Below are 111080 nucleotides of genomic sequence, written 5' to 3' on the forward strand. Positions count from 1 at the left end.
AGGCTACAGATACACATATGACAGAATTTATAATCTAGTCAATAACCTAGTCCTAGGGGATGGACTCCAAAAGGTGTATAAAATCCAAAGATACTCAAGTTTTTACAATATATTTCCTTAGGTACCTAAAGGTACATGTTCTGACTCAGTGGAATCCAGCCTGAGTAGTTCAGTTGCCTGCCTCATATCTAAACTTGACCTGATCCTGAAAATGAGCAGTCCCTTTGCTATATGCTCTCATAGACCTGACCTTTAACATGTGCTCAGGTGAAGGGTAACACCAGCAGGATCAAGTGGCATGCAGTCCAAAGATTTAAGACTCCTTCATTCAAAAAGCTTGGCCAAGAAATGTGGTAATGTTTTTCTAATATAATGGCTCAATGGCTAGAGCATGTACCAGTGTGAGACTGGATCCTCTCTGTGTGGAAAATAGGGGAGTGGGCTTGAGGCCACATCTCTACTTTTCCAGAAACCACCAAGTGAAGTGCAATCTAAATGCTAAAGGTGGGTGGAGGGGGCACTCTTCACCTCCACTGTACAAGCTCTTCCATTTATGCAAGGGAGAAATAATGATTTATGAAGGACCTGGGGGATGAGGGGATGGGGAGGGAAGAAAAGAAAGAGCAAGTGAGTGCATGATTGCGTAATCTCCTGGCTGGCACTCTGATGTTGGAGATGAGAGAAGCTATCAAGGAACCCTGGACATGAAAGAAGTTTTGTATCTATCTAGGGAGTGTTTAATGCCAGACTAATCTGTCACCAGATTTAGCTGATCATTCACTAAAGGCAGCTGTGTTTGTGTAATCAGTTTGTGACACTGACATCTGACACAGATTCAACAACAACCATTGTCTGTCAAGCCTTTCTTTAACTTTTGACACAGCACAACCAGGAGGCAACCCCACATGTAACGGAGAAATCTGAGCTACTCGGCAACAGTCCCAGGCTGAGGCAAAAATGTGCCCAGAAGACTTGTCCGCAGAACAGTTGGATCAGCTTTTGAATCCATGCTTTGTATTTTACAGTGCTGAGAGGGAGGAAGGAGGCTCAGCTGAAGAGATTACACAAGGACATGTGGGACTGGGCATGCGTGGTTCCTCTGGAAAAAGCTCCAACAGTTGCATAAAGCAAGCCATATACCAGTTTTGGACAAGGCAGCTGAGTGTCTGAGCTCCACGTGTGCTCGGAGCCAACCGTAAGTTAACTGCACAGAGCCAACGTTATGAGTTATTACGAGCAATGTTTTCTGCCTGGCATGTCCCTACTTATGCCCCTTCCTCACCACCTCTCTGGCTCACCAGAACTTCGACTTTGCCATTTGGTCTGACAGTTTGCCCAAACAGCTTATATTAATCTAATACAGTATTTTTGTTAGTGACAACCAGCACCCTAAACTGCAATTATGGGTAAAATTTGTCCCAAAAGGCAGTGAGTTTCTGGTCAGGGTCAACATGCCTGTTTGTATAGGGCCCAGAAATCTGGATATTAATTTCAGCTGGACTTGTGGACAATATTGCAATATAAATAAATCCCAAAAGCCACGCAGAATTTAAACTATGTTTAAAAGTCAGAGGAAGGCCACCCTGAAAATTCTGATGAGAATGTCCTTTCAAACCCTATTCTTTCAGTTCCGGCACGACGATGTTTTGCTTTCCAGTATATGACCTTCCTCTAATTAGATTATTTAAGTCTCTTAGTATACACAGAAATTATTCACACTTCCTCCCAGGCATGTTTACATTTGATGGTCTTATCAATTGTTTAGTAAATACCTCTTTTTTTTTTCTTGGCTTTAATATCTTCTCTTACATTTTAAGGGTATTTTTTGCACCAGAAGAAATTAATAATCTTCAAGAATTTTAGAACAGGTATAAGTCTGAAAACTACACAGTCACAGAAATTATTCCTCTGTTTCATCATTCATAGCTTGCAGGATGAAATAACCTCTTTTTTTGTTTGTTTGTTTTTTGGTTGGTTGGTTGGTTTTAGTTCCCCCCACCCCCTTCTGATGTTCTTTCTGAAACCACAGACATTACAGCAGACACTGAAGCGGTTCCTTCAGAAACAGTGCTGTGGGCAGCAGCATTGCTTTTCTGAACACGGAGCATACTACAGCTCCCAACAGAAGAGCTATTTCAGGCATAACAACCATTTCAATAAAACAATAAGGAAGCCTTAAATGCTAAAACTAATGCATTAGTAAGTAAGAACAGCCACATCAGGGACTGCTTTTCATCACAGCCCCATTGGTGAGAAATTCTCTTGTAGCATGACTTCTTTGAAGGGTTTTACTCAACTAAGTTGTCCCATTGCCTGAAGTTGTTCACGTAAAATAAAGTGAAGATTTGATCCACTGTTACAGTATAGCTAGAAGCAAATTTGGCTTAATCTCTTCTTACATACTGAAGCCCAACAGAAGCATACAGCCAGAGGGAGTGTCAGAGACAAGATGCGCTTGTAATTCAAATTGCAAACTAATATTTGATTAAGTGGGAAAATGATTATTTGGATTTTCTGTTTCATCTATATGGAACCGAGAATGGAAAATAAGGCTGCATGAAATCACTAGGAGAGCTGAAGAAACCAGATTTTTACTCATCACTACCACAACAAAAAAGATTTTGATGTGTTACACGCAGTGCTTGCTGTAGTGTCCAGTCCTGTGGGAGCTTTTGTGGATCATTTTCTTGCTAATCATACTCAGTTTATCCTTTATGATTTCAGCCACAAGTTCTGCTCTAGACTGAGCTCCTACACCATAAGACTTACTTTTTATATCAAAGCTATGGCTGTGACCTTCAGAATGTTGCACAATGATGGGGATTTTTTTGTTGGTCTGCTTAGGAAATATATTTTCTTGGCTTTAATATCTTCTCTTACATTTTAAGGGTATTTTTTGCACCAGAAGAAATTAATAATCTTCAAGAATTTTAGAACAGGTATAAGTCTGAAAACTACATAGTCACAGAAATTATTCCTGTTTCATCATTTATAGCTTGCAGGATGAAATAACAAAACCCATAAACGCAAAAGACTTTTTTTGAAAAGCTTGCTACTTGTGATCTTTGATTAGAAATTACTGCTGTATTTTCAGTTAACATTGTATAAAATATTTTATAATATCACTTTCCATATAAGCAAGAAGAGTGAAACCTTTAAAAAGCTGAATATAGATGGTGAATTAATATTTATTGTCACATATTGAAATACATTTGTTTCAGACACCCTCTTTGACCAACCCTTATCTGGGGATGTTAAAAATGTAATACGGCGGCCAGGTTCTTCTAGTTACTATGTTTCACTACAAGATGCCTGCTACTGGAGTTGGCAATAATTTTGATACAAGAGCAAGTTAACATTGCTTCAGTTACTCTTCTTCTATGAAAAGAGACAAATCTTCAGCTGACTTTGATGAGTGTAACTCCCTGGAAGCCAAAAAGAGTTGTGCTGTTTTACAAGTGAGGATGTAGTTCACTGTGGGATGGACCTCCTTTTTCCCCACCAAAGGTCTGTGTCTCTGCAGTGAATTGCACCGTAGGCTGCTGCTGGTACTGAACAAGTAAGGACGGAAGGGGAAAAGAATGCAAATTGTCCATTTTTGCAAGGAACCCGCTTAACGTTCATGAAATATTTTGTGGCAATGATTTGATGTATTTCTCACAAAAATCCTAAATAAGATACAGTTTTTTTCAGGCTTTTGGGCAGAGTAATCTTCTCCACTTACCTGGTAGTCTTGAACAGCTAGACCTCATGCAGATCCATTGAACACAGTTAGTTTAAATTTGTGGTAATTTCCTTTCTGCATCGCTTCCCATAATAGGTATGTGCATCCTCGGCAAACATTTTCATAAGCGCACTTGTAAGTCAAGTTAGTTTTAGGAGTTATTTATAGCTTCATGTTCAAGTAAAGGGCTAAATCTTGATGAGCAGACACTAATGATCTCTCAGACTAAGATCAGACAATTTCTAAATAGACTCAAATGCCTAAAGCATTTATTACTAAATTATTTGTCATTAAATTATTATTACTAAAAATAAATTCAGATTTTGTTTCTGATTCTCTGGCATTGATTTCTGGATAGCTGTGTATTATTTTAAACCCTAATGCTTTCCTGTCATTTTCCTTTTTTCTCTTGGATTAACGCAGGAATCCTTAACATGGGATCTGAGCTGCTGCTGACCCACTGCTCAGCATTTCATGCTCTGCTGCCAGAGGGAGAAGAGTGCTACACTCCATGGGAACAGTGAGGAAGCAACAGGTCTCTACTACTTCTACATGCTGCCTTGGATCTACTGGAGCATCTTCCTTCCTCAGAGCAGCTCTGGGTCCAACAGTGCCAAGATCTAGGACTAGAAAATAGACTGCAAATCCCAAAGTAGTAGGATGTGATCTAAAATGAAGTGTCATAATTGGCATATTTGGCCTCTGTCATTACTTTTCTTTCTGTATTATTTCTAACTTCCTAGGTTACGTGGCTACTTTGAAGAGCAAAAGGCAGAGACGTCCATGTCAAAGTATCTTAAACCTTGGAAACCGCTTATAATTTGTTCTGACTTGCCTGAGACACAAACAGAAGACAAGTGTCCATTAGAAAAGTTAGAATTTACATTTTAAAATTTGCACAGAAAACACTATTTTTACCAATGCTTATTTTTAAATTATTTCAAACTACCTTAGGAATTTATAGGTTGGTGCAGTATCTTATACAAAGACTAAGAGGCGAAGACAAAAAGTTACTAACGATTGCTATTTATTGTGTTAAGTCAATAAAAAGTGCATAGTACAAGCCCTTTATCCCAATCCAAGTACTCAGTAAAAGATCACTAGGAAACCGCAAATGGCACAGATGATTTTTTGTTTGGCATAATTCAGACATTTTAAACCACCGATTTACATTAGGTACATCACATCATCACTCTTCCTTTTTCAATCATGAATGTTACAAGGCTAAGTGATCGGCAGACAATACATGAATACATATGATTTCTCATTTCAGAATATAACAATTGTGTTAAGCAGACTCTAAAAATACTATTGTTTTAACAAAGATCTAAGCTAAGGTATAATTGTAAAATTCCCTCCATATTTCCCAAGTTGTTACAACTTGCATCTCTTACTAACCAAGCTTAAAACCCTCATGACAGAATTAATCATATCCTGAAGCTTCACATGCCACTAATCTCTTCCACACTTCTCAAAATTTACCATAAACATCTGTAACCATGATACAATTATTTCATCACAAACTACATCACTAAAGGCCAGATTTCTGCCACCCTTACTAAAGCTGCTACTAGTACATTATCTCAGAGTAGTCCCACAAACTTCAGTGCAACTACTTGATGAGTAAGGCACTATTTAACATAAATAAGAGTGGCAAAATACAGTCCTACAATTAGTTACTTTTTTTTAAATTAAGAGTGGTGATCTGAAGGGTGTATCTTGGAGAGAGTATCTGAATTTAAAAGGCATACATTTTGACGTGGGATAGTGGCCTGGCTCTTTAGTACATTTTACAATAAAATATTTCCAATGTTTTTTCTTTTACATAGAAAATTTAAAATAGCAATTTACATGAGGAAAGCATACATGTATAAAATCACTGGGACAATTACTTAGAGGAATTTCAAGCAAAGACACTTCATTTAAATGTAAAACACATTACTCTCAAAGAAAAGTTCATCTGCCAAGACTGTTAGAGCTGGGTGCACATGGTGAGTTTTATAAATACATACACAGACATTTAAGTAAAGCAAGATGGATCCTCGGAAGTGAGGAGCATCTGCTGTAAATCTCACCAATTTCCAATAGGATGAGGAGTGGCACTCTGTCTGAAATGAAGCCTGTTTCAGCTGGCTTTTTGATCAATCGGAAGCCTGTTTTATGCATCTGATAGTGAAGAATTCTGGCCAAAAATCCTTGGAGAAAAGGTCAGTGTAGGAGATACATATATATTTCCTTGTTGGTTCAACAAAATGATGCTGTATTACTTGTTCAAAACAGTATCCGAAACATAAACGTACATGGAAGGCAAAAAGCAAGCACAGTCAGACTGCTCGTCCCAGTGACATCTTTACACAGTGTTTGTGGCCTGTACACCATTAGACATAACAGGACAAATTCTCTCAGCTTCCCTGCTGCAGCACCATCACTTTACATGGCACTGCGCCGATGTCACTGAGAGCACCTGGCCCAATCTTCTTCATTTTTAATGGTTTTTTTTTTCATTTTTCACATGTGCTGCTATGCTTGGAAGCACGCTATTCCACAAAAATTCAAAGGGCGATTACATCAAATTACAGAAGCCTTTCTTCAGGTCTGCACTGTACCTTTGCAAGGAGGCTTAGCTGGCCCACCATTTACCCTGAGGAGGAAAACCCTGCGTCTGTCATCCATGGGATCTGATGTGAGATTTTTGTTAGAGCCTGTTAATACAAACCTTTACGCATCTCAACAGTCCCTTCAGCTCCGTAACTAAAGTCCCCATGAAATAAAGGTTTGTAGAGTAAGGCTTTGAATTCCCATATGTCTGTTCTACTGACCTTTACGGAAAGAAGCTTCATGTTGGTAACATAAAAATGTTCTTTACATTATTCTCATCAATTTTTCAAATTGATCAAGAAAAATATACAGTGTTGCTTTTCTGTACATCTTTAAAATGTTCTTAAATTAATGTACATTAAAAAAGTTGTTCCCATTTTCTACAATGGGAGATGTGCACAGGTACGTGCACAGCCACACATACGCACACATAAACACACCACACATACACACAAATATTAGAGGGAAAATACATGCCATATGTAGTCACCTGCAAGTCTGTTATTCTACAATTACAACCAGTAGACAAGAATGAAATGTTAAGAATTGCTGATAACATACAGGTGAAAAAACCTGAATATCCAGTATATGTTTTGGTAGACCAAAAGTTGATAACCTTGGTAACCTCTTGGTATGATTTCATCTTGTCCAATATACATTAATTACATCATGGCTAAGAACTTGTTAAGATACTGAGTATTAAAAGACTATATCAAGACAGAAAATTCTACCAAGTTCTTTCCACTAAATGTCTCTTTTCATGAAGTCTATAAGTAAACAAATCTGGTTTTGGAATATATTTTTTGACAATATATTGAACAAGATATATCATTTATTAATGAACAAGATTAAATTATTTTTTGGTGGTATATTCTTTTGTGTAAAGTTCCCAATATATATGTCAAAGCTTTGACAGTGACAATTATCACATTCGCTTATGTGTGCACGCACGCACACAGAGTATAATTCTACTGGACAAGCCGTGCTTTTGCCAACAACACTGAAAACTAAGTTAGGGGTCCAAAGGCCAGACTAAAAGCTGCTCTGAACCAGGGCAAGTATGAAATAATTTCAATTTCTCACCATAACTAAGCTAATAGTTGCAACCGTAATATAACTCTGAGAAGTATAGTGGAGAAAAAAATACGGATTAATCTGAAGAAAGGTCAGTAACCTTCATTATTATAGATGTACAGGGATTTTCTGTTTCTTTCAATGCACATCAGAAATCACTGCAAAGAAATTAAGATCACTGTAACAGAAAGAGACTGAGTGGAATGTCCACAGTAACAACCAAAAAACCCCTGCAATGCCTTATCATTATTCAAATTACAATCTACTAGGATTTGTAATAACACACAAAGCAAAAATTAACTTAAAATTGTAGTTGCTAAAAGCAGTTAATGAAGATAACTGCTGAATAATAATTCTTCTCTATATAAATGAGAAAAGAAAACAGTATTGAGCGGGGTTTAGGAGTAATCTGGTCACTTCGTTCATTTGGTCGTGCAAGGTTTTAGCTGCTGAAATTTTCCAATAGTGAACGCTCTAGTCCACCGGTGGGGCTGGTGGTTCTTGCCCCTAGAGGGAAGGAAGGAAGCAGGAAAAGAAAGAAAAAAGCCACATTCAGGATTAGAAACAGTGCTTCATGGAAGAGGATTTAGCAATAAAAGAACTCAGAAGAGTTACATTGTGCTTTCTTTTAAGATCTTTCAGCATCTCTTTCAATACTCAAGAGTAAATGAGCATCAGAGAACAACACTGTTTTCTGCAACAGGGATTTTTCTATGATCCCACATCTTGGGCAAAGATCACTTTCCTAGTTTCATGATGTAATTTTGTTTACCGACTTCTCTTAAACCTGTGATTTAAAGCTTGTACATAAGAAGGCAGGAGGCAGTTTTAACCAGGGACAGCCAGTGTCCAGAGGACATTAGGACCCACACTTAGTCACTCATACCTACTCCATCCCACGGCAGGCCTCACAATTGGCCTTTGTGATTCTGCTTTCCCTTTGGTTTTACTGATTTTCATCGTTAATGGGGTTCCAAGAAAATAAAGGGGAAAAATGACTGTAAGATAGTCTGTATTAAAACAAAACACATCTAAGCTCTTGTAAAGTCTCTCTACAGGGTACTTGAAGATGCACTTACATTATGTGGGCTGGTTGGCTTTCCGGCTGTGTTGGATCCTCTCAGATTACTAGGTCTCAGTAAGAACAAGACAAGTGCAATCACCACCCAGGCCATCATTATCATGGCAAAGCTGATGCCATTGTCACTGGAAGAATTTGGTCCTGGCACTACAGACAAGGAAAACTCAAGTTATAGCACAGAGTGACAGCAGAGTTCTTTCCCCAAGGTGAAAACACAAATGCAACGTAACTCTCACAAAAAAAACCTGAAATGAGAATCTGTTTCATAAGATTTCGCTGGAATTCTCAGAATTATCATGAATATTTCTTAGTTCACATTAACTTCTAATGGACTGGAGATGAGAAACACACCCTTTGTGTTTAAGAAATCAAACTTGATGAAAAATATATTTATGTGGGCAAAAAACCCATCTGTTTTTGCCTCTAACAAATAAAAGACTAAAAAGATGAAAGCTTGGACTCTATTGTTAGACCCCCAGAAAGAAAACATGCTAAGTCTAGCAAGAAGGGAGCAAACTAATGGTTATGATTTTGTTTGCTACTCTTAAGTTATTTTATTGAGAGTTTGTTCAAACAAGTGTATCAACAAGCTAGATGTCTGTGACTGATCATCCAGGTCACATGGTATTTCTGATAGCATCAAGGAAAACGTATCCGTCAGAAGGGGAAAAAATGCTGAGGAGATACATGAAAAAGTGAAGCCCAGGAATACAATATAAAAATTTTACATCTAATTTTCATACATTCCTAGTTCCCAATGGCTGAGACATCAAAGTATGGAAATAAAACTGAGAAGATTCCCTCAGACTGGAGATGGCTGGTTAAGTCTTTTTGGATCAAGAAACTCTTGCAAATATCTGCACATTTGAAAACAACTTTTCTCCTCTGAAACATAATTTCAAATAATCAAACTGTAACTAATGTTGTCAGCTGAAGTATTAATCAATGTATAGTTTATTACCAATGGTACTTAAATGGCTCCATTTACAATAGTATCTAAAGACCTAATATCTTTGTTAATAATCTAGATGATCAATTAATGCAGAACAATTAATACAAAGCTATAATGAATAACCTTCAGAAAGAGAAGAGCTGTTCTATTTTATTCATCAGGTTGAAAACTTTAACATCCAGGGGCATTCCACAGACACACTTGTATCTGTCAGATTTTTCAGTTGCCTCAGCTCATTTGGATCCTCATATGGAGTCAAGTCTGGATTCAGTATTGGTTGGAAGCTGTTCTTATTTAACATTTGCAAGCTAATTTACACCCAGTGAGCTGCTGGAGTATTTTTCTTGAAGGTTAATGCCGATATCAAAAACCCACCCTCATCACTGTCATAATGAGTAGCATTTTTAACAGAGGCTCTTCTGTGAAAATGGTTTGTTCGTAACACAGCAAAGGGGCACTGTGGGGAAGCTTACAGCTATGCCATTCACAACTTTGCTGTTCTGTGAATTAAGACTGTATGAGTTGGGGCTGTTGGACTGATGTTCTTTACCAACATCACATGTACTCAAAAAAAGAAGAAAAAAACCTGTATTATAGAAGTTCATGCTTCTCACAGCACAAATACCACTCTTAATATGTATAAGCAACAGAAACTGTCATACAGCTCTTACCTTTTAAATGTCCCAAATACAGACATTTCAAAACTTGGGATGTGGCTAATGTAGAAGAATTTTACGATTGTAAGTATATACAATTACAGGTGCCAATTCTTTCGCAGATCTGAGTGAACAAATGGTGCTGTACACGAGGAGAAGTTACAGTGCAAAGAAAATAAATGAGAATGCTACAGCCTTTCATTAATTCATTAAACTGTCATATAATTGGTTCAGAAAGCATATGAAATTGTGCAGGTAAGAGTTCAGATCTGCAATTACGCTGAAGGAAAATACTATTGTTTATCAACATCATATATCAATATTTTAAATCTTGGATGAGCTTTATATATGCAGTCCAGTAAACTAACATATAATTCCGCATGAAAAGGACAACTGCTTTATTTTGGGGCTTCCAGGCAACGTTAATAGCTACCCTAAGATTACCTTCATCAGCACGTAAGACAGCCTTAGGTACCTGCTTTGGCACATGTGTACAGTAGAACACTGAAAACTGAGATCACCTGTTACACTGGATTCCCCATACAATGCAGAGAAACAGAGAACAGTCAGACTGCCTTTGGGAATTTTTGCTGAACCATAATGCACTTAAGGTCAGTGGTTAAACAATAGTTAGGGTAAGTAAACGCTGCTAGGTCAGCTCATGCTACAGATCAAGGAAGGGAGCAGAAGGAACCATAGAGGGAAACCATAAACATTCATGCAAAAGACAATTTCTTTCAGCCTGTGTTGTAATACAGTTTAGATGGAACCAAATGTGCTGAAACGTTCTAAACTAAGTTAAGCAAGACAGCAGCTGATTCAACATAGCTTGGCCCTGTACTACCTACTCAAAGCATGCCAGATATCAAAACAGCCACAACACTGTTTACACTATTCAAGAACTGTTAAACCCACACCTCTCACAAATGACCATGTGTTTTACTAAGGATGCGAGATATTTCAGAATCTGTTACTTTAACATCTTAACAGAAGGAGATGAGGATAAGTAAAATCTCACATAGCTGAGGTGAATCACACTTTTCAAAGCTTTGCATCACAAATCAAGAGAACAGACAAGAAGCTACTGGGAGCAATAATACATGGAAGGCAACAATCTTTTGCTACAAAGACCTCCATCATCAAGATCACAAAATAATCAGGTAAGACCAGCTTATGGATAAAGAACAGTTGAGTGAAGATCAACTGCTGATGGGCAGAAGAAAAAAAATATCTTATTTTTAAGAGTTCACAGCCACAGTGCTTTTACCTATAATTGATATTTTTGCAGCTAATCTAGACGTGGGTTTTTGATTCCTTGAAGAACAAAGGCTATCCTGTAAGAGCACCTGTGGGTGATATTTTCCAGTATTTCCAGATAGATACAAGATTGCCCTGTTCTGACCTCACAGATGAATATGCCACCACCCATTCTGATGGATGGATCTGTTTATTAGTCTCCAGTGCTGGGAGGTACAGAATGTAGCAGTACATATTCCTGTATCACTGAGTGACACGAAGCTTACAGCCTCTAACCTGCCTTTCCACACAACACCAAATCCAGCTCAAGATCTTTATTTTCAGAGTATCTGGTCCCCTCAGCTCAGCATACCTATACATCCATGCACTTCTGAATGAAGCCTGTGAGCAGTTCTGTCCCTGTGGTTACCTGGAATTTGTTTATACCATGGCTGAATTAGCTCTGTGCAGGGGAAAGCTTTCTGAGGAGCTGGTCTGATAATTTGGGATGAACGTCCATGGGAGCTAATGATTATGGTGAATCCTATCTGTTGCTCCATGTACGAGATACAGTTCTTTGACTTGCTTTTTCCTATAGAAATAGAGACAAGGTCACATAAACTAGTCTCCTCTTGAAGAGAAATGGGAAGGGAAAAAAAAGTCTTCTGTGACAGATGTTTGCCACCTCATTTAATGTTCTACTAGAAGGCAGATGAAGCTACTAAAATTATGAGTTTGGTAAAAATAATTTCTAAAGATGAAAGGTCAACCACCTCCCGACCGTGCAACTAAAATCTCAAGAATACAATATTAAAATTAATAAATGTCTTTGTGAAATACTCCTTACAGGAACTTAGTTCTCCTCTTGAAGTGGTATTTTTCATTCAGAGCGAGATTGTACCCTAAAGAGGAAAGATTGCATTTCTTTTACTGTAAAAGTATATTCCATGTGGTGCTTTTTGTATGCCCTGTCATGATAGAAATACCTCCTTTTGGATCTTCAGCTTTTTACTGTATAACATCTGCATATGGAAAGGCAACAACATGCTCTCTGATTTGTACCTTCTTTTCATGGTGTTTTTATTCTTGCCTGTCCTGTGAAAGAGAGGCAGGAAACTGTATGAAGAGAAGTTATCTTTCAGATGAATCGTGAGGAAAGGCAAGAACCTGTAGGACCTTCAGCAGATAATCCCTGCCAGCTGACACTTTCAAAGGCAGGGATAAGGAAACTGAAGAAAGCCAAAGACGACTTGAGTGGAGGAAGGGAGAAGGGAATTACCAGAAAAGGGAGGGAAGCGTTGGCAGACATTTCATGCTGTTAGGTTACACTGCTGTGACTGCCCTCCATGAGTACAACTCAAGATGAATCACAGATATGCATTCATTTTAAAATACATAAAAATCTGGGAGTAGATGACATTTGAGACAGTCATCTCTGACTATATTACAAGCTAGCAGAGTACTGAGAATAGTGTTGAAAATATGAATGTGGTAAATCCAGGTCACAACATCTGGGAATTGCTAGAACAGAGAAAAAAACTCAGGCAGTAGCTCCTCATTTCCTTTGACATGGAAGGCTGACTGTGAAGGGCCACCAGCCAACAGAGCAGCTCAGTACCAGCTGGGATCCTCCTCGGTCTGGATGAACCACTGATGTTGCAATTGCCACACACTTCAGAGAAATCTTCCCTGCTGCACTCGCATTAGACAAAATTCAGAGAAGAATTACTGCTCTTATTCCTCATTTCAACAGGAACTGTAAGATCTTTTGATTTGCTGAGCATAAACAATCCCAACAGAATATTAAATGTGTTGCATATTCAAAACTTGCAGCCCTTTTTCTCCAAGTCACCCACTAAAATGGAGGGAACAGTTATCAGACTCTGATACATGCTTTACTGTCATAGCAGATATTCTGACAGAATCAGCAGAAGAGCCATCACGCAGAGTGCCCAAATGCTCTCTGAAGTGGTGCTCATATCCTCTTGTATGTAGGAGTACAAATCCAAAAGCACTGGTCCTGACCCTAGCAGGAAACTCTCTGCAGGGTAGTCACTACAATATAATGGGGCCAACAACCATAAATAAGAATTTAGAGCTAATAACACAAAAATGCAAATGACGGAGCCTTGGTGCTACTGCTTTGATCTGGCTCCAAAAATTAAAAAAAAGATCCGAAACCAGGGGTTGAAAAAACAAAGTGTGCTCAGGAAGAACCAACACAGGGTGTTTCTGAGAACTTCCAGCTGGTAGCAACGGCACAGCACATGACGCTGCTGTGACACTGGCTGAACCACAGCCCTGACATCTTCCAAAACAAAACCACATACATCTCATCAGTTATTCCACAACCTTGCAACTTAAGAATCTGTGTATGACAATATTCCCAGCTGTGCTTTCAGAAGGAAGACCAAATCCTGGGAATGAGCAAATGGGTGGGAGTGAAACAAGCTTCTTCATAGTGAGGTCTCGAAATGAGGAATCAAAGTCAGCAAGTAACAGGAAGTGGAGCTGTGGGACCTAGGGAAAAGGAGACCCACCTCAAACATAAGCTCATCGTGGTATACCTCATCAGAACAGGATGAAGCAATAGAGAGAAGACTGGCCCAGAATTGTTTTAATATGTCTCTGAAAACATCTCTAGAAGCTTCTCCAGACTCAATCTGTTTATTTTTGCCTTTGACTCCTGGGAGTCTTACAGAGCTCATATTGGCCCAAGCACAGAATCACAGAAGCATCACAAAATAATTTGACCAACAGCCAGTCATTGCTGTCATTGCATCAGCAGAAAAATACCTTTGTGGGAACTAAATTTAAGGCAATATAACAATGCAGGAGAGGATTTAGTCTATAATTTTTGCTTCGGTTTTTGAAACAAACCACTGGTTTGGAACAATTGCTGCCAAATTGCTTGCATCTGCACAGTCACTGCAATGATCTCTTTCAGGATGGAAAACTATTTGCCCCAAACCATTCACATCCCCACTCTACTGTAGCTTGGTATCGTGAAAGCTATCCTACAAGCTTTGTGCCCACACATGACAGAACTTACCCATTTATACAGTCTCTAGCCTAAGACCTTCATAAATATTGATGAACCAAGTCTCCCAAGGCTTGAGTGAGAATGACCTACCATCACTTGGTTCTGTCTGCAGACTAAAACTCAGAAAGCTGCACAGCCCGTCTGTACCTACTTATAATACAGAAAATATTCTGTCTCCTGTCACCTCCCTCTTTCTGTCTTCTGCATTGACTGTATTAAATAATAATAATAAAAAAACAACCAGACACAGAAGCCTAAGGTGTGGAAGACTAAAAAGTCTGCCCTAGGACAGATGCATTTGGGACAAGAGAGGTGCTGGAAGTCACAGACACACGGCATAACTTGGAAAGACCATAAAGAAAGAGTAAAGCCAGCAGCACTGTTATGGCAGATGTACTCTTGTTTCAGGGGTTATCTGGGAAAGCTCATAGCTCTGAATGAATCGGGAAGGCACAGTGCAAGTCCAAGCTAGATGGCCATCTCTAAACACGTTTTACTGGGGAGTGAAGAGATAAGAACAGGAGACTGAACAAAGGCGTACTCTCTCCCCAAGATCCTGGAGATCTTGGCTCGCTGCTCCTAGACCTGTAGAAGACACAGGCAGCAGCAGCTCTCGCTTCCAGGAACACTGCTCAGGTGTTCCTGGCTCCATCCAAGCATTACAGTAGTCCTGATGCAGGCTAATTGAGTGAGTTCATATGCTCAGTTGGTAAAGCAATATAGGAAAACCAGATCCATTTCATTTTTATTTATAAACATTTGGCAATGCTCCCTCTAGACCATGGAAAATGTAAACAGAGCACCTCAGGACAAGCTTACGTGACTGCATAACCTCTGCACAGCTATGCTTCTCTGTAGATGCTGGCAACGTTTGACTGTCATAGTAATGCTCACTGTTTGGGAGAGGTTTTTTTGATGTATTTCACAGCAAATTTCAAGGAAGTGTACACAGCAGTCCCCTGCTTCATTAACTACACAGTCGCTAAGTCAACAGAAATGCAGTCACAGTGTATGTCAACTTATCAGTCAGAGCTGGTGGGGAATCTCCTCTCCCTCACAGCAGAGTAGAGGGTTCACAGTACCGACAGTTGAAGTCACTCAGCCCTATCCACTCTTCACTGGTTTAGGCCGCTATAACTGTAAGGAGAACAAATAAAGCCCCCTCCAAATTTTCTCCTTAGGGAAAAATTGAAATCATCCTATTTGGAGGCTAATGGTAAGATTCAGTAATGCTTGGGGCCTGATCAGTGGTCACACTGGCATACTGATACCTACAGCCCTCTGACCATTGCTGCTTCCATACAATGCTTCCAATTTATAAATGTTCATCAGCACTACAGATTCTCAGAAATTACCTCCCCCACATAACACTTTTAGTACTGTAGTATTTGATTTAATGTAGGGTGTCCCTATAACATTAAATCAACTGCTGCGTTTTAAAGACCGGTCAGACTATATTTTAATTACTACTGTTTGTTTTACTTCCATGCACCTGATCTTAGTAGTTACTCACATTCCTGAAGGCATTCTGTGTCTGTGCAGTATGACTGGGATTGTCTCAGCTGAAACAAAAAAAGAAAGGCATGATACTTAGCAATAAGGCTCAGTCAGCTTTTACGGAAATCATGATTTAGTATAATGTCAGAGCACAAGTTCAAGATAAGGAAGGTTATAACTGATCCTTTACTGCATTGCATTTATTTGGCTTATGGTGTGTGAATCCCAGGTACAGAGGTAGTTTCTGAACACTATTTACATTAACACCTTTAAATCACCTGACTATAGTATTATTGCTTCCACAGAGGTCACAGTCACTGAATGCCTTTTAAAATTCAAGTTAAAAATCTGCAGCGATATAGACATTGTCATATACAGATATACTCTCTACACACATTTTGGGATTTATAATGTATAGGTGTTCCTACTGTTGTCTAGATCAAATACTATTAAAATACTCTGTGATTACATAACAATAAATGAGCAGACTGTGATAATGGTTACACACAGAAAAGCCAGATTAAATTTCAATATTTAAATTTAGCACTTACTATTTCTTCCACCTAAGATCTTTTTTTAAAAGCAGATTTTAAGATGTATTTTACTGTATTTTCTCTTTACTGATGGGTAAAATTTAAAATGCTTTTAGCAACTGTAATGACTATTTGCATTTACAGACTAGGTAAGCTTGCTAACTGCAAGAAGAGTCAACACTGGCTAACCTGCAAATCAGTATAACTATTTTACAGATGAGAGACTCAAAAAAGAAATACAAATATCACATTCTTTCTCAGGCACAGAGAGGTTAAATGGATGGGATTTAATCTGCTGTACTATGAAATAGGTTCTATCCTCTGCTTAGGTAAACAACGCAGATTAATTACAAAGGTTTTGAAAAGTACAGACTTGTTATAATGCCTTGGTTAGAACTGACATTTGTTTTTTGACAGGTTTTATGTCACAGTGGTGTCACAAATCCCAACACTTCTAATCTGTTTATTATCAGTGTAAATATACAAATGTAAAAGAGAAGAAAAGATGATGTTTCTTATGAAAGAAATACATGAGTAATTTCTACAAACCTAATTTCCCCTTGTATTGTCATAACTGATTTGCTGTGTGTAGTCATAATATTATGCAAAGCACATCAAGGAAACAGATAAGCAATCAAAGGAGGAAGACATCTGGAAAAGTCTAAGCTTCTTCCTTTATCATAGTGATTTTCAATGACTGACGCACTCAAGAAAGAAAAAAATATAATTGGAGATTGATCACATTCATTCTTCCATTGATATATAAAGATCTCCTAGCAAATTTACTGAGACTAGAAAGAATTTCCTTAGGAAGAACTGGAAAGGCTGTGTTTAACCTTTCAGCTATTTCTATAGTTAAAAACAACAGCAGAGGAAATTCAAACAAAATACTTCTACTTACCTTACTAAAAAAAAAAGTATCTCAAACTATGCATATTTCCTGCCCTTCTCATACAGAAGTAAAAGCTCACTTTATTTTCAAACTTCGGAAGTCATTCTCAAAGGGGAGGTTTTACGTTAGCCAGAGTATCAATTTGGAATATCTGACACAGAGATTCATGAACTGGGAAAACTGGATATTGCTATACCCACATTTTAAAGAGATTGGCAACATAATTATCTTCTGTTTGCATATGGGTTAATTCTGGAGGGGCCTTAATTTATAATCCCTACTCTGTAAAACACAGTTTACAGCTATTCTTCAACACGGAATGATGCCTAGAATTAAAATGAGTATATGATCAAAAACATCATACAAGCATATAGCATCTAGTTATCCCACTGTCCCCAGGATGGCTAGTACTCATACAGCTTACCTAGCTTGTTCAGATAGGCAACACTGCCTTGGGGCGTTCTAGCCACAGTATTAGTTATCCTTTAAGTGTTACACTATCCAAATACAACTTTTTTAAACCATGCAATTCACATTTCCATAAAACCCATCTCAATAAATGGCACATGTACTTTTTGTTGCTGTTAACATCCTGTTCCTTCACCTGCCTACAGACGGACTTCAACTCCTACCACACAAAAAAAATTTATGGAGCTCCAGCTTTGACTGACAGGAATACGTTAACCACCAGAGAAGCTTGTTTAACAGCAGAAAGATGTTCTGGCTACAGCTATGCCTTTCTTGAAAGGTGGTCCCAGCAGTGATCATGATCACACCATGTTTTGTCATTCACTATCACCTTGACCATTTTTTTCATGAAAAGTCTACACACTGTCTGGTAATGCTGCTGATGTAGGAAGGCCACCTAGTTAACACACAGTATGTATTAAATCCCCGAGTGCCCAGAGGGTGCACTCAGATACTGAGTTTTATCCTGCGGGCATCCCTGGTGACTTCTCAAAAGAAGGACAGGCTCCAAGACCTTAGAATTAAAAGTACTACTGGAAACAGCAATGGTGGAAATATTCATCAAAGTAAGCAAGCAGTCTTAAGAAAAATACCATTAGGAGTTGCTCTACAGACCTCTGCTGAAAAAGTGCTCTTAGATTACAACCTGCCAAGATGGAGAAAAGTCTGCATATGTATGGAGGAACAACGTACAGAGGAACCTTTACAAAGTAGAGAGCCAACTGTACTTTGTCTGATAATGGGTCTGTGCTTTCCAGAGGGCTTGAACAACAAATACTCCATTTTTTTCATGGGGATTTAGAAACTAGATGTACAAAGCAGGTTTAGAAACCTCAAATTATGTTGTGGAACAGTTCGAAAAGTATGAAAGAAATACATTCTTTCAATATCTCAATGAAATTCCTCTAAACTGAAAACAATACATAATCATTTAATCATGCAGATTTAAAGATCCCATCTAAAAAATATTACACTTCATAGTCTCTGCTACATTCATATCCAGCATTACAAATATTTCTTAACTATTCCAGGTAATATAAAAATTCCTTACAAAAAATACTTGTTCTGGAGAAGACTGTCAGAACCGGACCACCCATAGACTCAAACAGGGTTTAAGAAGACATAGATCACATGACAAAAAACACACTCAAATATCTTCCCATGCTCACTTCCCTCCTGACCACAAGCCCATGCAAAACCTCAGTAATCCATGAGCAGAAGCTCTAGGATGGCTCTGTAGGAGCCAGGTAACAAATCTGTTTATAACAGCTCAGTGACAGGCTGCATACTGTTCTCCTGGGATGAAACATGGCAGATGACTGAAAATGAGCAGAAGTAAAAAGAGTTTTTTCTCAATTCACTTGGGTGAACTAGTTCCTCAGTCTGTAACCCAATACAAATCTGATCCCTTGAGGTCACTCAATTAGTCAAAAGATGAGAAACGATTCTGGTACATGTATGAAATGCTTACATAAGCCGAATGGCTGGGAAAGGTAATGGCTTTTGCTGAAACAAGAATGCTCCTTCTACCAATTAGCTCTCTCTTGATAACGACACCCTTAAGGAACATAGCAACTGGTGGAAAAAAATTGAATGTGAGACACTTAATCGTCAGGTAATTGAAAAAAGAGCAATTATCAGGGACTAGAAATAAATAGTCCTTTGTATTCAGATTTTCTATTCTGATGTGGAGGGGGAGTTCAGATGAAAGTTTGTAGAATAATAGTAAAAAGTTGAATCAGACCTTCCCTCTTTTCAACAAAACCCTTAGAAAGGCTTTTCTAATACACCCAGTGTTTTCCAGACGAGGAACACTACAGAGCTGATGAGAAAATCTGAACAGAGAAGCAATTCTTTGAATACGTTAACTCTTACATACTTAAAAGCAATTGTTATTAATGGTGGTTTTGGTTTTATTCATATTTCAGAGATCCTTGTGCTGTCAAAAATGTGAAGTTAGTGGGAGATTAATAGTTGACTGCCTGATTGGGCACCTGCTCAAGTCAGCAACAGCCTTTTCATGTTTTTCAGTATATTCTGCAACAGACCCTTAAAAAACACAGAAATTAGATGTGTGAAACATCAGGACTTAATTCAAAAGAAGGAGAGTGAAAAATGTTGCAAAACTGAATATTTACAGTAATTTTTTTTTAACATTTAAATTAAGAGGATTATATCTTCTTTAGTTTGTCATCCAAATACAATAAATGACTTAGTGCATGTGAGCCAAAATATGAACTAATTTATCTTTTATTGTCCAAAAGGAAGTAAACACAAATTGTAAACAGTATAAAAGCTAAAAGGGAGCTAAAAAGGCTTCAAAATTTTCAGTTTTAATGCACTGCAAACTTGCAGGCAATACAAGTAAAAATACTAATTATAAACGTGCACTATTTAAAATACAACTGTGAACTTTAGTTCCCTCCAAGTACACTTAAAATCTTGATTAGCTTTACTTAAAACAATTTAAATTAATAATCCCCAAACCACAAGAATTCTTGGCCAATACAAGTATTTGGTTTCTATGAAGCCCCTAATAATTTCTTGGAACTGGGAGGCACCAGTGGCTGAATTACACCAAATCAGTATCCACTTACTGATGTATTTTGAAAGTAAACCCAACACAATGCTAAGAAAAAAAGAAACTGAGTTACTTCTAGTGGTAAGGCAGAAAAGGGCTTTTCCTCATTCTTTTCCCGGGGCACTCAAATTTTGCACTGCAAAAATAAAAAGAGCACATTTCAAATGGCTCCTAGTTCCAGTCTGAAATAGCTCTTCCTTCTTTTTCATCTTCTTTCTAAAGACAGCTTTCAGCCCTAGTTCACACTAACACAACAGTGTTTAGATCCTGCTCCTCTGACACCATCTTTAACATGCCATCTTGTGGATCAACAGCATCTACCCATCAAGCACACCTGAGCCCTGACCATCCTGCTGCTACTCTTACAACAGCTGCATGTTCTGACAGACTACTCTGTGCAGTTTTTAGCAATGAGAGCAATCACTTTTCACAATCCCTGGCTGTGAACAAAACATGAACATTCACAGTAAAGGGACACTGCAATCACCCCCTGGAAACTTTTTTGTGAAGTCGCTAAGTAAAGTCTCTACTTTTTCATGTGCAAACTTACTATGGGCACACAAACATGCAACAGCGTGGTGAAAACAGAGTGTGAACTTTTACTGCATGTTAAGCTACTTCACAAAATCACGGGTCAAGTGAAATAGTAAGCCCAGTGAAACAGCTTCATCTAGCTAAACAGAGAACTTTTTTTTCCAATACAGTGACCTCAGCCACCGGGATCATTTCAGTCTTCCCATGAAAGACATTAAACTACTCTGCATTTACTGCTTATCACAAGTAGCTACTGTGGAGAAGGAAATTCAGACTTCTACCTTCACAGTAACTCGTTCTTGTGTCAACTCTCTTGCTTCCTCTTCAGAGGAGTTTCCTGAAACTCTTCAGATGAGTTTTCAGAGTTTGCTGCCCCAGAATTCAACAGTCTCACAAGCCCTGGGACTGGTCCTGCAATCGCTGCTCAGACAACTTTTTTTTTTTAAGTCAATAGCATCTGGCCTGAAAAAAGATTAAGAGTTCCTATCCAGTACGAATACTTTTTAAGAGTTAAGTGTATTATTTAAGAGTTAAAAAAGACAAAGCATGCAAATACACAGCTCAGCAGTCTGTCATTTTTCAGAAGAAATAATTGCATAATCCCTATCCACTTTCCAACTCCAGAAATAGTGTAATAAAGAGGTAACAAGAACAACAGGACTACTGGCAGGAACACAGTGCAATAATCAATGAAGTCTACTGTGAATGGTAGATGAGATGAAAGTAAATAATTTATGTAGGGATAATTAAAATAATTTCCTTTTACAGTAACTTTTGAGACAGCTCAAAGCAGAAATAAGTCCTCAGAAAAGACATGAATGAAAAATTAGCAAGTTCATGAACCAGGTCAAGAAAAGACCTCCATACAAAAATTGTGATGGAAGAAAGCCCAGAGAGATGTGTGAAAAACAGATCAATTAGGTACAAAGAGGAGGGAGCAGAAAAGGATAATGGGGCAATGAAAAGAAAAGGATAGGTAAGTAGGAAAGCAAGGACAAATAAGTAACTTGATATGGTCATTTATCCCATGAATAAAAGTAAATTTAAAGTGGAATGGAATCATAAAGGCTGTTGATAGAAAATTTTATGTGATAACAGGGCAAAATATCATCCCTTGTGAAAATACTTTTTTGCAATTTAGACCAGTTGTAAGCTCTGCTTTTTTTTGCTTCTTCTTTTTTAACATTCCTCCAATGATGCCAGAAGATGACAACACCATAGTATACTCCTGATTGTGTTCTCATGCTTCTGGGTAATGAAATAATTGTTTAAGCTTTGTTGGCAGCCACACCTGTTCTGTCCAAAGTATATAAACGATTTAGTAAACAACATGATAAATAAATTGCTGTGGTAGGATAGGCCAATCCTGAATACAAGCCAGGTTGCAGATTGAATTGTAGCTTTATCCATAGAGTTCAGATTTAAAGATGCAAAAAATGACACCTACATGCATTACTCTGCTACAAGCTGGCCAAGAGAAATAAGAGAAAAATAAGGGGAAAAGAGGGTATATTGAAGGAATTGAATTGTCATTTAAACTACATTAGCTTCTCATAGAGGAACAAACAAGGAAAAAGTGAACACTACCTTCCCCACTCCTACGTTTTCTATGGGCATCTGAAGAATTAAAATAAAATAAATGATTGTTCATACAAGTACAGAATAACAGTCTGCAATAAAAATATGGAGTTAGGTCCTCTGAGGTGACAAGTAATTTTCTCTCCCATGGAAAACGAGAGAGAAGGATGGTTAGTACCTTTCAGAATATTCCTAGATTACAAACTGATCTGTAAGACCCCAAACCCACCAGCCACTTAGGACAGAGGGAAGAACATTAACATTCATACTGAAATACATTAAATTTTATGGAGGAAGATGCAGCAGATAAGAAAGTCAGAGGGACCACTGTGCAAATAGGAGCCTGATTCAGGCAAGAATGCATTCTTCTCTTTATTTTCTCATTTCTCCTGAGACTGCTGTTTCCCCTTGGTGTCAAGATCCCCCTTCCCACACTTCCCTACAATTCCATTACTTTTATTTGTACTTAATTTTATAATTTTGCTGGCCTTGAGGACCTGGGATATCACTGGCATCCTGCTTTTAGTGAATGCAAAGCAGAATGAATTAGCAGAACAGGGAGAGTAAGGGAAAAGAAGATGAAGCTATGTGATAGTCAGGATCATTACAAGGAGCTCACAGCACCTCTGACTACGTGAAATACTTGACAACAAATGGATGAGATCAAATATTACACAGTATTACTACAGAGGCATCTGAAAATATTCATGCTCCATATACACAGAGCTCTCAAGATTAGCAAACTCATACAGAAACCCCCAAAACGGAGTACTTGTGGGTTTTTTGACCAAACAGTTGGGTATCTTCTGCAAAATGATGCATATTAGCAAGTGAAAAGGGTACTTCCATGTAGAAAGCCTTGAGGAAAAGGTTTAGAACTAGGAGTTCCAACAAATAACTACAGTTTGCTCTAAGTGTTGATTAGATCCACATATAGCTGGAGAGAAAAAGCAAATTTTCTCCTTTTTCCTCAAATGAGATGGCTACAAACAGCTCTGATCATCAGAGTTCAGCCATTCATAATACAGGTTGTAGCTATTAATCACTTCTGCAATATCAAGCTGACATAATTTTCAATGCATAATTTTCTACATTGCTTGCAATGCTGTCACACATGCATGCTTTGAGACAATCATGAGGTTCGACTGAGCCTGTTTTTTACATATATATATATATACACACATATAAAAATGCATATACTGGTGAAGAAGCAGCAGCTTCCAGCATACTACAAAGCTCATGAATAGGAAATGCAAAGAATGACAGGCCCCTTCAACGGTCAGTTAAGTCCTGATACCTAACTCCTTACAGGTAAAAATGGTGTCCATGGGACATAGACCTGAGTGGACACAATTTTTAATGGTTTGGGTTTTTTTTTTTTCCCAAACAACCATTACCTGTCTAGAAAATAGTCTCCATTTACACTGCTTGATCCAGAACTAGTTTCTAAGTTAAAGGTCGTTAGCAGTGCATGAATTCTGCAACATAGTTTTGGGCGCTTAACCTGTACAACAGCAGCACCTTGAGCACCCAGTGAAGGTGGGGAAATGGAAGTCAGTGGAGCAAGAGTGCTCAGGAACAGGCTCACACCCTGCCACTCCAACCTTGTGTTTATTCTTTTGGCTCAGCGCCTTAGGAGATGCATCAAGCCTTTCCCCCTGTATCTCAGCATGATAGCTTCTTTGCCTTAATAAGCAACCTAAGGTTCAGCTGTTAAGAAAGGTCCTTTTTGAACCAGTTTGAACACCAAGAAAAAAAGGGAAAAGTGAGAGCAAAATGCAATTTCCTGCTCTTGGGGGGGTTGGCTAAGAAGGGCTATAGACTGGAAGCAGTAGGAACTGCTATTAAAAAAAATAATAATTAGAAGGCAAATGCTGTGGAACATGTGTAAGAAGTCTCCAGGGCAACCTCTATATTTAGAAGGTCACTTTAAATTATCACAAACGTATTCGGTATCGTTCTGCTGTGCTTTCAGTAGAGGGCCATGTCACTAGGTTAACTCACTTTTGCTGGTTGCCTGAGGGACCGCTCAAGTTGGGCTTAGCCATGCTGACAATTTTGAGAGCGTTTTCAACCATTTGCAGCACACAACACATCTATTTCAGTCATCTGTGTTTATTCTGTGCTGTTTGCACAAAGTCTCCCTCAGCCAAGATTCATGGATACTATTCCAGACTATGCCAGTCTATAATAGTAAGACTCTAAAATGTCCTGGCCAAGACAAGTATGTGGAAACTTGGTTGACAAAAGAGTGTTTGAACCAATTGTCTTGAAATAGTTTGAGAATTTGCAATTTTTGCTATGAAAATCTAGTGACACCTCAAAACACAAGAGAGATTAAAATAAAGAATTATTTGCTTTGTATCCCCCAGGGTTTTTGAGCCATTCAAGCCTTCTGATATAGCAACATAACTAGAAATAGGCCATTGCTTTGCAATTCGCTACATAAGAACAAAACACAAGGTTGTAATTCCCACAGAGGTTTGTAAGGCCATGAAATCTCTGCAGTGTAACTGCTGGCAGTTCATCAAATGGGTCCTTTTGCATTACAGAACTATAAATGTTTTGGCTTAAAGAACATATTGATCATTTTCATAGAAACTAGTATGAGGGGATTCTGAAGTTACAGTTTCTGTAAAGTAAATAATACTGCATCACAAGGAGGGGGGGAAGGACGTTCACATCACACAAAGCTATGTGCACTACTGGCTTGCTTTGACATTTCTAGCCACTTTATGTAGTCATACACATGTCTCAGGCTTCAAGAAAGATGCTCTATGTATGAGTATCCCCCGGCACCACACACGCTGTTTTCAGTCTAATTTTCAGGCTTGAATTGAGACATGGGCTAAAACACTCTATGGATCAGCCATGCTTACTCAGAGAGCATTGAAGTCCAGAGGAGTAACATAGTGCAATCAGATTTTTATTTTACAAAAGAAGTGAAAAAAGGGAAATAAAAAGGTTTAAGTATAACATCATTCTTATCTAAAGATTTGTTGTCTTCTGCCACAACTAAGACAGGAACCATTTCCTCTGGATACCACAGAAAGTCCTTCACCATGACTCTTCCAAACAACTGGCCCCTTGTCTGACAGAGTGTCCCCATTAAAGTACTTGATGTCATTTGTTGCTCTTCATTCTTGAACTTTGGCTCTTCTTGTCAAAATAAGTTTTGCAGTTGGAGGAGACTGAACAGGAGATAAAGCCATACAAGCTATCATTGTCTTTTGACAACTCTTGTGTATCTGTAGTGGATCGAAAGTGTTGTGGTGTTTTTCTTCTATGCTTACTTCCTCTTATGGAAGTTCCCGATTATCTGCTATATCCATAGAGTAAATAGTCAAACTTTTACGCAACACCACCAAATCACAACAGATGTTGCCATGGGTATTACATACTAGAAATGATATTTATGAAGTCACAAAGAATTTAGATTTCTATTGTTTGCTAGGGATATTTGAAAATCATAATATTTGCTTACTATTTACAGTGGCTATACTACAGAAGTTTACATGTGCAAAATGTTCATATTTTGACACCAAGCAGAACTCTGAGCAATCCACTTCAGGAAAACGATAGAACATTCAGCATAAGAGAATTCAAGGCCACTTATGTATATACAAAGTTCTGCGGGTATGAACAGTATCTCTCAGTTAACCTAACAAGCAGGAAAAAAACTTTTAAAAATATCATGTGCATTAGAGATACACAGTCCACTGTCTACTGTCTATAAATTATTCATAGTATTATGAGTTAAGAAGAAAAAAAAGTCAACAAAACCCTGCTTAGGCAAAATTAATTACAGAAAAATAATCAAGCCACATAGCTAAGTAAGAATTAGGCTTTTTAAAAACAAACAGCTTTCTTGTTTGTGATTTTCTGTAGTGTTGCTAATACAGAAGAGTTTAAGTGGAATGGCTTTTGTTTTTTCATTGTATAAGCATTAATTGTAATGACAAGACTAACTGAAGTCTGCATTTCAAGTAGAGATTTAAACTATATGCAAAAAATGGAATATATTCATCCACAGATTGTACTTTGAATGCCAAACACATTTTCTAAGAATTTCAACGTAAATACAGCAATTAAATTAGAAATTAAAAGTAATATGTTGGGAATTAAAATGAGAACTTCAGGTTGCACAGCCAGACTTTCTGACCTCCTCCTGACCTTGGAATAGCAGTGTCATTCAAATTTCCCATACAGTTAACTCTAACAGAAGTCTTGTGTATTTCAATACGTATTTTTAACTCTACATGTAATAGCCATGACTGAATACATCATGCCTTCTTCATTAGCAGAAGCCGTAATTCTTATCAGCGTTGATGTATACAGGTATAAACAAATTAGTTCATAAAAATTAGTTTACATTAACCCAAATGCAAGTTACAGTCTATGTCAATCATGGGGTTTTTGCACAATTTCATTACTGGACTGAAGAGTCCTGAAAGTACATTTCCACACCTCGACCTCTCTTATAATTACATTGTTGTTCTGTTAAATTTTATCTTAATTCTGTAAATTTTGGATTTACAATGCTTGGTCTGGAGATAATTGCAACCACCTTGTTATACAATTTGCTCCAAAATCCTGGCAAGTATTCACAGCTATACCACTATTCAAATGTACTCTGGTGTGTTTTATGTCTCTCTAGGTTTAAAAAAAATCAGCAATTAAGCAGGTATAGGGAACTATTCTGGGTATACAGCGTGTTTGGATATATTTTTTACCCCACAGGCCAAACAACTGCAGATTGCCTAGCTTCCTTGTATTGCAATGGAGTAAAGGTTGTGAGGATCCAACTTTTAGAGGTAATTGACACTTGTGGTGTTCAACTTTGAGAACAATGTCCCAGTTCCTTTTAAAACAAATAGTAAAATTCCTGTGTGCTGATGTCATGTAAGACTGAGTGGCAAAACAGCAGCTTAGAAAGCAAACTCTTAATGAAGCATAGAAATTACAGATGCAATAATGAAGGTCTAGCAACTCTCCTGCTAAAATCATGCAGTAGGTTACTTGAGGACAGTCTGGTTGCTGACTGAGACTTTTGAGACTTTTTCTTTCTAGATTCTGCTGAATTATCCCAGCTAGTGATTTGCTCTTATAAATATTTAGGAGCATCTGTTTTACTTTTTAGGATAGATGAAATCTGGCATTTCCCCTTATTCCTCACAGTTTCAAATGCTAATTGGTATGATCTTTCTGGAAGCTGGACACTGAGCAATAAACTCCATTCCTGCAACTACACAGGAACACTGTTAGACTGGTCTTCATGACTGCCCAGGAGTGTGCGTCTATGATGTGCTCTGTTTACGTTCGCAATGCAGGAACTAGTGTTCCTCCAGACAATCTATTTGCACCCACCTTACACTGCATGGAGCGGCCCAGGAACAAAATATTACAGACCTTTGTGCCACTTCTTCTGACTTTGGACACAACTCACCTATCTCATTCATACTCAGAACTCTCCAACCACAACATAAAAAGGACTTGTTAACTGGTGCCATTGCTTGACAGTATCTTCTAGCAGAAAAGGAAAAGATAAAAATGCTGAATGGGGATTGAAAGTATGAACCGTACTGGTTCAGATTTGCATCTGACAAACCTCAGAGGAAAGGGCAGCCAACATACATCCTCCTTTCTCCCTCCCAACTTCCTGAAGCTTGGTCCTGGGGGTTCCTTTGTCACCACTTTAGCATGTGTCAAGATGCCTCAAGGTCTGGAAATCAACACAACTGTGGAACACGGCACAAATGTCATGTTGAGGTCAAGAAGAAAATCCTTCTTGGGAAAGAGTATGTGTATGAGTGTCCATATGGGGGTAGCAGAGACAGCTCAAAAGATTTGGAAATTGCACCTCTAACTGGGAAGCATGAGCTAGGATGGCTGGGCCCTGATGTAAAGGCTCCACAGAAGAGACAAATGTTCTCCACAGAAGCCTCCATTTTCTACACCCTTGGGCCAGCAGCATTGACCTTTAAACAGTGCACGAGCAGGTTGAAGGATGCGATCAAACACCTGTACTCAGCATCATAAACCTGTATCTGGAATACTACATCCAGTCTCCAGCTCCCCTATACAAGACTTAAGTGAATTCAGCAGGGTGTCACCAGGGCCTGGAACATCTGCCCTGTAAGGAGAGGCTGAGGGAGCTGGGCTTGTTTTGGGTAGATCTAACTGCAGCCCCAGGACTTACAAGGAGGTTACTGAGAGGACAGGGAAAGGCTCTTCATAGTATTGTATGGCAGAGGGTTCGATACTAGAACAGTGGACAGAAAAAGTTCCCTACCACAAGGATTGTCAAACATTGGAGCAGGTTGCCCAAAGAGGCTGCAGAATTGCTCTCCTTGAAGGTTTTCAAGACTCAGCTGGAATAAAAACCCTGAATGACCTGGTCTGAATTCACTGTTGATCCTGCTTTGAGCAGGAGGTCAGCCTAGATGACCTCCTGAAGTCCCTTCCACCCTCAACAATTCTGCCACTGATATAGCCCTCCCACTGCGAGAGCCTGGTCTGGGGTATTTTGGCTCCCAGGGTGGCCTGTGTGTTTCTGAGGAGGCTTTCTGTGTGCACAGGCCCAGGGGTGCAATGTGAGAACACAATGTCATATGTTCTGCAGCACAGACATGCATGAGCAGAGAAGTTCTGGAAAATGGGGTCAGCCAAGCTCCTTGAGACCACACACAAATACAGCATCTGCCTGGCTTTAGGTTCTTACCCTGGCACTCCAGATGAGATAATGTAACAATACACTCCAAGGCCAATACAGTGTGGACACTGAGGATTTTATGCTCAGAGTGAGGCAGGGCTATATGAGTGCAACCCACACATTTGCAAGAACAAGCTATATACTTCTTGCAAAGTACTATTTTAAATAAGTTTGTTCTTTTGCAGATGCATGCATGTAGGAGTGGTTTTATTTTGAAAGGCAAGCACATAAACTGATTTCTTATTCCTGGACATACATTCTTTGGAGACTTACACAGCAGCCCTACTCTTATCATAGGCTATTGGATGCCATGTTTTCTTCATAACCTTCCTAAAATATTGATAAGAAACTTGTTGAAGAAGGGCCTGATCCTAGAGAGGCTGCTCTTCACACATACTGCCTTGAGTGGCTGATGTAGTCACTTAAAAAGACATTAATTTAGCGCCTAAGACAGAAAATGGGATAAAAGCGAATTTATGAAAAATCAACAAGGGGAAGTACATCAAATGAAGCTGATGTACAATGTGATCTTAAAGGTATTTAACCAAATTAGACTAGTAATCAAGTTCACTGACAATTCACAAATTTTAGTATTATTTTTAAAAAATTTACACTTTTACTTAGGGGAAAAAAAAAAAGAGCACTTTGTAACTTTTTCTTCAATGGACATGAACTGAGTTCTAGTCAGAAGCAAAGAATCCTTGCTATTTTACAGGTCACAGTTGCAGCAATGTAAAATAATTTGCTTGAGGTTGCTCAACCATATCAATGACATCGCAAGAAACAGAACTCAGAACTCAAAATCACTGGGTTCTCAACTTCAGAATTTTTTAAAGGTTTAAAAATTTAGACATTGTTATCTTGCCATATAAGTATGTGGAACTTCCTGTGTGGGGTATCTCCTTGAACTGAAAGAATTTGCACGACAGTTTCTTTGTTTTGATGCAGACCAAAAAAGGGCTACAGAGAAACATTTCAATAGAAACACTGTCAATACTGTCAAAATGCAGCCCTGGGAAATAAACAGAAAGCGATCATCTGCATCAACTATTCAAAAGCTCATCAGAAAGTCAGATACACAGATTTGAGCTGTACATACAACCAAAGAAGTAGAATCAAAAGCATCAGTAACTGAAAACCTGCAAGAGCTGAATTACCACCCTTCCAAATATTTTCATGTTATCCTTACCAGATTAATCAGTCTTCTCATTGCATGTTCATGTGAGCAAATGCATTCACAAGGATCAAATCCACCTTCTGCCATGGCTCTCTGGATAAACCTGACTTGTCTGTGAACACCTAAGAAGGGTGAGAATAAAAGGACAATGAACTCTTTTTCAACTGACCTTATTTTCCAGACTCACACATCAAGTTTCAGTTCATTTAATGCCAGGGTGAAAAAGCAAAACAAAGCAGGGTAATCCTATTATTCATTTGGCAGCATGAATGAAGAAGGTATGTGCAGTTACATTTTGATGCTGCTGAAAGCAGTGCCTCACACAGGCTTCCTTTGAGCACCAAATAATTTTTTTACAAGAATTTGTGTCTCCCCCCTGTTTTTTTCCCCACATACCATAATGAAATACATCCTCACAAACAAGAACCACAAAGATTAAATTCTGGTCTCTCATCTGCACAGTGGGACTCTTAAGTGTACGCACACAATTTGAAAAGTCAGGGGAATATGTACTCCTAAACCCTAACAAACTGCTGGCATTCTCCCTCTGGATCAATGTACAGGAAAATAATTTAAAACCCAGTAAGTTCTTTGCTAAAGGGAGAAACAATCATCCTTGTTGTATAATGAAAGCAAGCAGCAGGGGTACAAAAGTGGATGTACTTGGAAACACTTTAAAAATGGAGCTACACAGACTAATTTTAGATCAAAGAAGTAGGTCATTCACTTAGCAATACAGAAAGTTCAAAGACGCTGTAATGGACATGGTAGGGAATCAATTCTAGGTTATTCACCTGCTAAAACCACTTACACCACACGTGTCAAGCATATACAAGTATATCTTTACTATTTAACAATAACTTCCTCAGTGACTTAATTGATGGTCAAAATGGGTAACAAATTGCAAGGCATTTCTATCCTTCTGGTCAACTCAGGGATTAATTACTCTTGAATGAGGCCTCTTATGATGTATTAGATCAGTTCTGCATAATAATACCTTCAAAATATTTATGTTAACTTAGCAGCAATAAAGCTGGATTCAGACTGTTTGTGTTGCCTGCACTGGGGCACTAATGTGAGAATAGCTGGCAAGCTTAACAAATGCAGCAGCATAAAGCAGATACAACACTTCAACTTCCTAAAACAAGTAGTTTATGAAGATGGCAGCCATTTGATAAGGGTGTGCTGAATCAACAGATGTGCTCTTCATCTGTAAGCTATAAAAACTTAAGTCTTGATCACACATAAGCATTTTAATGTTTTATCTTCACTAGGAGAAAGAGAAATAACCCATATGGCTATAAGGTATCTTCATGAATGGAGAGAGACGGAAAAAAGCAAAAGCATTTCAGAAGTCCTTCCTCTGTCAATGCCTACCACTCTTCTGTACTACCCTCTGCTGTGGTGGAGACAGCCAGATAGTAAAAGAAGGTAAGAGATATCCATGTCTTCATTACAGCTTGAACATCAGTGCCCTTAATCTGCTAGGGTCTCCACTTTTCAAAAAAGAATACTGGAAACTGGAAAAAGAGTTAAAAAAAAATTATACTGAAGGGGTGGAGGAAAAGTTCTTTGCCTAGACACTAAGGAAGAGTAATCTGGCAATGTAGTGAAAAGACAACAGAGATTACTTGATTATGTAGCATACAAGTACCTTTGCATAGAAAAATAAACCTGAGTATTGAGAAGTTTTTCAATGAACAGGTCATCAAGAACCAATGACCGGAAGCTGTAATCAACCAAATTCAAAAGAGAAGCAAGGCATACAATTTTATCATTACAGTAACCGATCAGTGCAACAAACTGCCAAAGAAGGGGTGGATTTCCCATCTCTCAATCCATTCAGATGTGCTTCAGTCAGATACAGGTTATTGAGTAAAGTACAGAAGCACCCAGGTTTAGATATAATGTTCTCCAATATACAGGAGATCACAGGAGATGCTCCAATGATTCTTTTTGAGAGTTAATTATAAAGCTACTACACTAACTTTCATGATATTATTGCAGAACCAGTAGAACTGCATGACAGCAATAGAAGAAATTTTTTAACTACACAAGCTCCCTGGATGATAGCCAACATCATCCAGAAGAGCCTTTCTAAAACTATCTTAGCACGAGGAACCCGTAAAAGCACTGATTGCTAAATAGTGCAAAATGGTGTCTCTGGACACAATGCTAACATCCAAAAGAAGGTATTTGAACCAGGAAAGTTGCAAAAGAATATTTTGTCGTAACTGGAAAGAATTTAGGAGTCAGTAACACATAATAATGTCACAGCAATTAACAGAGGAGTGTGTATATATGACTACAAGAAATCGAAACATCAGGTAAGAGTCATCAGAACAAAACCAGGCAAACATTCTTTGTAGAGCATACAACTGAAAAAAACCAGACAATAAACAGGGGAAAATAATCTGTCATACAACATTTAAGTGGAGGTGTGCTAGAAGGAATTTACCCTAAGACATCTGAATTGTACAGGAAAAATTACCTTAATGAGCTAAAAATAAAGAAGAACACATGTCACCAAGTAAAACGCCACCCAAACTTTCAACAAAAGATCCCTTACAAGTATTCTCACATTCACATGAGGCTGAAAGGAATCATCCTCTATCTTCCCTTCCTCCAAGCCTCTGACAACCTCTTTGATTGGCAAAGGACTGAAGATGGACCACCTATTCTGGGAACAGCATTAGGTTTTCCCCTGATACAGTTGCTAAACTTGGGTTATTTTACTACTTAAAACCAAACCAACAGCTATCATCCCCTCTATGCTATTGTTTTTTGCTGGGAACTGAAGGAAACAGATTTTCTATGTGGCTGACCAGTTATAAAGAAGAGACACCCACTCCATGCTATACGATGATTTGCACTTGCAAACTGACACTCTCATGTCCATATTCCTCATTAAAGCATTTTTGGCTTAATAACTGTATTATTTGTAACACACTTTGAATGTATAAAGTACTAAATATCAACTAGGCTGTGTAATCGGATCCTTAAGTTTATCAATGTTTTGTGACCTTTCTAAGATTTGGTAATAAGAGACTAGTACTTTTATATATCACAGAGCAGGATTCCTTGGCTCCACTGTGTGCTCTTCAGCAGCCTGTTTGTATCAAAAATCTGTTCCAGAATTGCAATGTGCTTCCTGCCTGCCTCCCAGCACTTCCAATTGTCTGATCTCACGTCAGCGGCTAACTTGTTCTGCCCAGCTCTGACCTCTTTGCTGTGAGTCACACCAGCTCTCCACCTTTTGCAAATAGAGTTGTTCTACGGTCTATCGCAGAAAATGGGAGGATGTGCTCTGTTCTCTTCCTCATGACCCAGAGAAAGAAAAGAAAAGCTTGTAGTTTTATTTTACTTATTTTTCTGTATGTTTTCTTTTTATTGCTACTGTGTTTTTCTTGAAATTTATAGAGCAACTGGTAAGACCACAGCAATTGGTAAGGCTATGATGTCTAATACCTGCAAGTACTCTGAGTTACTTTTACTCTACTTAAAATTACTGTATTTTGGGTTGGCCATATTACTGCTAGTACAGTATTTAATTCATAGGGTTTACAAACAGCTGGAAGATACATTTGGTAAATATGCCAAAGCTCTCACTGTTAACAGCTGGGAAGGTATATATTATGGCCTCTAGACTAAGCAAACTGATAGAGAGCATAATAAAAGAGAGAATTAGTAAACGTGGACAAATATGATGTACCATCAAAGAGTCAATACGACCTTTCTAGTGTAAAGAGGCCCACAGAGGCAATCATAAAGAGTACTACTGAAATTAAAATACTGTAATCAGAGACAGAATTACTATAATTCGGGAGTAAAGTGGAGGATGGTCTCTGATCCACCATTACCTTTTGACTTGAGCATCTATTTGAAATTGTAGGCAATGAAGCCATATTGAAAAATATTTCTAGTCTCTCATGATTTAAAAATATAGCACTCAGTTATAGTAATTATTGCAAATTGTTTCTTCTTTTATTATCTTCCCCAATGCCAGCCCTACAGCTGTGTACTATATTTTATACACTCTACTATCAGAAAAGCAATCTTTATGGCTACAATCTGATTGTTTTTTTGTACCTGGAGACTCTTCTGTATTTTAAATTATTGCAATGACTGTACATTATTTCCCAATTCAGCAACACCTCTCCTGAGTAAATAGCATGCAGCTGGTGAGCTCTGGGAGACTGAAATTATACTTTGCTTCTCCACCCTAATCATTGCGAAACTGAATTCCTTTCTAGCATAAAGGCAAACAAGAAGTTTTGTCAATTTTTCATGTGCTGGATGCCCTCCAATGTGACTCCAACATGATGCTGATTAGCAAGATAATCAAAGTGCACATACTGGTAATCTCTACTTCTTGGTATAAAGGAGGTGTAAAAATATTTGTGATTTCAGTATTCAAAGAAACACTCACTCTGTATGATACATAAATCAGAGTCACGGCAGATTTATCATGGACTAAACCTAGCATCTTCAGCATCAAAACCTCTAAGCCCTTTAACTCTTATCTTTCCTGGATCCAGGGACTTTTAAAATATAGACTATCATATACACAATACATACAATGGATGAAGATTTCCTCTGCTAAGAACTATTTTGTCTGTGATGCTATTTTCTTGAAGATTGAAGGTAAAAAATCCTTGGGAGCAAAATACCTCACAGCACAGCAGACAAGTAACAGAATCTTTCCACATTAATTTGAAGAGCTATAAAACCCTCTTCAGCTCCTTGTTACTGTTTTTCAGCCAACTGCAATAACTCAAAGCACAATTGTCAAATATTTCTAACAAGCCATAAAGTTAAATCTGCTTTTGAGCTCAGAACTCACCTGGACACGACTCTGCAACCTGCTCTAGGTGAACCTGCTTTACCAAGGGCTTGGACTAGATGATCTCCAGAGGTCCCTTCCAAGCCTGATCATTCTGTGATTCTGTGATTCAGTTTGAGAGAAGTGTGGCAGAACAAATGAAAATATGCATAGAATTTAAAATAAAAATGTAGAAAGAAAGCAAATGACTTGTTATGCCTCTGCACGCATTCTGAAAAATTATAAAGGGCTAAAATAGCAAAAGCTATACACAAAGCATGAACAATTCATTGCCCCAAAGATAAAATGTTCATTTTTATCTTACTGTCAGAGGCAGAAACCCTCTTTCCTATACTCTTCCATGATCTCCTATCCAGCTTTCCATAAGAAGGATTTGTTCTCTTGCCTTTTTACCTGCACTTAATCTTAGTATCCATGTTTTCTTACAATACCTGACCTGTTCAGTAATTAATTTTCTTCATAGCATACCCCAAGTTTGGTTCTTCTGTATAATATTACCCACCTCCAAGTATTCTCTTCTAGCATGTAAAACATCCTGCACATTGGCCTTGAGTAGCATAACACCCTTGCAATCCTGCATATGAAGTCCTGTCCCAGAGAAACTGCAGCTATGTGACCACAGTACCCATTAACCAAGGGAGTGGAAATTTGTTTCAGTTAGAGCAAGAAGAGACTGCTATGATCAGCTTCTCATAAAGCATCTCATCACTGCTTTTATAGGATTTTTTTTTTTCCCCTCCTTGGCCACTCTGTCCCCCTGGGTACCATTAGTACTCCAGGGGCAACTGGCATCTCAGCTGACTCTTTACTGGGCAATTCAAAATGCTTCTGGTACAAGCGGTTACACAAAAATCTGTTTTTAATCCTGCCTCTTCTAGGGACTGGGCTCACCTAGTCACCTAGAGCCCTGCCTAGTCACACAAAATCCAATTCAACATCAATTAGGTATACAGTAAAATAATACATAAAGGTATCTGCAGTAGGGCAATGTTGCTTACTAGTGACCAAGCAAACAAGAGGAGCCTAAACATTAAAATCAAGTGAATCCTAAACTCAGAATTTTCTGTATTTCTTACATACCATATCTTCCTGTTGATTTCTATCATCTATAATTTTTGTACTACATGTACATCCAGCATCCCACAGAATCCTGAGTGTTTTGTTAGTCTTTTGATGAACTACCTACATCCAACTCACTAGCCTATTTGACCTCCTATTATTTCAGTTTTACAGCTAAACTTCATAAGACAGGTCAGGGAATTTTATCCATTGATTTCTGCAACAAGTTTCTCTTCAGACTGGGTTAAAGTATAGAGGGGAGAAATTAACATGCATGGATTTGGGGTTTCTCACTTAAAAAACAAACAAACCAGAGATATGTATAGACAGGACTGACTGATTTAACCTGCAGAGATCTTTGTGATATTTCTAGTTTTTTTACACTGCTACTACCTGAAATACAGCACATTTTCTCCACCAGAGCAGTATAAAGGAGGAACAAGGCAGAAATGGTAACAGAGCCATAATAAAGCAAAGGAAGGGAATAACTAATCACAGGATAAAACTACAGTACAGTATAAGAAAGCAGAAGTGTTTGTAGCTAAATAGGGAAGAAATATCACAAAAGGAACTACAGAAACAGGGAGAAAATAAAGAGAAAAATAAGCAGTAACTTAAAATAATAACTGCTGTTCTGTCTGAAGTTAATGGATGCATGAATCTAAGGCAAGGGGGGAGGACACTGCACTAAAAATTAATCTAGAAGCCGAAGGCCTGGCATGAGTAACCAGTGGAGGTGGTCTGCATTTTTTTATACAAGAGTTTTAAGTTGTAAGAGTTATAGAGCTGGCAAAAACAAGCTTTAAGTTTTCTACGGAAACTTCTTTTACAAAGCAACTTCCTCTGTTCAAACGAGGCTATAAATAGAATCTGTAAATAAAGAGTAATCTTGTACACAAATTGACACTAATTAAAACATTCCAAGGATCTGTTATCCGCTGTTACTGTAATTTAGAAAGTTCATGTAAATATTCCCTCCTAGAACTTCAGTCTGAAACACTGCAACATTATTCTTGGCATTTTTATAATGGTAATTTTAAACCTCTTTTACAAACAAGGCAAAAGAAGCTCTCTCCCATCAACTATCACACTCTTACAGCTCGATCCTGCTTTTACTGAAACAAATACCAGCACTCCCTTTGGCTTCAGTGGATCTAGTTCTGCAAGGTCACAGACCTCTAGAGGACTATTGATGACCAGGCCTCCTCCTGGGCATAAAATTGAGTTTTCAGGACAAAAGAAAACCAGCTGTCTGACTGGGCAGCAAAAGCAGGATATAAATGTGGGTCCTGCCAGGAGGAGTGCTGCCACAGTGAAGTGTGGCTCCAATTACAGCTTTCTTCAACTAATTGTCCCAGTTCAGATCATCCATGTAGCTTTTCTAGGGAAAAGAGCTGCAATAATTTTGATGGCTGATACAATAACCCCAAATGGGTTCTTAGACATAGCAACACTTTCAGAGCTCTCCTTTTCACTTTCCCTATAATTCCAGGGGGCAGGGGAAGAAAGCAGCTGATTTTATACTTGAAAGCATCAGCACATCTCCCTGGACTTCCAGCTGTAGCCTAATGAGTTGGCAAGTGTATTTTTGCACTACAACTTTTCTCAGGATAATTAACAAGATCTAAGATTAACTTTTCCATGCAGATCAAGCTAAGCCAGTTCCTTCCCTCACCGGAAAGTCAGTGCCTAACCATGCACACAGATGTATGCAACTGGTGCTGTTCTTGTTGGTTTCAACAGAGGTATCAAGACCAGTAGGAGCTCCACAAGAGGACTGCTCACCAGCCACATCCTGCTCAAGGCATACTAGTGGGTAACTTTACTACTGTCCCACAAATAATTTGCTAAGTAAATTATGAATTAATTTTCCAGTGTCATCCATCTGGTACTTCTTACAAATGCTAATTTAATACAAAACAATTCCTTAAAAATAGAAGCAAAGACAAAGAAATGCTGAGCCAGCCACTGAAGGATACTTATAGTGACATGCCAAAATCAGGGAAGGAGCTTCTGAGCAGGGACAGGCTCAGAACTGAGAAGTGCGCTAAAGACCTGCCTGATGTTTTTTTCTGATGGTCCCACAAGACTGCTGCAGTACTGGTACATCCCTTGTCCCCACAGCCCTCATCCACCTCTGTGTGACCACCACAACATCGAGAGCAGGTGACCTGAGATGCATCAGTTCAACACAAGGGTATATCAGGGAAATACAGAAGATGTCACAGATGCTTCCTTCAGTTTAAGTAAGGTTCATCAGCGTGAAGTACATCTCTCAGAGGACAAGAACCCACACATTAAACCCCCCACACTGTTCCAGTACTGTTTCCCATCCTCCTTTTCATGGGCAGTCCCCAGTATGTGAAGAGAGCGAGATAGATTCCAGGCTTTAAGGGTGTAAGGCTGATGTCAGTGATCAAAACTGAACTCCCCAAGGGAGCTAAATAAAACTCACCAAGATTAAAAAAAGCTATTTACTTATTTCCATGCAGGTGGCTTAACATTTCCTCTGGGCAAAACACTTGAAAAGGAGCTAATTATGCACATCCAGTCATGGACAAAAAAGCAGTCCAGCTATTTTAGAATTCATTTACTGATATTTGATACAGAATGTTATTGCCAAACTCCAGCTGTCAGCATTTGGTCATCCTTTTGTTAAAATGATGACATTTTTCTGGAAGAAATCTCTTGCAATATGAAAGCTAATTAAGAGAAGATGTCAATGACACAGAACATTGTCCAAGAATAATACCCTCTTTCTGCTAAGTAAATGCTTCAGCTTTACTTTAACATTTCTAGTGTAGCAGGCTGTGACAATGGTCTAGGACAACAAAATTATTCCTATTGTACTGAATGACTAAAGGCTATTTAATCATTTTGTTTGACATGTGTTAATGCACAAGGGTGGGCTATCCTCTGTAAAATTACTAATACAATGTATTTCAATCAGATTACAGAGCAAACTGGGAGCCCTCTCCTGTGGCCTTCAGTAAGGCAAGAACTCTCATTGACTTTAACGGGATTTTCCACTTGAGTGGTAAGTAGAAGAGCCAGCTCCTAGGCAAATCTGCTTATTCTCCTGCTTTTGGTTAGTGGCTCTGGCGCTACAGACTGCCCCACTGCTCGTATCAACATTCCTTTTCCCATTCCCCAGCAACAATTGCCAATCTCCTAAATTCAGCACCCCTGCAGCTGTACGAGCGATGCACTGCTGCTGGAGCAAGACATACCGAATCTGAAACCCCTGCCAAAAGCACTTCTGCACCAGCAGTGAGAGGACACCCATGCTGTGCCGTGCCAACCAGGGCTACAGGCTTGTATTGCAATGTTTTGGCAGGCCTGATCCTGAACAAGTGGTCACGCCCAAAAGAGGAGCTGGCCTTTCCAGGGAGCAGACTTTTGCAGGGAAACAGAAATAAAGGGTACTGCCCGCAGACAAAAAATGGCAGAGGAGACATCTCATACTAGCCTCCCCATGCAAGCAGAACAGGGAAACCAACGTTGCTGTTGGTTACCCCACCCCAGAGATGTTTTGCACTTAACTTTTGGGCTTCATAATACAAAACTAATAATTTACTTCAAAAGATTAAGTACGGAAAAAGAATACGTCCCCATAACAAACTATGTAACCTATCCATAAAACAGATTCCAAGAATTATGAATCAAAATTACGATTAAAATGCTCAAATGTACCAAAGCAGCCTGAAAGCTCGAAGTAGATCCAACTTTAAAGTTTGCCCAGTGAAACTCAGAACTCAAACTCATGAACAAAATACCATGGTGTAACAAAACCACTGCATACCAGCTGAGCTGTGGCAACAGTCCACACACACACTCTTAGCCCATGGGAACAGTGAGCGAACACGACTTTGCTTAGCCCATAAGAGAAATAGGTTAAACTGAGCCACTTCAGAGCTGCCCTGAGCTACACGTGAGCATCCAGACAGTTACCACAGCTCAGGTGGCCTGCAATAACTCATTATTTTGAAGTAATTTCTTTGAAGGGTCAACCATTTGGAGACTTTTAGACATTTCATCTCTTTGCAAAAATAAACATTAAAAACTTATCTTATTCACTCCTTTACAAAAATGTACAGTTTCAAAACAATATAATGAAAGTTTTTCCACTATATTGAGCCAACAAGTGTAGCGCTAAACCATGAGCTATTAAGTTTTTTACGACTTGTTTATTAAGAACACAATTGTTTGGATTATAAAATATCATACTAAATCCTTAAAACTGTAAAAACACACTATTCCTTAATGTTACTCCAATCACATACAAACACAAAATTATACTGAAATTCTTTGGAATATTTTCATTATTTTTTCCTCCAGAGATGACATATGTTTCTAATAAGTTGCCACTGAGCAAACAGATTTAGCAGGGTAGCAGCATGCTGAGAAAGATAGCAGGATTTTCAATTTTCAGATGAAAGCAGCTCTATTCCCTGGCAGCCCTACTCCTAACCCCTTTAGGCCAGATCAAATTTTATCTGAAGCTAGCGGGTGCCTGTCTTTGACTTCAAGGGAAGTTGAATGAGGTTTTCTACATACCTGCAGTAAACAGTCTGAAGCTTATCAATTATAATATTTTTAATCAGTACTTATACCAGAGGGAATCTGTAGCAATTAACAGGATTTCTGGGCTTGGTTATTTACATATGTTTAGCTAAAAGATGACCCAGTTTTTACCAGAGAATAACATCCATCTAATTCAGCAGACTCCCAGACTAGTTTAGATTATCAGAAGGAAAGTGCTATGCAAATTGCACAAGGCTCCCCTGCACCTACTAGCAATAGATTTTAAAATCTATTACATTAATTTGCACAAGGAAAATCTATGGTACTATTTCACAAGATCAGGATTAGTTTGCAGCACACATCTCACCTTCAGCTCCACAGTTTTCCCACAGGAAAGAAGGCCTTTTTCAACTTTAGACACTTTTGTTCTACATACTAACTTGAAATTGGAAGCATCTGACAATCTCCATGGCTCAAGAGAAGTCTATGTATAAGAATATTTCCGTATTTCATGGAGCTCTCTGATAAAAGCTTTATCTAGTATTTTCAAATAGTGGTGCTTAATGACAGGTGCCATCTAATCAGTCTCACCTAGATATGAAAATGATGAGCCTCTAACAACGCTGTAACCACTTGCACTTGAATTCTTGTTAAACTAAGGCCCCTGGCACCAGGAAACTTTGTTTCACACTTGATTTAGTTCAACTATTTGAAGAGCTAACGCCCAACTTTCCTTCATATCTTCATGTAATTCCATTTGGACAGCTGTTTTTTCCCTAAATGAACTCTTTAACGTATGAAAACTGACATAAATTATTTTATCAAGTTCTCTAAAAATATTGCCTTGCTAAAAATAAAGCTGTCATGATTAACTAGCTGGAAATATACAAATACATAATGTGAATATATGAACAAAAAAGACCAAAGCTCTATTACTAGAGAGAGGACTGTATTTGAAAAGATTCAACAAATAAAGCATTGCAGCTGCTTATATCATGTAAATGTTTGGTGCTACATTTTTGTACAGCTTTTCTGTTCCTTCTGATAAAATCTTTTCTTTCCTAGGAGAGCTCAGTGCTTTGGGTCTGACACTTGTCTAGCAGTTTTATAAAGTACGAATGAAACTATATTTAGCTCCAGAAAGCCATGTTTTTTAATGCATGCAAAGCTGCAGAAGAATCAGAACTAATCTTAATGAGGAAAACTTTTATCAAGTGTAATTCTATCTGTTTCCACCCAAATGGGACTAATTTGCTCCATTATCTGTAAAAATACCAGCTAGATACTTTGACTAAAGCCTCTGAAGCATATTTGTTCAATTAATAACCATGCACATGTACAACCACTCAATCATGCCAGAGGCTGCTCTCCAAGCATCTTCAAGTGTTTCATGAAAAGCCATATCAAGCAGCACTAAGGGACCTCCTGCTTGCCCCAGTCAATATTGTGGAGCAAGCGATAAGATGGAAAGAGGAGGATAGGACCACACTGCTCCTAAGGTCCACCAGAAGTAAGACTAAGACTAAAACTAATCCTCCTCATATCCCTGACTGTATTCCTTCATAATGAGGAGCTAAAGAGTCTTTTCTTCAAATGAGGCTCCTTGGGAACTGGGGAAGCTAGCTCAAGGTGAATCAAGGCACAGAAGCTGAAGGAGCTGTTCTGGGGAAAGACTTTTTTTTTTTTTTTTTTTTTTTTTAACCTGAACAAGGATTGCAAGATTTAGCTCTATGGGGTAATCTTACAAAGTTTCCTTAGCTTCCTCTGTACTTATAGAGGACTTGGGAGCACTTGGATCTTCCACCAAGTACTCAATGTCTTGCAGAATCAAGTGCCTCATTAGCAATTAGATATATCTTTATGAATTAATAAATTGTATCTATAACCTAGGAAGTTAAAATAGAAAGTGTGCTTAACATCAAGTGTAACAGCATGTATGTAAATGCATGCATGCAAAGCATGTATGTAATAGCATGTATGCAAAGCAGGCTCACAAGCTCTTTGATTTACTTCCCAAGCAGAACATGGGCAGATGACATCCATTTTTTTAAATGCATCTGTCAAAATATTTTTGTATTTGTTGTGATGAGTAATCTGATAAATGTTCAAAACATACACAGTAAGAATCTGATACTTGGTATCGCCAGGGCACAGCACACCTTCTCCATTCATACACACTTCTAAGAAGATAAAGAGGATCTTGCTGTTTTCATTGTACTGGCCCTGTGAAGACTCATGATGTTGTTAGGCTCAATTCTGCTATGATGAACTTCAGCAGAGACAAAATTTGGTCTTTAAGAATATATGTCAAGTACCTAAAATACCTAGGAGGGAAAATTCTGAAACTAAACTCTGTTTTATTACACATCTTTTATGCAAATAACAGTCACACATCACTAATTCTGAAGTCTAAATATATGAAAGTACAAATTGAGGCGTTAATAATAAAACAATTAGTCAGTTCAAAACTAACTTTCTCTAAACTCAAATACTGACCTTTTGAAAGCAGGTACAATAATTACAAAGTGATTAAAACCATAATGCATTTTGAAATTGGTTTTACGTAGACTACTTCTTTAACAAGTATATTATTCTTAGTTTTCTCTCAGAATGAGGGAAGAACATGGACTGCAGAACGTTGCCCATGTAACTGGGTCATGCACTTCGGACTTAGCAGACTTGATTATGGTTTGATTAAGGTGCTGCAAAACCGTCACAACGTGCATGGTATAAGGAATATCATAGAACCATGTCTATTGTATTTGTTTCTATAATTAGCAAAGTAACATCCAGCTAGGCTAAAATAAGATCCACCCAGAGCTACAGAATAGCTGCTACCACCACCTCAGTTCTAAAGCAGAACCTCTTGGTTTACAGTCCCGAGTGGGTCAGGGATGTCCCTGCCTGCCAGAGAAGCACATGTGACAATACTTTGTGGAATGACCAGTAACACATCCAGCATGGCTTTGCACTTGTTTAGCACCTCATACAAAATGATCTTAACTACTTAAAATACAGAAATTCATATCACTCTCGAGTTAGGCAAAAGTTGTAAATCTCCTGTTTGACAAAACAGGGCAAAAAGAACCAAAGAGGTTGGACTCGCCCATCTCAGAGGCAGAGGAAGGAACACCACTCAGGACTGAACTAACTAATGTACTGCTAACATTACAATCACTATTATTTTGCCAACTGCTTCTACTATTTAAAGCTGTGTTGTCAGTGACAGGGTCACCTTTTTAAATCAATCATCAACAACAATAACTTCATTTCTTTCATCTTGATAGGTCACAAGAATTAGATGAAATTACCAAGGATTTATTCACTCTCACTATATATAGGATGAAATCAAAAGTAAGATTTTTTTTTATTATTTATTTTTTTTAACTTGATGTCTCCTTTTGGGAAGTAACAGAAATGAGTAAAGGTGGGTAGTAATCTAATAGCTAAGCATGTAAAGACTTCTAAGATGTAACCTACTAATGTTCACTGCAGATACGCACCTTCCCCAGTACACACACTAATAATATTAACATAATAAGCTATTAAGACCAAAAAAGTTTGATGTCCTCACCTCTAAAAACTGCAGATTGTTTTCAAGACTTATCTATATTCATAGACATGGATGTTCAGCCAGTATACAACACAAACAAACAGTCCCTACACCCAGAAATCTATAATTTAAAAGACAATTCTGAAGACTGACTAGACAAACAGGTGTTTGCCAGGAAACAAAAGTTTTTGATGCAGGTCACGTGCCACATTCTTGTAGAAGTAGTGGTTAGCTGAGGCCTCAGAACTGCTGTGGAAGGCAGCAGCTGAGCTGCAGGGCAAGACATCTGGGAAACCTGGCATGGTGACCACTGCAGAGGAATGACCATGGACAATCTCTTGTCATCTTTTAGGCCACTATACCCCTTTCCCACTATAATCTGCTACAAATCACATCTTGGAGCACACACGCGAAGAGTTCCTGGCCAGAATCCTCTCTTTAATAAATTAATGACAGCATGATGTTGTCCTTTTCCCGAGATTATCTTTCACAAGACATGGTTCAATTTCTCCCACTGTAGTTGCACACGCTTTTCAAACAGCGGGGAGCAGCCTGGGAGCACATACTCTGGGGTCAGCATGCCACTTGCAGCTTCTTTAAAGAGAGAAATCGAAATCCCTTCAGCTCAAAGTATCAGAATGAGATCCTTAAAAAAACCCCAAAACCTACCAATAAACGAGAGAAGACTGCCACTTTGCACTGAAAACCCCAACAACCCGAAAAACCCAAACCAGCCCAGCTGTGAGGACGACGAGCGGACGTTTCACTGGTTTGTAAAAAGAAAAGCGCCGCCTATTAACGAGCGGCACGGCTCGAGCTCTCCCGGTGTTTACCTTTCCGGGCACCGGGCGAAGCGCCGGGCAGCGGGGTCGCTTCCGTACTTTAACAGGCTCGAAGTTACCCCTGCAGCCCGAGCCGTGGCCACCCGCGGGCCGCCCCGCTCCGGGACGGGCGGGGGTGGCCGCGGAAACCCGCCCGGCTCTGCCTAGACGCGGCCGGCCCGCGCCCTCCCCGTCGCCGCCGCGGAGGCCCCCGGCCGCGGCTCCCCCCGCTCACCGTGCTCTGGCCGCCGTCGCGGGGCGCGGAGGGCTGCGGCGGGCCGCGCGGCGTGGGAGGCGGCGGAGCAGCGGCAGGGCAGCGGCAGGGCGGCCGGGCTGGCAGAGGCGGCCCCGCGGCTCGGCCCCGCTGCTTCGGGCCGGCTCACACGTCAGCCCGCGCCACGAGACCCGGATCTGCCGGCTCCCGGCGGCGGGGCCGGGGCGGTGCCGCGCGGCTCCCGCCCCCGCCCCCCGCGCACGCCCTGCCGCGGCCCGGCCCGGCCCTCCGCGGGGCGGCTGCCAGGCCGGCACCGGAGCCCCGCGGCTGCCTGCGCCGCGCCGCCTCAGGGCCCGCTGGCCGGGCAGGGGCGGCCGCGGCCCTCTCGGGCGCTGCGCGGGCGGGAGGATGCGCGGCCGCGGCAGCCCGGCGTGCCGGGTGGTGGCATTGCCAGCGAAGCCCCCGTAGGTCAGCGCTGAGAATACACACGGAAAGGAGCTCCCCTGGGACCTGGTGTGTGTGTGGGTCTGCCACAGCCCCCGCGGTCAGGGCTCTGCACCCCCGCCAGAAACAGGGTCGCTCACGTTGCTTGCCCACCCCCCCCACACACACCCCCATCATCCCCGAAGTAAGAAGGAATTCACAGCATAGTTCCTTACCTAGAAATCCAAAGCCTGTTTCCGAGCTCGTGACTCACAAGACTACTCTGCAATTAAAGCAACTCTCAAAATATGCATTTGGATGCTGTGGAATGAAGTTAGAAAGGAAAATTTCAGATCAGGCTTCTAATGTCAGCCAACTAGGTTCACCTGAGCCTAAGAAGCAAGGTGTCATGCTCCCATAGGGAAAGATGGACCGCATCCTGTCCTGGGAACAGTGATACCATGCCATAATGCCATGGGGATTACACAGGGAAGAAAATTTGTCCAATATTTCCAGGGGTGGCTTACCTCCTCCGAGCCACAGAAAACAAGGTTGATGCTGCCATTACAGTGAGACGTGAAGGTTGGATGGAAGTTACAAGTTCTCACAAGTCAGTACCTCCTCGTGGCACCAGCGCCTCATACAGTCTGCTGTGGTCCACAGACAGGGCCAAGCTTGGCTGTTCTCATCACTCTTTGCTGTTGTCACAGGGCTTTCAAGCCTCCTTTCATGGCTACAGGGTTTTTTTCTGAAAGCTTTTTTCCTAGCCTTCGGTGTCAAGCCTATGTTACTCTGCTGAGTCTCGGGTGCATTGCCAGTTGGCAGCCTTGCACATCCAGCCATTGTTGGTGTGCAGAGCCACCTCTCCCTGTAAGGCGCAGGTAGGCTAATTCTGTTCCTTCAGGGCTGGCCCTGGACATAACCATTGCACTTCCTGAGAGGCAGCAGGCAGGCTATCTTTGTCTAGCCATCCCATGCAGTCCTGTCTTGGTGAGGATCTTGCCTCTCCTGTCCCATGTTTCAGCCCTTTCTCTTGTGTTAGCACCCGCCTAAACAGTGGCAATACTGAAAAGTGAATCAAGGCACTGAGACAAAGCCAGGCCATTACACAAAAAAGCTAAGCTACACAGAGCTCATGCCATCTTGCCTCCCTCAGTCCAGGGAGCAGAACCTCTGGCGAGGCACTAAGGATGGTAAAATAATATCTTTAATTTGGAGATATGAAACTACAACCCTACAATTCTTCCTGGGAGAACAGGCTTCTTGACAGCCTGTCCAGGAATTTAGAGTGCAGCAAGAATATCAGCAACATCAAGGCTTGAAGTATAGAGGGGCTGTCCCGGCCAAACACAAAGTTATCCAAAACAACGGTGTCAGAGGGTGGTCATAAGCAGAACGATCAACTGTTAACTGCATCTCCCACCTCTCCCTCGGCCATCCTCCTAACCCTTCATCAGGGAACAAGCCATTCTAGAAGCTAGCAGAGGCAGCTTCCCAACACCATTAAGCAGACTTGCCTGTCTGTGCACACAGCCATTGCTCTAGAAAATGGATCGGAGATCCTGAAATCCCCCAAACAGACACAGCTTACCACTAGTCCTTGCTCAAAGAAGATAGGAGAGCACCACAACTGGCAACCACACAGTAGTGGAGAGGAAGGTTCCTCCTGTCAAGCTGAGGCAGGAACATGAAACACTTCTGTTTTTTCTTGCCTGTGGGTAAATTCAAACAGCCTGCTGTTGCTAAAAGGATGGCAGGCATACTTGGGGCAACTATTGAAACTAAGAAGAGTCTCAGAGCGATTGATTCTTGGAGTAACTGAATTTGAACAATCCTAGAACTTGAAGGGCAAGACTAAGTGAGCTGGACAGGCAGTCTCAGATGCCTTGTCAGGAATAATATGAACCTGCAAGGAATCTGTAAAGGAGAGGCAGGAGCTCATGGGGATGATGACTGAGCAATCTACAAGAAAGCAGTATGCAATGATGGCACTTACAGCTAGACCTGTGACATCTTTCTCTCTTACTTTGAATCAGATGGACCCTTCTCAAAACTCAAAGCATCACATCTTTCTGGCTCATTTCTCACATTGCCCCTTCCAGAAACTCGCATCATGTCTGGTAATCTCTTGAAATTGTCCCTTGATGAGGCATGCAGACAGCACTATCTGGCCAGCCAGCCAGCCCTCTGGATGAGATGCAGGCACTCACAGCAAGCAGCTCCCCCTCCCTACTCCTGTTTCTTTCCCCCACGTTGTTACTGCCAAGTTCTGCATATCTGTACATAGTTTTACACAACTGGTCTCAGTGAAAAGCTGAGCTTTTTTCCAGTATTGTATTCTGCATTATTTGTATTGCCTTATTGACAGCAAAATAGCAATTATTTTTCTGATCATTTTTCTTTGTTCAACATATATTTTTCCATTGGCATTCTTGGAAATATGGGAAGCCAATGGACCTAGTGAAGGATGGGTTTGTGAAAGGCTGATCCTTGTGGATGAAACTTCAGAGTATGAACTGTCAAGGAAAAGGGGGAGGCAATAGGATCTATAGAAAGTAGAGACCAGGAACAGGAGAAACAATGTGTAAACTTACTGCTTTCAAATCAGCAAGTACATATATATAAGCAGAAAGTAGCTAGGTATTTTGCATAAAACATTCTGCCAGAGCATTCCTCAGAATTTGGCCCTCCTGGTTCCCACGGGCAAATGAACAAGCCATAGCAGGCACTGGTTCTATCTCAGCTTCCTACTCCCAGGCTTCAGCCATCTGCTCCCTATTACACTCAAAAATTTAGTGCACGATACAGCAGCAAAACGAGATCCTACTATGGAGGCTGTTTTCAGACTCACTCTATGAAGTCTCCTTTCTGGCAGTCAAACTATGATGAAAACAGTGATGACTTAGGGTACTTTATGAACAAAGGCATGAGATGCATTCAAGATAAGCTAGTAACAAGGACAGAATAGTAAATTCCATGATTCTGGCACACTAGAAAGAATTGTGCCACCCACTGCCAAGATAAAACTATGAAAACAACTCTGCTTGAAGGGCAGAGGATGGTAATGTTCCTTCCACCAATAACCATGTACAAAAGAGGAGGGTGGGAGTTGAGCAGAACTTACTATGACATTCTTTACATCCGTCATCTGAAAGTAGTGTGGATTGGGCACTTGATAAAGCAACAGGCAGACATCACGCTCCACATCACACTGCTAGCTTTCACCTTTTCTGTCCTGATAGGCAACGGAAAAGCAGGAGTCATGTTGGTGATCTAACTTGCCAAATAACAGATGAGCTTGTTTACAGATACCCAAGAACTTTACTTTTCCCAGTCTGAAGTTCTCTTTCTGCTGATGTTATTCTCATCTTTGCTGCACACCTCATGCCACTAGGCATTGCATTGTTTTGTGGAGTGGAAGTTCTTCACCTGAAATTCAGTTTCACCAGATCTGAAAAATAACCTAGAAGTGGGGCAAATACTCTTAATGTAACTCCTTTTCTGTCTGCTCCCTCTTTTCTTGTATGCAGTCCATAATAAGTAGATAACGCTATTCCCAGAAGTACATGAATCTACTGTGAATTTTGGTACTGAAGAGCCACTTGAAAGATGGCTGCAGCTTAGTCTGAAAATGGCATCCAGGAAGTGGAAAGGAAAGATTATAAACTACCCTTGCACTAGCAAAGTAGGAGTGGCCTTTTGGCAGCAACACTGGGGTTCTGGAAAGAGGGATCTAATTTTGGAAAAAGAAGCCAAGTCCTCAGAAAAGTTGCTCACAAACATTCCTAGAATTCAGCTGGGCTGGCATCTCACTAAGCATTAGAGAATTGCAAAGCATTTTGTGATAGCAGGCAGCAGCCCCGTGAATTAGCTGGCACAAAGAATATATTGTGTACTTAGGTTAATTTAACAGAAATTTAGTTATGAGATCACGGCTGAACCAAATTTATACTGCCAGATTTTCTGTCAACATACAGATACAAGCTTAATGAACATCCAACCACAACCTAAGCTGTCAGGACTCACAGAAAAAATATGGCTCAGAAGAAAGAAAAAACACTACTGAAATGGATCTATGGAAGGCTTTTGTGCTCCTGAATCATTAACATACCAACACAGGCTTCGAGATAAATTAGCCACAGTCCAGGGGAAATGATCATAAAGGATTGCTGCAATGCTGCCAGATCACAGCTGCCCAGTGAAGTTTCCAAAACTAGGAAATGGAGGAAGGAAATCTGAAGCTAGGGGATGACAAGGACTTTTTTACACTTAACTGGAATATCGACTAGTTAGTTAGAGTAACAATGAAATGCAAGCAGGCCAACTGGGACCCTCTCAAGATCAGGCTTGCAAAAAACATTTAAAAATAGAGGATTAAGATCTGAACCACTGAATTGTTAATGATAACACTCACTGGTAAAGATATACTATCTGAACTAGGCTGAAATTTATCTGTGATATGTAGTATTAGAACAATAAGTTCTCAGTAACCACACAAGTTACAAGTTAACGAGACAAAGGGCTACTAAATTCCATTGTGATTGATAATTATGCAATCAGTGTCAGGAACATGTTTTGCAAATACTTTGGGAAATCCTGTCTAAAAATGTGGTCTAAGCAAACCGACACTGGTATAATCATAACAAATTGTTTTTTTCCTCTGGGGCAGAAACCATAATAGCAGCTGCACAATTGCGATGGCTTTCTTGCAAAGAAAAGATAAGAAACAGTGTGAACTGCTTCTTAAGCAACTGTAGTTCACAGCCATAAACTTACCAGCAGCTAACATTGCTATATTCATCTGAAAATTGCTGCCACTTGGGAAAAACACATCTCATGTCACCCTCTCTCTATGTTCAGAGCCATTACAGCATTCAGTCTCTGAACATGAGTCAGAGCCCTCAACTGTTACAGTTCTCACAGACTTGAAATAAAAATGAATCCCTCTTCACTTTTCAAGTGAACATCTAATAGAAGAAGCCATATCTAATAGACGAACCACAGGCACAAAATACAAGCCAGTATATTTGATGAATGTTAGCACAGAAGAAAATGTGAGAGAAGGAAATGAAAATAAGATCCCAAAAGAGTTTTTTGGAACACTTTACTACATCTAACTAAGAAGCAGCAAGGAGTTAAACTTTTCTGGTCAGGAACTGGGAATTACTCTGATCTGAAATGAATATGTGCAGTTTTGCAGCTGGTATTAAGCACACAGTATGTGATTGAAATTTAAAAGTAACCAACCTTTAAAAAGCCAAGGCATTATTTACCAAGAAAAAAGAGAGAACAAAGAGAAAAGGTATTTTACTCATCACTGAGGAGGTATATCAAAAGGCATAACTATACCAGTCAGTCCTTGGAGATCAGTATTCTATCACATAAAACGTGGCAGCATCTCTGTATGGACTACAGAGAATAAATCAAATGGTTGGAAAAGAATCTGATCTGTTATCACTCTAAGTGATACTCTGCTTTCTGTAGCACATTTAACCATGTTTTTTTAATTTTGAATCTTAGAACACCAGTATTGACAAGTGAACTAGAAGTGACTGCTTTCTCAGCTGGCCAAGATCTGTGTGTGAACATAATGCAAAGGATTTAGCTTTGTGCACATTTGCTGTTTGAGGATGTGGTATGATGCAGCTGGATGTTTGCTGCAGTATGTCAAACCTGTTGAGCAGGACCTGTAAACCCTAAAAGTGATTTAGTATAAGAAAGAAAATTAGGATTTACAGAACTTGATAACACTGTCAGGTCAGGAAAAAAAAAAGAATTCTGTATTATTCAACTTACATTTCAAAATTTACAAATTTTGCAAAACCACTGCACATATTAAGGGAAAACATTTTGGTGTTCAAGAGTGTGAATTTACATTTTCAGTGTTTAAATGGGTTCTCGTGGTTAGCTTGTGTTAAGCTACTAAGGTCAAAATTGGACATAGATGTAGTCTCTAAAACTGGAAGTAATTACTGAAAAAAAGATGGAAAGATTTGAAGCCACTGCCATATTACAGCAGGAGTCCAACTCCTCTGTAGAGAAACTACTGAGGGAGTTAAGACTCTTCTCAGTGGACCCCAGTGACAAGGCAAGAGCACTAGGCACAAACTGAAACAACATAACATTCCAACTGAACATAAGAAAACATTTCCTTACTCTGATGGTGGTTGAGCAGTGGCAGAGGTTGCCCAGAAAGGTTGTGGTGCCTCCATCCTTAGAGATATTCAAAACCCAAATGGACATGATGCTGCTGGGCAGCCTGCCCTGGCTGATGCTGCTTTAACAATAGGGGTAGACTAGATGATCTTGAGAGGTCCCTTCCAACCTTGACTGTGCCACTCAAAACGGAACCCAGGAACAAAGCTCAGAGCACTTTCACCACAGTTTCAGTGGGAGTAAAATTGTTTGGGATGGGTGATATTAAAATACAGGGATAGTAAGACACCTAGAAATATCTGTGCAGGAAGACACTAAATATATACACTTTATTCAGTGTCAGTATCTTTTACGTCTGTTGTACGTTTGGGGAAGGGACCAACAGCGTAACATCAAAACATTCCTAGGACGAAGAGTTAGGATCTACAAAGCCCTGAGAGACAATCATACAGCATGACTGAATACCTCCCAGCATGACTAACCTCTAATTGGAGAAAGAAAGAGACAGTCTAAAATACTACCTTTTAAAAGGCAACAACTTTCAATTTACCATGTGATCTTTTTTGCACTCTGTCAGGAAGATGGGAAAGCTGTAACAGGGTATTTTATGAGATGGGTTATACTTCACTGAAACTACTATAATTGCTACCCCTCATTTGAGAAAAATGGTACAAGACAAGAAAGTCCTTACCTCTAAACTAGATCTTCCACCTAAACAAAGGCATATGCTACTGCTGAAGAGAAAGACACACAGAACAGTAGGGATTTTCTAGATCCTTTTCCGTGAAACATTGTGTGCCAGAGAGAGATCCAAAGACCAGAGAAATTGCTTGCTTCTGCTGTGTTCAGGGAAACCGTACATTACTCAATACATAAAGAGAACACTATTTGAGACTTGTTTGTTTAACCTGACTTTATCCTTAATCTTCTCCTCTAGTAACTTGCCAGATCCTACGTTCTTTCTAGCCACATGGCCAAACTGGAGACAATTGGGTTAGGAAAACAGCAACATCTTGTCTTAATTTGTATTCTTGAATTGGTCCTTAATGGTTTCTATGACTACAAATGCAGTTCAATTAACTTTTTATATGACTGTGGTCTAAACAGTGACTAGTGATTTAGACTTAATGATTTAGCCCTAAATTATTATTTAACTGTAGTAAGATAAATAGAAAAGGGGCTCTTTGCCTAATACAAAATTGTTCCAGTCTCCAAAATACAGATATTTTAGGATGGTATCAACAGCCATACAGCTTGATAAATTACCCATCTGTCATGGTTGAGCTCTTTCTGGATGATGTCTGACAAATTTCACTGTTTTGTAAATTTTTATTGTAGACAGTTCCAAAAGACTTCCATCAGCTGTGGATTTGGTGCCCATCATGACAGATTATACTGTAGTTTAGCAAGATGGCCATCACTGGAAATCACTTCAAATTCTAGTTAGAAGTTTCAAAAAGCTTCAGAGTCCCAGAATTGCTAGATCAAGCAATAATAGCTGAATTCAAGAGCTCCTGGTTTCTTTTTTATTAAAAGGAATTATACTTTTTCTACCTCACAGAATTCTAAAACATCTTGTGCTTTACGAAACAGAGAGGCCATTGAAGGGATTCCTAACAATTGATGATGTAAAGTATACTGGAGTATGTTCTCTCTGTGGTTTGGATTCTAGTAGATTTCTGATTTTACTATATATATTCTTGTATTATACTGTTGTTATTCATATCTTTAATCCATATTTTCTTATAGCTGGAAAGCTTTTGAGTTGGGACCACATGTACTGTACAGCCCTATCGCCTCCAGCTTGATCCTGCATATACCCCTCTGCAGCCTGCATTGATGGCTCTATGACTCAGATTACATACATGAAGAGAAAAAGGTGTCCAGTCTCATCCTTTTCTCCCAAGAAGACACAGCAGTGATGTAGGAAGACAGTTTGCAAATACACTCCCTGAATAAGTGTTGCCTGTCTCCTCAAAGGAAAAGGCAGGAAGCCAGGTAGAAGCATCCTGGAGACCAAATTTGATCTGCACGCTGTCAGTTGGACCACTTTGTACACAATGAGCTTTCCAGCAGTTAGGTTATCTACAGTGTCAGGAATATGAAAATATTTTAGCAATTAAAGACCACTACCAATGCTGTGAAATTAGGCTGTGACTGCATTTACTTTTCCTCTAACAGAAAGTGACTTTATTTTTATTTATTCTGGACTCCCAAATTCAATTAACGCTTCACAACAATTTGCTGTTCCAGGTCTAATTCTAAGCTCAACTCTCCTAACGAGAAACTCTAACTTCATCCCCAAGCAATCATTCAAAAATATTACTGCCATTTTATTTTCTCTCTTACTTACTCAATGCATTTAGGTACTTCCCTGGCTGCCACTGCATTGAATAACAAATTTAAGCTTCCAGCTTCAAGGTCCTATACACTACAGTCCTGAGGACGTTTACAAAACGGAGGTTTGCTGAGCACCTGCTTGAATCTGATTTCAGCCTCTATAGTCATTTAAAATAGAAGGAGCTACTACTTAATCCTAAGGACGTGAGAAGATGATGTCCAGCTGGCCAGGAAGAGCTGTCCAGCTGCCCTTTTAAGGCAGCTCTAAGTCCCTTTTGTACCTATCCATTTGTACCTATCAATGAAAGTTGCATACATTTGATAATGTACTGTAAGTTATTACATTAATAGATGGTGATACAAAATTCTTAAAATACTTCAAATACTTCACTCAGGGTAGAAAATGTTTCTGAGTGGAAAACAATATACCAGCAATGTAGCATGGTGACTATATGCTTTGTACTATTGGCCAAAGCCTCTCTTCCCTTTTAAGTCTAATACTCATGAAACTAATAATAATAGCCATGTTAGGTTGTGAATTCTATTTCTGTATTTCCCAGCTTACTTTCATTTTGAAAGGACCCTCGAAAAGATTGCTATCTTCTTCTTGTAACAGGAAGAAAAAAGCAGACCTTTACACCTTTTCCTTTATAAGAAATGCTTTTAGTTCCCTGTAATTAATTTTTCAGTCTGCTAATGCCAAATTTTTTCAAGGTATGTGCCTTTACATTAAGAATATTAATAAACCTGGGACCTCCTGCAGAATTACAAGAACTATCTCACAACTGAAGTTGCTTTTTGTCTTTTTGGTTTTTTTTTTTGCCTCTCATGAACCCATAAGAAAGGCCCCTAGACCCCAATGTGTATATATCACCAGTTGAAAATCGCTCCTCCACAAAGACGTGGAAGTTTAAAAAGACCAATAATTTTCCTAACAGACTTAAAGGCAGGCTTAACAGACTTAAATGGTAGGTTTTCCTACCAAAAACATCAGGTTCAGATGTAACACTAATTTAGAAGACATTGCCAGGTCAGCAAATTAATAAAAAGTCCAGGGTGTCCTGTCAATTTCTCATAAAAGCCCTTAACAAGCAAAGAAAAATAGGGTGTTATTATTAAACTACCAAAAATTTCTGCGCATGCATTGTTTAGTGAAAACTTTGCTAAATCTTGTTTAAGCCATAATTGATGTAAAATCAATAGCTGATTTGATTTCTGATCTAACTCCACTAAGATGAATTGCATCATATTAATTCAAACTAAATGACTTCAGATGACTCTGATGTAAATTTAGTTAGCAAACTTACTGCCTTTATCAGCATATATATTTAAGCTGCTAATGACATGAAAAACACGGTTTGGAAAGTGCAGACATCGTGAGCAAATACCTCCCCTCTCTCTAGCAGGAGCACCGAACAATTTCTGTTTTACTGTTTTAGGTATTTCTGCCTGCAGAACTCCTACAAGTTCTTCCTCATTACCTTTACAGGAAAGTCTGGGCAAGGCAGTAGCAGTGCCATGAACTCTTTCCAAGGCGAAGAGCCCCTCAATAGGGGGATCCGTCTCACATGAGCGAGCCCATCTGCTCTGTTCCACCCAGGAGAGGGCACTCTTACACCTGTCCACGCAACCGGACGTGGACACATATAGGAGGAACAGGAAAGTTAAGATGACATCTTAAAACTCGGTCAACTTGCACAACCAGTTAAGTTATTTTTATGATAAAGCTAATCTTCGGAATGAGTTGAGACATCCAGATGCTGCCACAACAAGAACACAATATGACAGACAATAAACGTGCAGGCTAAATTTATTCGTAGTCTCCAAAATGTGCTAAATGAGACGCAGATAAAAAAAGACAACCTCTGGCATGTAGGCCTCTCTGTTAAAAGCTGGGATGACAGAAAGAGAGCTGTAGGTGTAATTTTGGTGGAAAATGAGGGTTAAATTTTAAAATAACCTAGTTTCATGGATACTATTTATGCTGATTTTTGTTAAATAAAGCATTATTATAAATTAGTATATGAACATTTAAATGCAAAGTACACACCATCTAAAGTTAATCCTCATATGGATGCCTCATGAAATAAGTAAAATAAGAACTAAAAATATGTTACAGGTTCAACCCCTGTTTCTAAAGTGTTTGGAATCAATATACAGATCTCTTGAGACAGCTCTCCCCTCCAATAAGAAATCCTCCAGCAACAAAGAGAGAAGATCAAGCATGACATTTTTTATTTTTCTAAACTAAAGAGGCCAAGATGAGGAGGCGGGAAGTCTTGTTATGCAAGACACAAAGCAGCAAAAGAGGAACAGAATGTAGCATGCTATAAAGTTATAGTCTTGAAAATGGCATTTTCTTCTAATCGCAGGGAACAATCTCAATAATTCCAAATTCTCTCTGAGCAATTCCAATAGAAAAACATCCTATTGATATGAACAGAATAAAATTAGGAAAATATGGAAATGAGGAAAAAGATCACCAAGAATCTTAACTTGAAGAACAGCAATTTAATCATACTTGGTACCGTCATAAGCATCTTGCCGTCCCCAGGCAGTATACTTGGGGTAGGGAGGCATCCACAGTCTCAGTCAGATGAACCACGCACACAGTGACTCTATTGTAAGTACAGCGAGTCCAACATGTACAACTTGTGCATGAACAATGGCCACTTTTCCATGAAAATGTGGGGAACTTTTCCTATATATAGGTTGTAGGATAGGTAATATTTCCCATATTACATGGGAAATTATATAGTGTTTAGGATGGTTGGTTATCCTAGCATTGGCTAGTGAATATTGGCAACCTTTCTATATTGGGAGCTTGGGCTGAGGCCTTACAGCCACTGATCTTACTTTACAGGCACTGATCCTATAAACTTTCCTCATGCAGTAATCTTACATAGTTTGAACATAATTTAAGACACCATATTTCTTGCTCTCACTTCCTGAAGTGTTTCAAAGCAATATGCCAAACACACTAAACAATGCATGAATACCCAGAATTGTATCTCCCACTCTATTAGTTATGATCAGCTCCAACAGGCAAAAATATAGACCAATTTGCAGCCAGTTTGTGAAAGCTGCTATTGAAAGAACTGTTTGGTATAAGGCTAAATTGATGATGGGATCAATGAAAGAACTATCTCCTGGAATTAGATATACTACAAAATTTTCTAATTCAGAAAGTGAGCTGACTACGTTCAACAGACTATAGTTTTATATTTTGTGGATCAATTTTTCTAAGAGTGAACAACTAAAAAGAACTTAATTCAGAGGATAGACACAGGACAATATTACAATAAAATATATTGTTTAGTCAGATGTGGAAGTTGCTGAAATCACACAGAGAGGCTAAGTTCTCATTTTTTCTAAAGATTCTATTTCACACAAAACAGAAAAAAAAACCCAAACCAAACCAAAAAAACAAACAAACCTTAAACCAAACCAAAACCCCTATTCAAAGACTGCTAGTCTATCTATGGTCCTATTCTGTCCTAAAATGCTGCAGAGTCTTCTGTAAAACAGTAAACTATAGTAAAGCATAAAACAGTATAGAAGGCATACAATGATAACCCCAGCATGCTGATTACATAAGGTACTGATTTTTATGCAGCATTTTAATCCTGGCAAAATTTGCCACTACTCTGTCCTACTCCCCCAAAAGCCTTTCTATCTGTATCTGTCTTTTACCAAAGCGAAAATTAACACAGTATATGCTGAATATGAAACAGCTGTGACATAAGTGAAAGATGCCTATTTAAGGACAAAGGAAAGGAGTGGGGTATACTAAGGAAAGGAGATACAGTAATTTATATTAATTTGATTTGCTTTTTGCAGTAACAAACTCTGGTATTTGTAATCCAAATGAGCACATGAAAATGCATCTAGATACAAACCAAGCAAAATCATTGCCCTTTACTATGGCTGTTACTGGATGTCTACTACCTGTAACATACAAGCATATGCACAGGAACACAGGATTCTGACACTTTATAAAGGTCATTCAGAGCAAAATCTGAATATTAGTAGCTCAGCTTCTTTCTACAAGCTGTCTGAAAAAACATGAGGCATTTAACCCAGTGATTTTATGTACTACTTTTATAATTTTTGTCTATAGTGACAAATAGGAGCTCAGCACACCATAAACTTTCATCTATGAGCTCTAAGAGGCAGAGAGGAGTTATTACCCTTATTTTACAGGTGAGAGCCTAAGGCCCAGAGAAGTTACGGTCTACATCCTCAAAAGGAACTTTAGACAAATCAGTGGGACTTAGATGTCTAAATTATTATGAAGGCCCAAGATCACACTTGAATTCATCAAAAAGAAATCAGGCCTAATGCAAAATGGTCCTTCTCAAAAAGGTACTGAAAACCTCAGCTGAAAAACTGCATTATGCATTGCATTAAAAGCAAGTTTTGGTCTGAAGAAGACCTAATTCAATGAACAGATGCATGTTACAACATTTCTGCAGGAAAATGGACTTTTTCCAGTCAAACCACAGGGGAGGAGTAACCACACACAGAAAAAGGACTATATGCATCTGTACATAGTTGCCAGATTTTATTTTTTTAATCGGTTGGGCCTATACTTTCTTTACTGTGTATATAATAGTCAAAATGCTGTGTATACTGATGGAGAGAAATAAACAGCACTTGCAGATGACAGCCATATGAGAAATAGACATTTGTTAGGATGTCTATATTGTACACTGTTCTGCAGTGCACTGTTAGCAGGCACTATAAAATCTTTCTACAGACCTTAATGTCTTGAAGGCCTCTATGTTCCTGAATGAACAACGGTTGTAAATGCTCCCCTCTGAAAATCTATCTGTGCTTTTCCATACCACACTGTATTTTGTATACCTCAGGTTAGCAAGGATGGTATCCTATTTCAATTTTCTAGAGGGAGCAACATCTGTGGCTGGCCCTGTTTCTTCTGTAATAAAATCTAACAGTCTATTAGACAGGACTGACATTCACCTTTTACTCTACTTTTAAAATATTGTAGCAGAATCCATAAAAAGAAACAGTTCCTTACCCTGCCTCCTCAGGCTTGCCTGCTCCTGGGCCTGCTGGGCCTGAAGTTGCCCCCAGTCCCATGCGAGGAAGCAGCAGCGTCTCCAAAGAAGGGTGAGGGTGGGAAGAGGACAAGGAGCTGCGCCAGGACAGAGATGTGTAAAGAACTGCAGTTTTCTCTGGCGAGCATAAGGGCTGGGGGGAAAATAGATTGGAACTGTTGTATGGGCAGGTCGAGTAGATCCTCAAGACATCTGAACACCCAACACCCCCCCACCCCCCAACTATTTTTGCTCAGGGACTTCACCAGAAGACACGTCAGCTGCTCCTTGACCCAGCTGTTTCCTCAGGGACACCTCAGACTTCGCCCCAGCTACCTCGGACCCCCACCCTGACCCAGCCAGCTGCCGGCCTAGCACTCCGAGGGCACTCCTTCACCCCCCTCCCCGGCCCGGTGCCTCAGGGCTCCCGCCTGCTGCGCGCTGCGGACACAGGGCCGGGCCGGGGAGGTCGGCGGGGCAGCGCTGCCCGCGAGAGCCACGAAAGCACAACCGCTTCAGCGCGGCCCCGGGGCCCGCCAGCGGCGGGGGGAAGCGGCAGGGCTCTGCTTGCAGGCGCTTCTCTTCACGTCCTCGCCAGGCGCCCCCGAGAGCCCGCCCGGCCCGTGACACGGCCAGCAGTGGCAGGAGGCAGGCAGGTGTCTCCCGGGGCGGGCAGCGTGCGGACCGAGACCCCCGCACCTCCTCAAGTGGTAGCAGCACCCTGCCCTCGGGGGCAGCAGAGAGGAGGAGGCGGAGAGCGCCGGCCGCCACCCCCACCGGCCAGCACTCGACCCCCACCGTCGGGGAGCACCGATGCCCGCTCGGCTCCGCACACACGCCGGCCCCTCCTGAGCGGCGGCGGCGGCAGAGCCGCCTGCCCTAGCGCGCATGCTCGGCGCGGGCGCCATTTTGGTGGGGCCGGGAGTTATCCAGCGAGAGCGGCGGCGGAGCTCGCTGGGCCCGGCTCGGAGGCGGCGGCGAGTGGGTGTCCGCTGCGGAGATGGCTAACATCGCGGTGCAGAGGATCAAGCGGGAGTTCAAGGAGGTGCTGAAGAGCGAGGAGGTCAGAGCCTCTCCCCCCTCCATGCTGCCGCCACCCTTGTGTGTGTGTGTGTGTATGTGTGTGTGTGTGTGTGTGTCTGTGGGCAGCGGGGGAAGGTGCGGGCGCCCCGCCGGCCTGTGTGGGGACCCCGCTTCCCCCTCGGCCCCACCTCCCCGCGCTGGGGGTGGGCCCGTCCCACGGCCTCGGGGAGGGGAATGGCGATTCCCGGGGAGACGGGACCCGCCAGCCGCTGGGAGGGGGGAGGAGGGGGCCGCGGAGCCCCTCCCCCAGCGGGAGCCGCCGGCGGCCCGAGGAGGGAGCGGAGCCGGCGGCCCGAGCGCAGGAAGCGCAGCGGCGGCCGGCGCGGCCCGAGGAGGGCAGGCAGGCAGGCCGGCCGGCCTCGGGCGAGGGTCCCCGCCGCCTGCGGCGGGCGGCTGTTAACCGGGATCGCGCCGCCAGGCCGGAGGCGGCGAGGCGGGGTGGGGCCTGCCGCCTCGCGCCCTCCCGCGTCCCTCCGCACGCGCGTGAGTGCCGCCGCCCGCGCGCGGCCAAGCCCACGCGCCTCCCCGCCGGGGCGAGGCTGCTCCGTGCGGGCCGGGAGGTGATGCAGCAGGGGGGCGGGAGCTCACGCCGTCCCTCTAACTCACCCCGCCGGCCAGCCGGGGCCTGAGGCTGTGGAGTATGGTTTTAATTTTTATGGTTTTTTTCTTCCAAAGGCTTGTAAGTAAATCCCTTATTTAGGGTACTTTAATGCAGAACTTCCTTTACCCCACTGCAGGCTTACTCACCTTCAGGGGGATGCTTTTAAAGCCTCACTCGTTTCAGTCATGTTACCTGTTTCCTGAACAGTATGTCCTGAGGTATGTGGGGTCAGTAAGAGCAGCTGACTGCTCTCAGGGGGGCGTTAAAGAAGTTCTGGTCAGTTTGGGGGAAAACGTTGCAGCGTTTGCAGGGTTGCATCAATACAGCTTTTGCTGTGTCTGTGTCTGAGTTGGTGGATGTCAGCCAGATAGGCTTTAATGGTTGTGTCATCATTGTTGTCCTACTTGGGATGATGTTGCAGGTTGGATGCTTGTGAAATATTAACGCGAACATGTAACTCTTAAAGCTGGACATATCCACAGAGGAAGAAAATTGAGAGGGTAATTTTTGAAAGGTACTAATGACTTAAGGAAAACACGTTTAGGGTAGGAGTAGTTGATGTGCTTTTAAACAAAGTGTGTGCTTAACAGCATTGTTGGTATGTAGCTTGAACTAGGCCCTAGAAAAATGTAAGGGCCTTGTTTTACAGCTGCCTTCAGAGCCCAGGCTGATTTCACCAAGCTATTGCGCAGCGAATATAGGATCACATAATAGACTAAGAGAAATTTCTAGGTGGATACCTTTATACCTAGCAAATCTAGACCATGTATCCTGCATAAACAGCTGATGTTGTGGGAACACAGAAGTCTGTATTTGAAAGTGCTGTCTAAAGGCTTCAAGACCCTTTATGTAGGAAAAAAAGACACCTTAACTTAGGTAGGTTTTGGGGGAGATCCATGCTAAATTTTCTTACTCTAAAGGTTGGGTCTAGTGAGCATAGTCTTCACTATTCCTGTTTGTTTAGTCTATGCATTGAAGGGCTCAGTACAGAATGTTGGAAATACAGTTTTATGAAATAACCTTTAAACTGCCTAAAACTTCCCAGAAATAAGACCATAATACTTTTGAAACTAAAATTATGGCATTTTAAGATTGCAGTACAGAGGAGTTTGATATTTCTTTTTTCCTGCCATCAGCAAGCTATGTATAAGTGTTATAGTGATGTAACAGTATGTGTAAAATTGCTGTTTACATACTACACTAACTCCTCTGTCTTGAATGTTGTCTTAAGTTGCAAAGGTTTTTTGTGAATGTTTGTACATTCAAAGGCAGTCAGACTATGGCGTCAGTATCACAGAGCATGAAAACATATGGAGTGAGATGGTGAATGGAGGTATAAGTACTGCAAATCACAGAGGAAAAAATGTTTTCTTCTGTGATTTGTGTACTAAAATGAATATGAAACCTTGTTTCTTTAAAAAAAAACACCAGGCTTTTTCATGAATGGTGATGCTGAATTTGTTATTTAGGAGTTTTAAGTCCTGCTCTGAAGGCAAAGTGGCTCATATTATTTACACTTCAGTTATGCCTGAGTTGATGCTTTGAGCTACACCTGAACATGAAGAGCAGCCCCTCTGTTTCCTACAGATGCTCTATGAGCACAAATGCCTGGGGGAGGGGGCAGGCACACTTGGAAAAAGTACATAGCAAGTTTGTTCTCTGTCGTCTTCTAGTACTCGCCTTTGGGCTGAAATAGAGTGGTGGAACCAGAAATGTTTTTGAAAGGGAGCAGCTGGATGGCAATTAATTTCTTCTGCGTCTGAAGTATGTATTGGAAGCACCAAATTTCACTTCTAAATATCAGGGAAGAAATGTCCTGATTTCAGCTGGGATAGATTTCCTTTTCTTCCTAGTAGCTGGTACAATATGCTGTGTTTTGGATTTAGTGTGAGAATAATGTTGATAACACAGTGATGGTTTAGTTGTCGCTGAGCAGTGCTTACCCTAAGTTAAGGACTTTTCAGTTTCCCATGCTCTGCTGGTAAGGCGGTGCACAAGAAGCCAGGAGGGAGCAGAGCCAGGACAGCTGACCCAAATAGCCAAAGGGATACTCCATACCACAGAACATCATGCTTGGTATATAAAGTGGGGGGAGTTGGCCAGGGGCTGCCACTTGCTGCTCAGCGACTGGCTGGGCATTGTTCAGCAGGTGATGAGCAACTGTACTGTGCATCACTTGTCGGTCTTGGCGTTTTTTTGTCTCTTTTTGTTGCCTCCATTTTCATTCTTATTATTTACTTTATTTCAATTATTAAACTGTTCTTATCTCAACCCACAGTTTTTACCTTTTCCTGATTTTCCTCCATATCCCACTGTGGGGGGACGGGTGTGTGTGTGTATGTGCGTGTGACTGTGTTGTAATTAGTTGCCAGATGAAAGTTAAGCCATGACAAGAAAGAGCTCTGAAAATTGTGTTTATCCTTGCTATGGATAAGGAGCTATGGATCCTTGCTATTCATATGGCTAAATATACTTTTCGTATTACTTAGCACTTTGTTTCCTTGACTTAAATGGCATTTCTGGGAAATCACTAAAATGTGATTTTTAGACTTATCTTGCTCCCTGCTTTACCGATAAGAGATGAGGGATTTTTGATTTTTAAAATTTTTTTTGAGCCTGGGGTTTCTTGTGTATTTTGAAAAAGCATTTAAAGTCTTTTCATACTTGAGCAAGATAATAAAGCAAGCAGAGCAAAACCACTTATTTCTAGTTTTATAAGCCCTACACATTAACTTAAGTTAGTTAGAAGAAATTGGAGTCTTGTAACTTTAGATCTCATTAATATTTGAATTAAACAGATGAAACTAACAACAATTTCTTTGTCAGGAGTGCTCTCCAAAGTATGATTTAAATAAAACTTACTGCTTTTGAGTGTAGAATTTTAAAACTTTTTCTAAGGTGGATTGAGTACTGCATCTTTAACAAAGATGAAGTTTTTAAGTTAGTCTAGGTCGTAGCTTGACTGGTTACATATGTGTTAAGGGTACTGTACTATGCTTGTATTAAAATTCTAAAATGAGTAAGCAATACATTAAATCAGATCATACTCCAAATCCTAGTCTAGGCGAGGCATCAGTTGCTGAACTTTATCTCTTTTCTTGTTCTGTCATTTCATTAATCTGTGATCTTCTTGGTTTTATGGGCTGAAATTTTAAAGCCGCAAAACATATTTTGAACAAAAGTATGAGGCTGCGTCGTGATGGAGAAACCAATAAATAGATGGAGGGAGAATGTAATCTCACTTTTGATAAGTGGGAGAAGCATTGGAAGGTTAGCTGGTATTATTTCAGAATAGAGTTACTGGAATGCTGCAATCGATAGCCAAATTCTTACCTTATCGTTGTTTATAGTCAGCTATCTTATGAGAGGAATAATTTCTCTGGCATTTAACAATGAATAGAAGCATGTCAAAAAATCGTGTGGTCACTTAAAGACTGATACTGAAAAGTGGTTGTAGCTCATCAGGTATGTTAAACAGTGTGTGGCTTGTTTTCATATTTTGATAGAGCATCAGTGTTACACTTTAGAGAAATTATATGATGCTACCATTGGAGGATTCAATGTTTAATTTGCCATCCAATTTCTGTTATCATGTAGAAATGTAAGATGTTTTCTGGCCATTTCTAAGTCAGAGGCTAATAGATACCTTAGAGGGAAACTACTACTCTGGTACTGAAGGTAACACACTGGGAAACATAGGTTCCTCCTAGCAAGAAGAGAGATGCTGGTATCTCTACCACAAAATGTTCTTCTCTTACAAATATCAAGAGGCAGAGGTTTATTTGTATGGGTAGTAAACCCAGATAGAGCTGAGAATAAATTAAACTCAGCTGCAGTTACAGAATATGAATATCTGCATGAGCAGATACCTGAAGTAGCAGTTGAAATTTGTAACTTGCTTGAACCAAAATAGCGTTCAAGTGGAGGCAGTAGGTTAATGGCATCATTTGAAGTACTTATTTCCAAGAAGGAAGTGAGTATTTTGTTTTGGAGTCTGCTATGTGTCTTTGTGATTTACAGGAGAAAGGGAGAAGGGAAAGGTAATGGTAGGCTGCCATACCACGTCCCTTAAGCTTTTAGAGTTCTAGTGAGTGGCTCTGGTCTTTGCTTTTATCATTGCCCGTAGTGGTCTTATGATTTGTGTGAATTCATAGTAAGAAGCTAAGTGGCTTCCCTGAAATTTTCTTGCTTTTTGGAAAAGCCATAAGCACTTAATCTTCAGGCTCAGAAAAACTTCATTACATTGTCTTGTTTATATTTAAGCAGTCTTGGGTGCTGGAAGTTGAATTGATGAAGATGGAAACTTTTTATTAGTAATTGTGCCCTAGTGTTACTGGAAGGGACTGCTGGAAATTGTGGATGCTTGTTTTTTTTTCCCATCTATCATGTAGAACCAGTGCAGATGTATAAGAATGAGATGTCTTCTGTTGTGGCTCCTGAGTTGGCAACAGATTTTTTAAATTTTTTTTAAGTGTCCATTTTCTGCTGATACATGTGCTTAACTTTTGATTTGTAAGAATGGTCTCATTGAAGTAAGTAGAGGTTTAGTGAGTACAGTTGGGACTGTTAGTGCGAATAAAGCTGGAACATGCCTAGTATGCATGCTTTTAAAGGCGTAAAGTTAAAAAAGGTGTGAAGATAAACTTTTAAACTGACATTATTATATTGGTACCGATATAATAATGTTCTGCCTCTTAGAATGCTTGCATATGATAAAAAAGTGGTGGTGGGGTGTCAGTGCATTGGAGTGCAGGGCTGCTGTGCAAGGGGATCTTAGTAGGCTGGAGAAATGAATGAGCTGGTGGGAACCTTTTGAAGTTCAACAGAGGTATATACCAAGTCCTGCATCTGTGAGGAAGTAATGCCATGCATCGTCAGTACATACAGACTTGGAGACTGTCTGGAAACAACAGACTAACAGAAAAAGACCTGTGTGACCTAGTGGAGAGCAAGTGGAATATGATTCAGCAGTGCTTCTGTAGCAAAGCAGCCCAATCATGTACTGGGTTGTGTTAGGAAAAATGTAGTCAGTGGGTTGCGAGAAGTGATTCTTCACCTTTATTCCATGCTTATGAGATTGTATCTGGTGTACTGTGTCCCAATTCTGGGCTTTGCAGTGTAGGACATTGATATACGGGAGTGAGCTCAGCAGAACACCAGGTGGGTTAACAGGCTGCAGCCTGTGATGTGTGAGGAGAGGGTGAGAGAACTGAAGTTGTTGAGAGAACTGTTCAAAGGGACATCTTACTGTCATCCATAAATACCTATGAGAGGCTCTGGAGAAGAGCCAGGCTTGTCTCAGAAGTGTACAAGGACAGCATGAGAGGCAACAGACACAAGCTCGAATGTAGAAAACTCTGACTAGACACTGGAAAAAAAATTACAATGATAGTAGTCAAACATTTAAACAGGTTGACCAGTGAGACTGTGGAATCTCTATCCATGGAGATGTTCAAAACTCAACAAATTCTTGAGCAACCTGCTCTTATTGGACCCACTTTGAACAGGAGGTGGGACTAGAGGCCACCTGTTGTCTCTTCCTACATTATTCTGTATTTCTAGCACAAGTCTGTTTAATTACTGCGTTTTTTCTGTTTGTGAAAGAAAATGTACAGAGGCTCCAACTCTATTGCCATACCTGGCAAAACTTTCCCCTGTAAACAAACCGAAGAATTTTAATTTCAGTTCAGAGGTTTCTGCTATTATAAAACAATAGTGAATCCTCTTCCTCTTCAAATCAGAGACTGGGTTTTTCTGGTAAATGCAAAGCTGTCAGGGTTTTTAGGTTGAACAGGTTCTGGGTTGGAACTCTGAAGGTAGGACAAATATGAGATCCATAATGCTTCTTTAACTTGTATTTCTCTGAAATATGAAGATTACCTTAACTTTAAAGTAGTTGTGAGATGGTTTGTACATTGCCAAAAAGAATTTTATCTACTACATATTTCAAGCCATGCCTATGATCTTAGGCAAGACAAGGTTTAGACCCTGTAATTGTGTGAAAAGGATACTGAAACACCATTACTGTGCACCTTTGGTTTTCTTAGTTCTGTTTATGATGTGTTTGGTTATATCTTCTAGATTGTACTGGAAAGTAATGCAGAATGCATCTGTAGATCTTTGTCTTCAAATGAGTTTGTCCAAAAGTCACTATTTTGGTAATTAAAGAATAGTTGGTTCAAAAGAAAATGCATTTTCTAGGCACTTCTAAGAAAACTGCTTATTGTTCTTCCTTCTGACGTGGTCTTTCTGACTTGTAGTTTTACACCTGTTTATCTGAACCATGTAGCTGTTTTTCAAATTCTATGAATATAATATCATTGCACTTTTAAGACTGGTATTATGTAGATACTAATAAGTACTAGTATTATGAATATTATTTAAATCTGTGATTCAAAACACTTAACATATAATGTTAGTGATCATTTGATCAAACCTGTGAGTTGGCCAAGTATTGCTAGTGGGAATATTTGTGCAGGGAAGGCAAGAGCTATTGCTTATTCCTGTGCTTGGTTAATGGCATTTTTTTTGTGTTAACGTGTGTCCAGTTGAATCCAGATTTCTAGTGGATAGTTTACTTGGCAGTTGTCAGAATCCCAAGGATTTTGGGAGTAAGTGGAAAATAGAAAAAAACTTGGTCTCTGTTGGAGTCAGGCTCACTTGGTTGGTTTTGGTAATCTCTTAAAAACGTGAGGAAATAGAGCAGTCACTGGTTACAGGGCTGAGCTAGTCAGTTTAGGATTAGTGGTTAGGCTGCAGCTACCATATGGTACCCTCTGACCACAACTCTTTATGGACCTAAGGGACAGTAGGAATCAGCCAATCCTTTAATCTTCCCAGTCTCCCATTCATTTTTCTGTGCTTGTTTCCAGGAGTTTGGCTTTGATAGGAAAGAAGTGTACGAGTCCTAAGGTTAGTTCACTTTACTCAGTATGAAACTGAAATAAAGCTAACATTTCATCATAGTAAATTTTTGTAACTATAACTGCGAGAAAGTGCTGGTTAACAGTCTGACCTTGAGTTGTCTAATAGTCTTTCATTTGCATTAAACTTGTTAAAGTAGTGCAAGTACTTAGTGTAGTTATTAATTTATTCACCTGTTAAATGGTTTCTAGCTTGTTTCATAATCCTAGTAAGGATTTTTGTTATTACTGTACTTCATCACTTTTACACTAATAATTGCTGCTGGTATTAAATAGTAAAAATGCTTTTGGTTAAACTTTATCTTTACTATGCAGGCTATCTTTTTATCTCTGACAAACGAGGTAAAACTTTGCTGCAATTTAGATAAGGAAAACAGGCAATTTAGTCCTCCTATGGCAGTATCTGAATTTTGAGAAATAGCATTCTGTAAGGTACTCCAGGGATGTAGTCCACTTTCGCACTCCTGTCTTACTTAGCAGTTCCCCTTCAGATTGTATCAGTATTAATACTTGTAATATTTGAATTGGGAGCACTTGAATATGCTTGCAATGAGTGTCTCATAAAATAGTATCTGCATAATAAATAAAATACTTCTGTGAGCAGCAAAAAATAACCTTTTAAGAGGGCCAGATCTGTGTCTGTTATTTTAGTTTGTTGCGAGATAATTGTATTAAGGTCATGGATGGGTCCTTTCTAGTCTTTGAAGTCTCCACACAGGAGAACAATGTTGTGAATATGCCTGACTACAGAAGAAGCTTCATTCAGCACTTACGCTTTATTGGATGCCATAAAGCTCAGTCAGTCGTATGGTGTAACTCCAGTTTGGCTATGCTTATCTCTAAGAGAGCTGAGCTCATACTGCCTATCATTCTTCTGTTGCGATGCTAATAGGGGCTATCCTTTAGGAAGCTAATTTATGTTCATTATTTCATTGTTTCTATTCATTATTAGCCAGTAAGATCAACAGTTCATTGGGAAAGACTAATGAACTAGTGATTGTATAAGTCTAGTTACTTTCCAAAGTCAAGGTTTAAGGTGACATGACTTCAGATTCTAAAATAAATTTGTGCAGTGTTTTATGAAGGGGAGAGCCAAACCCACAAATGCATTAGTCTGTTTTACTTAAATAGGTAGTTAGTTCAAGCCAAATATATATTGCTTTTTATTTTTAGGTGAAAGTGAACTGTGAGAAGGGTTTTTTTTTTAGGTTTTTGCTATGTTAGGATATATGTAAACAGGAGGCTATTCTGAAACAATGTAGCTGTGGTAGTTGCAAATCATGATACCTGTGCTGTATTTGCTCCCTTTCTGCAAACTCTTAGAGCCTTCAGGGTGTTTAGGTAAGCCCTTCCACTTTGGAATAAGGGTGTCCATATGGGAAGCTAGTACAGAAAAAGTGTTCTGAGCTATTTCTGCAAGTCTTCAAATGCTGGGACTGCAAGTGAATTAGCATAATCAATTTAAAATGAGCTGAATCCTGTGATTCCTTTTATATGTAGAATTACTAGCAACCTCAGTAGGGTAGACTTGGAGAATTGACTGCAGAGTCTGCATCAAGTTGGTTTTGTGTGTTTATGTAGAATGACTAACTCAAAGTATGCTTTAATAATCAGTTTGAACCATACTTTATCTGCAGGGGTTTTCGGTTGGTTTGAATCAGACAAACTGCAAAAAAAGATAAGAAAAACGCATCTTGCATTTCTGCAAAATTTCTTGTTCATTTAGGCTTTCCTGAATAGGGTTACCCAGAACCTGAGTCCCTTGCACTGTGCCCATGCTGATGTGGAGTATCTCTAGTGGCACTCAGATTAGGGTCAGGCACCTGCTGCCCATGATTAATGCCCCTAGGTACTGTAAATATCTTGCATGGTTAGACATAGCCTATGACTGTGTAGGAGCCCTTACACCACTATGGCAGTGTAAGACTGCTGTTATATACACAGCTTTCATGGCATAGCTTTACCAGTTTAACCACTCTATCCCTTGGTGAGACAAGCAATGATTGTATAACTGCACTTAGGGCTTATGCCAGCATACCTCTGTCAGTTACATCTCAGCGTGTCTGTGACTGGCGCAGTGATTTTGTCAGAAATAGTTTAGACAGACACTAGAGCTGAAGTTTCAAAATTCTTTTAAGTTGTCCTAAGGCAGTGCCGAGAAGCAGTGTCACACTCCTGCAGCCTGGTCTCCTCACTTTGGTGCTTCTTCTCTTACTTGCAATATGTGTGGTGAATCAGGTTGGGGAATTGGGTTGAAATGAAAGAACTAAGGTAGTTTTACTTCCTATGTTTGCTGTGCAGTTGTATGAATGCTTGCACAAAATCCTGCCCCCTCCTTTATGTTAGTTCTGCCAGGCGCGGGAGGAAAGTAGGACGTTGACAGCTGTTACATTGGCTTAAGTTGCTGTGGAAGTACAGTCTCCTATGTTTTTTGGTAGTGACGTTTTAACGGCTGAATGTTAGCAAGAATAGGTTTTTAGATACCTTAAATAAAAAAGTTTTACTAAAACTCAGTGATGCTCCAGGTCTAACTCTTGCAAAATGAAGAAAGTTTTAATATTTGAGATGTCCTGTGTTCTGACAGGAAGAAACCAAACCCTCTCAGTACTTTTCTTGTATGTAAACATGTGTAGTGATAGAGAATTTTAAGGTTGGTGCATGTTTCATCTCTTACTAAGATATTCTAAAGAATCTTAGCAAGATGTATTAAATGAAAAAATTGGTATGCAAAAATAATCTGACGTATTTTTAATAAAACATGCATAACTAGAAAACATACATTATGATAATGTATAATACAGTGAGGTGAAATAGAATGTGAAATATGGAAGAACTTAAAGACTGAAGTTGATAGTAGGGTCAAAGAATGTGAGAGCCTTTTAAGAAAACGCATTTCTTTGTATTGACCTTTTGGTATCTAGGAAAACTGCTCTTTTATGTGCTTTAGACAGATTTGTTTCCTTTCTTCTCCTTGCCCTGCCCCAAATATTTGATGGTTCCACAAATGAGCGTTGCTCTATGTTTTGATGGTCAGCAAGAACGCTGTCTTTAAAAAAAGCAAATGTGATCTGCTGATCTCAACTGATGGTGCAGTGCATATATTTCACAGCCACGACTGTGGCAATTATATGACATTTCTGCTTCTCTTCTTAATAAAAAGCTCAGGCTCTGGAGACGCGCTTGATTCTGGCTTTTAAGCTGGAGTGCGTCCTGCGCTTTGCTTCCTAGTAAAGTGATATATCCTGCCTTTTTGCTTTTTCCTGTTTATTGCAAAAGGGTGAGCTAAGTGGATGCCATGTACTTATCCTGAACTGCTTTGGGGTAGCAAAGGGTTAAGAAGGTAGAGTGTTAGTTTGAAAAGAAGTAAGGCCATGGAGATGAGCGGAGAGGCTGGTAGTGGACTTAAACAGTAGCCTAAGAGGTGAGCTTTTGTTAGGATGGACCTTTCTGGCATACCAGTGAAGGGGAGAGAGCTGAATCACTTGGACTAAGTTGAGAGGGTTAAAAATAAGGTGACAATTATGACAAAACAAAATTTCTTTGAATAATTATCCACGTATTTGCAAAGGGTTAATAAATAGGATAAGAATGAACTTAGTCTTGATGTTTAAGTTACTAATTTGAGTAATTGTTTAATGTAGTAAACTGCTGCTGAAAGGTTGGTGTTTTCTGCTCAACACTTATGTTGACTCAGAGTACTCATGGTCTTTGGCAAAAACCGAGTTCTGTTGATTTCATTATGATAGCAAATTAACTTTTTCTGTAACTCACTTGAGATATATTCATGCCAGATTTTGGTATAGAATAGGACTGTTGTGGTAGAATATAAAATGGGGGGAAGGTAAGAAGAGATTTAGAAGACACTAGTAACTTAATAGTACCACAGTTTAATTTCACTAGCATGGTTTCAGACCAGGGTGAAGTGTTTTTTACTTAATTTAGCTTATTAAATATTGATCCTTAATAGCATCAGTATAAAATGTTTGGATGTTCAAAGTACCTACTTTACATTTGTAAATTGTAGCTGTATTAAAGTGGTAACAAAATTTTGGCTATATTTTAGGGAGGTTAAAAAGTGTTTATTGCCCATTTGTCTCATAAAGGAATCAATTAAAAATTCTGTCAGAACAATGAATAAAAAAGTAATATTTTTTTTCCTTGGTGTGGCTGGGAAATAATTAGTGATAGAAAACATCAGCTTTTAAACACATGGCCTCCCTTGCAAACTAGTGGACTTTGTCCTTGGTTCAGAAAGATATGGAGAACTTTTTCAAAAGAATTCCTTAGTCTTTGCTGAAAACTTGGCATGTACATTTGTGGTGGTTTGACCTGACCCTTGATGAATGCCAGGTGCCCACCAAAGCCCCTCTATCACTCGCTTCCTCAACTGGACAGGGGAGAGAAAATATGATGGAAGGCTCGTGGGTCAAGATAGGGACAGGGAGATCACTTGGCACTAAGTAACAGTCACAGGCAAAACATATTCGGCTTGGGGAAATTAGTTTAATTTATTACGGTTCCAGTCGGGGAAAAAACACCTTCCCCTCACCCCTCCCTTCTTCCTGGGCTTAACTCAATTCCCAATTTCTCCACCTCCTCCGCTGGAGCGGCACAGAGGGATGGGGAATGGGGGTTACAGTCAGTTTTGCTGACGTGTTGCTTCTGCTGCTCCTTCCTCCTCACACTGTTCCCCCACTCCAGTGTGGGGTCCCTCCCATGGGAGACAGTTACTTCTCCATGAGCTTCTCCACGTGAGTCCTTCCCACAGGCTGCGGTTCTTCACACACTGCTCCAGTGTGGGTCCTTTCTACGGGGTGCAGGCCTTCAGGAACAGACTGCTCCAGCGGGGGTCTCCCATGGGGTCACAGGTTCTGCCAGCAATGCTGCTCCAGGCTGGGCTCCTCTCTCCATGGGGCCACAGGTCCTGCCAGGAGCCTGCTCCAGCGCGGGCTTCCCACCGTGTCGCAGCCTGCTTCAGGTACCCACCTGCTCTGGGGTGGGTCCCTCCCCGGGCTGCAGGTGGGTATCTGCTCCACCGTTAGCCTCATGGGCTGAGGGGCACAGCCTGCCCCGCCGTGGGCTTCACCATGGGCTGCTGGGGAACCCCTGCTCTGGCACCTGGAGTCGCCCCTGCCCTCCTGCACTGAGCTGGGGGCTGCAGGGCTGTTTCTCTCACGTGGTCTCACTCCTCTTTCCTGCAGGTGCAGATATTTTTTCTTTCTCTCCCCCCCCCCCCCCTTAATATGCTATCCCAGAGGGGCTACCACTGTCACTGATGGGCTTGGCCTTGGCGGTGGTGGATCTGCCTTGGAGCCAGCTGGCACTGGCTCTGTTGGGCATGGGGGGAAGCTTCTGGCATCTTCTCACGGAAGCCACCTTTATAGCCCCCTTGCTACGAAAACCTTGCCATGTAAACCCGCTACAAAGTTCTTCTAACATTTTTGTTGCTTCTTAAAACTGTTTTTCTTCCTGTGTTAGTTGCTAGTCTTAAAGCCCTCAATGGTTACAGAGTTTTAATATTTAGCTGGGCTTGTTTATCTGTATGTATCATTTGTCAGTTATGATTGTCTTTTCAGGTCAGGGTTTTTCTGTTGGATTTTGACTGGTTTTTTGTATACATATGTTTCTAGAGTTTTCTATGAGTTATTTTCTGTAAACCCAAGGTAAATTAACAGAAAACAGCAGTACCTTGGTACAGACTGTTCCCCTTAAGATGGAGGAAAATCACGTTATAGGACCTATAAAATCAACAGCTGTAGATAGTGAATTGCTGTGGTGAATAGCAGGATTTTGTGGGTGGTTTTGCTTTTGTTTTTTTTTGTTTTTGCATGAACAGAGTTATTCAAAAGTGACCATTGGGTTTTAAATTCAAAATCTAATTCTATTTAAACTAGGGTGTTTTTTTTGGTATAGTGTGTGTGGTGTTTTTTGTTTTTATAAATCTTTGTTTACCATCTTGGCATTTATACCCAAAGATACTTGATAGGAATTTTTGCACATGGCATCTGAATGTGTAAGGTGAGACAGATACACTTAGAACGTACAAGTAATAATTAATTTTGACACTACTTTATTCTTTTTAAGAAAGTAATGTGCTGAATCAAAGCTATTAATACTGCTAATAAACATAATTTCTTTCCTTTTTTTTTTTCTGACCACAACAGTGTAAACCATGGTATAGATGCTAATGGATGTGTAGTGGAGAATTTGGCCTGTTAAATTTCTTTAGAGAAATATTATGATGCAGGGATCAAAGGTCTAGTGTTAAGATAATGTTGTGGGGGGATAAGTAGAGCTGATTAGTTCTCCAATAACCTTACTCAAAATTTCTTTTTTGTAAGTCCTCATCATCTGGTATTAAGTTTATAATGTGTTTTGCAGCTATGGATGACACAGAAGTGTGAAGGACTTTTGGGGTTTTGGGGTTTCATTTTTTTCCTTCTGCTTGAGGAGGTTCAACATAGATGTAAAAAACTGCTGACTATGTAATAATAATAATAAAAAAATTAGAAATGTGTTACTCCTGCATTTTTTGTTAAATGTACCGGTATCTATCCATACGTTGCCAGCTCTGATAATAGGCATTTTTATGCTGATTACTTGATGTTAACTTTTTTCTGACAGCTTACTTATCAAAATAACTGGAATTTGGAGGCTTTTTAGCATAAAAAAAATCCAATGCACCTGTAATTCCTACTTAGTCATTTCATGTACCTTCAGTCTTCATGAAGTAGATTTATCTCAAGATAGAACTTGGAATATGTAATTTTTTTTTAATGTAGTAAGTAGTATTTTATATGTGGAAAACAAATGTTTAGAACAACAGTGCAGTTTTTATGATCGTGTCTTAATGTGCTCCTGTGGTGTTGATATGTTACAGTTTTGTGTTGGCTCTCTTCTAGCTTTTTATTTTCTGTGAAGGAAAACTTTGATTTTTTCAGTGTGGGAGGTACTGGACTAGAGAAGAGAATAACAAGCCGTGACTGACACATAAGTAAAAGGGTTTTTTAAAAGGCAGTTGGAGAAGAGAGGAGGCAATGGCATGGAAGGCTCAGGAGGAAGGGTGAATGAACTGCAGAAAGGCGGTAGGCCTCTCTGAGGGACTTTGTGTTAAGGCCTGTAGATTATGGTGAATAAAAGTAACAGAAGAGCTTGTTGTCTGCTGAGACTAATATTACAAGGTCTGGAGCTGCTTTCTAAGAGGACTTCAGTAGAAGTGAAGGAGATGTGTTTGATAAAGTCGTAACAGTGGCAGAATTTACTGTTGGAAGTTTCTGGAGTGGGTTGTGTGTTCTGTACAAGGAAGATACAAAATGAGATAGTGTAATTCTGGATATTTTTTTTCAATGAGGAGGCAGGCAAAGACAAGTCAAAATACTATTGATCAGTAGCTACTGTGATAAATGTGATTGAATGTCCAGTCTTCAGGAGATGCTCACAGAATGACTCTTCATGAAGGATTGATTCATTTGGGTTTCTTTTTAGAGATAAGGCTTTTGTAATGGATGAAAGTGCCTTATATGAATTTTCCCCAACTTTTCTGCCTCATGCTTTTAGTTTAATCTCCATGCTTGTGTTTAATCTCCACAAGGCACAATAAAATCAGGTAGGCATGACTATAGCAGTGCAGAAAGAGTCTCAGCAGTTGGGATGATCTAAAAGATGACAAATCTTTTGACTAGACCCCTAGTGTGAAGCAGGGGATACATTTAAAAAGGAAAAAAAGGCTATGCGTAATCTAACTGGAATATGAAAAAAGAAAGATGAGGGAATGTCATCGTGCATTATGTAATACTTTGCATTAACACTCCTTTTTTTTTTTATATCAGTCTTGATCAAAATAATTTTCAGGTGTGATGGTGGGAAGTTCTGCTGGAGGTTCTGTAATGTTGGACTTGTAGATTCCTAGTAAAGGATTTCGGTGTCAGTGGAGTGTTTTCATGTTGGTGAGAAATACTAGTGGGAATTGTATTGTTACAGAATTTGACTTCTTTTAAGATTACAGAAATAAACGCTGCTAGTGATGGCATGGCTCCTATTTCAGAAATTGCTAGCCCAGCCATTTAGTCAGCAAATTGTTACTGAATCAACAGGAGGTGATGCTATGTTAGACTTGGTATGGAAGCATAATGAGGTCTTAGTAGAAGAACTGCTTCTGGGAAAATCAACTTGTGAGGTCACAAGTTGATTCATAAATTCTGTGCTAAGATCATTGGTGTCAGAGGCACGCTTTTGGAGAACTCTGCTGTTGGTAATGTTTTTGAGACACTCAGGTGATTACTGTGGAGGCTGGGGATTTATTCTGTTAAAGCTGCTAAAATTAAGTAATTTTATCCTATGTGATCCTCATTAAGGGGAAATACTGTAGGAAGACACTCCAGATTTAATTGGATGAATAATCATTTCACTACAGTTAAATATTAGTTATTGCTCCAGGGATGAAGGAAAAAGCAAGAACTGGCAAGGTCAAGCTGAGTTGCACCTTGAAAAGTCTATCAGAATATCATGCAAAAGGTTTGTCAGCTACGTAAATAAAAAAATGCATTTGTTATGTGGAAGACATGGTAGAATTTAAGTATGAACCTGAAATTAATTTAATCTTTACACTGAAACAGTGTAATATAGCCTGCCATTTCCCCCCAAGGTTCTGTACAAAGAAAATAAGAGTGGGAGATAGCTATAGCTGTAGTCAAAAAAGCAGTCAACTCGAATGGAGGAACCAGGATCACTGACTCTTGAAAGAGACTGAGCTTAGCAACAGAGTTTTTGTTTGTTTGGGTTTTACCAGATTTGTGGAGTCAGGAAGGATTTGTTATGAAAAACAGCTAGTGTGGTACTAATTGAAATTGAATATGAAGGTGAATACCCAGGCTGTTACAACTGTGTGCAGGGCACTGAAGAAAAGTAAAATGCTAAGCAGAAAATTAAGCAAGCTGCAGCATGGGTTAACCATAGATTGTATCATTGAAATTAATCCCTTTTACTGTTGCTTCAGTCCTCAGGATGGAAAGTTACGAGTTTATTTGCAAAGAACAACAACAACTGCTGTCAGCTTTGAGGTTACCAGGTGAAGTTGGCAGAGGGAGAGCAGGAGATCCAGAATAGACCTGCATTACTGGAGCAGGTAGTCTTGGTGACTCGTTAACTGTATTGGTTATAAGACTGATGTGCTGCTTTGTGAGCTATGAGGTAATGCACAGGGACAGTACCTCTGAGGAAGCACAGTGCAGTCACTGAAGAGGCCAAAAGTTCCATAGGAAGCCTTGCTGGGACTTTGTCACTTCATCTAAGCCTTGTGTCACATTGCCACAGAAGATGGCAAATTTGATCTTAAGTTATGTTGCTTGTGATGTATTTTCGGTGAGTGCAACAGAGCGTTTGTGGCACTGATTCTGAAACGTTATCTTAACTTATGTAGGGCTAGTTAGGTGATTGTGGGATGTAAAAAAAAAAAAATAAATAACCAGTGTGTCAGGATTAAAATTTCGGCTTGTTTAAAGCAAAATTAAATCTGAAAAGGGAGATCTGTATGAATACCATGTGTTTAGTGAGGGGAATAAATACTAGATGCGAAGAAATTTGTTGAAGCTGGGACACAATGCTGTCACAGGTGGATGTAACTAGATTGTAACTTTACCTAAATTGTAGATTAGAAAGCTTGTACCGATTGTGAGGTTGTGGAATGAGCTGCTGGTTGGAATAGTGAGCGCAACAAACTTAAAAGGGGAGTTGGAAAACTTGCAAAAGGAATGTGTTCCCAGTGACTGAGTTTGGATTCAGTTTGGATTTCTTACAGTGCCTGGCTGTTGGTGGAGGCTGTCTTGCTGGGACAGTCTGTCCTGCTGCTGCTCAGTTTTATGGAAACAAAGCTTTGAAAGTGTTGTAGTTGCTCTCTGGTCAGACAACTTACATGAACAGTAGCATGAAAGGAAGTAAATCTGAAATACGTTAAACATAATTTCGTCTATTATATGGATAATTTCCTTTCTCTGATGTCTTAGCTATTGTCATGAAGGACAACACAAGATCTGATGCTGAACTTAAAAAGCTAAAATTAGTAAAACAGAACCATTACATTTAGTATTTATTAAACTGGCTGTTGATTTTGGAGGTGTGTGGTGCATTGTTAATTTGTAGCATGGTTGAATCTTTTTTCTTTGAAGTGCAGTAGTTGGCCTCAACTATGCTGTTGCAGGTGCTGTCTCATTTGTGTGCGTTGAAGGATTTTTACCCAAGTTTAAGACAAATTTGTGTCACTATAGATGTAAAAAGCTCCCAGATCACCATTGGATTATGTGGTGGTTTGACCCTTGATGAATGCCAGGTGCCCACCAAAGCCCCTCTATCACTCGCTTCCTCAACTGGACAGGGGAGAGAAAATATGATGGAAGGCTCGTGGGTCAAGATAGGGACAGGGAGATCACTTGGCACTAAGTAACAGTCACAGGCAAAACATATTCGGCTTGGGGAAATTAGTTTAATTTATTACGGTTCCAGTCGGGGAAAAAACACCTTCCCCTCACCCCTCCCTTCTTCCTGGGCTTAACTCAATTCCCAATTTCTCCACCTCCTCCGCTGGAGCGGCACAGAGGGATGGGGAATGGGGGTTACAGTCAGTTTTGCTGACGTGTTGCTTCTGCTGCTCCTTCCTCCTCACACTGTTCCCCCACTCCAGTGTGGGGTCCCTCCCATGGGAGACAGTTACTTCTCCATGAGCTTCTCCACGTGAGTCCTTCCCACAGGCTGCGGTTCTTCACACACTGCTCCAGTGTGGGTCCTTTCTACGGGGTGCAGGCCTTCAGGAACAGACTGCTCCAGCGGGGGTCTCCCATGGGGTCACAGGTTCTGCCAGCAATGCTGCTCCAGGCTGGGCTCCTCTCTCCATGGGGCCACAGGTCCTGCCAGGAGCCTGCTCCAGCGCGGGCTTCCCACCGTGTCGCAGCCTGCTTCAGGTACCCACCTGCTCTGGGGTGGGTCCCTCCCCGGGCTGCAGGTGGGTATCTGCTCCACTGCTAACCTCCATGGGCTGAGGGGCACAGCCTGCCCCGCCGTGGGCTTCACCATGGGCTGCTGGGGAATCTCTGCTCTGGCACCTGGAGTCGCCCCTGCCCTCCTGCACTGAGCTGGGGGCTGCAGGGCTGTTTCTCTCACATGGTCTCACTCCTCTTTCCTGCAGGTGCAGATATTTTTTCTTTCTCTCCCCCCCCCCCCTTTTAATATGCTATCCCAGAGGGGCTACCCCTGTCACTGATGGGCTTGGCCTTGGCGGTGGAGGATCTGCCTTGGAGCCAGCTGGCACTGGCTCTGTTGGGCATGGGGGGAAGCTTCTGGCATCTTCTCACGGAAGCCACCTTTATAGCCCCCTTGCTACGAAAACCTTGCCATGTAAACCCGCTACAGATTAATTTAGTGGAACTTCTAATCGGGTAAATTAGTAGTTCATGAAGAAGTTCACTATCTTCTGCATGGTGAAACTTTACTTATTTGGGTTTTTTTATATCTGTGAGCATCTCTGGTAAGAAGAGCATCCTTGGTGTTGGTGGTAGCGGAGCCTGAATCTGTAGAACATTTACAGGAAGGAAATAGAGGTAATCTTCTAGCTGTTTTTCAGAGAATTGTGTCCTTCACAGTTCAGAGCATTGGTAGATACAAGAACCAGTTGATGGCAGCCATCAGCTTTATCAGACTTAACTTGTTTCTCATAACTGTCAGCAACCAGGTTTGCTCTGAGGGAGAAGTGCAGCTGCACAAGGCTCTTTGGTTTAGAACTAGTTGAAAGAGTTTTAATGGATCTGGGAAGATGCTGTGCATTCTTGGAAAAAAATAACATAGGGTTCAGGAAATCTGTATTGCAGTCAGTTGAGCATGGTATACAGAAGTAGCAGAATGGACAAATCTGTAATTACTTACCTCTAAAACCTTTATGGTATCTTTCTAGAAGGACATTTTGCTTTTCATCCCACCAAAAAAGTTACTGCCTGGAATTTCACTAATGCTGCTCTTTGGACCTGGAAAGCAAATTCAATGAAATGAGTAGCTCTGGCTAAACACTTCTGAGAATTGATTTCTGGAAAACATATGTTTTTTTCAGTATCAAAATACAGTGTTTTTAATTTGTAGGCAAGTCGATACGGGGTGTGAAAATGTTGAGGAGGTGACAGTGAAATTCAAGTGTATAAATAAATTGTACCTTACAGCTAAATATTAAAGATAAATATGATCTTAAGCAAGACTACAGTATTCTGTTTAGATCATCATATTGTTTAAAAATAGTGAATGCTCCATTTGGGGAGGTCTTTATTCCAGTGAAGATTACAATCGTGTCTATTACTAATTACATTGCTCTAAACAAGAAAAAAAAACTATGTGTAACTTGGTCAATTTAATTTTATAGTCTACGATATGTAAAATTAATAGCTGATTTGAAAGATCATGGTCTTCCAAAAATGTAATCAACTTAAGTGTTAGCTATTACATTGTTGAGTTACTTTGCTTATTTTAGTGATAGTATTAAATAATATTATTTAAATTTCAAATGTTTCACAGATAGTCTATTTTTCATGAAGTAACCAACTGGAAGACAGCTATTTAATTTAGGTTACTATATTTTAAGATTTTTATTTATTTATTTTGAACAACTATTCTAAAAATTTAAAATATCATTTTTGGGGGAATTCTGTATGTCAAATGTTTACTTATGATTCTCTGTTTCTCTGTTTATTTTTAAGACGAGCAAAAATCAAATTAAAGTAGATCTTGTAGATGAGAATTTTACAGAATTAAGAGGAGAAATAGCAGGACCTCCGGACACACCATATGAAGGCAAGTAATGTTTTTGTGTATGCAGTCATTGTACACTTCGCATCATGTGTCTTGAGATGCTTTGTTTGTAAAAATTAATTTACAGCATAAAAGTGTAGACCTACATGTTTTAAAATAGTCTGATTTTTTTTTTTTTTTAATACGAATTCTAAGCTTGAAAAATATCTCAATTCAACTTTGGTGTTGCCTGAAGATGGATCTGTTCTACAGTAGGATAGACTGTCCCATATCAAGAGTTAATTTACAGGTATAAGTTGTGCAGTGTAATTGGTACAATTTTGACTTCTAGTTGTTTGTTTACATTCTTGATAGTTTAAGCTCCTTAGTCATGAAGCATCAAGAAATGGAGCTTTAGAATCTAATGTTAACTGTACATGTATTTCTGTGATCTAAGGTGGTGGTCATTCAAAAACATGTTGCCTTTTCCTCAAGGAGAGATGCCATTGCAAGTTAAATTTGGGATTACTCTCTAGGCATCCATGGGTCCAAATACTTAATTTATACTGGGGGAGGATGACCATATAGGAGAACTTCATGTCTATAGCTCTTTTAAAAAAAATGACACCTTATCAGCTTTCTTGTTTATTAAAGCTGATATCAGTAATTGTGCATCTCTTCAGTCTGGAAAAAAGCAAGATAACTTACTACATATTGAACCTTTGACAGAAGCTAATATAGCCTATTTGGTCAGAGACACCAAATTACTCAATAGTGCTGGTACTTGTAAACTTTCTGCTTTTATGTAATACATAGGGAGCAGGCAGGCTACTTTAACTTCTGTTGAAGTTCCTTGGTGACAAACGAGGATTTATAGCAGGTTGCCCAGAGAAGTTGTGGATGCCCCATCCCTGGAAGTGTTCAAGGCCAGGCTGGATGGGTCTTTGAGCAACCTGATCTACTGGAAGGTGTCCCTGCCCCTGGCAGGAGGGTTGGAACTGGATGATCTTTAAAGGTCCCTTCCAACCCAAGCCATTCTATGATCTATGCTTTTTCTCTTTGAACTTCCAGTAAAAAAAAGTTTCAAGGAGTGTTACAGGCAAATAAATTGTTTTGTTGGAAATGAAAACAGTTTTGTAAGTTTCCAGTTGCTGTAGTTGCTCTATGCCTTGGAGCCAAGAGTGGGACCTGAGTATTGCCCGGAGACCAGACACGTGCCATTTGTCATTATTTTGAAAAATAAATTCTCATCAAATGGGTAAATATCTGAAAATTGTTGTGTAGGTGTATATGCACTTGAAAGTGTTAGTGACTACTGATGGAAAAATTTGGTTGTTGCACCTTCGCTAAGGAGGACATCCCTTGTAATTTGCTTCTCTGGACTAGGAGCTGCTGGTGCAGCAGCATTGGACTTGAGAGCAGGGAGAGTCTCCCCAGTGCCTGTGTTGCCCCACCGCGCCCGGGGCCCGGGGCAGATAAAAGATGAGGAAACAGCCTGACATAGAGAATGTTGACACTGGAGAATATTGGGCAGGGGTAAAAAGGTGTCAGAAGCTGAGGAGAAAGGAAATTAGCCTGGAAATGAGAGAACAGAAAAGCAGAAGCATTTGTAATGGTAAGGATGCTTCCCTCCAGAGCTTGAGTCCCAGAGTTCCTCTGCTGTCCAGCAAGTAACGGCAGGTCCCTGCCTGTGCCCCTACACTTTCCCCCATCATCTCTGTCCTCATCTCATCAGCCAGTAGTGTTTAGCTGACAGAGGACAATGTCTAAAAGAAGGTAATTTCTTCTGGTTATAACATGTGCCTTCAATTTAGAAGGAGAACTATGCCATGGATCTGAAATACATTGTTGTACTGGTGACCTGTTTGGAAGTGGATCATTCTGTTAAGTGTAACAGTTGGGGTTTTTTTTGCAAATATAGTTGCTCTTGTAAAACCAAGTCCTATATACAATTATTGCAAATACAATACAAATATTGCAAAATTAAGTTAATTGGATACTGGGAAACATTTCAATGGTGAGGGGAGGGTGATGTTTTGTGGGGTTTTGGTGGTAGTGGTTTTTTTACATTCAGAGTTAATCCTCAGGCGAGTTGGTTTGTATGGCTTGCCTTCCCCCCTGCCCCCCTCCAGGTCAGCACTACCTCAGCTAATAAAATGGCCCTTTTTTGGAGAACAAATTGAGTTATTCGAAATGAAAGATGTATTCATATGTCAAGTTAAAAACTGTATAGCAGTTCATAAAGAGGGTAAAAAAAGATTTGAACGTCTGTCTGGAGAACTGGGTTCTGTGTAATGCTGGATAATTCAGCTGGACCAAATTTTCAAAAGCTGAGCACTGTGTATTCAATATTCAGCATATCCTGCTAACAAAAATCAGCAGTATGTATTTAGTGTGGAGTTTGTTGATGTGAAATGCATGCATACTTACATATGAGTACATTTAATGATGAGGATATTGTAAATATACCTTTTGGGGGGCTAAAACTATCGTGTACTGTGATTATGGGAGGGAGCCCATGAAAAAATAGTATGATCGTATGCTTGCTTTAATCTAGAAGGCATATGCACCAAGAGCAAAATGAAGGTTACAGCACCCCAGTTTCTGGTGTTTCCTGACACTTGAATAATTTACTTTGGAATGTTAATATTTCTGTGTCATAGTTACATGCATTTATTCCTGTATGTAATTATGAAGGTCTTGGCAGTGTATGTAGCTTACATTTTTTGACTAATGCAGTAATCCTGTCATCTATAGTCTGAACAATGACACAGCAGGAAGTGCTTTATGAAGAAAAACTAATTAATGCAGTAGTTCAGGTCAGACAATTCTGTGACACAGGAGGGAATTCTAGGGCCATTGTGAAGCAAAAGAACACTACTGTTTGTTGTTGAACACAGTTGGTGAGGTATCTGAAAACAAACTGCTGCTGCAGAATTCTTTTATAGGTGATGTCAGGACTTCAGTTTGAGTTATGACTGAGAGGAAGAATGCCATCTGTTGTTGACAAATTTTACAGCTTTTATTTTTCTGTCGGTGTCAACTCATATTGATCAGTTATCAGAATATTGCAAGGCACAAGGTAAATGGAAACACATCTGCATTCCATGTTAAAACATGTATGTCTGGAGAGAGGACCTTTGAAAGTCTAGATTAGTGGATGTGTAATCATGGTATAAATTTCAAGCCAAGTTTGAGCCACAGTAACTGTAAAATTTGTAATAGGGTATTTCTTCAAGGAAAATAGTTAAAACTACTCTCTCTCTGTTGTGAGACATGTTATAGTAGGAGTACAGAAGGGATATTCTGCAATAACTATTTAATTCAATCAAGTATTAAATAGCTATGAAAAAGCCATACGTATGCATACACCTTTTAAAAAAAAATCTGCAGAAATACTGGCATGAAGGAGTTAATGTTATTCACTTGTATTTTAAATGTAGTATTAAGGAAATTAATATCCAGATTTATTCAATTTGTCTTAAAGCATATATTTTGAACTGTAAACTTCAGTGCACGATGATACATTTATACAGTCGTCCCTGCAGTTTTAAAATCTTTTGGACTTGTGCGTTCCAGGTGGAAAAAATTGGTGGCTGAATAGCCTGTTATGCAGAAGGCTGTAATAGTCTGTCTTGTAAAGACAAGTTTTCATGGTAAGCAGAAGAAATGGTAATAGCTAAGGATAGGTTTTATATTACCGTACAAAATGGAGGGCAGTAAAATCATACAGGGACTGGTGAATTTTTGCAATCCAGCAACAGTGTAATTGTTCTGTTTCTTAGGAAAAAATGCTGCTGAATTATGCTTCAATTCAGACAAAAGGAAAAGCAAACTTATTTAAGGTCTGTTGCTGATGTACATCTTCAAAAATATTTCGCCTGTGCTGTCCCGTAAGCAGACAAGCCATCAACTTAAACATTGACTATTACAAATTTGGATTTATTTGCCTGCCTTCTGTTGTATTTTCTATAATATCTTCTCAAGTTAGTACTGTAGTATTTAAGTCAGAAAGAACAGCTGTGGAAGGTAGTGTAAAATGCCAAACTGATATTAACCAGTTTCAGGTGTCATGTATTAGACTGAATTACACTTTAAAAGTGAGAGCTATTACTAGCTGCTAATGTGCGTTTTGGCACAGATTAAAAGGTGCCATAGACTATAACTGTTCAGAGTATTCCTTTGAGTGGTTTTTCCCACATGTGAAACTTGCTGCCTCTATTGAGGCTACTTGAGAGTTGGTTTTGTATAGAGTGATTTGAACAGAGTAAATCACTCTTGAAGTCCCAAAGGAAATAGTTTGCAGCTTCTTCAACTTTAATTCAAGGAATTTATAAATGGTAACAAAGTGTATTGAATAAGGGAAAAGGTTTCTTTCTCAAAGAACAGCAGTAGGATGAGGAGAAAAATTGGAAGTGAGAATTGCTTTCAGTTTCTAAGTAAAAAAGTTTAAATTGTGTTAAATGTTTTGTTATACTGTGTTCTTTTTGTTATTAAACTACTGCCTGGCAAATGATTTTCAGTAAGCAGGCAGAGATAGTTTGAGATTGCTCTAGAAGACATCAGGATTGATAGTAAACTTGAACGTTAACAAAACTGTAATTGAAATAGACACAGGTAATAATATTGTAATGGGGAGAGAAAAATGAGAAGTTTAGAAAAGGGCAGTAGAAGGTGGTTGTGTCTGCCGTGCTCATACTATCCTTTACTGCATGCTGTAATCCTACAAACTATATTAATAGTAGGAGTATGTCAGTGTTTGCAGAGTTGGAGTAGAAGTTAACTGCTTCAGACAGTAATGTAGAACATAGTAACATTGGAGCCTCCTTCATTATTTTATTTTTTCTCCCCCAAAGCATGGGAGCTTTTCTTAAATGACTTAGTTGAATGGTGAGTTCCAGAAAATGAAAAATGAAATACAGTCATTTTCAGTTGTGTAATTTTGAGATTTATTGGTGTGAGGTATCAGAAGAGAGTCAAAATAATATAATACCCTGTGTTCAGCCTGAGTGTTCTGTGGCCTGTTGCTTCATCTGTTTGGGGGGATGTTTGTTCACATTTTGATGCATTTTATGGAAATAGATTATGGAAATTACAACACTGGAAATGAGAAACTGTAGGAGAATGTACATATAATATACCAAAGAAATACAGATTCTGATTTGCATAAGCAAATACAGCTTTATTAAATTGACTTTATATGCATTTATTTACAAAATGTATGACATTTAGAAGTATCTTCTAGCTAATACTTCTGAGTAAATTTGAGTTACTTGAAAACTTACCCATTTAGAAAAGTAAAATTCATTGTCATGAAAGACTAAGCTTGAGTAATGTTGTTTTTGTTTTTACTTTCTAACTTGTTGTCTTTTGCAGGTGGGAGGTATCAACTAGAAATAAAAATTCCAGAAACATATCCGTTTAATCCTCCTAAGGTACTGTAAACACTTTTTTTGAGTAGAATAATTTGGCTAACAAGTTGGTTTTGAGTATTCTTATTGATTTGCTTGCATGTATAGCCTCTTTGTAGTACCCGTGTTCCATTTTTCTTTTATTCTCTAGAAAGGCATTGGAGCTGTCCTATTTAGGTAGAAATAATGCAGAATGCATAGCTGTGTCCGATCAGAAGTACACTCTGATTATTCCTAGAAGTACAAACTGGCAAATTCTGGGGAGGAGCTTGTGCCTTATTATTGACCCTCAAGTAATTTCTTTTGGCAAGAGAAATACAGTTTTCAAATAGCCATAGTCTCTACATGAAGTAAAACTGCCTTCCCTCCCCCTCAGTATCGTTGAAGAAATGCTGTAATAGATAAATATTGATTCTTTTAATTTCTTGGGCTCCATAACTTATATTTAGTAGTCTTGGCTGTAACCTACCAAGTTTCTACTAATAATGAAATAGTGAGGTGTACAGTTGTGTGACTTGAACCAATAGAGAAATATAATGGTCTTACTGCAACTCCATTGAAGGTTTGTATAAAACTTGTGATTCTGCTTCTATTCTAAATGGATCAATCTGAACAGTGCTCTCTCCAGCCACGTGCAGTGGCAACTGTATATTCCCATGTCCTGATTTAGTGCACTCTTCAGTGGCTTCTGATGAATCAGCAGACTCCTGAGTTGTCTGACGCTGCTTCTTGATTGGTTTTCCGTTTGCCTGAAAGATGTCTTTGAACTATGAATGTGTCCTAGATACTGATTATTTTCACCCTGGTATGTAATACTGGGAAGAAACTAGAGAAGAGGAGGAAGGGAGAAGTGCCAGTAGCTCGTAGCTCCTTGGCTTTTGTCCTTTGAATGACTTGCTTGAGGCTAGAGTGAAAGAAAGTCCTAATGAAATATCCGTTGGTTTCAGTTCTTTCATCTGCATGTGTTCTGGAGGGAGCTAAAATAAGGAGAACTGAAACAGTTCGTAGATGCTGAAAGATGGGTCTGTGGACCATGGTTTAGTTGCTGCTTTAGGGTTTGGTGGTTTCCGTTTCTGAAGTTTATAGACAGCTGTTAGAAGCTCAGTGCACTGTAGCATAGTACTGCTGAGTCTGGAGTCTTGAATTGGAGGCCTTTTTGCTTTGTGTCTAGCCCTGCCTTTCATCCGAAGGATTTCTTTATCTCGTTCAGTATGTGCTTTGACAGCCATTGTTACCCGTCATTCACTATGAGAAATTACCTAGTATTTACATGGCTTTTTATGTTTTTCAGAGTGATGATCTCTGATTTTCTGTGCTGAAAAGCAAAACTGTTATGGTCTTGCCAATTTATACACCATGATTGCACTGATTTTATTATAGCCCTGGATGTACAGTCTTTTGCTGTAGTGCCTGACAAATAATGTGTTCTCTGCACTGAATTGCTTGCAGATCAGGGGCAAAGTTGAAAGTTCTGTGCTGCATGTAAGATGTTTGTGAAGAGTTTTGGGTTGAGGAGGTAGAAATGAGAAACAGAGATAGGTCAAAGTCACTAGAAGGCAGTTAAAGTGCAACTTGAAATGAGGTGTTTGAAGAAAATGAAGGAGAAATTTCTAAAGGTGTGTATATATTCCTTTCGGAGGACAGCTTTGGGTTTTGAGACTCTTAAAAGAAAATGCTGCTTTTAACTCTGTCTTTAAAAAAAACCAAAATGAAACTGATTTTATTTATGCTTTATGAGCATGCATACACTTGATTTTACTGAAAAAATGTGCACATGATCAATGAATGAATGCCAGGACTTGATACTTTCAACAGCAAAGAAGAATAATTGTAACTTAATTAAGGTTTAGTTGTTTGAAGAGGTTTCTGTGTATGGGTAATGAGACTGTTGTAGAAGTGGTGGCATCCGCCAAGGAAATTTTTTGTAATTCTTCTGTAGCTACCAGCAATTTAGCTGAACGGTGAGATCCCATGCCTACGTTAAGAGTTTAGGGACTTGTCTCACTTCGTAAATGCTAGAAAGTCCATTTTTAAGTCTGTATTTGACAGTCTGCTTATGTTGAAACACTGATACTACTGGAGGATATTTCTAAACAGCTTTGTGTGATGCAGGGATATACACACATATGACAGTGTATGTAAAAGCAGTTAGGGATGAATTTGATGTCCATTATGTTTTTGAGTAAACTAAGGTGCTGTCTAACAAATGGCCTTGCAAACTTGAAGCCTCCTGAAATAAGTGGTATCATATGCCTTATTTCTGGTTTTTAGCTTGCTATGTCCTAAATTAGCATTTATTTATAACATTATTAGGAATAGTGTATTTTAAATGTTTACTTAATATACTGCATTTAATAACCATTTTTGGTTTTTAAAATTGTCTTGTTTTGTAGGTGCGGTTTATCACCAAAATATGGCATCCTAATATTAGCTCAGTCACTGGGGCCATTTGTTTGGATATTCTGAAAGATCAATGGTAAGATTCCATATGGATTTAAATGTGCAAAATCAAATACTCCAGTGTCCTGGATAGGAAGCAACAGCTTATGTTGCTTTTTCGCTTTGTGTTTGTTTTTTGAGATGTTCTTAAAGCTTACAATACTTCACTGTAGTATTTTGAGTTGAAAAGATGCAAATGAAACGATTGCGTGGTGATTTTTGGAAAGTACTGAGTAGATATTATATGCATAGAGAGCTTTTCCAAAAATGTTTACACTAGGGTTTGGGTAAACACTTCATTGTTGTTGTTCTGGGTGTTTTTGTAGGAGTTATTTTTTTATTGTTGTTTATGTAGTTCTTTTCCATTAACAAATGCTACTTACTGCCTTCTGAATTTTGTCCTTTCAGCTTCCAGAGGTGTAAGCAGAAAAAACCCCAAGTGCTTATCTTCATTATCATTCTTGCCTTCTGCTTCCAAATAAAATTAGTTCTGAGAGAGCTAAAACAATGTGTGAAGTGAGTCTGGGAGTATAAAAGGTAACAGGTCAGCAATAGAAAAGGGAGAAGAAGAGACTGGCTGTACTGATTCTGTCTCATGGTTGTCACTGATAATACTGATCATTTGCACCTCTGTAAATCTTTTGACTTTTAGTTGCTGGTCAGTTGCTGTCTTTTGATTACTTGTTACTGAAAAAGTTTTAATAGCCAAAATCTGTGGAATAGACCTGTAAATGTCCAAACTGTAACAGCTGAAGTCATTGTTCATTTGTTTTTCCAAGGATTGACTTCACGTGGTTTGAAGGTCCTATGCACCAATTATAATGATAGACATGGTATCTAACATGAATGGAATTAATCTTTGTTATTTTCTTCCATGTCTCCCCCAAAAGAATAGGACTGTAATTCCCCACCAGATAATATCACTATCTAATCTGTACAAGCTGCAAATGCTTGTAAATTCAACAACTTCATCAAGACTGCTATTGGCCAAGCAGACATCAGTTGGGTTTGAAAGAGAAACTCTAGGGCAGAAAGCTTGAGCTGAGGTCTTGCAAGGTGACTCATCCAGTGTATTGATGTTCTACAGAGTGAGAAGATTATGCAAATCATGTGGCATAGGATAGTGTAAATTACTAAAACAATTTCATAATAATCGTAAGCTGTTGCCTTTTTCTGGAACTGAATGTTTTGTCTTATAGTCTTGGAGCACTTGATGTTCTTTCAGGTAGTAGAATTTTCAATATACATGCCATGGTACGTGGTGTGATTTTTATCAGTAAAGCCAGTGCACTTTTGTACCTGCACCTAGTTATTCATACTACCCTACAGTTCTACTGGAGATTAATGACTCTTTAACTGTGCAAGTTCGGTTTCCTGGGAGATTGTACTCTAAACTCAATTATTTTTAAACAATTGAGATTTGGAAAGGAAGAACAGGAGAGGACATTTGACTTGTGTTCTTGTAGTCTTTGAAATTTAGATCTTGTACAGATAACTTAATTCTGTGTCTTGGTTCTGCCTGACAAAAAAAAAAAGTTAATACCTTTTCTCACCAAGATTTGTATGTAAAATAAGAGTATTGGAACAAGATCTTGCCTTCTGTGTATTTAAACCAGCTGGCACAGGGAGCATGAATATTATGCCACTTATATACTGTTAAACATTTCCTTTGAAACACTGTCTTCATTTGGAAACTCTAAGAAAAGAATTTCACAGAATTTGTTGCTGGTGGTGGGAGGCTTCCTATACAATATAATCCTGTTTTCAAATGATTATTAATGTAGTGATCCCTTCATTTTCTAGTGGTGTTCTTGGTAAGTTTTGTTTTTTTCAATTGTAGGATGGTAAATGAAAATCACTTGACATTGTTGAAGTGCTTGGAAAGCTTCAGGTCCTTTGGAGAAAACTGTTGTGGCTACCTCCATCCTTTCTTGTTTGAAGAATTTCAGTGTTGTGATAAGAATTTTTTTATGAGTAGCTTCCTAAAACTTCCTGAGCCACATGAATGGTTAATATTATTTAAACAGTTTGTTTATTGTTATTCCATATATGCTGTTTACACTGAGAAATGCCCACATGACCGTGTAAGTTTTCTGCATATGTAGGTTGGACAGTGGTTTGAATAAAATGATAGCTTCATTAGAAAGCAAACAAAGAACCCAAGCAACACCCCCTCAACCTGGATAATTTAATATTTGATGGATTTCACCAGGTATTGAAAGGTAAATGGGGCAAATGCGATTCTGAAATATTCTAATGGCTGTGTTCTTAGAAAATGTATTTAGCTTCACAGTCTCTCTTGTCAAATCTTTTAGTAACAAGCTGTTTCTGAAGTGCCGCTTCATTGACTTGTAATGCTCTTAACTGAATAATGCTGCTCTTGTTGCTGTGTTCAAATGTAAGTCTCAAATTCCTATGCATATCTATGTCTTTCAGTGGGGTCAGTGGGAGTTGAGGGACAGAATTTGGGCCTGTGGGACTTAGTGGGATTTCTTAAAGAGTTAATAAACTGATAAAATACACATTTATATGGTGAATACAAATACAAAGATTTTAATGTGTTTGTACAGTTTACAAAAAAGTCCCTTTCCTACTCACCCATGCTATGATGATGATTTTCTATTTTAATGAGCGTATTTAAGGTATTGTTCTGCATATTGGCAGGAGGTTTTATCAGTTTGCAAAGTAATGCCTCTAAATGATTCTTTTTTTTTATAAGTCTAATGGTATTCTTTCTCCCCACGCTATATGCTTGATGCTGAAACTCTTTGCAGCTGTGGATTTTCATCACGTTTAGATTTGTAAATACCTGTTACGCCGGTTTGTTTGCAAAACAGCTACTGTTGGCTGGTTGAATTAAAATAGGAGTATGATTTTGTAGGAGTACTGTTTATGCTGATCTGGTATGACTTTTGTTATGTGGTTTCATTTACTGTAGCCTATATTTATCTTCCAGGTTAGTATTCTGTCTCAAAATTTTATACTTGGATATAAAATATATCTAGTGATGTTCATTGAAACCTGAGAACTAAATTACTTGAAAGCAGTTCTGCATAAATCCCTTGAGCAGTGATCACGAAGTGATTGTGTTTTGTCTGTGTGTATGGCTACAAAAAACTCTTGGCTCTTGTGGTTTTGACAGTCTGTCCTGGTTTTGGCTGGGATAGAGTTAATTTTCTTCCTAGTAGCTGGTACAGTGCTGTGTTTTGGATTTAGTGTGAGAATAATGTTGATAACACACTGATGGTTTAGTTGTTGCTGAGCAGTGCTTACTCTTAAGACAAGGCCTTTTCAGTTTCCCATGCTCTGCCGCTGAGGAGATGCACAAGAAGCCAGGAGGGAGCAGAGCTGCGACAGCTGACCCAAACTAGCCAAAGGGATATTCCATACCATAGAATGTCATGCTTGGTGTATAAAGTGGGGGGAGTTGGCCGGGGGCTGCTGATCGCTGCTTGGGGACTGGCACCCATCGGTCAGTGGGTGGTGAGCAACTGTACTGTGCATCACTTGTTTTTCTTGGGTTTTATTTGTGTCTCTTTTTGTTGTCTCCTTTTTCATTCTTTCTTACTTTACTTCAAGCTGTTCTTACTTAACCCACAGGTTTTACCTTTTTCTGATTCTTCTCCCCACTGGGGCAGGGGGTGGAGAGCAAGGGGAGTGAGCATGCAACCGTTTGGTATTTAGTTGCAGGCTGTGGTTTAAACTGTGACACAGTCAAAATAAAAATTAATAAGAATATCTTTTTCATACTGGCTGTACTGGAGGATTCATGCTTCAGCTTTAGTTGAGATGCAGAGATTATTATTTTTAATAGATATATATTATATATATAAAAAATAGATATATAATAAGCAACAGCCAGCTTGTTGTAATAAAATTTTCTTGGGTATCTGAACCTGCTGGTTTTTGTTCAGGGTGTTTGAGCCTGAACTTCCTTAAAGCTTTGAGAAAAATGCAGAGAATATTAGTATTGTTTGAGGGAACTCTTCAGTGAGTAGGCTGTCTTCCCCACCCCAGCACTATGTCAAAGCTATTCTATTATTATTTTTCTTTCCCTAACGGGTGCCCATTCTTGTATTTCTCCTGTAAATAGTAACTATACAACAGGCTTCCACTCAAAGGCTTTATTCTTTTCCTCCCTTCTTCCAGATTCCATAAACCTTTGGTACAAGTTCCCAGAGCTTTTCTCTTGGATTAACAAGCTTAGTTATTTTACAAATAGAATAAATATTGCAGACTGTATTTAAATAATAAACTGTTCTCAGTAGCCATGTTTGTTGACAGAGTGGAGCACCAATGTGCTGGCTGCAGCTGTTCCTGCTGTTCTGCTGGGTTACCTCTCCGAGTAACCGGCAAGGTTGTTTCCAGATAGACATGTACAGAACATAAGTAAAAACATGCTAAATGGAAAATCACTTAGCCTTTAAATATGAAGAAGAAAAATTGGCAGTGTTTCATAATCTTCTTTAGGACTCTTTCAGCTCGTTGAAAGGTAAGAGATTTCTTACCTCAGGCATGCTGGGTACAGCTGGCTTGCTGTGCTTCTTAAGATTATCACTATATTAACCCAAACTAGGGGTGCTCTTTTTTTAATGGAAATGCCCCAGGATATTACCTTAAAAAAAAAAAAAAGTGTAGGCGAATAAAACATCTATCAGCTTTCTTTGTTCTGGTTCAGTCCAGGTTTCCCTTGCTGTTTAACAAATGTAATGCCTATAGAAAGCCTTGGTTTTGGATAGGATCTCTGGGTGGAGGCTCCTAGTTTGAAGTTCTCAGAGGGACAGTGCTTCCCTGTAGTGAGCTCTCCGCAGCTCACTGGTAGATGTTACTGGTCTTTCCTCGCATTTTGTAGGTGTCAAACTTGCAAGCCTGCATAGCGGCTAGGCGGCAGCATTTTGAAATGGGGGTGGGAGTCAAGGGTTATTGTAAACCTTAGGAGAAAACGGGGGCCTGTGCTGTCATATGCAAGGCAAATAGGGTGTTGGGATGTAGAAAGTTTTACCTGCAAAACTCATGATACAAGCTGTCTGCTTTTTATTTATGATTGGTCAGGCTTCCACTGGAGTAGTGTCTTCACTTTGACTGTTGTATTCCAAGGAAGATGGGAACCATGGGAAAAATCCAAAGTGAAGTAAAAAGAATGATGGTCTAAGCAAATACAACCTGCAGTGAAAGTTTGGAAAGCCATTTTAGTATGCAGAATATCCAGCATGGCGAAACAACTAAAATAGATTTTCAGAAAAAATCTTGTGAGGCTCCAGTTAAAAACAGATTAGACAGAAGTCTGACAGGAGTGAAACCAAACCTTGCCTTTGGCAAGGAGGAGAGAAAAAACCTAAACCCTGAGCATGCAGCTAGCTTGGGTTACCAAAGGGGATTGGTTGAACTCCATGAGATGTTGCACATAAATCCACACCTAGAAATAAACTGTGAGAAGAGCTGGAAATCTATTTTTTTCAGGATTCTATTCTAGAAAAAATAAACCCTTGAGGAGCACTAGAAAATGTTAAAGGCATGTATTTTTCCACTGGAAGTTCATTTTAAGGAGAATACAACTCTTCCACTCCCCCCCCCCCCCCCCCCAGCACATTCTTCTCAGCTTGTGAGGACGTTGTCTGGGGGTATGTGTTGGGTTTTTAGTTTTGTGTCACTATCAGCCCAGATTCTCCTCCAAAACTGGTGATGAGAATTGGTTTTGCTTTTTGCTGATGAGGAACATGTCTTGTCTTACTAGTGTCTATACACATAGTTCTGGGCAGTCATCTCCATTCACTTTATTCTCCCAAAATAAGGTAATGGGTAGGAAGAAGAGCTTTTTAAGGTACTTGGGAAATGAGAATCTATTTTTAGCTGTCCCTCCAGTTTCTTCTGGGAATTTTCATTTATGTCTGAAAACTTAAGACTAAGCTACTTAGAAAATAACAAGCCTTTCTTACTTTCTTTGATGTGGAAAACTAATTGGTGTCCTAAAGGTAGAAAATATTATATGAGTATACAATAGTTGTATGAAATATGTCAGATTTTTTTACCATTAATCGCAAACTTTAATTTCCTTTTGTCAATACTGACAGCAGGTGAAGCTGTAACAGGTTTTCTTTTATGATTTGAGGGCTTACTTCTTTAAATATTTCTGTCCAGTGAAGACTTTGTCTTTTTATGCATGAGATGTGAAAGCCACTTTGAGACATGGGACTTGAAAATAAGTTGTAAACTACATTTTTAAACCTTTCTACGTATGTAACTAAACTTGTCTTGTCTATAACCTTATTATTTTGGAGTTTTGAGTTTTCTGAGCATATAGCCATCTGCATATCCAAATGGATGAGGTATTTATTTATACTACTCATTTTGAAATTGGAATGTCAGAACAGAAGTTCACGTCTCAGTATGCTATATATAAAAATCTACAAACATAACAGATGAACAGGGCTGAAGGGGCCTAGCAGCTTGGAAAGCCAGAGCCAGCTAGAGCCAGCGCAGAACTTGTGTTCTAGACATCCATGGCAAATTTGGTCCTTAGTAATGCCCTCTGCTCCCCAAGGTATCTTTTCCACTCCCAGAAGATACAGCATAAATGGAAGTAAATTGCATGTAAAAGCAATGCAAGGGGCCACAACCCCTTTCCTGTCGTCTTCTCTACTTTAAATAATGGCAGTGTTTTCAGATGTTTCTAAAGTAGAAGGATTTCTGTAAAAGAAGGTGCAGAACAGCTTGCATTTTTTGAAGGTTATTGTGGTATTAGTTATAGCTGATAGATATTTCGTGTTAAGTCTATCTTTAAAACTCCACTAACTAGCATAATAGAATTCCTTAACTGGGAAAAAATACTTGAGCTTTTATAGTGTGTATTGTTGATGTGGTAGTTCCTCAAATTCACTGCATAAAAATAAAAAGGGTTAAATCCATTTGAGCATAGTAATGCCTGAAAGACTTAGCATTCTGTGACACCTGAATGCCAAAATAGTAAACATGTTGCATTACACTCATTTGGTATTAGCAGAGACCACTGTGAACTGTCATCAATGCATACATTAACTAGATTAATTTCAAGACTGTATAAACCAATAAGGATTGCAAAGAACAGAAATTACGAGAGTAAAATAGCATAGGTACATGTAAAGCAAAAATATTGCTATGTTATTTCACTGAAGTTTTTGTGTGTGTGATTTAGGTGTGGAAAAACAAGATGTTTATTACTCTTAGTTTACTGTGTTAACCAGGCTGTCATCACACAACTGAGGGTATGTTTCAGTGACTAGGTGTTCTTCATCTGATTAAATATGATCTTAGTAGTTAATCCCCAGCTTTGTGATTTAAAGAAACATTCTTTGGCTTGGAACCTGAAATACTTAAATTTAACTGGAAGAGAATCTGAAATTTGGGAGGTGTGGTGGGGTGGTGTGCAAGGGTGGAGTTTAGTTATTAAGTAGTAGGTTTGGAAAAGGAGAATTATATGTAGAATTCAGATCTAAAAGCATGAGGGTTTTTTGAAGATTTAAGCCTCCAAAGTTCAGCTTGAGGGACTTGAAGCTGATGTAGCAGTTGGAATGAGACAATATGTGCTAATTAAAATCTCTGTCACTTGGGATGTTTCTCACTTGCGTTTTGATGTAGAACACTGCACTGTTAAAACTCAGTGATGATTATCAAGCTAAAAAAAAAGTTTCTAGGAAAAAATCTTCTAGAATTAGAAACAATTAGGGAAGAAATGCCATATTTGAATAGTTAGTGGCATAGCAGGAAAGCTGTAAATGTAATCGTCTAGGAATATAATATTGATGTGTCACAGATGTACCTCCGTTTTACAAGCATCTATTCTTTGTTCATCTGCATACTGTACTGGAGTATCTCAATACAATGCCTTGGTACTAGAAAATACATAAATTACTGGAAAATACATATATTTCTGAAATGTGAAACTGGGAATAGACTTGCAAACTTGTTTCCTTTGTATCTGGATGTTCTGGTCAAACTGTTCCACACCTACTCTAACAGACTCCCTGTGTTTACTTTCAGTCTTCTGAAAAGAAGAAACCATTTTCTGTTGACTGAAACTTGAATGGTTTGTCTGTAAGAAACTGGATGCCTACATTTCACAACTTTCCTCTGACATTTCATGTGCCATAACCATTTTGCTCAAATCTAAGATGTCACATTTACCCACTTACCTTTCTACTAGTACTTAAGCAGAGTAAGCAGTTCTGTGTTTTGGCTTGAACATCTGTCTGTGCCTTCCCCACAGCAATTAAGAGCTACTGAACTCGTTCAAATCCACTGAAATACTGAACTTTCACAGATTCACTGGGGTCTTTATTTGGTTTCCAGTGTGTGCCTGCTGAAATGGTAGATCAGAGAGAGTACTCGTGGTCAAAATCTAATTAATCTGTGTATTTAAAATGTTACAGCTTTCCAGATTTACAGTGTATAACAATTTCATACCTCTACTTTTACTATATTATGGAAGTCTTTTGCTCTAGGTATACTTCTGAAATCAAGATAAATTATGAGATCTTGGAACTTTAGAAGTTCCAACTCTAGAACTACGCTACCTTCAACAGGGTTCTTTCACAGGGGCAAAAGAGTGACTTTACAGCATCATCATGACTACAGGATGTTTTCCTGCTTCTGACAGTCATGTCAGGTTGAAATGAGAGGAAGCTGAGATAATATTTTCAACTGCACATTCTGTAATAGCCAAACCCTTTTATTATAGTAGTAATTCACTATGTAAATGGTTGAATTTTGTTGAAAAAAAAAAAATAAAATCGTATTAAAACTGATCAATGCAGAAGATATCTAGTATATAAAATTATTTATCTGTTACAAGTATTTAAAACACAGGTCGCTATTTCTGTATATGCTATTTTGCTATGAAGAATGCCAGCAGAGGGAGCACACGTGGGCTACCAGTTCAGTACCTAGACCTTACATAAGGTGCTGTTACTGGTAGTAAGGAAGAATGACACCAACTTGAATTGCCTTTTTATTATTTTTTTTCATCTGAAAAAAATTCTGTTCAGTGGGCATGGTCAAATGTGTAGGTCAAGGACTGTATTGTCCAAAAGCATTGTTAATAAGAAAGTCCTCATTTAAAACCCTATTTAAATATATCTATGGAGTGGTATTGTAATACCTATAAGCCGCAGCAGTTTAAAGTTACTATTCTTAGACTTACAATCTGTACACATACTCTTGTGTCTTCTGTGATACTAGTACAGGAGCAAAGGTGAGTACAGGCTTGGGATTTGGTAAAGTCATTTTGAAATTTTTTTGTTTTAGGGCAGCAGCAATGACTCTAAGGACGGTGTTGTTATCACTGCAAGCGTTGTTGGCAGCTGCAGAACCAGATGATCCACAGGATGCAGTAGTGGCAAACCAGGTAAGATACTCGGTTGGCTGTGAATTTGTAACACTTCTGTAACCTTTGCTAACTCAAATTAGGTCCCAAACCTTGGGGGAGATAAAGATTTTGAAGAATTCATTGGAAATTTCCTTTACAACTAAGTGTGAGTTACTACAGTGTTTTGTGCTCTTTACTGTTTGGATTCCAGAGGAAGCAGCAGTTATTTTTCAGTGTCAGGAGGTTTATTTTGTTAGTTTTGTTCCTTATTTAGCTTGTCAGAAGTGTCAGGAGATAACAGCATAGTAAAATGAATTCCAGTACAACTTGCCTCTTAAAATCTAAGTCTTCTAGCGTAAGAAAAGCAATGTTGTTTAAATTAGTTTAAAATGTGTTTTAATTTGATGGCGTTCGTTGGATTTGGTTTGGGATGTAACTCCTCTTCCAGATTAATATGAATATTGTTGAGCACTGTATTTGTTTAATGTCAAAATTTTATGAATAATGGCTTTACGTGAATTACTTTTGCCTGTTCTCTGAATGAAGCATCCTGTGTATTTTACCTTTGTAAGTACTTGGGATAACCGTTTTAGTCACTGGTTGAATTGGTATCAGTAGAATTCTATAATCACAGGGATCGTTACTTTTCAGACAGTAGCAATAACCTGTAAAAAGTAATACAATGTCAGTTGAGTCTTATGCCATACCAGGACTGACATGGTTCTGTTTAAAGTGTTGATGAAAGACAGGAACAGTCATTCCATAACTTAATAGTCCAACGGTTTTCAACAAAATTCCAAGTATGGCATGTTCTTTTCCTTCGTACTTGAGGGGGGGTAGGGGTGCAGGGAGGGAGAGAGAGAGAGAGAGAGTAAAGGCCTGGCTTCCCCATCGACTGCTAGTAAGGCTGTTAGTAGCAACAGAACAAAGCGAGTATAAGGTTCTTCCAGCATCCGTTTCATCTATATATCCTGGAAGTCAGGACCCTTCAGGGTAGGGTAACATGGTGTGTACTCCTTCCCTCTAAAAATCTCTGTGGGACGATAGGTTAGCGGTTTATCAAACCTGTTAGGATTTGGAGGGGAACACGGAAATCGGAGGTAGCCCATTGCAGGACTGGGTGGAGGAGAGCTGTTTGTTACTGCTATAGTCAGTAGTAAGTACAGAAGGGCTTGCGTGTGGGATTCTGCAGTACTGTAAGGCTGCTCTGAACAAATGTCCCTGAACAGTGCTGTCAGACTGAATTGCTCTGCGCAGGGAGCATTGTTGCAAAGGCCAGCAAGGCCACCAGGCATGTCCCTGCACTGGTTTTTCTTGCCAGATGCATGCACTTGCTGTCACATGCTGTTAAACAAAACCACTTTTTCCCTTTTTACAAAGAACAAGAATAGCGTTTCCCTTTCTAGCCCTGATGGTAGAATTCTGTGGGGGAATCATAACAGTCTCTAGGAGCGCTTGAGCTGGAAAGAGTTTTTTCTCAGGCAAAGAACTTCATGAGGGTATGTGACCAGTGGGACTGTGGCATGGCTGATGTGGGGAGAATTCAGTTTCTCCTGTTCCCTGCAAATACCTGCATGAAAGCACCCAGTTCCTTCATATGTGTTTTATTTGGTGGTGGCATCCTTCTTAGTTTAGATTTGTTCTAACACTACCACCACCCAAAAAAAAAATTCCTTGTGAATTTGTTTATCCTCCATACTTATTTTTCATTATGTTAGTTTACTAAGCTATGTGTTAGACTACTAAGCTGTCCAGGTAAATGGCAGTGTCCTACAAGCTCTTGGGCTGAATCCCAGGGAGAGTTCCTGTTTGAATAACGGCAGCATTTTCAGACACCAGCTGTCTGGTGTCAAAACTACTTCAGTTAGTTGCTGGGTTTTTTTAAAGTACAGCAATTTTAACTATCTCAGATTCCTAACAGAGAGACATCAGTAAAAGGTGCCTTTAGGCTTTTCTCAATTCAGTGAGAAGCTAGATATTTACGGGTACCTAAGTAAAGGAGTTTTAATTATAGAACACTGACACCTAGTTCTGAATAAAATGCAGTTATGACTAATTCTTGCACTTCAGCTAGTTGCTTTTTATGCTTAGCAGTGTTCTCAAAAATATTTAAAAAATAAACAACTAAAACTGGGGGAAGATCTCTTAAGAGTAGAATATAGTGTGTCAGGATGCTACTGATGCTTAACTTACTCCTTCCTCTTTTCTAGTCATTACAACCAAAGAAATTTATTACAGACTGCTGTACTTAGAACACACAGAGTTATTTCCAACAATAAATTGTCTCCCATGTTTGTTTTAATGCCATTAATAAACAGGTAGTAAATGTACAAATTACTTCATTTGGAGCAGAATTAGTGGGAGGTGTACAAAGCACACTGTGCAGTGTAGTTGTATGTGTAGGAGAGAGAAAATGAAATGTACAACGGTAAAAAGTACTGTTTTCACTTTGTCAGTGCTTTATAGACTTAATAGTTGTTTTCATGTATTAATAAAAAGCTTTGATAATCAGCCCTGTTTCTGTCCTTAAGTATACCTAAATATTTGAATAATGGATTTCCCGATATCTTGTCTTATTATTTAGTGCTAAAATTTATTATATATCTAGAGATGACAATATCTACGTTTTTCAAAAGTGTAATGATTAAGGGAAAGAGTCTTTTAAAAAAAAAAAAAAAGAAAAAAGCTTGATACTATGTATGAAAATTGCTAAAATGGGAAACTCATCTTGCTTTTCTTAAGTACAGTTTATGGCAGGTGACCTGCTTTCTTGGCTTTTGAGTTCTTGGTGCAGGCTGAAAATTCTCTGTGATAAGGTCTGTTCTGTTACTTGTTAGTGATGGGATTGGTGCAAAATAATATTTATGTACCGTGTGTCTTTTTTTTTTCTGGCAAATAATAGCTTGCATGGAAAGAGTTGAAGCTTCTTAGCTTTTTGCACCTGCTCACCCGTTTTTCAGCTCTTCTTTTGTCATGTACACTATCAATATCCTTATTCTCAGGAGGAAGCCTGGTAGTAAAATGTCAGCCCTGAGTGAGAAACTGTAGACCTACTTGAAGTGTATAAAACCGGGCATATTTTCAAGCGATTAAGAAAAACATTAGAATAGTATGCAGTTATGTACATTCAGGAGATGTTAACAGAGGGGTAATTTGTGCTCTGCCATACTGAATGTAAATTTTCAGTAGCTGTGGTAAACATAGCTAATTTTCTTTTGATCAGTGCAATTGAGAGCAGTACCTGATTGTACACATGAAATACCTATTGTGTGTGATTTAACTTAAAGGCAAATGCATTAAGGCAAACGCTTGCATAGGTCTACTCTATGTGTAATCCTTACGTCCAAATTTCATTTCAAAAATAGCAGCATGATCAGTGTGAAACACTGTTGAAGATACTGTATAAAGAGTGATGGATTGCAATCTGCCACATCATCTTGCTTTTTGGTTGGATTGCTGAGTTGATTTAACTTTCTCCTTCTCCCCCTTCTCTCTTTTGTGTAGTACAAACAAAATCCAGAAATGTTTAAACAGACAGCTCGACTTTGGGCACATGTGTATGCTGGAGCACCAGTTTCTAGTCCAGAATACACCAAAAAAATAGAAAACCTTTGTGCTATGGGCTTTGATAGGGTAAGTATATATAACCTCAATATTTTTCAGTAGGGGCAGGGCAAGTATATGTATATAAATACAAGGAGTCAGTAGTATACTAAAGTAGACCTACAAAAGGTCCGTGACCTTTTGTAGCAAGTCTTAATCATTCTGTTTTGCTAATTATTTTTAAGGATCAGAGTTTTAAAATACTATGTTATGAGTAAATCTTGTGAGCTACCCCTGCCTTTTTGCAAACAATTTTTCTATAACTTCTTAGTTAAAATTGAGCAAATGGTAAACTAATGTTCTGATCAATCTGTGAATTTTCTTGCCACTTCTCAGAGCTGCAGGTTCACACACTGAAAAAAATCATTGCTTTTGTCTTTTCATTGCAGAATGCAGTAATAGTGGCCTTGTCTTCAAAATCATGGGATGTAGAGACTGCAACAGAATTACTCCTGAGTAACTGAGCCATGTAGAGAGAGCTGCTTCAGTAGTCCAGCTTGCCCCTTCTGGAGGAGCATCACCATCTGTTATTTTTAGGATTCTATATAGATTCTCTTTTAAAACTGGCACTCTTGCCTGATGATGCTGTCTAGGCACTATTGGAGACTGAAAAAAAACGCTCTGTAAATAAAGCTAATTAAACATCTGTGTAAATTTAAAAAGGGGAAATACTTTAATTTTTTTTCTTACTAAATATTGTAAAAATTCTTTGAGCTCAGCTAAGATAATGGGGGAAAAACATGCCTACTTTAGTGTTTAGCAGTGTGACGAAGACTAGCAGGAACTTGCTTCAGGATTTTGATTTAGTAATTCAGAAAGCAACATTTTTGAGTGTTAATCATCAGAATTGTTGGTGCCACTCATCACAGCTATCTTACTGTTTTTAACATGGATCCTATGTGCCTGTGGATTGACCTATATTTGCATGCTTGTACTTAATAGACATATTAGGTAGGGTCGCTGAAGAGAGCACCATTGAAATACTCGATTGTTCTTGTAACTTTTTTCCTGAAAGATTTTCAAGACTTACCCAAAGTTCCAAATGGTGACCTATTCAGAACCGGTTTCTTTCTAGCTTATTAATTGGGAAACCTGATTATCCTCTCCCTTACATCATACAGCTGAATATCCTCACTAAATTATGTTCCGTCATCTGTGGGTATTATGTGTGCCATTTACAGTAGTCTAGGCTCCCCTTTTAAAAAATATATTTTGAATTATCAGTAATGATTTTCATCTATCATGTTTTCTACACAACACAATCTTATAAAGAGTATGCCTCGATATAGCACAAAAAGATGGAGCTGGTTTTCTTTCCTTTTTTTTTGTCTTAAATAGATGTAAAATGTTCTTCAGTACATTCTGGATAATATGATTTCACTGGGTTTGAAGGAGGAAAAAGCTGATACTCTAGTGTACTGAGAATTAAAAATTTTTTTTCTTCGAGTACTTGATATGATGCAATCAGCTGTTTTTTGCAGCGGTTTTCTAGCTTTATTTTGGGCTTCGATTTAAGGATTGTTTACCAGGTACTTTAAAATTCATCCTTGCTTGCATTTTTCTCTAGTTGACACATGGAGGCTGTGTTGGTGTTTTCACTGTACATACTTCAAATGCACATAGAAGTAGAAGTGTGTTCTCAATTTAGCTTTCTTTTGGATTGATGTTTCTGATAAACAAGAACTGAAATCTTATCTTGGCTTGTACATACAGTCAGTCGTCTTATTCGTATTAAAATGACATTTCCTCCTGAGTGCAAAAGCTTGAAAATTATTAGTTTTGCAACTTCAAACACTAGTACATCTATTTAAAGAGAGCTGTAATGTCTTTTTGAATATGATGCTAACTTTTGAGAGTATATCTGACAAGGAAGTTCAGAGAAATCCTCAGACTAGAGAGTGTGGGGGTTGTGGATAATGGAGTACTGTATAAGTCATCTTTTCCATGACTCTGTTTTCTCCTAAACTGTGGATTAGCGGGGTGGGGAAATATATGTCTGTCTGGGGTTTTTCTGTAGCCATGAAGTACAAGTTGAAATAGTTTCACGCTTCATAGACAGTCTGTTTTATAAAACATACTAGAGGAAATCGGGAACATCAGTGTATCTGTTAAATATCTGGAGCATAGTGTTAGGGGAACAGAACCAGAAAACAGGGGTGTAGAGACCTAGCTAGTTCAGGGATGTTCCCCGTACTGCTCTGTCTGATGTTTCCAAACTTAAAATACTCCGGGGCACAGACAGTAAATACTTTGAACTCATATCAGTGCAATACTAAATGCATTTGCTTAGTCTTTATACTTACTGCTTTTTAAGGTATAGTCAGTGGTCAGTTTTCTTGGGTTTTCTTGAGTTAGTGTAGATCATTTGCAATGATGCCAAAGGAAACGAGTTGTTTTGTCTTTCCTTATATTTATTTATTATTTTTTTTTAACAAGAAGCTGCTACTGTTCAGCTGGTTTGCTAGGTGAAGACCAGGGATGGTAGGAAACTATGGCAAAATGCCACTTGTGTTAATCTCAAGTCGCTGTCTTTTCTGTTATACAGGCTAAGAACTTCTTGATTACATCAACACATTTATTTTTTTTTTTTTTTAAACCCTGGTGGTAATTTATAAATTGCTGACTACTTTCCCTTGTTCTTCGCTGCTATTTATCAAAAGAAAGAACTTGGAAAATCATTGTCGGGGACATCAAACTTCTCAGTTATGGGCTTCTGAATGTGTCTTTTGGTAAGATTGGTCTCCTAAGAATAGCAGGTTTTTCAAACAGTATGGAAAGGGATAAAGGAGGCTGGGAAAGGGGGAGGGGGAGAAAAGAGGAAATGGTTCTTAGGTGAGCACGGTCACCTCTGAAACAGTGCCCTGTTAAGTTTTACTTCGCTCATGAAGTTACCTCATTTTCTTCTCTACTGCAAAACACTCATCTTCCCCTTTCCCCTTGTGTATAGATGTTGGATGTTGGCTTTTGCCCTCCACCCGTGTGCTTGGTAGCAGATACCTTAATGCTAGCTCGGGTGCTGGCAGGAGGGAAGCTTCTCAAGAAGTGAGCTGGGAAGGAAATGTGACCCAGCATTAAGGAGACATCTGTGGTCTGAAGTCCCTCTGAATTTTGACATGCAAGTCCTTTATAAGGAATGTTTTTGTATTCTTGGTAATTATCAGTTGAATATAGGGATAATGTTGTACGAGGTTAGTTTAACTGCAGCTGGGGCTGAGCCCTAGGAATTTTGCTGTTAGTGTTCTGTTTATCATTGTGAGTTTGTACATACAAAATGGTAGTTCTGTTTTTTGTATGACTGAACATCGCTATATTCAGGGCCCTGTGCGTTCGCAGGTGTGGGGTTGTCGTGCAGTCCCCTCCAGCTGTGGACTCAGGCTGCACATTTCCCACTTTCCGAAGACAGGAACTTAAAACATGGGTACAGTTGCTTTCTAAGTACAAATAAATCCTGCGTTGTCTTCCTCTTATCATGTAAGAAGACTGCTCGAGACAGTAATCTTGAAGTCTAAATGGCCCCATTTTTCTAAACAAGATACTGGCAATGACGATTACCTGATTGCCTGAGCATCGATCGGATTTCCTTGCTGAACGTTTTAACATGCATCCAGCAAAGTGGTTTATCCCTTGTTTGGTTTGTTGGTGGGAACAAGAAACTGTTCCTCGTCCAGTTCCGCAAAAAGAAAAGCATGGCTTTGTTCAAAGGTAGAGAAATGCCCTTTCCTGTGGCCAAGAGGCTCTGTTTTCCCGTGAGTGCCAAAAGCCCTCACTGTATCCCACCCCCACTCGCCAAATTCACAGCTTCCTCCCGTTGCTTCTGCAAACAAGCTGTGTTCTCGGTATGACAAACTGGTACATTTCAGAGACAAAAACTTAGGAACATATCCTTCTGGAAAGATGTGGCACTTAGTGCTATTCATTCTGCATATTCCAAACTTGCTTCTTCTTTTTTAAAAAAAAAGCTTGCCACAGAGAACATGGGGCCTTGATTATAATTGGTTTGGTAGTGTTTATCTGAGCAATTAGGTACCAGTGGTGTAGGAATAGGTCTTGGGGTTTTTTTTTTTATTATCATTGTATTTAACTGTTTTCCAAGTAAATTTGTATTGGAACACTTACGTAAGGAATATAGGATCTCTTGTTGTTGTCTGAAAGGATGAATTAAATAGCCAGAAAGAAGCTTACCTTGTAATGCCAATTCTGCGTTACATGGTGTGGGTAACAGAAACATTTAAACTATGCAAATTTAAGCTTAACAGCTGTGAATCAGACTAGGCACTTCAGAGCATATAGATTGTGTATTGAACCGGGGAAGGGGGAAGAGGAGGGGGGGTGGGAAGTCAAGACGTGGTTTCAGGCAAGAGTTCTTGTTTGCCGCATTGGTGATAACGCTGTGAAGGCGAAGTGTTCCATTTTCAGCTCAAGGGGAAACCTGCCTGTGTGCATGTCCCTCGCTTGCTTCCTAAATACCAACAAAAGCTAGTGCTTAGACCAGAGGCTTGCCCGAAGGGGGTAACGTTAAATAATTTAGCAGTGAAAGTTAGGTTTACTTCATGTCGGCTGATGAGCAGATGCAACAAGAAAGTGAGGTGTCCTCTCCTGCTGTGTCTTGTTGGTAGAGTTGATGAGAAGCGTCTCAATAAGCGCGGCCACCGATCTGTGATCAGGCGGTTGGTTTTGTATGGTTTTTATGAGCAGTTGGCTCAACAATAGGTAGCGAAAGAGCATTTCACCGTACCATCTGTTGCACTGCAGAACCGAAGCATGAGAGTCAAGGTGCTTGTTGGGTGCCTAAAGCTTTTTCTGGGAAGACCATATCGATGCTTCCACTGTTAACTGTCCTCGTTTTCCAGGCGCAGCTTTCTCCTACGGCTAGGCAAAGGGGCAGTCCCTTCTTGCTTGATAAGTTTTCTGATCTGTTCCAGACCCATCAGCAAACCATGTATCTTGCTGTTCCCATTTGTGGCATTGGTGTCAAGACGCTGATTCATCGTTAGACTCGCAAGACCAACTGTCGTTAACGCATTTTGCTTCTTGCTTGGTTATTCCAGCTGCAGTGCTCTGTAGGTAGCAACTCGACTTCAGATTTGTTCTCACTGGACAAACTCGTGAAAATCATTTGCACTGTACTGTGATGTGATGTTCCTTCTCTGCTGTTACCTGCTTTGTAGGCATCAAAATAGCTAGCCGATTGCTTATGGTGCTGAGCCATTCATCGGTAATGTAAGTTAAGACATATGACTCCACAGATGAGGAAATGTACTGTGAAAATGCTGTACTTGTCCATTTTACGATTTGCGGCAGCTGCTGGTGCTCTGTTGTGGTGTCTGAAGGAGGCTGTCATCATACAAATGCTGATGTCAACTGTTGAAGAACCCTGCTTTTCACTTGCCTTTTCCATCCTAAATTCTGACTTCTCTAATTTAAAAAGAAAAAAAAAAAATCACCAAGAAAAAAAATACAGCATCAGTGTTTGGTTCCTGAGCATCAGGCTACCTGTACAGGAGGAGCGGGTGGGCTGGAATGCAGCATCAGTGTTTTTTGTCTTGAAAATAAAAACTACACAAACACTTTTGTACACAAATGATTTTTTAAATAAACACATTTTAAAAGATGTTGATTTTCACTGGGAATGCTTAACAATAAATGCATGTTTCCCTGAAAACAGTTTTCATTTTATTTCTGGTAATTTGAATTGTTCTGATACTACAGGGTATACTGCCTCCATGTCAGTCACAAGGGAGAAAGGGATGATCATTTTCATGATGCACACTTAAAATTTTGAAAAAGAAAGATGTGTAAATATAAGCTGTGTAATGAAAGCGTGCGTTATTTCAACTAGGACTGCCTTATGTGATAACCTAAGAAATATATGTACATATACAGCACCTTGTGTCTCCTTTCAAAGCTGTGTCTGAAGATACAAAAATCAGTAACTTGCAGAGGAAAAAATGTTCTATGGGTTTTCCAGCACCACTCATTTAATTTCATCTTTGTGCGTTTTAAACTATTTCGTATAAACTGCAGTTGGTTCTTACTTGGGAAGGGGACAGCCTGTTGGGTAATAACACTGCCCTCTTTCTCAGCTGTGGAACAACCTGGTTGAGATGACGCCTGTGGATTCGTTTGCCACCAGTACGCGCAGTTCTCTTGTTTGGAGTTTGTCAATGTTAGCGGAACGGAGTAAGGCTGTTCAGACGGCAGTGTCTGCCCAGCCAGAGCTGAGTGGTGAGTTTGCTGTGGAGCTGGTTGTGATCATCTGTTCCAGGTCTGTGTCCCATCTACCTCTCTGTGTGTGTGTCCCTGGGCAGGTTTTGAGGCAGGCTCTACCAGATGCACAGTTGTACAGCGTTAAAAACAGTCGTGTAAGGGGGATTGTTTTGTTTAAATTTACTGTCATCGGGAGCTGTGTTGCATTGTGGTACCTGATTTACGAAGAGATGTGAGGGAGAAGGAGCATGCCCCAGCCGCTCTGCTGGGGGGGAGGGCTGCTTCTCTTAGCCTGCCTGTTGATTTAGGGAGGGAAAAAAAAATAATCCATATTCCCTTCTTCTTGTAGTTAGATGTTACTATGACGTGAGTAACTGAGAGCTCCTGTATACTGAAATACCCTCAAAGTTGGCTGACAGCGTTGTCATTTCTTCTGGCACCCCAAAACTGGAAGCGAGTTCGCAGTTGAAATGGACCGATAGTGCTTACTGGCTCGACTTCTCCTGTACTTAATTTTCTGTTTCAATAGCTGTAATACTGACACGTTTGGCTCTCAGGCAGGTAACAGATACTGCCAATACAGCAAATCCAGGATTTTAAGTTGTTTTAAGGTCAAGTCTGGATCTGGAGCACCCGCGTCTGGTATAATGTCAAATAAATTACATTGCTTCACTTGGTGGCTGCTTTGTGTTGAAATACATGAAGTCTTCAGGTGGGTTTGTGACAGCCTGGTGTAAAATAAAAGAGTCATGGGCTGGGATGGTGAGGGGGGAAAAACGAGCCTGGTGTTGCTGGGGGTGGGGGGAAGGTGAGTGAGAGAGAAGCTGGTTTGTGCTGATGTGAGAGCCACCCAATCCTTTAGCAGCCCCAGTCCTTGGTGTGCAGCCGCCTTTGCTTGCAGGCGTGGCGCAGGGCACAGGCTTGGGGCCCCTGCTCCTGCAGCGGGTGGGAAAGGGGACTGTGCACAGCAGCGCCTTGCTTTGCCTGCCCTGGTTGCTTCCCTTCCTCCATCTTGCCCAGAATGACTCTTCTCAGCTGGCATGTTGAGAACATGATAGGTGGCAAGCAGCCGAGGCTCCTGCGGATCCTGTCTGAGAGGTTTGGGCAGTTCCTGGTGGCGGAGCCATGTTGCTGGGTTGTGGGAGCAGCCCTTGCCTGTCTTGGGGCAAAGCTGGCTGCGTCCCCATTTCAGCCACATGCCCACTGCCTGGGTGCAGAGCTGGGTCCAAGGGTGGCTTTCTCAGAGCAGCAACGCCTGGCTGCTTATCAGCCCAAGAAAGGATGAGCCAGTTACGCTCTAAGGTGGATTTTGCTTCAAAAAAGAGGCCTAGAACCGGCTGGTCCCATTTCATGCTGCAGTTGGGTATAGCCTGGTAGGTAAGCATCTTATTATTTTTTAACAAAGAACAAGCACTGGAAATCATGTCATCACCACGGGTTTGTATTTCTTTGCATGCAAGGCTGAAGAACGAACACCAGCCATGGAGTGGGTCCCAGCTGTCCTTGGCAGCGGTGGCCAACGTGTTCTCATGTCACGGCGAGAAGCCGTGTTGGATGCGAGGTAGTTTATCTGTGCAGGAAGTGGTTTAAATGATTTGAAGCCGTCAGTTCAAATGGAATGAAACCCCCTCACATTTATGGCTTTTACTGTTAAAGAGACAGCTCTTGAGAAATTAATCCTGTGTGTGAACTTCCCCAGGCCCCGGTGGGAACAGGGCACGGGGGAGGAATGCGGGTGGTTGCAGTGATGGGCATTTCTCAGTGGCCAGGTCACACACAAGAGGCGTGATGTCAGGTTCGTATTAATTGGTTTGGAATAAGTTTGGCTTGGAAACAGGAAAATCTTCCCAGGGTCCCTTCCAGCCCTCTGCTCTCCTGGAAGAGGCACATCTTCGCATTTCTGCTATGGGTCAGGTCAGGCTTGTGCCCCCAGCACCAGGTGGTGGTTCAGGACCAGGGTCTAACCAGGTGCCCGGCAATTCAAGTGGCTACAAACGCTGCCAAGAGCATCAGTGGCTTAAGCAAATAAGCAGTTGCCCATTTAGGCCCTTAAAACCACATGGTGCTGCATGGCAGGCGTTAGGTGCTGCCCTGCCTCAAGTCATTTGTGAAGGCAGCTCGGGGCTCTTCCTCTGTGCGAGGTGATGAGGGAGGCCACAGGTCTGCTCCAGCACCGTGACCCCAGCCAGCTCCACACCAGGCCCAGACAAGCCCCAAACCCCAGCAGCCCAGACCAGGGGGTAGATGCCCACCAAGATGCAGCTGTTTGTAGGCTGAGCCTCACCCCTACGGGCTACACGTCCCCGCAGCGCCGCTCGTGCCAGTCCATGACAGCGTCCTGCCATCTCGGCTCTGCTACACCAACAGCTTCTGCCATGCAGCCAGCAGCTTGGACATTAAGGAGCTGCTGCCAGCCTGAACTGTAATAAAATACATATATTGTTTTAATTCTTTTTTTTTTTTAAGTAGGCCAAAGCTCCCTCCATCATCCTACTTGGATGTTTGGTAACATCTGCTGCGTTGGTGCACAGGCAGGGTTGGTGCCCGAAGGCTGCAGGAGATTATACAAAAAAGCCCTTGCCTTGTTCCCTCGCCGTCCTTACCAGACCTGAGCACCACTGACACGTTGAACTTGGTGTTAGGAACCACTGCCATGGCAAGAGAGCTCCCAGGACCGGCAGGAACAGAAAATGAGAGGCAAAAGATCCTGCTGTGAGGTGAAGCTCCGGCCATGACTTTGTATATAGAAGGCCAAGCTCAAGTAACGCTCAATGGACCCAATCACCATCATTTCAGAGGACTCTGACCCAAATCAATCGATCAACCACCCGTTTCTCTAGGGATATACCTCCAAGCACAGGTGTCTTGTGTGTTCACTGCGAATGAAAATCGCCCATTTAGGTATTTATACACATGGATATACTGTGATGGATGATCTTACCGGGAAGGTATCTTTGAAACCTGGAAAGCCAGAGACAACAGGACTGTAAATGCCACCATGACCGGGGTATGTACAGTCTGTGAGGGGCTCATGGTGTGAGGGGCTGTGGCAACCAGAAGGGATTAAAAATACACTGCTGCTGGGTGGGGGAATGCCGGATCTCCTGCGATAGCTTGTAATAGTCCAGCTGACAAGAAAATTCCTGAAAGTATTTAAAAGATTTGGCCATTCAGCGCATGTTGACTGAGTCCCAGGCAGCTCAGGAGCTGCCTGTGGCTCACAGCGGGGGTGCAGTCCGTGGCAGGTGTGCCGTGAGAAGCAACTCCCCACTTGATGAAGGGAGCAAGTAAAGCAGTAACCTGTGCTGAATTAGGGAGGACACCTACTCCGAACATGGAGAGTCCTGGTGGGAAAAGCAGAGTTTAAAATCTTGTTACTGAAGCA

General features: G+C 39.8%; 2 protein-coding genes and 1 long non-coding RNA gene across 10 annotated transcripts; 2 read left to right on the plus strand and 1 right to left on the minus strand.

Annotated features, from left to right (window-relative positions):
• The first annotated feature begins 842 nt into the window (after window positions 1–842).
• LOC119149863 lies at window positions 843–6032 on the plus strand. The gene is made up of 2 exons (XR_005104885.1): window positions 843–1195; window positions 3222–6032. It is a non-coding gene; the product is annotated as an uncharacterized LOC119149863 (long non-coding RNA).
• Window positions 4735–60261, minus strand: SMIM14 (small integral membrane protein 14). 5 transcript variants are annotated; one of them, XM_037391664.1, is made up of 5 exons: window positions 59311–59439; window positions 30349–30458; window positions 15878–15926; window positions 8476–8624; window positions 4735–7903 (listed from the first exon to the last, which is right to left on the minus strand). In XM_037391664.1, exons 2-5 carry the CDS (start codon window positions 30421–30423, stop codon window positions 7871–7873), a joined length of 306 nt encoding a protein of 101 aa, XP_037247561.1. In that variant the 5' UTR covers window positions 30424–30458; window positions 59311–59439; the 3' UTR covers window positions 4735–7870. The 5 variants fall into 5 exon arrangements, with proteins under 5 accessions (XP_037247561.1, XP_037247588.1, XP_037247595.1 ...); XM_037391691.1 differs by lacking the exon at window positions 59311–59439 and adding an exon at window positions 45372–45502; XM_037391698.1 differs by lacking the exon at window positions 59311–59439 and adding an exon at window positions 45149–45283.
• On the plus strand, window positions 60233–107150 carry UBE2K (ubiquitin conjugating enzyme E2 K). 4 transcript variants are annotated; one of them, XM_037391619.1, is made up of 9 exons: window positions 60279–60392; window positions 61150–61231; window positions 67886–67925; window positions 80665–80758; window positions 86072–86130; window positions 88500–88582; window positions 97825–97924; window positions 101390–101518; window positions 101878–107150. In XM_037391619.1, exons 2-9 carry the CDS (start codon window positions 61170–61172, stop codon window positions 101950–101952), a joined length of 642 nt encoding a protein of 213 aa, XP_037247516.1. In that variant the 5' UTR covers window positions 60279–60392; window positions 61150–61169; the 3' UTR covers window positions 101953–107150. The 4 variants fall into 4 exon arrangements, with proteins under 4 accessions (XP_037247526.1, XP_037247516.1, XP_037247536.1 ...); XM_037391629.1 differs by lacking the exons at window positions 61150–61231; window positions 67886–67925 and having other exon boundaries at window positions 60233–60392; window positions 101878–106907; XM_037391639.1 differs by lacking the exons at window positions 60279–60392; window positions 61150–61231; window positions 67886–67925 and adding an exon at window positions 60984–61091.
• Window positions 107151–111080: the final 3930 nt, after the last annotated feature.

The sequence above is a fragment of the Falco rusticolus genome, chromosome 1 (genome assembly GCF_015220075.1).
Source record: "Falco rusticolus isolate bFalRus1 chromosome 1, bFalRus1.pri, whole genome shotgun sequence".
Classification (NCBI taxonomy): Eukaryota; Metazoa; Chordata; class Aves; order Falconiformes; family Falconidae; genus Falco; species Falco rusticolus.

Bases quoted from the DNA above. Each gene is read 5' to 3' on its own strand.
- SMIM14 (XM_037391672.1), bottom strand. From the start codon at position 60,237: ATGGCGCCCGCGCCGAGCATGCGCGCTAGGGCAGGCGGCTCTGCCGCC. The intron at 59,484-60,127 runs GTGGGGGTCGAG...TTTTCCCCCCAG, and splicing joins GGCATCGGTGCTCCCCGACG to CCCTTATGCTCGCCAGAGAA. The intron at 30,459-59,310 runs GTAAGGAACTGT...CACCCTTCTTAG, and splicing joins GGCAAGCCTGAGGAGGCAGG to GTGTTCACAGACAAGTCAGG.
- UBE2K (XM_037391619.1), top strand. From the start codon at position 61,170: ATGCTTTTAAAGCCTCACTCGTTTCAGTCATGTTACCTGTTTCCTGAA. The intron at 67,926-80,664 runs GTTAGTTCACTT...TTTATTTTTAAG, and splicing joins AGAAGTGTACGAGTCCTAAG to ACGAGCAAAAATCAAATTAA. The intron at 101,519-101,877 runs GTAAGTATATAT...TTTTCATTGCAG, and splicing joins GTGCTATGGGCTTTGATAGG to AATGCAGTAATAGTGGCCTT.